The sequence below is a fragment of the Adiantum capillus-veneris genome, chromosome 9 (assembly GCF_014529385.1).
Source record: "Adiantum capillus-veneris isolate H3 chromosome 9, ASM1452938v2, whole genome shotgun sequence".
In the NCBI taxonomy this organism is placed as follows: domain Eukaryota; kingdom Viridiplantae; phylum Streptophyta; class Polypodiopsida; order Polypodiales; family Pteridaceae; genus Adiantum; species Adiantum capillus-veneris.
This window is the reverse complement of record NC_140939.1, coordinates 157,276,847-157,405,729: the sequence shown is the minus strand read 5'-3', so window position 1 is coordinate 157,405,729 and position 128,883 is coordinate 157,276,847. Positions and strand designations below refer to the sequence as shown.

At 43.1% G+C, this 128,883-nt stretch overlaps 1 protein-coding gene across 2 annotated transcripts; it reads right to left on the bottom strand.

The window, feature by feature from the left end:
• Nucleotides 1-7,300: 7,300 nt before the first annotated feature.
• LOC147451444 (putative inactive histone-lysine N-methyltransferase SUVR1) lies at nucleotides 7,301-72,634 on the bottom strand. 2 transcript variants are annotated; one of them, XM_086520350.1, is made up of 9 exons: nucleotides 72,251-72,634; nucleotides 71,013-71,096; nucleotides 10,075-10,317; nucleotides 9,691-9,991; nucleotides 8,692-9,572; nucleotides 8,298-8,560; nucleotides 8,058-8,124; nucleotides 7,919-7,965; nucleotides 7,301-7,824 (listed from the first exon to the last, which is right to left on the bottom strand). In XM_086520350.1, exons 1-8 carry the CDS (start codon nucleotides 72,350-72,352, stop codon nucleotides 7,924-7,926), a joined length of 1,983 nt encoding a protein of 660 aa, XP_086376476.1. In that variant the 5' UTR covers nucleotides 72,353-72,634; the 3' UTR covers nucleotides 7,301-7,824; nucleotides 7,919-7,923. The 2 variants fall into 2 exon arrangements, with proteins under 2 accessions (XP_086376476.1, XP_086376475.1); XM_086520349.1 differs by having other exon boundaries at nucleotides 7,919-7,969; nucleotides 72,251-72,632.
• Nucleotides 72,635-128,883: the final 56,249 nt, after the last annotated feature.

Sequence of the window (128,883 nt, the reverse complement as noted above, 5' to 3'; positions counted from 1 at the left end):
AGAATAAAGATTAGAAAATATTGAACAATCCAACCAAATAGACACAGCGATATTATAGAAATTTGAGGAAAATCAGAAAGGTATTTTGGTAATTTTTCTTTTTTTTCAAATATCTCCCCCTCTCTTTCTCTCTGTGTCTTCGCCCTCCCACCTGTCCTCTCTCTCTCTCTCTCTCTCTCTCTCTCTCTCTCATATCCACACGTGAGATCCTTCCCTTAATCTTCATGTCAAAAAGGGTATCTTGGAAAGAGGGTACTCTAATTCAACCCAAAAGTAAAATTGGTTGGACCTACTTGAAAATGTAAAATGACCCAAATAGGCTAGATCAACGTTGTTTATGACTTTGGTCAAATGGCTAGAACACTCACTCTGAGAGAATCTTTCAATGAAGCATACATGTGTGAGGCGGCTCAGCCTAGTTATCAGACTCTGAGCGGACGTGGCAAAACTGGCAACCGGTTTGCGCCCGGTTAAAGCCCGCCCCCCCCCCCCCCCCCCCCCCCCCCCCCCCCCCCCCCCCACACACACACACACACACACACACACAAACAATTATTTGAATAAATATAATATCTAAAGGGCCATGTTTCAACGTTGTGTGTTATACCTTGTTGGAATGAACAGTGCCTGTGGGCGTGACCACCCGGATTCATACCTCATGATGTGCAGACTTGACTCTATGTTTATTCCTAAGGTGTGTTCAAACACTTTTGGTGAATGAACCTCACAACGAATGAACCAACTCTCGACCTGTTCACCTTCTAAGCAGGTTGTCCCCGTCTCGGTGACCCCCTTCATTGAACAAAACCTTTAGCAGACACAAGCGACAACCATCTTCCATAGACATTGAGGTTTGAGACAAGGGTAAGTGTCCCTTGATGTACAAGAAGCTAAGCCACAAGTAATCTTGAAAACTGAGTACAATTTAATTCATAGATGATTTTCTACACAAGCCAATGGAAACTCGTTGGTGATATGTCATCAAAGTTGCTTGCCAAATTAGTGCACAAACGTATGAGGAGTGGAGCATCCCAACAGGAAGGTTATCAAGAATGTAGAAGGAACAAGGGATGCAACAATTCTTGCCAGTTCAGATGATTCGAAATTCGATCGCAAGATGGTACAGGGAATCATGATTGCCATCATCGCAGAGGAGAGCAACATAGATGGTGTTTTGTATAATGTGAATGCCGCTAGAGAGGATTTATATGCAAAATTGTGCCAAGACAAAATGGAGGCTCCTTAAAGCACAATCATTGTATTCTCAAAGGACTAGCTTTTTGTTCAATATTGCAAAATATCAAACACCATTATAGTGGTTATGGTCTTATTGGGCTCTTACGGAAATGGCTTTGTTTTGTTCATAATGGAGCGTTATGTATAGTAGGATTTCAAAGAACTCAATGCTATGGTGTTGCCTGTGCACCATTGTCATACAATACTTGGCTTATTATCATGGAGGACCAACAAAGATATGCCCATATTGATTACATAGGGTTCCTCTTGTAATGGAAATCAATGTGTGGATATTTTATATTGTTCATCTGGATTTGGCTCTATCAGTGATTGATATGATTATTACAATCATATGGGGTATGGCGGTGGTGTGTAGCAGATCAAAGAGTGGCCAAGTGCAAGACGCATTAGCGATGGCTTCAAACGTAGATTATGAAGCCATATCTTCTATGCAAATGGCGTGCTAGAGCTATTATTATAGCAGTTATATTTATTTTATAAATGGAGTTTAGGGTGAGTTCCCATTTTTACCCAAAGTGGATTGTAGCTATTTTGAGCTTGACTCTTCATCTATAAATTAAATACGTGTAGAAGGAAGAAGCTCACTTATGATAATGGGGAAGATTATACCCAGTGCTTGTGTTGCTCTTCTCCTCTCTCCTCTGCCTCTCTTCCTTTTGATTGTGTGCATGCGCAACACTCTAGTTATAGAGGTGTGCATGTCTGCACTCTCTCTTGCTCGCTCATGCTCTCTCCCCGTTTTTCTCGTGTGTTTTGACGAGCAATGTATATAGTCGGTTCCCGAGGTATGCATGTCTGGATCCTTGTATTCTTACTGATTTATGTAGTTACAGAGTCGCCGTGGCTTCGGCTATTCCACCTCTTCCTTGTGCATTGCATCATCATATTGTTGTCGATATAGAGTTGACCTAGTGAGGCATCATGGCTATTGACTTAGGTCATGGGAGTTTACACTAGCTTATGCCAAACAAGAAAGTGAGTTACAAATTGGAAGCTCCATGTGGCCACTCTCATGAATTTAAATCAATGTGATACACAATAGGATTATAGACAGCTACATCAAATAAAGATCCCATACTAGAAAAAGATTGTATGATGAATTCAACGAGAAAGAGCGGCTGCTGTCCATTCAAGTGGATTTGTTGCTTTGGATTTTTGGCAAAACAATAGCTATAAACAAAGCAAATTAAAAAAATAGATTTTTTTTTTTCCCCCTATTATGCCACCTCTATCTCCTTAGAGCATGAGCCCTATGCTAATAAATTAGTGTTGTAATTGGCTGCTTTGTCCAAGTCTGTAAACTAAAAGGCGTTGTAAAGGATAGAATGGGCTCTCCCTAGCTCACTTCCTTACTACTCAAATGGTATAAGAGTACATGATCTTGTACGTCAAAGTCAATCAGAGTCGGGGGGCAGCGACGACTATGAGCCATCCGTCAAAGTCCAAGGGAGGGGACGGAGAACTGCAGCCGTCCATCTGTTGAACATTAAAAGCCATAAACTAGACCTATATCTCGCCGATATACTCGCCAACTCAGCACCCGGAACATTCAGAGACCAGTACAGTCTGCAAGCCTTGTCATGCTGACACCTCAGCTCAGAGAATCCTATGTCGTGCTAACACATCAGCACATAGAATGCTAAAAGCGACGAGGCAATGCTTGATTGCTTGCCACAGCAGCATCCGGAATATATTTTGCATGCAATTCTTTAGCAACCAATCATTGGTGTTCATTAGCAGACGAAATGTCTTGGGGGGTGTGATATGCATGTCTGCACGACTGTGTCGTGCCCCCCCCTCGCCCTGGACGTTTGACGGCCGAGAATGGTCTCCTGGAGACCATTCCTCTGTAATAGCAGTTCCCACAGTGGCTCCCGGCCTCCGTCGGTCGCCATGTGGTCACTGTTATTTTTCTGACCGTCTTTTCACTAATTTTAAATACACTCTTTCAGCCAAAAGGAATTTTTGTCTACAACATTTATGCTAACGCTTTGTTTTTTTTAGTGGAAACCTAAGAAATGCCAAAGCATAAAAAATTCCACATCATTTCTGAGTAAATTTGAACCAAACTTGACAGGGACTTACTTGCACATCTGACATTGTAGTGCTTCAATTTTCCATTTTTACTATGGTAATATGGAGTTACACATGTTGGTAGAATGCAATGCCAATGATTTATATCATACAAGTGCCACTAGTGTCTCAACAAGCTCTTCAAGACCAGGAGCACATGCTCTCCTTTGCACATACCAACCATTGTGGCAAGCTATCTTCTAGTGCATTCTTTATGTTTAAGAATACAGATGGTGCTTTAACATCATAGTGGAGGTCCATGCATATCTATGGGCCCGAGACGGTCGCACCTTGTCCATGACCATGGCTCCTTGATTCCTAGGCACAAGTATATGGATTCGTGTGCAGATTAGAGAGAGACTGGTTCAGATTGTGTCAATGTATATGCCTTCAACTACTCATGCACCTGCTTCGACTTGTTTTTGGTAGCAGTTTGTGGATGGATTCCCTCTTTGCGAGGGCATCTTCTTTTTTTTCCGACACACCACGTACTAGAAACGACGGAGACAACACGTAGCAACCACTAGGAACCTCCTCCTCAGCTCACCCACCCCAGGAGGAGTATGCACTCGAGTGTCCAAGGGCAAGAGACCTAGCAACGTGAACACCAAGTGAGCACAAGGTGTCCCTCTAGAGTGTGACCCAACGGGGTATTTGAACCCACAACTCTTAGGTTGAGAGGCCAAAGCCTTACTGTTAGACCAACTCTTTGCAGGGGCATCTCAGTGAGATGCATGATGCAATGCACAATATTGAAATACCTCATGTCTACAAGAGGATGGAATGACTCATGAGAGTGTCATGCTATGAATTTTCTATGCATTCCGATGTTACACGGATTGCAACAATTTTTTTGTAACGGTGAGATGTGTCATAATAACTAATATCTAATTCTCCTAAATGATTTTCTCATGTTAAACTGATTATTTAATATGGGGAAGTACCAGGGGAGAAAAAGCTAGAATATTGGTTAAGCTGGTAGACCGGTCACAGTAGGGATCCAAAGGAGGGAAAATAGGGATCCAAAGGGGGCGGCATCTGCAAAAGAGCAATGCGCAGCAATGGGCTTCAAAGACCCTAAGGTTCCAAATTCAAAGGTTATGTCCAATGGTCAAGCTCTAGGTAAATTGAATGCTTATGTGAAGACCATAAAGTCTTCACATATCCCTAGATAGGAGGAGACGAGCCCAAATTGTAGGGGAGGAGAGAGAAACACACACACACACACTCTAGAAGGATGCCTTTACACAAAGGGAATAGGGGACACATGTTAGCTCCCTAGCCCAATTGCCCCCAAGGTGCATTCAAATGCTATTGGATGGCCATAGAGGTGGACCAATGAGAATTAGGCTAGAATACATTTAATTCAATTCATTTTAAAACACATGATAAAAGAACCAATAGAATTAAGCTCTCTAGAAGACTATTGAACAGTCTCCCAAGGGGTCCAATGAGCATTCAGCAACCCAATGGCTTGCCTGATTCCTATTGGCCAGAAAACTAAGGGATCCAATGAGAGTTTAATTGCATTATTTAATACCTAAGCTCTCACAAAAGGGAAAAGGGGGACACATGTCACAAGGCTATCACTTATGCCTCTTAATTATCATTGGCTAAGCTTTGCAGGGTCCAATGGGATGCTAGCATGAGTAAAAATCAAGAGGGGTCGACCAAGAGAGAGAGGGGGGGACTGATTTTGGCAAGGCATTATCACACACACACTCAAACAATCTCATTTATGAAGCAAAGAAGACTCTCTCTCCTTCTCAAGATTTAATGGTCATCTACTCAAAGCTTGTGAGAAGGGAGGCCTACACCAACAACTCTTGGCTTTGTGATGAAAATCCAACCAAGATCCAAGCTCCAATGCATGCTCATCACCTCTACCATGCTAATTACTAAGCTATGCTAAGCTATTATGAGTGATTATGTGAGGAGATATACTTCTTTCTCGTAAGAATACTCCTTTCTCTTTATCTACTCTCATACCCCACTAGCTCTCACCATCTTCGAAGGTGTGTGAGGTCTTGGGTCTAAGACCGTGAGGGAATTGATATTGTGTTTTATTAAGTGTGAGCATGGTGCTTGAAGCTTCCATCTTCATTGCACCAGCAAGTTATTGAAGGAACAGAAACTATTGTATTGTAAAATGCCTCCCTTGATGGAGGAAACCTATAATACAAAGCCTTTTGGAAGGGGGACCGGCTCCATGTAAATCCGGTCCTCAACGGTTGTCAATAGCTTAATTTCTCTCTCTTTTTGAAGTATTGTTCATGCCTATCTAACTAGGGGTTATGCTTTTGTTGCTCTCTCCATCCAAGCACTCTTGCTATGCTCATTAGGAATATATTCTAATGAAATGCTCACTATGTCTATATTATTTCCGTTGCACACAAGTTACTATACCATTAAATGTTACAAGATGTCTGCTTCTATGTTGTGTAGGGCAACTTCTCTTATACCAAAGGGCAGTCATACGTTGCATCTTTGTGAGTGCAAACCTCTCACACTCATCCTTTGTGTATGAGATATTGGCTCGGATAATTTATGTGCGGTCTTTCTTGTCTAGTCTCATCCATGTGTGTCCAAACAAGCTTTATCGAGGACCGATGCTCATCTTGCTATCATGCATCCCAGACAAGCTCTATTCAAGAGCGAAATATATGCATGTGTATCAAAATCAGTTTGCATCATGGGTTGCATTGCTATGGCTTTCTTGTGTTTTTCTTGAGAGTGTAAATCTGTTTCACCCCGAAACATTTGAACCATGGTGAGGGGACTTGATGAAACATCTAATTGAAACATTTATGTATGTGTGTGCACATGTATATATATGTATGCATGCATGTCTAGCAAGTCAAAACATGTTTCCAAGCATTGCAATTTGGTTACTAATAGACTAGCTCAAGTTTCTTGAATAGTTTACTTCTTAGTTAGTGTTTTGTAGGACATTGCATTCTCATACCAAATACAAAGGCATGCTAAAGTTTCACATGAACTTCGGCTGTTTCGACGATCAAGCGAATATTTTGGCTGTTTCATATTTCAAGGCCAGTGAAATGTGTTTGATGATGACACCTTCTATGAAGAGCATTAACAGATCCGTTGTTCATCTGCAGTACCACCAAGGCACTTTGGATATGCTACCTTCCAACACCTATGTAGTGCTCCTACACATTGGATTTTCTTTAACCTGTACCCCCTGTTGCTGATTGGCTCATATGAGCATCCCTAGAGGTCCATATGTACACATAATACAGCAGTAATGTCCTTCAAAGAAGAGAGAGAGAGAGAGAGAGAGAGACTCTTAATGTTGACTCTTTGGTTCAGGTATTCTCTTAATCTCATATGAGCATCCCTAGAGATCCAAATGTATGCAGAATATAGCTCCTTATCCTTTAAAAAAGAAGATAAGTTTAACATTGTAGGAACAATCCCAAGAGTAGAAGAGAGGAGAGAAAGTTTAGCATCAATCCAGAGAGAGAGAGAGAGAGAGAGAGAAAAGAAAGAAAGATTTTTAACGTCTATGTCAGGCCGAAATCGGCCTATGAGACAAATCAAATGTACATGGTGTGTATGTCATCCGTCTATCGGAAAGACAAATGAAACAAAACTGATACAAAACTGAACTAAATGTAGGTAGTGGAGTATCTGAGGAGGGATGGAGCTCTATCTCTAGGGGTATATGCATGTCTATATGCTCAAGGTAGTACAATCATGAGAATGCATCAAGTAAGAGAGAGAGAGAGTTGGCTTTGACTCTTTGGTTTAGGGATTACGTCTCTGAAGCAGTCGGCATCTTGTGCATAGTTTATCTTGGGGTCTAAACTCTCAAGAAGTTTAATTAAACTCAGAAGAAGAAGAAGAAGAAGGAGAAGAGAATTTTAACGTCGTAGGAGAGAGAGAGAGAGAAGGGGGGGGAGGGGGGGGAAAGAGAGAAAATATATGCACAATCGAAGCTCAAGCTAGCTACCATGCAATGAGGATTGTACGTAAGTTAGCCTGCCGTGCGAGAGACTTACAAAACTTCATTCATAGCCAAAATGCCCAAGTGTTCTTGCACATAAGCAGCTCAAGCTACTAACACTTAGGTTGTAGTCAAGTTAGTCTGCCAGCAGGATATTTACAAAATTTGGAGCAAAAATGCTGGGGTCCTGCAAGACAAGTTTGAAGTTACTTTTGGTGCAGGCAGAGCCCATACAAACTGCTTGCATGAAGAACTGGGTTAGAGGTAATGAGCAACACTTGATTTGCCGAGCTTTAGTACATACTACTGAAGCGCAATTAGGGCACCGAAAGAGCAAACCAAACCGTGGATGATCAATCAAAACCTCCAGCCGACAATCAAAAGCATGTCCAGCATATAGTTAGAAAATAGAACTCTTCCATCCCTTCTCATGGTCGGTAGTGCCTGCCTCGGCAGTACTGGCTATCACACAGACAATTGAATGCTTTGACTGGATGCATCACATCCTCAAAATCTATGCAATAGTCCTGTGCAACATACACCAAAAACCACTTTATTACATGATATCAAAACCCTTTCCACAGATTTGACCAGGATAGAGACGATGCATTAAGGCCATACCCAAGTCAACTCCTCCAATGCCTTGACAGGCCGGGTGGTGAAGAAGGCTATCTAACAAAACCAGAAAGGCAAAGAGGACAAGGTTATCAAGATCAGCAGTTATCGATGGCAAAAATTCGTTGACCATGCATATACATACATGGTAGTAATGATGATCTGGGCTCTCTATCTCAACAGGAATGTCAACAAGATTAGCATCGTAGCACCTGAAAAAGCATGAAATATGATGATATAAAAATTTCCTTGAAAGGGGACTCTGTCCATTTCTTCCGTATACAGAAACGAAGAGCAAAATGACAACTCGTGATATTAATTATCATTTTTGAGCCTCCCCTGCTCCTAATTTTATGGTAGAAGCATAAGTAATTCAGAGACTTGCCGGTGGTTGATGAATCGTGCAATGTTGCCGTAATATGTTGCATCTAAACAAAGCAACTCTTCATCTCTAAGCATAGTTTCCGAGTTCAAGTCGGCATCAAGCAGAGTTGGATAATGATCACTATGCCCGTCTCCTGCTTTATTCCTCGTGTCCAATTCTACATTTGTCAATATCTCACCAACATATTCGCAGATGAAGGTACCGGGAGGTAAGTCTTCGAGTGTGTGCAACCCCCAACCTTTTCCTTTGGAAATATAAGACACCTGAAATCAATGGGAAGGTTACGTCATCCATCAAACAAACAGCAAGCGGATATGCGGCATGTGTGGACTCCCTAGTTTATGCATGTGTGTGTCTATCACAGAGTGAAGAATACAGATAATGTTTGGCCCACCTGTAGCTTTCGGCATATACCCCTTTGAACCACACGATTCCCACACTGCATATCACATCCACACTTGCTCCAGCACTCTTTCACAAATTTCCGAATCAGGTGCCCCTTGCACTGCTCAGAATTCAAAAAGCATAAACCCTTGTCACAGTATTTGTTCCTGGCAGATGACGACTCTGTATTGCGTTTATCAGCAATTGCTTCTCTTAGAAGGGATTGACGCAATCGACCCTCTAGGTCATATGCAAACTCTCCACCACTTTCTCTCGCGCAGTGGCAAGGAGGATACCTCTCTAGACAATTACCAACGCATTTAGCACAGCAGTCCTCCTCTCCAATTCGAGCTAGCGCAAAATTGACGTATGCATTTTGGAATGTGATACTGTTTTTTATGTAGTAGAATGGTGGCAAACTCTCACAAGTAAGAGTATTTGACACTGATATAGGGACTAATTCCTGCCCTCGTGAGATGTCCTCACAATTAGGACTGTGGGTGTCAGGATGCCCATTAGAATACAATGTACAAGCAGGCTCCTCCTTCACAGTCACAGCTAGTTTCGAACTAGTCTCACTTCCTCTCAAGGTGAGATTATTGTGTGACACTGCTCTTTTTCCTTCAGCAATGCTAGCACGTGTGTTCTTTGCATGTACGGTATTTTGCACAAGTTGCATGCTGGCAATTTTTTCAATAGCTCCAGAGTCATCATCAGACGTGCTTCCATATGCAGCAGCAATGCTTTGCAATGAATCATTTTCTTTCTTGCTCTGCGAACTTTTTTCAATGTGACCTAAGAGAGCCACTTTCCTCCTGGGCTTCTCTTTTATAAGTGTATCTTCTGACTCATTATGTCTGAACTTGTTGGCACTATCCTTGTTATATACGACTGAAAAACAATAAAAGAAGTCTTGGTGCTTACTAAGTTTACACAAAATCTTTGCATTAGTAGATTCAAATAATCATGCCTTACAGACTCCACCATCCATGATGGATATATGAATTACCAATTTGTTTCTCATGCTGCCGTGTAGACATGCTTGCAGGAAGTGGCGCAGGTGAACGTGCAGCATCTCTCTTCTGGATAACAAGTGGAAAATCCAATGGTTCTTCTTTCACCTTTGTTGGAGAAGGTGTTGCCAAAAGCATATCAGGCTCTAGTTTCCTTGAAACAGAAGGCGAGGCAGCGGCATCTATCCTGGGTTTTTTCAAAAGGCCCCTTTCATCATTAACATAGTCATTTTGTAGAGTCTCTTTAAAACTTAAGCACTCCAGCTGCAACTCATGTGAGTAGGAACATGCGATGTCCTGTGCAGTAAACCAAACATAGTCATGTGTCTAAGAAACTTCCTTAAACACCATCAAGTCTCAGGTTACAGACTTCATAGTACCTGTCTTACAACAGCAGCTTTTGTGTGATTACTTTCTATCTGTGCTTGTTTTTCTCCATCCTTCACACAATCAGCACCGCTGACTTCACCATTTGCAGAAACGGGTGAAAAGGTGACTCTCTTGTTTGCCTTTTTATGAACAGAATTGGGCTCTGCAACTGGCACTTCTGCAGCTCTGACCTCAGTAGATGCAGCACAGCGACGAGAAGAATTCCTTGTAACTCTTGCTGGAGTTTTGGCTTCCTTGACAATTGAAAACGGAGTCAACTTTGAAAAATCACAACAAGCATGACAAGTCTCTTACAAGTAGATTGACAAGCATCCAAATCTCTTAAAAGTTTACACAGATCTCTCTCTGTGAGAGAGATGAAATGAAATGAAATGCTATATTAATGTCTTCAAAAGGCCAAAATAACCTATGAGACCACAAAGTTACAACATGGTGGAATCTAGTACAATGCCTGGGTACAAAAGATAAAAAGTGGGGTGCTGAAAAAAATATATAAAATCCCTACCTACCAGATGGTTAGTGGGGGGGGGGGATTACAATATCTGATACAGGCTGATACAGGGCTGAGACAGAAGTGATAAAAGGGTAGATACAAGAGTAAGCATGATATACAATCCTCATCGGGATCACAATAAGTCCATTATCGCTCACTGGCGGATCTCATCAATCTCCTCCATGGTCAGTAGTCTGATCGGGAGTGGTGCATATCGGGCCAGGGTGACCCGAATCCGCTGATGTAGTCTCCGTTGATGCTGTGTAGTCCTCCTCAGCCGTAGGTGCCTCGATCTCCCGAGCTCAGTCGCTCGGTTGATCAACATGCCTCTGGTGTGATGAGAGTATGAGCTTTGTTGTGGTCGCTGCACCTCCGGTTGCACAATATCCGCTCTACAAAAGAAGTCTGTGATCCGTCTCTGAGACTGGCTAGCCTCTCCTCTCAACAAGCTCTCTCTATGTCTTCGTAGCTCCAACAAGAACAATCCCAGACATCTTTGATCCTCATACCCCATGACTCTAGAAAGTGGTCCAAAACCCTCTCTGAACAAGCAATGGAAACGACCTCGTATCTCATAATAAACTGGCCAATGGCATACATAGTGCATGTAACAGACTTGGACACTCCAAGTCAAGAATCAACCGCGACAGCACCAAATAACCACTTCAAAACAATTCACAGATCACAATAGATTTGCACTGGCCCGGCGGAGTTCCGTGCCTAGAGATATTGGCCCCAAAGACTGGCGCCCCTTTCGGTATTTCTTTTTGTATTAGTCAATCATCAAAGTACAAGAGAGTGGTTAGGATTTCACTCTCAGACTCTGCGTCCAGATGCTCTAAGAAGTGAGGCCCTCACCACTAATTTAAAGGTTACAAGGGATGCCCAAAAGCAGAGCCCCAAAAGTTTTTAAAATCAAAAGCAGTAGTCCTCTCTCTCTCTTTAGAGAGTCTTTTCTTTTTTTATATAAAAAAAAGCAAAATTCGCGTCGCTCATCATTTCAAAAACATTTATTAAAAAAAAAAAAAAACTTAATAGTCTTCCGCGATTTTCGGAAATTAGGGTTTTGACAGAAATTAGGGTTTGCAAGAATTTTAGGGTTTATGGCAGAAATTAGGGTTTCTGTTGTCCGCCACGTCATCACTTTGTGACATACCCCCCTCTTGAAAGCATTGTAATTGACCGCGATTACGCCTGCAAAACCGACAAAAGCCATAAACCGTCTTAGCAGACACTGACTGTTAGTACCTACGTACTAGGAACACACATCTAGCACATGTACAAAATCGACAGTCACATCACACGACATCACAGGACATCACCAGACATCACAGGACATCACATGACATTCAACATTCATTCGGATCTTAGACCATGATTTATCGGCAATGTAGCTAGCAATCACATCTAGGTCCAATCGGGACCTCAACGATGTCCGATTGTCTAACCCCTATTGCAACCATATCTATTCGAGATCAATCAGGCCAAAATGCTGCAGTCATTTCGTCTATCAGTTCTTGCACTCACAAGAAGTCAAGAACAAATCAGTATCATAATCAGGAATTCCATTTCATAAAGTCATCCAGCAGAATACTGTCAGCTCTCAGTATCCCTGAAGCTCAAAGAGACATCAGTGACTTTAGTATCAAAATCGAGGCATCTGTTGACAAAGGAGTGGAGTAACTCCCCTCTTGTGCATCCCACTGCACCAGATCTCCGGACAAGCTTAATTCTGGGTTCCGTTTGGAGTAGACTATGCTAAACCAAAGCATCGAGGTAAAGTTTCACAATCCGAGGAGTATCTGCTAGGTCCTCCTCCTCCATCCACTTCGCATCAAATGCAGGAAAGTTCTTAAACTAAACCAAGAACCGCCTTCGGACTTTACCTTTCTTCGTATCATTATGTGCCAAAATCTGTTCAGGAACAAGGATCTCCTCGTTTTCTTCCACTGCGGGTTGCTCATCACGCTCCCCATCATCAGGCACATCACCCTTAACAGGGTTCAAGAGACTCACATGCAATGCATTATGAATCCTCCAAGTATCTGGCAGTTCCAATCGGAAGGAGACATCATTTATCTTGTCAGTGATCTGGAAAGGTCCGTAGTATCACATACTAAGCTTTGGAAAAAGCCTCTCCTTTCCCTTTTTCTTTCGCAGGCGTGCCTTCTCAAAAGTAAGAGCACCCAATCATCCTCCTTCAATTTCAAGTCGCGACGATGGCGATCCGCTGCCTTTTTCTGTCGTTCTTGAGACTCCTGTAAAGTCTCGCGAACCTTGGCAAAAGCCGTATCCAAATCTCGCGAATATTCATCCGCTTCCAATATCTAATCTTTCGTGCTCAGGAAGGATGGAACCTTCGCAGCACTTTCAACAATCTCACATGGCATCTTCCCCGTCGAAGAGTGTATCGTGTTATTGTAGGCAAATTCCACCAAAGGTAAGTTCTTTTCCAATTGAGTCTTCTGATCCGAGATACAAGACTTCAATAAATCTAAAATCACTGAATTGGCAATCTCAAATTGCCCGTCAGTCTGCAAGTGGAACGATGACGAGAACTGCAACTGCATGCCAATGTTCTCCCAAATTGCCTTCCAAAACACTCATAAATCTGGGGTGTCTGTCGGAGACAATCATCTCAGACGTGCCATGTAATCGGAAAATCATCGTGATCATTCTGTGTTCTTGGGAGATCAAAAATGAAATCCATTGCAATACTTTCCCAGGGGTGGGTGGGTATGGGTAAAGGCTGTAACAATCCCTGTGCCTTATGCCTGTCAAACTTGACCTTCTGACATACCAAGCAACTGTGCACAAACTCTTCCACATCCTTTTTGAGTCTCGGCCCAAAGAAGTATTTCTCTACCCCCTTCATGGTGGTAGCAATGCCGCGGTGACCCGTAAAGGTGGACAGTGGCATTCAGTCATAACCTTTTCCCTCAACGGCTGTGTAACGCACAACATAGTCTTTTTCATCAAGTAGCCTTCCCGAAGGGAGTATCCAACTACTGTCTCCCCATCCCGTATCCGTGTGAAAATATCTGCAAAATCTGTATCTGTGGCATACTGATCGACCATATCCTCGAAGCTCCTATGATGTATCGCGGAAATAGCCAGAACCAACAGTTTCGGAGACAAAGCATCTGCCACCACATTCTTCTGTCCCTGCACATGGACAATCTGGAAGTGGAACTATGACAAGATGTTCGTCCACCGCATCTGCTTTTCCCAAAGCTGCTACTGTGACGTAGCCCAAACTCTGATGGTCTGTAAAGACAGTAAAATCCGCTCCGAGTAGGTAATGCCGCCACTGAGTAAGAGCATGGATAACCGCCAAAAGCTCTTTCTCATAAATCTGTGTTGTCATCTCCGGCCTAGAGAACAAACGGCTCTCGTAAGCTATGACATGGCCTTCTTGCATCAAGACCGCACCCAGACTACAACCACAAGCATCACAATTTACTTCAAATGACTTCTGCAAGTCCAGCAAAGTCAAAATAGGTCCCGTAGTCAATTTCTCTTTCAGTGTCTGAAGGCAGTCACCTCTGTGGGTCCCCACGAAAAAGGTACTCCTTTCTGTGTCAAGGTATGCAAAGGGGAAGCAACCTCTGCAAACTTTCGTATGAACCGCCTGTAGTACGAACACAGTCCCAAGAAGCTTCAAACTTCATGGACATTCCTCAAATCGGGCCAATCACGGATAGTCTCTATCTTGGCCGGGTCCATTTGCACTCCTGCTGCTGACACAATGTGTCCCAAAAAGTGCATCTCTGGTAGGAAAAATTCACTTTTCTTTGCATTAATCACGAACGTGTGATCTCGTAATGCCTGAAAGACTTGAAGCAGATGATCTATGTGTTCTGCCTCATTCTTGGAGAAAACAATGATGTCGTCAAAGAAAGTGCCAACAAATAGCCTGTACTCTCGAAAAATCCTGTCCATCATCCGGTTAAATGTCGCAGGAGCATTGGTTAAGCTAAAAGGCATCACCAAAAACTCAAATAACCCAAAAGTCGTCCGAAAAGCTGTCTTGTAGACATCTCCTGGCGCTATCCTGATCTGATGATATCCACTCTTCAAGTCAATCCTGCTAAAGCACGAGGATCCCTGTAACCTGTGGAGTATATCATCGATCCTAGGAATCGGAAATCTATTTTTGATGGTGATTTGTTGAGAGCTCTATAATCGATACACATTCAACCTTTATCCATCGTTCAGTTCTCTTCCAAAAGAATGAGTAAGAAACTGAAGTTCATCAAGTACAATCTCTAAGCCCTTCATTTATCAAAGTCGCTTTCTCGGCCCGGTAGTCAACCACGGCGTAGTTCTTGTGGTACCAAAGGATCCCGAGTAGAACGTCACTCGCGTGCCCTAAACACCCCTGTCATTGCAAACAAAGTTTGCCAATGCTCGGTGTAATGGCAACATCCCATCCGGGTGCCAGTCGAACTACCTCCGCCTATGGCGTCAGTCTGTTGGGCGTAATTCCAAATCGAGCCGCCAATTCCAAGTGAAAAGAAGTTGGCCTTGGCTCCTTCAAAAGAGATTCTTGATCCTTGACTTTGCCCCAAAAGCGGCAAAGTTTGTACTTTCATTCATTAGATTCGGTGCAGGTCCCACGCCATGTGGTACCAGTTTTGTTTTTCTATCTGCCTTTTCTGCCACGTTCCTCAGCTGCTCTCGAACTCTCAGACCTGTCGTCGTCTTTATCATGCTGTTCTTTTTGTGCCTTTTTAGGGCACTTCGCGAAGATATGTCCCTGTTCCCCGCATCCAAAGCCCTTCCCCTCTCTGATGAAGCGAGCTCTCTCCTCAGGAGTAAGCTTGGGTCGTGCATCCTTTTTTCTCTGGGTTGCTCTTTTTCTTTCTACTTTCATTCCCAAAAGTCAGTTCGGCTCGTTGTGTCATGGCCTCATCTATGGGGTAGGTCAGACTGCCAGAGTGAATGGCAAAGCCCCGCTTCGCATGACTCATCAACTCCTGAATAGAAGCTGACTTCTGTTCCAAGCAGTGATCTCGGATCTCTGTAGGTAGACCCAAGGTAAACCGCTCAACCTGTTCTCTGAACGAGATCTTCTTGAATGAAGAGGCGGGTAGAAAAGAGCTCCAGAATCTTTCACAATAAGCATTGATTGTATCTTTCTTGGTCATCCGAAGATGGTTCCAAGCAGCTCGTATATCTCGCTCAAACTCTTGAGTCAACCAAGAAGAAATAAAAAAACCTCTTGAATTTCAGCCATGTAACTGGCACAGTCTTGCTTAATAGAAGCGTGGACCACCAAGTACGAGCATTCCCCTTAGAGTAAGAGGCAGCTCTCCGAATCTTGGAGTGCTCTGAATAGCGTCCTCCCGCGAAAGCGATGTCAAACTGCTGTATAAAAGACAAAGCCTTCGAAGCATCTGAGTATCCTGAAAAGTATCAAACTTGATCGAGTGGCCACCTTCCTTAAACTCGCGGACTTTCTTGCTTTTATCTTCAAGAAAGTCATATTGGTTGGCTTTGTAAAAATTCTTCTTGTTCGCATAAAACTTTCCGTCGTCGGAATCTGAGCTGTCTGTAGACGAGTCCTCAGTAGAACTATCAGTCTCTGGGCGAGATGTAGCCTTCTTTGCCTTTTTCTTGCCTTTCCGAAGCTTTGTTTCTTGCTTCGCTTTTTTTACCTTTTCTGTCTTCTTCGCTCGAATCTAAAGAGCTAGAAGAACTGTCAGAAGAAGAAGAAGAAGAACTGGGTACTCCTTCAAATCGAACACGCTTCTTCTGTTTCTTTGCCTTGTCAAAAGTCGACCGACGACCCAAATATCCCGGGAAGTCAGTGCCTTTCTTCTGCTTTTTGCCGTGCTTTTTATCCTTCTTTTGCACGTCGAAAAGCTGAGCAATCCGTGCATCAACCACGTTCTCCAGTTCCTTCTCCGTATATTTTCTTGGAGGTAGAAGGTTTCTTGAGAGCGGGCTTCGGGAGTGGTGTTGTGGTTCTCTGCCACTCCATCTGTACCTCTTCCAAAGAGGTCTGGTTCATATATTTTGCCATCTTCGGGTCCTTGGCAAAATTGAGCATCATCTTTGTTGCATCGCCGATCAATTGGCGACGCTCTATCTCTCGCCGCTCCGCCTAAGTAGGCCAAGGCAGGCCATACTCTCTGCCTGAATCTTCGTTGTGATCCCAGCCCGCATCTCCAGATGCAGAGGGAGTCGACTGATCATTGCCTGAAGCCATAGGTGCAGCGGAAAAAAAAAATCGGGGATCGGATTTCCCGTAGAAGAGAAATCGGCCGTGCTCTGATACCACTGTAACAGACTTGGACACTGCAAGTCAAGAATCAACCGCGACAGCACCAAATAACCACTTCAAAAAAATTCACAGATCACAATAGATTTGCACTGGCCCGGCGGAGTTCCGTGCCTAGAGATATTGGCCCCAAAGACTGGCGCCCCTTTCGGTATTTCTTTTTGTATTAGTAAATCATCAAAGTACAAGAGAGTGGTTAGGATTTCACTCTCAGACTCTGCGTCCAGATGCTCTGAGAAGTGAGGCCCTCACCACTAATTTAAAGGTTACAAGGGATGCCCAAAAGCAGAGCCCCAAAAGCTTTTAAAATCAAAAGCAGTAGTCCTCTCTCTCTCTTTAGAGAGTCTTTTCTTTTTTTATAAAGAAAAAAACAAAATTCGCGTCGCTCATCATTTCAAAAATATATATATATATACATTATTAAATTTTTTTTAGTAGCCTTCCGCTACTTCCGGAAATTAGGGTTTTTGGCAAAAATTAGGGTTTGCAGGAATTTTAGGGTTTCTAGCAAAAATTAGGGTTTCTGTTGTCCGCCACATCATCACTTTGTGACAGTGCAACTCTGTCTCAGCCTCCGTATGACATAGGGGACATGTCAAGGCCTCTGTTGACACTCCAATGTATCTGCAAGTCTCCACCCGAAGCTGGTGTGCAGATGTGCGTATCTGGCCAATAGCACACGAATCCCGTGAGATAAGTGGTGTCCATGTATCTAGGCCTCAACACAAAACCATCCTGAGTGAGCTGGAGAAGATGCTCCCTATAGAAAGCCATCTCCGTGCCCAACTCCTGTGTCGGATGAATCAAGTCCTCCTGGTATCCAACTGAGTCATGTTCTGGCGAATTGAGTCTGGTGATCTCGGACTGTGTAAGAGTCAGAGAGGGGGCATCCAATGAGTACTGGAAGGGAAGGGTAGTCTGTCCATGCTCAATCCATGTAGCTCAAACCATGATGTCATCTCTCCATACCAGCATGTCGTGTCTCCTTGCAAAGCTAACTGTCGAGAGGACTCAAGTGCTAAGCGGGCATGTCTGTCTCTGGGAAGGTCCCACAAACGGTGTATAAAGGAGAATGATTTGGTCTTTCAAAAGAATCTTCCACCCGTATCCCAAAACATCTGGCAGTAGTCATCCAATGTATCTTTCTCAGTCATTTTCAAGTGATGCCAAGGCGTGATGACATCTCTTGCATTTTCATCTAATATCCAAGTTGACATAAAAGAAAAAGAATTTCAACCACGTCGTAAATGTTTCTTTGTGTAACAACAAAGTAAGATGCCTCTTTTCGCTCCCTGGAATGTTCTAAGAACCGCTCTCCAGAGAAGGCGACGTCAAACTGTTGTACAAACTCAAAGGCTCGATGGGTGTCGTGCCCTGACTACCTTCCTTGAACTCCTTGGTTTTCTTGTTGATCTGGTCATTGTCAAAAGAGGACGAGCTCTCCTCCTTTAAACGGCTAGATGGCCTTCCATGCCTTCTAGACTTTGTTTCAAAAATCTTCTTCAAAAGAATCTTGTCTTAGGTGCTTAGAAATTGAAGAAGCTTCTTCGCACCCCTCGAACACTTCAAATGGCGCCTTCCCCGTGTGTCGTTGTAGGCAAACTCCACCAAGGGAAAATACTTTTCTCATTCAGTCTTGTGATCCGAAGAAGAAGACTTCAACAAATTCAAAACCATTGAATTGACTATTTCAAATTGTCCATTTGTCTGCAGGTGGAACGAGGACGAGAACTGCAACCACGTCATAGTTACCCGGAACGCGGAACGGGAACGGCGACGGGATCCCCGCGGAACGAGGGAACGGCTAGGGGTCCGGAACAGGTACGGCGCGGAACGGGAGGTATAAAAAACACCCAAATAGTGCATTTTTTAGCTCCTTGTGTTTAAATACAAGGAGTATTAGAGTGCTTTGACTTTAATACTCACAAAAAACTCGTTTTGAAGACCATTCAACCTTGCTATGACTAGATGATGAGAGAGAGAGAGAGACTCGAGAGAGTGAGAGGGAGAGGGAGAGATTTGAGAGAGTGGGAGGGAGAGGAAGACAGCTTGAAGCCTTGAGCCTTGAGAAAGAGAGTCTTGAGAGGGAGAGATCTTGAGAGTGTGAGAGGGAGAGAGCTTGAGCCTTGAGGATTAGCTTGTGGAGAGAAAGGGGGAGGGGGTGCATTTTATGAGTCCTTGAGGCCTTGCACACTTCAAAAAGAAGCCCAAACATTTACTTCAATTTTTTCAATTTTTGCCAAATTTGTTTGTAGCCATTGGCCGTTCCAGGGGAATTCCGGAACGTTCCGGGGCTTTCCGGAACGTTCCGGAACGGCCGTTCCGGTTTGCACTGGCCACCCGAAACGTCAGACGTTCCGGGACGTTTCGGAACGTTCGAGAAGAGAACTGCCCCCCGGAACGCCGGAACGGGGGCTAGGGGGCGTTCCCCGGTAACTATGAACCACGTACCAATGTTCTCTCAGATTGCCGTCCAAAACATCTAGTAGACCGAGGATCTTTGTCAGAAACAATGGACTCAGATATGCCATATATTCGAACAATTTCGCCAAAGGATCGGGCTTAACTATCTTCTTTATTGCAAAGCAGTGGGCCTACTTACTGAATCTGTTGATGACCATCCAAAGGCCATCATGCCCATTCTATGTCTGCCAAGATGAAATTCATTGCAATACTTTCCCAGGGGCGGGTGTAATGGGTAAAGGCTGTAGTAATCCTTGTGCCTTATGCCTCTCAAACTTGACATTCTGGCATACGAAACAACTGCGAACAAAGTCATACACATCCTTCTTGAGTCTCGGTCTAAGAAAATAATGCTCCACACCTTTCAAGGTGGTATCAATGCCACGATAACCTGTAAAAGGTGGACGATGGCACTCAGTCAAAACCTTTTCCCTAAACGGCTGTGTAACACACAACATTGTTTTCTTCATCAAGTACCAATCCCGTATGGAATATCCTGGCACTATCTTCCCGTTCTGTATCCGAGTAAACACATTGGAAAAATCCGGATCGGTGGCGTACTGGTCAACCATATCCTCGAAGCTTCTATGGTGGATCACGGAAATAGCCAAGACGAGGGGCTTCCGAGACAAAGCATCTGCCACCTAGTTTTTCTGTCCCTGACCATGGACAATCTGAAAGTGAAACTATGACAAGATGTTAACCCACCGCATCTGCTTTTTTGAAAGCTACTTCTACAACAAGAAGTAGCATAGACTCTGATGATCAGTAAAGACCGTGAAATCAGCTCCGAGTAGATAACGTCGCCACTGAGTAAGAGCATGGATTACTTCCAATAGCTCTTTCTCATAAATCTGTGCTACCAATTCTGGCCTTGAAAACATTAAGCAATCACATGGCCTTCTTGCATCAAGACCGCTCCCAGACTACAACCACAAACATCACAATATACTTCGAATGGCTTTTGCAAGTCTGGTAAAGCCAACACTCGTCCAGTAGTCAATTTCTCCTATAAGTGCACCTTTGTCGGTCCCCACGAGAAATAGCTCCTTTCTGAGTCAATAAGTGCAAAGGCGAAGCTACCTTTGCAAATTTCCAAATGAACCACAAGCCCAGAAAGATTCCAACTTCATGAACATTATTAAAGTTAGGCCAATCGCGGATAGTATCACTTTTGGCAGGATCCATTTGTACCCTTTCTGTTGAGACAATGTGTCCCAAGAAATGTCTCTCAGGCAAGAAAACTCGCTCTTTTTCACATTTATAAGCAATTTATGCTTCCACAATGTTTGGAAAACCCACAAATGATCGGTACTCTCTGAAAATCCAAAAAGTCAGCTGTCTTTTAGACGTCTGACGGGTGATGTTTTGCAAGATGTTTCAATGGGAGAAGTAAAACCCAGAAGATTTTTGAGCAACCATGACGGCAAACATGTCGACGCTATGTGGAACTGCTGGAAGGATCTCTGTGTCATAACAACCAATGTCAAAAGTAGACCAAATGTAACCAACAAACACATGGAAGTGTAGAAGAACCTCAACAATTTTATGAAAGTCTTGAGACAACAAGTTAGCTCAACTACTTATGCAGATGACTTTAAGAAGGCAATAAAGCTTTTAATTATTTCTATCACAGATGCTTGGGGAGAAAAAGACACCACATATTATTTGGTGAGTATTCAATTACTTCTTAAAGTCTAGATAGTTTTTCACATTGCATCCTATGAGTTCAATTAACAAATTTTTTCATTTTTTAGCATATTCTCTACCTACATGGACCATATTTTGCAAAACAAAGATCCCTTGCAACATGAAATACTCAAGGAATGGAAAAATCTCACTATCAAGCAAGGACTTCATTTTTTAGATGTACGAGAAAGGGAGGGGGGCAAAAAAAGAACCGACCTTCGTGGTCGAAAGGCAAGGTGGGCTGAACTCACGCAAGAGTTCGACTTTGAGATACGCTACCGTAAGGGTGCTACCAATATGATAGCCGATGCCCTTAGTAGAATTCGGGAGGTCAATACGCTTTTGTTTGCTGAAATTTTGATTGACTTCTATCTTTCTCTTAAAGGGCGTTGGCAAAACGATGGTCACTTTGGTGCAATCTGGCAACGAGTCCAAGAGGGAATACGTAGGCCAGAAAGCTATGGCGGTCCGGGCGCCGCTAAGCTAGCTACGGAGAGAAAGGTAGTGGAGAAGTATTTCGTTCGTAATGGATTACTTTTCAAGCATGGCAAAGTGCGTGCGCCCGTTGATGAGGATACCCACAAGCAAGTTTTGTTCGAGTGTCATGATGCATCAAGTGCAGGACACCCTGATATACACCGTACTTTGGCCTTGGTTGGCCGGTATTTTTATTGGCCGCACATAAAAGCTTTTTTTGAAAAGTACGTGTGGGAATGCGCGCAATGTAAGTTCAACAAAGCTGAACAACAAAAATGCGTCGGGTTATTACAACCTTTGCAAATTCCCAATAGCAAATGGACCAACATTTCTATAGATTTTGTAGTTGGATTACCTCAAACCAACCATGGGCACGATGCCATTTGAGTCGTCGTCGATCGACTTACAAAGATGGCACGATTTATCCCTACACTTTCCACTGTAAAAGCCATGAGTTAGCTCAAGTTTTTGTGGAACACTTATACAAAATATATGGTTTGCCCGATGAAATTGTCAGCGATCGTGATCCAAAATTCACAGGCAATTTGTGGAAAACGGTCTTCCAGAAATTGGAGACCTGTCTGTGCATGTCGTCCTCAAATCATCCTGAAACTGATGGACAGACCGAACGCACAAATCAAACTATGGAGAACATGCTACGAGAAAATGTCTCTCGACGTCAATATGGTTGAGAACGTTATCTCCCACAGATTGAGTTTGCTTATAACAATACAAAGCACTCGGCTACTGGGTATAGCCCGTTTATGCTTATGTACGGTTATGAGCCCAAATTACAAATTGCCACCAGATTCAAGGGGATCAAAATGTGGTCAGCAAAGCCGATTCCTTTGATATGCAAGAAATGCTTCAGATCGCAAAAGACAGTATAAAGACGGCACAAGATCGTGACACTTTTTACACTGATCGGAATTGGCAACCCCGCAAACTCTAGGAAGGCATGTGGGTGTGCTTAGAGTACCGAAGGATTCCGAAACGATCAAACGATTTGATGGTCAGGTTTTTGATATTTGGAAAGATGGTAAGCAAAGTATTCTCTTCTTGAAAGATTGTGAGGATGCCTTGGAAGAGAATAAGCCTCAAATGTCAGATGAGGAATGGGCTAAGCTGAACAAAAAGGCTATGGCCTACATCAAGATAGCTATAAATGATGATATTCTTGTGGATATCAAAGGATTGGACACGGCTTATGCGATTTGGAAAAAGCTTAAGTCCACTTATGAGAATACCACACCTGTTAATCAGGTGCATTTGATGCGTAAGTTGGTAAATACGCAACTTGATGAGGCTAGGTCAACATCTGAGCACTTGCGTGCCTTCACAGGTATTCTAAATCGGTTGCAAGACACTGGGCTTCAGGGATTTGATGACAAGCTGAAAGCCATTTTCTTGCTTATGACATTGACTCATGGGAAACACTTGTGGTCTCTTTTGAGTAATAACCCAAATCTTTCATATGATGGTGTGCGTGGCTCTATCCTTAACGAAAAGATTCGACGCAAATCTTGTACAGTGCAACGGAAGTGAATGTTGAACTTTGCTCAAGATGAGTGTTCCGAACTGTGCTCAAGAATCCTTTTACTTACGGAAGGGAAAGCCTTCCGTTCCTTTAGTGAGAGAGTGCAATGGATACAAACAAAGTTGTGAACACTATGAATGAAGGTGCCGAGATTGAGAGATAGAGAAAGAAGAATACGACACCAGAATGTTGTCAAACCCTCCTCCGAAAGCCCCACTCTCTATGGCGAAAGCGGTCTACTATTGATTGCACAAATCTCTACAATGCTTGGACTTGCCGACGATGTTGACAACGATGAGGACAACGACGAGACAGGCTGAAATCTGAAAATGCTAATGGCTGAAAGCTGCAAATCTTTATCTGCTGAATTCTGACTCTATGTCGTGACGATGTCGATGACGACAATGTGACGACGACGCGCTGAAAACGCAGATTTCAGCTGAAAACGCAGATGCTGAAATGTGCGTTTTCCAGGTTGAATCTGCAAACTTTGCGGGATCTGACCGTGCGGAGAGGATCTACTACGGGAAGGTGAGATCTATGAGGTTTGGGAGTTCTACTACGCAGTCTATCTGCTGAAATTGCAAAACGCTAATGCGAAGGCTGACCTTGTCGCGATAATCTGCAAATCACTGGGATGATATGGGGTTCTGCGGGGAGAATCTGCTAACGCTAGGGCTGATCTGCTGTACTGCTGTCGTCGGGGCTGATCTGCAATGCAAAACGCTGAAGTATCTGCAATGCTAAAAAATGCTAGGCTTGGTTTTTCATGCAAAACCGCTAGGTTCTGTTTGTTGCAAAACGCTAGGGTTCACCTGTTGGGGGTCTTGCTGAGAAGGTGCCTGTTGAGAAAGTTCTGCTGCCTCTTCTAATACTTCTTGGGGGGAGGGGGCGGGTGGGTTTATGGACCGAGGCTCGAGAGCCAAGATCGGTTCTTCCTAAGGGGGTTCTTTGGACCTCAACTCGAGAGCCAAGATCGGTGCTTCTTGATTGATCGTCTCTGCAATGAGGTTAGCTTCACTAGAGAAAGTATCAACTAACACATCATCCTTGTGAACAACCACATCATCTTCATGCAACTCATCATGCTTGTCATTATCATGCAATTTATCATGCTTGTCATTATCATTCAAATCATCATGGTTATCATAACCATGCAAATCATGCGTGGCATGCTTGGGAGAAGAAGAGACGGGGAGAGTCTCCTTCTCCCAAATCTCTTGCATCTGTGCTTGCACTTGAGAAAAGAGTCACAACATCTCTTTCATGTGTCGGTCGTTCATTGCTTTTCTTGCTTTGTTCTCGCGATCATATTCTGCTTCTCTTTCTTCGCGCTCACGATCAAATTCGGCTTGTCTTAGTTTGGCTTCCAAGCGTGCTTGCTCGCGCTCACGCGCGATAGCTGCCATTCTTTCTTTGTACTTATGATCAATTTCTACTTTTCTTTCTGCTGTTCTTGCTTCGCGTTCTAGCTTCCTTGCTTCGCGTTCTAGCTTCATGTCCATAAACATCTGCTCCAACTCCTCCATAGGAGTTAGTGCAATCCTTGGCGTGGATGGGGAAGGAGGGGGGTCAGAAAAACCTCCTGGTGGAGAAAATTCTTCTTCACCAACTCCATGCTCATCACCTTCATGCAAAGTATCCATTCCTCTTCGGGCGATGACCATCCACTGAAGTCTTGAGTGCTTAAGTTCACGAGGAACTTAGGTTCTTGTGGGTCTTGGGTTCTTGGATTCTTTAGGTTCTTGAGTTCTTGAGGGTCTTGAGGTTCTTCTTTCGCTTGCAATCTCTGCTAGAGAAGGATCTTCTCTTCACCCGAGTTCTTCTCTTTTCCGCGAGCGCATCCCTTGGCGGCCTTGCGCTCACACCAAGGTTGCTTTTTCCCACCTCACGTCGATTGGCCGGCCGCTAAGTGCACGGTCCGCTCTCACTGAGTGAAAAGAGAACAAGGGGAAGCTGGGCAAGCCCTTCTTTCTTGGGTTTCCTGTCACTCTTCAAAAACACGATTAGGAATCGACACGACCAAGTGGACTTGGGTTACGTGCGACAGCAACAAGGAAAAAAATTATGTGGTTCTTTCCTTGAGTGATATAGAACACAGTCAAAGCTCTGATACCAATGTAAGGTGCAACGGAAGTGAATGTTGAACTTTGCTCAAGATGAGTGCTCCGAACTATGCTCCAGGTTCCTTTTACTTATGGAAGGGAGAGCCTTCCGTTCCTTTAGTGAGAGAGTGCAATGGATGCAAACAAAGTGGTGAACACTATGAATAAAGGTGCTGAGACTGAGAGATAGAGATAGAAGAATACGACACCAAAATGTTGTCAAACCCTGCTCCAAAGGCCCCACTCTCTATGGCGAGAGCGGTCTACTATTGATTGCACAAATCTCTACAATGCTTGGACTTGCCGATGATGTCGACGACGATGAGGACGACGACGAGACGGGCTGAAATCTGAAAATGCTAATGGCTGAAATCTGCAAATCTTTATCTGCTGAATTCTGACTCTATGTCGGTGACGATGTCGATGACAACAATGCGGCGACGACGTGCTGAAAACGCAGATGCTGAAATCTGCGTTTTCCGGGTTGAATCTACAAACTTCGCAGGATCTGACCGTGCGGCGAGGATCTACTGCGGGAAGGTGAGATCTACGAGGTTTGGGGGTTCTATTGCAGAGTCTATCTGCTGAAATTTTAAAACGCTGATGCCAAGGCTGACTTTGTCGCCATGAATCTGCAAATCGCTGGGAGTCCTGCTGATCCAAAACTGCTAGGCTGATTGGGGGTTCTGCGGGGAGAATCTGCTAACGCTAGGGCTGATCTACTGTACTACTATCGCCGGGGCTGATCTGCAATGCAAAATGCTGAAGTATCTGCAATGCTGAAAAACGCTAGGCTTGGTTTGTCATGCAAAAACGCTAGGTCCTGTTTTTTGCAAAACGCTAGGGATCACCTGTTGGGTGTCTTGCTGAGAAGGTGCCTGTTGAGCAAGTGCTCCTGCGGCCTATTCTGCCAGAGAGTGTTAGCGCTAGGTTTGCTTATATATTATCTTAGCAAAATTGCCCTACCTAGTTCCCAACAAAAGTCACTTAAAAATAATACGTGAAAAATGTCAAAAATAGGGAAAATAGGTCTATGCACTGTTAAAATGCTCCTAATGGGTTCTGACTGAAATCTGATGATCATGCTGTGTACAACTAGAGGATATGCATCTACTCTAAATGTCTGGACATGCACGGCCTGCAAACAGACTCACAAAAGTGCCAGATCACTTCCTAAGAGGAGCTAACTAACTGAACTGAACCCATGTCGTGAAGTAGCTTGTCCACGTGCACATAGGGTTAGATGTGTCACGTGACATCCCCTCCTTTTTAAAGTGAGGTACTCGTGCCGAATTGTATGGCGTCGAGGGAGATCGCCAACAACATCCGGAATCCTCGAAAGGACTCTTCGCCGGCCCACTATGATGTGTGGGTCGTGCAATACTTGAACTTCATAAAGGTCTGCAACGCTGGCTTCTTTGGGCCGCGCCGAAAGCGACAAATTCTTATGTGGCTTCTTCAATGCTTCAACTTCGTCTATAGTCATGCGGCTACCTTCTTCAAGAATCTCCGAGGATGAAAATTCATGAAACCACTCCCAACACAAAAACATGAACATACCCATTCCATGTAAAGCGACTCGAAAAATTCTATTCCTTCGAAAAAATTATGCACGCAATGCAGATGAACAAAGTGAAGGAGTGCCAAATCGTTCATCAAACACACGCAAACAATGGGGTCGAGTCTTGACTTTCTGATCTAAATCAATCAACTCTGGCAAAACACAATGCAAATGCCTATATGCTTGATGCTCAATCCTTCTTGTGCTCTTTCGGATACTGTGTCATGCCAAGGAAGAGACATGGAATGTGAATTCCTTGAATACAAACATTTCAACTTTCCATGAGTAATCCGCATACATCCGTGCTCATTCATGAGTATATCGTGCTCATCGTGCAGTATGGCATGCCTGTGAAAAGGAATCATATAAGGACGGAGACTAAAATACAGAAAAGCATCAGGAATAAAACACTCGATCAATGTGTGCTCACTAATCATGCAAACACATAATACTTCTTGGGGGGGGGGGGGGGGGGGGGGGGGGGGGGGGGGGGGGGTCTATGGACCGAGGCTCGAGAGCCAAGTTCGGTTCTTCTTGAGGGGGTTCTTTGAACCTCAACTCGAGAGCCAAGATCGGTGCTTCCTGATTGATCGTCTCTACAAAGAGGTTAGCTTCACTAGAGAAAGTATCAACTAACACATCATCCTTGTGAACAATGACATCATCTTCATGCAGCTCATCATGCTTGTCATTATCATTCATTCAAATCATCATGCTTATCATAATTATGCAAATCATGCGTGGCATACTTGGGAGAAGAAGAGACAGAGAGAGTCTCCTTCTCCCGAATCTCTTGCGTCTGTGCCTGTACTTGAGAAAAGAGTCACAACATCTCTTTCATGTGTCGGTCGTTCATTGCTTTTCTTGCTTTGTTCTCGCGATCAAATTATGCTTCTCTTTCTTCGCGCTCACGATCAAATTCGGAGTGTCTTACTCTGGCTTCCAAGCGTGCTTGCTCGCGCTCACCTGCGATAGCTGCCATTCTTTCTTTGTACTTACGATCAATTTCTGCTTTTCTTTCTGTTGTTCTTGCTTCGCGTTCTAGCTTCATGTCCATAAACATTTGCTCCAACTCCTCCATAGGAGTTAGTGCAATCCTTGGCGTAGATGGGAAAGGGGGAGGGTCAGGAAAACCTCCTGGTGGAGAAAATTCTTCTTCGCCAACTCCATGCTCATCACCTTCATGCAAAGTATCCATTCCGCTTCGGGCGATGACCATCCACTGAAGTCTTGGGTGCTTAAGTTCACGAGGAACTTGGGTTCTTGTGGGTCTTGGGTTCTTTAGGTTCTTGAGTTCTTGAGGGTCTTGAGGTTCTTGAGGTTCTTCTTTCGCTTGCAATCTGTGTTAGAGAAGGATCTTCTCTTCACCCGAGTTCTTCTCTTTTCCGTGGGCGCATCCCTTGGCGGCCTTGCGCTCACACCAAGGTTGCTTTTTCCCACCTCACGTCGATTGGCCGGCCGCTAAATGCACGGTCCGCTCTTAATGAGTAAAAAGAGAACAAGGGGAGGCTGGACAAGCCCTTCTTTCTTGGGTTTCCTCTCCCTCTTCAAAAACACGATTAGGAATCGACACGCCCAAGTGGACTTGGGTGACGTGCGACCGCAACAAGGAAAAAAATTATGTGGTTCTTTCCTTGAGTGATACAGAACACTGTCAAAGCTCTGATACCAATGTAAGCTGCAACGGAAGTGAATGTTGAACTTTGCTCAAGATGAGTGCTCTGAACTGTGTTCAAGGTTCCTTTTACTTATGGAAGGGAGAGCCTTCCGTTCCTATAGTGAGAGAGTGCAATGGATACAAACAAAGTGGTGAACACTATGAATAAATGTCACGTGACACATCCCAACCCTATGTGTCCGTGGACAAGCTACACCACAACAGGGTTCAATCAAGTCAAGTCAAGTTTAGATTAGCAGTGATCTGGCACTTTTGTGAGTCTATTCGTAGACCGTGCATGCCCAATCACTTAGCATAGATGCATATCCTCCGGTTGCATACAGCATGATCATCGGAATTCCCATTAGAATCCATTAGGATCGGTTAGGGGAATTTTCCAGTGCATTTAACCTATTTTCCTATTTATTGAGATTTTCACTTATTATTTTTAAGTGACTTTCCTACAAAAGTAGGTAGGGCAATTTTGCTAAGTTTGTATATAAGCAAACCCAAGTTAGCACTTTCTGGCAGAAGAGGTAGCAGGAGCTTCCCGCTCAACAGGCAACTTCTCAGCAGTACCCCCCAGCAGTAGATCCTCGCCATCCTCCCGCTTCCCTTGGCGTTTTTCCTCACCACAGCCATCGCCATAAGACCCGCTCCTTTGGCGTTCTCCAAGGCCAGACATCGCCCTCTATGCTCCCTCATGCCTGGCGTTTTTGCTCTTCACTAGCAACAGCCCCCATATTTACTAATGCCAGCATTCAAGTTGCATATCTACAGCGTTTTCAGCACCTAAACATGGCAAGGATTTCAGGCCCCTTAGAACTGCAATAAACCAGCAATTTCAGCCCCTTCATCAGCGTTTTCCATCCAAAAACGCCAGCAAGTCTTCAGCAGTTCTCTAGCGTTTTCAGCCCATTTACTAATGCTAGGAAAGCTGCAGTTTCAGCAGTGGCAAAACGCAGATTTTCAGCCTTATGAACAGTAGCAGATTCCCCCAAAGAAAGTTGCAGATGGTTCCCCATTTTCAGCCATAAAAACACAGCCAAAACAGTCATTTTCAGCCACCGAAACAGTCCCGAAATTCAGCAGTTAGAAGATCTCAGATTTCAGCCATCGTCGTCGTCATCGTCGTCACCATCGTCGTCATCGGCATAGACCAAGTTGCATAGTCCATTGCATACGCATTGTACACCTTTGTGCAATCAAGACATAGACCACTCTCGCCGACAAGAGTGGGGCCTTCGAAGGAGGGTTTTACAACCTCTCAGTGTCGTATCTCCTCTCTCTCCTTCTCTCAGTCTCATTCACTTGCACGCACAATATCCACTCACTTTGTTCGTGATCATAGCATTCTCCCTAAAGACGGAAAACTCTCTAAGAACTAAAAGGAACCTTGAGCAATAAAGTTCACTAATCTTGAGAAAATACAACATTCATTCCGCTGCACTTAACAATAAAGGTGCTGAAACTGAGAGATAGAGAGAGAAGAATACGACACGAGAATGTTGTCAAACCCTCCTCCGAAGGCCCCACTCTCTATGGCGAGAGCGGTCTACTATTGATTGCACAAATCTCTACAATGCTTGGACTTGCCGATGATGTCGATGACGATGAGGACGACGACGAGACGGGCTGAAATCTGAAAATGCTAATGGCTGAAATCTGCAAACCTTTATCTACTGAATTCTGACTCTATGCCGGTGACGACGATGCGACGACGACGCGCTGAAAACGCAGATGCTGAAATCTGTGTTTTCCGGGCTGAATCTGCAAACTTCGCGGGATCTGGCCGTGCGACGAGGATCTCCTGCGGGATGGTGAGATCTGCGAGGTTTGGGGGTTCTACTGCGGAGTCTATCTACTGAAATTGCAAAATGCTGATGCCAAGGCTGACTTTGTCGCCATGAATCTGCAAATCGCTGTGAGTCCTGCTGATCCAAGAATGCTAGGCTGATTTGGGGTTCTGCGGGGAGAATCTGCTATCGCCGGGGCTGATCTGCAATGCAAAATGCTGAAGTATCTGCAATGCTGAAAAAAGCTAGACTTGGTTTGTCATGCAAAAACGCTAGGTTCTGTTTGTTGCAAAACGCTAGGGTTCACTTGTTGGGGGTCTTGCTGAGAAGGTGCCTGTTGAGCAAGTGCTCCTGCTGCCTCTTCTGCTGATAGTGCTAGCACTAGGTTTGCTTATACACTATCTTAGCAAAATTGCCCTACCTAGTTCCCAACAAAAGTCACTTAAAAATAATAAGTGAAAAATGTCAAAAATAGGAAAAATAGGTCTATGCACTGTAAAAATGCTCTTGATGGATTCTGACTAAAATCTGATGATCATGCTGTGAGCAACCAGAGGATATGCATCTACTCTAAGTGTCTGGATATGCACGGTCTGCGAACAGACTCACAAAAGTGCAAGATCACTTCCTAAGCTAGGCTAACTGACTGAACTGAACCCATGTCATGGAGTAGCTTGTCCACGTGCACATAGGGATAGATGTGTCACGTGACATCCCCTCCTTTTCAAAGTGAGGTACTGGTGCCGAATTGTATGGCGTCGAGGAAGATTGCCAACAGCATCCGGAATCCTCGAAAGGACTCTTCGCCGGCCCACTCTGATGTGTGGGTCGTGCGATACTTGAACTTCATAAAGGTCTGCAACGCTTGCTTCTATGGGCCCCGCCGAAAGCGACACAAAGTCTTATGTGGCTCCTTCAATGCTTCAACTTCATCTATAGTCATGCGGCTACCTTCTTCAAGAATCTCCGAGGATGAAAATTCCTGAAACCACTCCCAACACAAAAACATGAACATACCCATTCCATGTAAAGTGACTGGAAAAATTCTATTCCTTCAAAAAAATTGTGCATGCAATGCAGATGAACAAAGTGATGGAGTGCCAAACCATTCATCAAACACACGTCTTGACTTTCTGATCTAAATCAATCAACACAATGGAAATGCCTATGCTTGATGCTGAATCCTTCTTGTGCTCTTGCGGATATTGTGTCATGTGTCACAAAGTGATGACGTGGCTGCCCGTGTGTACACACACACCTTGCACAAGCCGGAAGAAAACGCTGATGTGGCTGCCAGTCCCGAAAATCGCACAATGCAGGACACGTGGCAGGCTGTACGGACGTCCCCAGATTGCGGTGCTTTTTGCGGGCTGTTTCAGCGGCAGATTTTGGCATGCTTTTTGGCTACGCATGTTGGGAGGAAGAGCGAGCTTTTCTGCTTTATTTTTAAAAGCTAATTATGGACAGCTTTTTGGGACTTGGTTTATTTTTACAAGCAAGAGAGAGAAAGAGCCTTTGCTTTATTTGGGCTTTTGATTTTCAGCTTTTGGGGCTCTGCTTTTGGCATCCCTTATACTCTTTAAATATGTGGGTAGGCCACTCACAACTCAGAGCATCTGGACGCAGAGTTTGAGTGTGAGCGCCTGCCCGCACTCTTGTACTTTGAACACAGATTAATACAAAAAGAAATACCGAAAGGGGCGCCAGTCTAAGGGGCCAATATCTCTATGCATGGAACTCCGTCGGGCCAATGTCCAATAAATTGTGAACTGTGAACTGTTTTGAAGAGGTTATTTGGTGTTGTTGCGGTAGAATGCTTGACTTGGAGTGCCCAAGTCTATTGCAGTGGTATCAGAGCACGGCCGATTTCTCTTTTACGGGAAATCCGATCCCTAATTTTTTTTTCCGCGGCACCTATGGCTTCAGGCAAGGATCAGTCGACTCCCTGTGCATCCGAAGATGCGGAAAGGGATCACAACGAAGATTCAAGTAAGGAGTATGGCCCGCCTCGGCCTACTTAGGCGGAGCTCGAAGAGATGGAGCGTCAACGATTGATCGGCGACGCAACAAAGATGATGCTCAATTTTGCGAAGGATCCAAAATTTGCAAAATATATGAGCAAGACCTCTTTCGAGGAGATGCACGCGCAGTGGCGACAGACCATAGAACCACCCAAGAAACCTCCTACTCCCAAGATGTACATAGAGCAAGAATTAGAAGAGGTGGTTGATGCACGAATTGCTCAGCTTTTTGACGCACAGAACAAAGCTGAAAAGCACGGCAAAAAGCAGAAGAAAGGCACTGACTTCCCAGGTTATTTGGGTCGTCAGTCTACATTTGAAAAGGCAAGAAAGCAGAAGAAGCGTGTTCGAAGTACCCAGTTCTTCTTCTCTTCTTCTTCTGACAGTTGTTCTAGCTCATCTGGCTCGAGCGAAGAAGATCGAAAAGGCAAAAAGCGAAGCAAAAAGCAACGCTTCGAGAAGGGCAAGAAAAAGGCAAAGAAGTCTAAATCTCGCCACGTGAGTGACAGTTCTACAGAGGACTCGTCTACAGACAGTTCAGACTCTAATGACAGCAACTTTTATGCAAAGAAGAAGAATTTTTACAAAGCCAACCAGTAAGACTTTCCGGCAGACAAAAGCAAGAAAGTCCGAGAGTTCAAGGAAGGTGGATAGTCGATTAAATTTGACATGTTTTCTGGTTATAGAGATGCTTCGAAGGCTTTGTCTTTTATACAGCAGTTTGACATCGCTTCCGCGGGAGGGCGTTACTCAGAGCACTCTAAGATTCGGAGAGCTGCCTCTTACTTTAAGGGGAATGCTCGAACTTGGTGGTCCATGCTTCTATTGAACAAGACAACGCCAGTTAAATGGCTGAAATTTAAAAAGCTTTTTATTTCTTCTTGGCTGACTTGAGAGTATGAACGTGATATACGAACTGCTTGGAACCATCTTCGGATGACCAAGAAGGATACACTGGACGCTTATTGCGAGAGATTCTGGAGCTCTTTTCTACCCGCCTCTTCATTTAAGATCTCGTTCAAGGAGCAGATTGAGCGGTTTACCTCGGGTCTACCTACAGAGATCCCAAATCACTGCTAAGAACAAAAGTCAGCTTTCATTCAGGAGTCGATGAGTCATGCAAAACGGGTTTTGCCATTCACTCTGGCAGTCTGACCTACCTCACATATGAGATCATGACACACAGAGTCGAACAGACTTTGAAAAATGAAAGTAGAAAGAGAAAGAGCAACCCAAAACACAAAGATAAGGATGCACGACCCAAGCTTAGTCCTCAAGAGAGGGCTCTCTACATAAAGGAGGGGAAGTGCTTTGAATGCGGGGAAACTGGGCATATCTCCGCGAAGTGCTATAACAAGGCACCGAATGAACAGGATGAAGAAAGGCCAGAAAGTTCCCAAACAATTGAGAGATGTGGCAGAAAAGGCAGATAAAAAGCAGAACTGGTACCACATTGCGTGGGGCCTGAACCGAATCAAATGAATGAAAGTACAAACTTTGCCGCTTTTGGGGGCAAAGTGAAAGATCGGGAAGCTCTTTTGAAGGAGCCAAGACCAACTTCTTTTCACTTGGAATTGGCGGCTCGATTTGGAATTACGTCCGATAGGCTGGGGCCACAGGCGGAGGTAGTTCGAGTGGCACCCGGCCGGGATGTTGCCATTACACCGAGCATTGGCAAACTTCGTTTGCAATGACAGGGGTGTTTAGGGCACGAGGAGTTTTACGTATTTGCCTTAGAAGGTTGTGATGTTCTACTCGAAATCCCTTGGTACCACAACAACAACGCCGTGGTTGACTATCGGGCCGAGAAAGTGACTTTGACAAATGAAGGGGTCAGAGGTTGTACTTGATGAACTTCAGTTTCTTTACTCACTTTTCTTTTTGGGAGAGAACTGAACGATGGATGAAGGTCGAATATGTTTTGACCTGAACAAAAGAACGCCAAGATTTTTCTCCACACGCATGCCGATTGCTTTTTCAGAGGGCCTGTCAGGCGAGTTACCACACGCTCGTCCTGCGGATCATATTATTGATATGATACCGGGAAGCACACCACCAAACCGGCCACCTTATCGTGTGAGCCGAGCCCAGAACGAAGAGATTATGAACCAAGTGAAAGACCTCTTGGAAAAGGGTCTTGTCCAACCTAGTACTTCACCGTACTGCTCTCCAGTGTTGTTGGTTTTGAAGAAAGACGGATCTTAGAGAATATGCATCGATTATAGAGCTCTCAACAAAATCACCATCAAGAACAGATTTCCGATTCCTAGGATCGATGATATACTCGACAAATTACACGGATCCTCCTGTTTTAGCAGGATTGATTTGAAGAGTGGATATCATCAGATCCGAATTGCGCCGAAAGACGCCTGCAAGACAACCTTTCGGATGACTTTTGGGTTATTTGAGTTTTTGGTGATGCCTTTTAGCTTAACCGATGCTCCTGCGACATTTAACCGAATGATGGACAGGATTTTTCGAGAGTATAGACTATTTGTTGGCACCTTCTTTGACGACATCATTGTTTTCTCCAAGGATGAGGCAGAACATAGAGTATATCTGCTTCAAGTCTTTCAAGCATTACGAGATCGCAAGTTAGTGATTAATGCGAAGAGAAGTGAATTTTTCCTACCAAAGATACACCTTTTGGGACATATTGGGTCAACACCAGGAGTGCAGATGGATCCGGCCAAGATAGAGACTATTCATGATTGGCCCGATTTGAAGAATGTCCATGAAGTGGTGGTTCACTGGACGCTCGCTGCTGCTATATCCCCTGCACTACGCCCCCCCCTTCCCCCCCCCATTGCTCGTGTACGCTCCCGTTTTGTGACAGTGGTATCAGAGCTCGGACTCCTCTCTTTCTCTGTAAAGAAGGACGATTCCGGGAAGAACGGGAAGAACCATGTCAGGCCAAGAGAGAAGCGTTGAAGAGGAGCTTCAACAAGTGCAAAGCTCAGCTTGCGGATTTGCAACAAATCTTACTATTGCCAGATGTCCAAAAGCTCTTGGGCGGAATGAAGAAAACGAATGGAACCGATGCAGCCAGGCATCCAGACAACACTGTTGGCGTGAGACCATAGGAGGAAAGAGAAGAAGAACGTACCGAGGTGCACAAAGGATCTTCGGATCGGAATGAACGGCCTACTCCAAGGAAAGGCCAGGAAAAAGCGCTCTCTTTGCTAGACGAGAGCAAGGACATCTCTATCTCATCTCCATCTTACTCTCCTGATTATACTTCTACTTCTCGATCATCTCGTCAGAAGAAGGAAGCCGCTACTACTACTACCCTACATCAACCTAAAGATAAGCCTCGATTCAAGAAGCATGGTCGCAAGTCTCAACATCGCATGAGAGTCTTCAAATCGGGCGACAAGGACATCAAGTTCGAAACCTACAACGGACGGAGAGAGATCTCCAAAGCACTGTCCTTCATTAGACAGTTTGAAGTCGCCTTTACCAATGGGCACTTCACAGAAAGATCCAAATTACGCCATGTGGGGATGCACCTCAAGGAAACGGCAAGTAATTGGTGGTTAGCCAAGATTCTGGAAGGTTCTGAGGCCAGAACTTGGGAGAGCTTCAAATCTGAATTTTATGAACAATTTCTTCCACCTGACTTCGAGCAGGACATACAGAAGGAATGGGACTGCCTTGCCCAGAAGGAACATGAAAGAGTAACGACTTATGTGGACAAGTATTGATCGGTTCTTCTGAAGGTCACTCCCTTCATGAAGATTGCCGACGAGGAAAAGAAACGAAAGTTCGAAGCGGGTCTTCAACCGCAGCTTCGAAAGAGTATGAAAGTGTATCCGCATGATACTCTTCAGAGGATGATGGAGTCAGCAATCATTGCTGAGGATTTGCACTCAAATGGGACGCCCAGAAAAATGGAGCATAGCACTTACCGTGCAAGACAAAGAGGGGTCTACGATGACCAAGGGGGCCAAGGAAGAAAACGTCCTTCATCTAGGGACGATGATCACTCTAAGAAGCCAGAGGGCAATGGCAAGCGAACTAAGTATCTTTCTCCTACTCAACTTCAAACTTTCAGAGAGGAAGGAAGATGCTTCTACTGTGGCGAGAAAGGACATATGAAACCGGATTGCCCGCTAAAGCAACAATGACAAGAACAAGCCTCTACGAGGCAAGAGAAAGCAAGGAAGGACCCCGCACCGCCAAGCTCGAACTCAATTCCAGATGTTCAAGGAAACACAGAAACGGAGAAAGGCAAGCGTCAACTTCTGAAGGGCTGGGGGTCTTTGAACAACCAACGAGTACTGATTCTTTATGATCCAGGATCCACGGATAACTTCATCTCCCTAGATACTGTGGAACGTTTGTGCCTCACACCAGCTCAGCTTGGCACACCGGTTACATCCGGATCGGCATTCGAGGGGTTGACAACCAATGCAACTCCCGTGCAAGGACAGCTCAATCTTCGGATTGGCGAGTACAAGGACCGCGAATCATTTTTGATGGCACCCATCGAGGGATGTGATATCATCTTGGGTATGCCATGGCACTTCCACATGACACCTATTCCCGATTATGTGGGAAAGACCCTCACTTTTGATCATGGGGGTAAGAAAATAAAGATTCATACTGATGTAGGAGATTGGCAATTCCCAATTGTAAGCCATATCTCCATTAAGAAAGAAATGAAGAAGTGTGTTTCTGCTTACTTGATTTTTGCACGTGAGAAGGATAAACCTAGTAGGGACTCTCTCTCTAGTCTGGAAATTAAGCGTCTTCAATTTAGTGAAAAGTACAAAGATTGTTTCACGGAAACACTTCCTGATGAACTCCCTCCGGTACGCCCGGAAAATCACCGCATAGATCTCATACCGGGAAGCTCGCCTCCCAATCAACCCCCTTATCGGGTGAGTCTTGCTCAGCAAGAGGAAATTCTGAAGCAAGTCAACGAGCTTCTAGAGAAAGGGTTAGTACGGCCAAGTGCTTCACCCTCCTGCTCTCCAGTTCTACTGGTGCAGAAGAAAGATGGCACGTTTCGAATGTGCATAGACTATAGGTCTTTAGACAAGATCACGATCAAGAATCGCTTTCCGATCCCTCAGATTGATGATATACTTGATAAGTTGCAGCGTGCAAGTGTCTTTAGTCGCATAGACTTAAAGAGTGGGTATCATCAGACACGGATCGCCCCTGAGGATGTCCATAAGACTGCTTTCCGCACAACCTTTGGACTATATGAATTTTTGGTAATGCCTTTCGGCTTAACCAATGCTCCTGCGACGTTCAATCGCATGATGGACCGCATTTTCAGCCCGTATCGAGCTTTTACGGGAGTATTCTTTGACGACATACTCATCTTCTCTAAGTCAGAAGAGGAACATCGGAAGCACTTGGACTTAGTGTTTCAAGAATTGCGAAAGCATGAGTTGCATGTGAATGCAAAGAAGAGCGAGTTCTTTCTCAGAGATACACTATCTCGGCCATATAGTCTCTCACAATCAAGTGAGTATGGATCCTGCCAAGATCCGAGTGGTAGAAGATTGGCCTATTCCCACTACGGTACATGATGTACGTAGCTTCCTGGGATTATGTTCGTATTATCGAAGGTTTGTCCGAGGATTTGCTCATGTAGCAGGACCACTTCATGATTTGACAAAGAAGAAGATTCCTTTCAGATGGGGATCGAGACAACAAGGAGCTTTTGATCGGCTCAAGTACTTGCTAAGCCATGGACCTATTTTGATAGTGCCTCTGAAACCGGCCTGTTCAATCCAAAAAGGGCGGTAGACTTTACTTTAAACCTTGATTTAGCTTTCACCCATTATTAGTCGTCTATTTTACCTGTACTTTCAAGACACAACAAAGGGGAGAGGGATACAGGCTGCTAGATTGCACCTGTATGAGTAGACGGACACCAGATTGGCCCCTAACTTAGGCGCCCCTTTCGGTATTTCTTTATTGTTCAAAAGAGGGAATAAACGTTGTGGTTCCCTACAAGCTGCCCCGCACAAACTCGGCTGAATTTCCACTGTTCCAGCCTGATTTCGGCAGCATAACTGTACTAGAACCCTTCACGGTCAGTATTCCCACGCATTGACTGACTTTCCCGACGCCTACGGGCACTTTGCAAAACCTGGCGAGAATCTGCAGCACGCTGAATTCTCTGTTTTCAGCCCTGAAAATACGCCAGATCGCCTGTACAGCGGTCCCCTTGCGTCCCCGAACCTCTTGGGGGTATTAGGGTCCGTTTAGGGCCAAAACCCTAAACCTGCAAAAATACACAGCAGGCTGTAATTCACTGTTTCGGGCTCCGTTTCGCGTGCCGGTCGCATCCCTAGCAAGTCCTCGAGCTCCCGCACCTGTAGGGCTACTTGCCCTTTGAATCGGACGAGATTTCTGGCGTGAAACCTCTCCGAATTCACCTGTACCTGCGGGGGGATTAGCCGCTAGCTAATCCAGTACCTGTGCAAGAGGCTCTTGCCTCGGCAATCGCGCATGAACCCACACAACTGTACATTGGTCAAATGAAGAGCCCACTAGAGGGGCATAACATACTGCCAAAGGGGAGAGAGAGGGCAGTGCGTAGCGTGCAGGGCATCACTCCTGGCACCGCACTGTGCATAAGAGGGAAAGCAAGCACTCCATAGCTCTTAACCTGTGACAGAGACTTGCAAAATGAGCCTCCCAGCTATAAATCACGTTTTTGCCTTCTCTATAAGTAGTAAACTGGCCTCAGAGTGCCAAGTGTCACTCATTTGTGCATTTTCCCGCTTTAGACCCTCGGGTCTAAAAATATCTCACCTGCAGCCTCTGTTGACTTGGCCACAGAGTAACAAAATGATCCCCATGTCAAACTGCACGTAATGACGCGAAGACATTTTCAGGTCCCAAAATAGCAGTTCCCTAAATTTTAGGAGATGCTGCCATTATATCTTTCTAGGTCATCCGACCCTCTTTGTACACTGTGGCCACATCCAAAACTGAAATGTAGCCTCTGTAGCAAAGGATTCCACTTTGGCTAGTCAATGACCCCACTTGGCTAACCATAGTCCTTGTCCAACCTTAGTGCTCTCTTGCCCTCAGGCCTGGACTCCCTCTGGACAGTTCCACACTAGCTATGCAATGCAGGGCAGTTAGATTTCCCGAGGGGTGTTTCCAAAAAGTGAAAGTAAATAGATAATAAGAAAGAAATCAACAAAAAGGATAGATAGTAGTCACACGCTGGTGACATACCCCCCTCTTGAAATCTCAAACGTCCTCGTTTGCATCTATGTCGTACATGCTTACTGTCAACACTGATGTATTCAACACCTGTCGACACATATACGACACATACATGCTCATTGTCAACCCTGGTGTATTCAACACCTCGTCGACTCATGTATTGCCTGCGTGTGAACCCTGTCCCAATGACATAGTGGTAGCTGCACACTCTGCCATTGCTTTGAGTCACTAACTTTCCAATGACAAAATGGTAGCTGCACATTTTGCCACTGTCTTATAGTACACGTTGGATCCCGTAACACTTTCGAGCATACCCAAACCGACAGTTTAAGAATGCAGTTACACATGTACTCCTGAATAGAAGCAATCATTGTATCCTTGACAAACTGACAAGAAATACTCACTTCTATAGCACTAACCAAACTTTTGGACATTCCATAAGAGCAATTGCCAAACTGACAATCTGTACAGCTCTAACATTCATGTAACAGGTATTTCATTTGAGCTCACTTTAAATACCATGTACATCATTTGTTTCAGAAGCCATTGTCACACTGACAATCCATTTAGCTTTGAAACTCAAGGGGTCAAGGTAGGTTGCAAATCGAAGGCTTCCAGGTAAAGTGATAACACAGTTGGTGACTCTGCAAGTTCACCTTCTTCTATCCACTTAGCATCCATTGGTGGATAGTTTCTGAACTTTACCAAGTAACGCCTAGCAACCTTGCCTTTCACTTTCCTTTCTTTGTGTGCCAAAATCTGTTCAGGGACCAAGATCTCGTCAAGTTCCTCGACTTCCGGCTGATCTTCAGCTGGCATATCTTCTGGCACATCACCCACATAGGGTCTGAGAAGACTCACATGAAACGCATTGTGAATCTTCCAACTGTCAGGCAATTTCAGCCTATATACAACATCACTGATTATGTCGCACACTTGAAAAGGCCCATAGTAACGCATGCTGAGCTTTGGAAACAGTCTTTCCTTGCCCTTCATCTTCTTTAACCTTGCCTTTTCAAACCGTAGAAGCACCCAATCACCAAGTGAATATACCACTTCACGACGGTGACGATCAGCTGCTTTCTTTTGCTTTGCCTGAGTTCTTTCTAAGGCCACTTTGACCTTCTTGTACATTTCATCCATGTCTTGAACATACTTATCTGCTTCAAATATCTTATCCTTTGTATGCAGTATGGGAGGAATTTTCTTGCCACCTTCAACTATCTCAAAAGGTGCCTTGCCAGTTGATGAATGCACTGTATTATTGTATGCATACTCCACCAATGGCAAATACTGCTCCCACTTTCCTTTATGCTCTGACACATAGCACTTCAGCAGATCTAGGACAGTAGAATTTGCCTCTTCTGACTGCCCATCTGTTTGAGGATGAAATGACGAAGAGAATTTGAGCGTGGTACCCATATTCTCAAACAAGCCTTTCCAGAACAAACTAGTCATGCGTGGATCACGGTCGCTAATAATCGACTGTGGCATGCCATGATACTTGAAAATATTGCTCATAAACAAGCGTGCCATCTGATCTGGCTTTATCTTCTTCCTGACAGGAATAAAATGAGCCTGTTTGCTGAATCTGCAAATAATGGTCCAAATACCATCATTTCCTGTCTGCGTTCTCGGAAGATCAAAGATAAAATCCATAGCAATACTTTCCCATGGTTTATCTGGAATAGGTAGTGGTTGCAATAACCCTGGTGCCTTTTGCCTGTCAAACTTGACCTTTTGGCATATTAGGCATTCTCGCACAAAGGCATCCACATCCCTTCTCAATGTAGGCCAATAGAAGAATGTCTCAACCGCTTTCACTGTAGCATCGATACCACGATGCCCTGCATACGGTGGGACATGACTCTCTTCCATAACTTTGCGTCGCAATGGCTTTGTGACACACAATCTGCCATGCATCATCATGAACCCGTCTTTAAGAAGATAGTGTTCATGACGTTGTCCATCCATTAGTTGCTCGAAGACCCTTGCAAAATCTTCATCATTTGCATACTGTTCTCTCATATCATCAAGTTCATGATGATAAGGAATCGACACAGCTGAAATTTGTGGCTTTCTTGACAAGGCATCAGCCACAACGTTCTTCTTGCCTTCCACATGCACAATCTGAAAATGGAACATGGACAAGATATTTGCCCATCGCATATGCTTCTCAGATAACTTTGTCTGTGTCAAGAAGTATCGCAAGGTCTGATGGTCCGTTTGGACAACAAAGTCTGCACCTAGCAGGTAGTGTTTCCAACTTAAGAGCGCATGAATCACAGCCAGTAACTCTTTCTCATAGACCTGCATGGTCATCTCTGGCCCTTGCAAAATTCTGCTCTCATAGGCTACTACCCTGCCATCTTGCATTAGCACAGCACCAATGCTACTACCGCAGGCATCACACTGGACCACAAATGACTTCCTAAGATCTGGCAACACAATGACTGGATCCGAAGTCATCTTTTCCTTTAAGAGATTAAAAGCTAAAATCTCTTTTTGTGTCCATCTAAAGGTGACTGCCTTCTTTTGAAGAGCATGTAAAGGTGAAGCAATCTCAGCGAAATTTCGGATAAACCTTCTGTAATAGGAGCATAGTCCCAAGAAGCTTCGGACATCATGCACCGTCTTCAAATTTGGCCATGACTTGATCGCTTCGACTTTTGCAGGATCCATTCTGACACCATCCTTTGAGACAATGTGTCCCAGAAAGTGAATCTCTTCCAGAAAAAACTCACTTTTCTTTGCATTGATGAGCAACCTATGACTGCGTAGCTCTTTGAACACAATGGCCAAGTGATGCCTATGCTCCTCTTCATTCTTTGAATAGACTATCATGTCATCAAAGAACGTACCAACAAACTGCTGGTGTGGACGGAAAATTCTGTCCATCATCCTATTAAACGTAGCAGGAGCATTTGTGAGACCAAAGGGCATCACTAAAAATTCGTAAAGGCCAAACGTTGTTCTAAAAGCAGTCTTGTGCACATCCTCTGATCTAATGCGGATCTGATGATACCCACTCTTTAGATCTATCCTGCTAAACATAGCTGCTCCTTCTAATTTGTCCATAATATCATCAATTCTAGGTATAGGGAACCTATTCTTGATGGTATTCTTGTTCAGTGCACGGTAGTCGATGCACATACGCCATGAGCCATCTTTTTTCTGCACCAACAATACTGGAGAACAGAATGGAGATGAACTGGGCTGAATCAGCCCTTTTTCTAACAGCTCCTGTACTTGGCCCATTATCTCTTTCTGCTGAGCCGCACTAACCCTGTACGGAGGCTTATTTGGTGGGCTACAGCCTGGCACCAAATCTATCGCATGGTCCTCGGGTCTCTCTGGCGGTAATTGAGACGGTAATGAATCGGAAAAACAGTCACTATAATGTTGTAAAAACATTGACCTTTCTTTATCTAGCACAGATAAATTTGATTCATCACAATCTGACACTTCACGTGCAAAAACCAAGTACGCAGAAAGATGCTTTTTCATTACAGAAGTAATAGCAGAAGCTGATACAGTAGGAATAGACTCCCCTTTAAGCTTTACATCCAGAATGTGAGTCTTTCCCCTGCTCTGTACAGTGATCTTTTTGTTGTAGGCATCCATGATTCCCTGTACACGAAATAACCAAGGAATACCTAACAACACATCACATCCGTCCAGTGGCATGATGTAAAATTCTTCAGCATCTACATAGGACTGGATATGTAGACGCAACTTTCCAATGATGGGTGTCACAGCCTCTGTATGGCCAGGACATGCCAAACCTGCCTCTGCTGTATACCCCATCTCTTCAGGTCTGATTCCCAACTTTGAAGCCAATTCTGGGGAAATAAAGTTGGCTTTGGCACCTGGATCAAAGAAGATAAGCACTGTTTGATCCCTAACCTTTCCCCATGCTCTGCAAAGCTCACTTGCATCTGAATTTGGCTTGTCGCCCACCATATCTGGCACTAGACCAGCCATGGGCTTCTTTCCCTTCCTGTCCTCCTTGTCTTCAGAATCAGCTGGCCTTTTCTTTGTAGGACAGTTGTAAGCAATGTGGCCAGGCTGCTCACATATAAAGCATTTGTTCTCTGTCCTCAGGACCTTCTTTTGCTCTTCTGACTTGCGAGGAAAACGTCTTTTCCATTTCTTTGCGGGTCCTTTTTCTGATTCAGCCGTAGCTTTGTCTTTCCCTGCGTTGGCCGACTCCTGAGTCCCTTTAGGAGCCTCATTGGGAACGTGCTTCTTGGCTGAATTTTTCTTGCCTGATCCTGCCTTGACGCCAGTGTTAAATTCACAATCTTCTCCCTTGAGCAAACCATTGCCAGTGTTTGCTACCTCGATGAGCTGCGTCAAAGTAGTGACTTTTGTCTTCGTACAGTACTTTCTCAATCCTTTAGGTAGGCCACAACAGTATTTTTCAATCTGTTCTGTCAATGGCACAAACCTATAGGAAGTTACTGGAAGTAGAGCTTTCCAAAACTTCCGATTGTAATCATCCAGATTTCTGCAAGTGGCAGCATTTAGCTGGTGCCATTCTGTCATGACATCTGCTTCGAAATCATCAGATAACCATGCTGCTGCAAAAATCTGCTTGAAGTAAATCCATGTGGACGGAGCTTGCCCTTGAAGCAATAAAGTTGTCCACCATTGTCCCGCATTCCCTGTCAAGAAAGTGGCTGCCTTGCGGACCTTTGAAGCCTCTGTAAAGTTTCCCCCTGCATAGGCCTTGTCAAACTGCTGGAGGAATGAAAGAGCCTTCTTCCTGTCATCAAACCCTGTAAAGGTTGTGAATGACACACCTTTGCCACCTTCTTTGTATGGAGTTGGCCTCTCCAGCGGCGTTAAATTGTCATATGGAAGTGACTGAAACATGGGAACACTATTAGGGTTCATCTGTGTTCCTTGGCCGCTATTAACTTGACCTGGAAATGCCATATTTGGCTGCTGATTTGTAATTCCAGCCATACCAAAATTTGCTTGTGGCATCCCAAATTGTCCCTGAGTGCTTTGAAACCCTGGTTGCATACCCATGACACTGTACATGGGGTTAGGCATCATCGTTTGAGCACCCCCAAACACTGTTCCTGGCGTATAAAACTGATTTCCAGGTGCATGACCAGCCATGCTCTGAAATACCGATCCACCTCCAAAATAGCCAGGGTGTACTGAAGGTGGTGGGAAGACCTGTTGCATAGCCTGTAAGTTGCTTCCCTGCCCATTAGAACCAGCTATAGGCTGCTGAAAGGTGGCGGGCTGAACTGGTACAGCTTGAAAAACTGGCATCTCAGCCACCTGTTCTTGCACCTTAGGCACAGGTTGTGGAGACTGCATGTTCTCCGTCAAGTGTACAGGTGTTTCCATTGACTGTGCGGTATGAATCACCTGTGCTCGAGCCTTAACAGGCTTTTGAATATGATCCAGTGACCCAACTTGCTGAGACGGAACAGGAGGTTGCAGAAAGGCTAAAAACCTTGGGTTCTGCATTACTTGTGTGAACATAGCCACAGCAGTAGCCAACTGGGTCCTGAATATATCATCATCAGTCTGTGGTGGTCTTGAGGACTCACCCACTTCATGTGTCTGTTGACCCTGTGAAGAGCAAACCTCTTCAGTCACATCATCTGGTTTGTCAGCCATAATTACAATTCCCTGTGTCTCGTCTATGATCCCCTGTGTCTTCAAGCCGAAAACTGCCCAAGGCTCACTTCTATGGGAAAAAGTGATTTAGTCCCGTCGATGGAACCATGAAACCGGCCTGTTCAATCCAAAAAGGGCGGTAGACTTTACTTTAAACCTTGATTTAGCTTTCACCCATTATTAGTCGTCTATTTTACCTGTACTTTCAAGACACAACAAAGGGGAGAGGGATACAGGCTGCTAGATTGCACCTGTATGAGTAGACGGACACCAGATTGGCCCCTAACTTAGGCGCCCCTTTCGGTATTTCTTTATTGTTCAAAAGAGGGAATAAACGTTGTGGTTCCCTACAAGCTGCCCCGCACAAACTCGGCTGAATTTCCACTGTTCCAGCCTGATTTCGGCAGCATAACTGTACTAGAACCCTTCACGGTCAGTATTCCCACGCATTGACTGACTTTCCCGACGCCTACGGGCACTTTGCAAAACCTGGCGAGAATCTGCAGCACGCTGAATTCTCTGTTTTCAGCCCTGAAAATACGCCAGATCGCCTGTACAGCGGTCCCCTTGCGTCCCCGAACCTCCTGGGGGTATTAGGGTCCGTTTAGGGCCAAAACCCTAAACCTGCAAAAATACACAGCAGGCTGTAATTCACTGTTTCGGGCTCCGTTTCGCGTGCCGGTCGCATCCCTAGCAAGTCCTCGAGCTCCCGCACCTGTAGGGCTACTTGCCCTTTGAATCGGACGAGATTTCTGGCGTGAAACCTCTCCGAATTCACCTGTACCTGCGGGGGGATTAGCCGCTAGCTAATCCAGTACCTGTGCAAGAGGCTCTTGCCTCGGCAATCGCGCATGAACCCACACAACTGTACATTGGTCAAATGAAGAGCCCACTAGAGGGGCATAACATACTGCCAAAGGGGAGAGAGAGGGCAGTGCGTAGCGTGCAGGGCATCACTCCTGGCACCGCACTGTGCATAAGAGGGAAAGCAAGCACTCCATAGCTCTTAACCTGTGACAGAGACTTGCAAAATGAGCCTCCCAGCTATAAATCACGTTTTTGCCTTCTCTATAAGTAGTAAACTGGCCTCAGAGTGCCAAGTGTCACTCATTTGTGCATTTTCCCGCTTTAGACCCTCGGGTCTAAAAATATCTCACCTGCAGCCTCTGTTGACTTGGCCACAGAGTAACAAAATGATCCCCATGTCAAACTGCACGTAATGACGCGAAGACATTTTCAGGTCCCAAAATAGCAGTTCCCTAAATTTTAGGAGATGCTGCCATTATATCTTTCTAGGTCATCCGACCCTCTTTGTACACTGTGGCCACATCCAAAACTGAAATGTAGCCTCTGTAGCAAAGGATTCCACTTTGGCTAGTCAATGACCCCACTTGGCTAACCATAGTCCTTGTCCAACCTTAGTGCTCTCTTGCCCTCAGGCCTGGACTCCCTCTGGACAGTTCCACACTAGCTATGCAATGCAGGGCAGTTAGATTTCCCGAGGGGTGTTTCCAAAAAGTGAAAGTAAATAGATAATAAGAAAGAAATCAACAAAAAGGATAGATAGTAGTCACACGCTGGTGACAGCCTCACTTAACGAAACCATTTGAGGTTCATTGCGATGCTTCTGGCGATTGCATCGGAGCAGTGTTAAACCAAGAAGGCCATGCAGTGGCCTACGAAAGCAGACAGCTTAAGGATGCAGAGTTGCATGCATCAATCTACGAAAAGGAACTTACGGCTGTGATTCACGCCTTATCCAACTGGAAACACTATCTTCTAGGAGCGGATTTTGTGATGAAGACTGATCACCAGAGTTTGCGGTATTTTCTTACGCAAAGGAAACTATCTGAGAAGTAGATGAGATGGGCAAACTTTTTGTCTATGTTTCACTTCCAGATCCTTCACACGGCTGGGAGTAAGAATGTGGTCGCGGACGCATTGTCTAGGCGGCCAAGGGTGAACGCTATCACTTCGGTGTATCACCAAGAATTAGAAGCACTACCGGATTTGTATCCGAATGATCCAGACTTCTCCACCGTTTGGGGAAAGCTACATCGTGGAGAGAATGAGTTTCCCTATTCCATTAAGAAATAGGCCATATGTGTGGCGGAACCATTAAGAAAGAAGATCATCAGGCCATATGTGTGGCGGAACCATTAAGAAAGAAGATCATGGATGAAGCACACGCTTCGCCTTATGCGGGTCATCGGGGTATTCTCCCTACGACCTTAGCAATGGAAAGATATTTCTTTTGGCCTAGCCTTAAAGCAGACATTGATAAGTATGTCAAGGAATGCTTGGTTTGCCAAAAAGTGAAGTATGATCGGCATAAGACGACTGGGTTGCTACAACCATTGTCTGTGCCTATTGAACCTTGAGAAAATATTGCCATGGACTTTATCACGGACCTCGCTAGAACTCAGACTGGAAATGACGCGATCTGGACCATTGAAGACAGGTTTAGCAAGCAAGCACACTTTATACCAGTCAAGAAAACGATCAAAGCAGATCATATGGCTAGGGTCTTCCTGGCACAGATCTTTAAGCATCATGGAATGCCTAAGTCTATTGTGAGTGATCGAGATCCTCGCATGACAGGAAATTTTTGGCGTGCCTTGATGGATAATCTTGGTACGAAGCTGAATTTTTCATCTGCCTACCATCCTCAAACGGACGGGCAAAGTGAGATAGCCAATTCCACAGTATTGGATATGTTAAAAGCTTATGTGTCAGACCGGCAATCTGACTGGGATAAATATTTGCCTCTTGTCGAGTATGCGTATAACAATACTATACACTCATCGACGGGGAAAGCACCTTTTGAGATTCTCTATGGTAAGCCTTTGCTTCCACCGATCCTTTTAACTAAGGATAATATCTTCGCAACAGATGAATTTGTCAGGGATGTGGACACAGCCTACGGGCAAGTTAGGAGAGCTATTCTACGCTCTCAGGAAAAACATAAGAAAGCTGCAGACAAGCACAGGAGGAATCTAGACTTAACAGTCGGACAGTTAGTCTTACTCAAGTTTGAGAAGGCAAGACTTAAGAAACAAGCATCTCATTAGGGGAAGGTGGTAAAACTTTCTACCCGTTATTATGGGCCGTTTAAGATCACTGAGCAAGTGAATGATGTCACCTTCCGATTAGAGCTACCACCTAATTGGAGGATCCATAATGCTTTCCATGTCAGTTTACTCCAGCCGTACGTGGGACCGCCTCCGAGCCAGCTTAGTGCTGAGGAACCTCCTGAGGTTGAGGAAACAGAAGAAATACTCCAACCAGAACAGATAGTAAGTCATCAGGAGCGGCCCCTCAAGTCCGGAAAAATAACACAGAAGTATTTGGTTAAGTTTAAGAACTATTCGAATCTAGATGCTCAGTGGATGACGCAGGAGGAATTAGCAACTCATCCCAAGATACTGGAGGTATATGTCCAAGCACTACAGTTGAGGTCAACTGTTTAGAAGCCAGAGGGATGTTGCTAATTGAACTATTTTCTTATTTTTAGTGATTAATCTCTTTTTTAGGATATTTTATTCTGTGCACTAAGAACTGTTAAAAGATTGTAGCTACAGGAACTGCCATCAAGAACGGACAACTCTGATGTGTCATTTGATGGTGACGGTAAACATCGCGAAGGAGTTTCCGTAAGTTCGGTGGAAAGGGCCGGGTTACGAGTGCCCCTGATGCGTCACATGATGGGTGACGGGTGCATCAGTAAGGGGACATTCCGTAGGCTAAGGAGGAAATCCGAACTGAGTAAGAAAATACGCGTAAGAACGCAAGCACAAGAATAAAGATGGGTTCAATGAAGCTTTTTACGAAAAGCAGGAACATTCGCAGGAGGGCAGATGTTTTCCTGCAAGGAGTCTGTGTCTGCATTGCATCTGTGCCGTGTCTTGCACCCGAGGACGCCTGGAATGTGTACGTGTAGCATTGTTTTCACTAACTGAGTGAGTTTTTAAAGTTTTAACAGGTTCACACTTTATTTTATAAAGTGGCCGGTCAATTTTAAGTGACCAGCCCTTTTATTAATAAAATAAAGCAAGGCTCTTCTTTAAAAAAAAAAGCCAGCGCTAAAAAGCTACGCAGGGGGCTGAATCAACGATCTCTCTCTCTCCTCTCTCTAGGGGGGCGCCAAGGTCTTGCTTTTCGACTCTATTCCCGCCGGGTGCCAGGCCCTATAAAGTAGTAGCCAGCGTTCCAATTTTAACACGCCGGAAGCAGCAGAGGAAGCTAGCGCTGGGATTCTGGAGCAGAGGTTGGCGACGGAAATTACAAGTGTTCGTGTGACGACTGAGTACGGAGGTCGCTTTTCCGAGCAAGGAGCGACAAGTATAAGGTGTTGATACGCATTGAGAATTGTTGCTTTGTGTGGTTTGTTTTGCAGGAATCTCCCGTCTTACGGGAAAGCCCCTCACGGGCAGTACGGCTTCACGCCTAAGTCCCTTACGAGAAAGTACGGCTTCGCGCCTAAGTCCCTTACGGGAAGGAACGGCCTTGTGCCCAAGCCCTTTACGAGAAAGCACGACCTTCGGGTCTAAGATTACAGAACGGAGGGGTTTCCTCGGGTTCTCGTGCTTGTATAAGAATTCTCCCTGAATAAAGAATACTCTTAACGGGGGGGACCATCCCATCTTCTGGTCCCCAATACTGTGTCGATCTTCTCTCTTCTCTCATGTTTGCAAAGTATTATATTTTTCAGATTTCTAAGTGCTCGTGTACGCTCCCGTTTTGTGACAAGAACCCGAGGAAACCCCTCCGTTATGTAATCTTAGACCCGAAGGTCGTTCTTTCCCGTAAAGGGCTTAGGCACAAGGCCGAACTTTCCCAAGGGACTTAGGCGCAAAGCCGTACTTCCTGTGAGGGAGGTTTCCTGCAAAAACAACCACACAAAGCAATACTCGCGATGTGTAAACGACAAATTATACTTGTTGCTCCTACCTCGAAAAAGCGACTTCCGCACTCCGTCGGCACACGAACACTTGCTGAATTTCCTTCGCAATGACTCCTCCAAATTCTCAGTGCTAACTCCTCCTGCTGCTCCTGGCGTGTGTAAAACTGGAACGCTAACTGCCCTTTTATAGGCCCTTGCACCCGGCGAGAATAGGAGCCGAAAAGCAAAAGCCTGGCGCCCCTAGCGAGAGGAGAGAGAGAGAGATCGCTGAATTTATAAGAGGGCTGGTCACTTAAAAGTGACCGGCCACTTTATAAAATAAAGTGTGAACTTGTTTAAACTTTAAAAACTCACTCAGTTAGTGAAAACAATGCTACACGAACACATTCCAGGCGTCCCCGGGTGCAGAACACGGGCACAGATGCAATGCAGACACAGACTCCTCGTGGAAAAGCATCTGCCCTCTCGCGAATGTTCCTGCTTTTCGTAAAAAGCTTCTTTGAACCCATCTTTATTCTTGTGCTTGCGTTCTTACGCGTATTTTCTTACTCAGTTCGAATTTCCTCCTCAGCCTACGGAATGCCCCCTTTCTGATGCACCCGTCACCCATCATGTGACGCATCAAGGGCACTCGTAACCCGGCCCTTTCCACCGAACTTACAAAAACTCCTTCGCGATGTTTACCGTCACCCATCAAATGACACATCAAAGTTGTCCGTTCTTGATGGCACTTCCTGTAGCTACAATCTTTTAACAGTTCCTAGTGTACACAATAAAATATCCTAGAGAAAGAAATTAATCATTAAAAATTAGAAAATAGTCCAATTAGCAACATCCCTCTGGCTTCTAAACAATTGACCTCAACTGTAGTGCTTGAACATATACCTCCAGTATCTCGGGATAAGCTGCTAATTCCTCCTGCGTCATCCACTGAGCATCTAGATTCGAATAGTTCTTAAACTTAACCAAATACTTCCGTGTTATTTTTTCGGACTTGAGGGGCCGCTCCTGATGACTTACTATCTGCTCCGGTTGGAGTATTTCTTCTGTTTCCTCAACCTCACGAGTTTCCTCAGCACTAGGCTGACTCGGAGGCGGTCCCACATACGGCCGGAGTAAACTGACATGGAAAGCATTATGGATCCTCCAATTAGGCGTAGCTCTAATCGGAAGGTGACATCATTCACTTGCTCAGTGATCTTAAACGGCCCATAATAACGGGTAGAAAGTTTTACCACCTTTCCCTTATGAGACGCTTGTTTCTTAAGTCTTGCCTTCTGCAGCTTTCTTATGCTTTTCTTGAGAGCGTAGAATAGTTCTCCTAACTTGCCCGTAAGCTGCGTCCAAGTCCCGGACAAATTCATCTGCTGCAAAGATCTTATCCTTAGTTAAAAGGATCGGTGGAAGCAAAGGCTTACCATAGAGAATCCCAAAAGGTGCTTCCCCGTCGATGAGTGTATGGTATTGTTATACGCATACTCGATAAGAGGCAAATATTTCTCCCAGTCAGATTGCGGGTCTGACACATAAGCTTTTAACATATCCAATACTGTGGAATTGGCTATCTCACTTTGCCCGTCCGTTTGAGGATGGTAGGCAGACGAAAAATTCAACTTCGTGCCAAGATTATCCATCAAGGCACGCCAAAAATTTCCTGTCATGCGAGGATCTCGATCACTCACAATAGACTTAGGCATTCCATGATGCTTAAAGATCTGTGCCAGGAAGACCCTAGCCATATGATCTGCTTTGATCGTTTTCTTGACTGGTATAAAGTGTGCTTGCTTGCTAAACCTGTCTTCAATGGTCCAGATCGCGTCATTTCCAGTCTGAGTTCTAGCGAGGTCCGTGATAAAGTCCATGGCAATATTTTCTCAAGGTTCAATAGGCACAGACAATGGTTGTAGCAACCTAGTCGTCTTATGCCGATCATACTTCACTTTTTGGCAAACCAAGCATTCCTTGACATACTTATCAATGTCTGCTTTAAGGCTAGGCCAAAAGAAATATCTTTCCATTGCTAAGGTCGTAGGGAGAATACCCCGATGACCCGCATAAGGCGAAGCGTGTGCTTCATCCATGATCTTCTTTCTTAATGGTTCCGCCACACATATGGCCTGATGATCTTCTTTCTTAATGGTTCCGCCACACATATGGCCTATTTCTTAATGGAATAGGGAAACTCATTCTCTCCACGATGTAGCTTTCCCCAAACGGTGGAGAAGTCTGGATCATTCGGATACAAATCCGGTAGTGCTTCTAATTCTTGGTGATACACCGAAGTGATAGCGTTCACCCTTGGCCGCCTAGACAATGCGTCCGCGACCACATTCTTACTCCCAGCCGTGTGAAGGATCTGGAAGTGAAACATAGACAAAAAGTTTGCCCATCTCATCTACTTCTCAGATAGTTTCCTTTGCGTAAGAAACTCTGGTGATCAGTCTTGATCACAAAATCCGCTCCTAGAAGATAGTGCTTCCAGTTGGATAAGGCGTGAATCACAGCCGTAAGTTCCTTTTCGTAGATTGATGCATGCAACTCTGCATCCTTAAGCCGTCTGCTTTCGTAGGCCACTGCATGGCCTTCTTGGTTTAACACTGCTCCGATGCAATCGTCAGAAGCATCGCAGTGAACCTCAAATGGTTTCCTTAAGTCAGGCACTATCAAAATAGGTCCATGGCTTAGCAAGTACTTGAGCCGATCAAAAGCTCCTTGTTGTCTCGATCCCCATCTGAAAGGAATCTTCTTCTTTGTCAAATCATGAAGTTGTCCTGCTACATGGGCAAATCCTCGGACAAACCTTCGATAATATCAACATAATCCTAGGAAGCTACGTACATCATGTACCGTAGTGGGAATGGGCTGAAAATGCGGTCCATCATGCGATTGAACGTCGCAGGAGCATTGGTCAAGCCGAAAGGCATTACCAAAAATTCATATAGTCCAAAGGTTGTGCGGAAAGCAGTCTTATGGACATCCTCGGGGGCGATCCGTATCTGATGATACCCACTCTTTAAGTCTATACGACTAAAGACACTTGCACCCTGCAACTTATCAAGTATATCATCAATCCGAGGGATCGGAAAGCAATTCTTGACCGTGATCTTGTTTAAAGATCTATAGTCTATGCACATTCGAAACGTGCCATCTTTCTTCTGCACCAGTAGAACTGGAGAGCAGTAGGGTGAAGCACTTGGCCGTACTAACCCTTTCTCTACAAGCTCGTTGACTTGCTTCAAAATTTCCTCTTGCTGAGCAAGACTCACCCAATAAGGGGGTTGATTGGGAGGCGAGCTACCCGGTATAAGATCTATGCGGTGATCTTCCGGGCGTACCGGAGGTAGTTCATCAGGAAGTGTTTCTGTGAAACAATCTTTGTACTTTTCAATAAATTGAAAACGCTTAATTTCCAGACTAGAGAGTGAATCCCCACTAGTTTTATTTTTCTCACATGCAAAAATCAAGTAAGCAGAAACACACTTCTTCATTTCTTTCTTAATGGAGATATGGCTTACAATTGGGAACTGCCAATCTCCTACATCAGCATGAATCTTTATTTTCTTACCCCCATGATCAAAAGTGAGGGTCTTTTCTACATAACCGAGGACAGGTGTCATGTGGAAGTGCCATGGCATACCCAAGATGATATCACATCCCTCGATGGGTGCAATCAAAAATGATTCGCGGTCCTTGTACTCGCCAATCCGAAGATTGAGTTGTCCTTGCACGGAAGTTGCATTGGTTGTCAACCCCTCGAATGCCGATCCGGATGTAACCGGTGTGCCAAGCTAAACCAGTGTGAGGCACAAACGTTCCGCAATATCCAGGGAGATGAAGTTATCCGTGGATCCTGGATCATAAAGAATCAGTACTCGCTGGTTGTTCAAAGACCCCCAGCCCTTCAGAAGCTAACGCTTCCCTTTCTCCGTTTCTGTGTTTCCTTGAACATCTGGAATAGAGTTCGAGCCTGGTGGAGCGGGTTCCTTCCTTGCTTTATCTTGCCTCGTAGGGGCGTGTTCTTGCCGTTACTGCTTTAACGGGCAATCCGGTTTCATATGTCCTTTCTCGCCACAGTAGAAGCATCTTCCTTCCTCTCTGAAAGTTTGAAGTTGAGTAGGAGAGAGATACTTAGTTCGCTTGCCATTGCCCTCTGGCTTCTCAGAATGATCATGGTCCCTAGATGGAGGACGGTTTCTTCCTTGGCCCCCTTGGTTATCGTAGACCCCTCTGTCTCGCACGGTAGGTGCTATGCTCCATTTTTCTGGGCGTACTAGTTGAGTGCAAATCCTCAGCAATGATTGCTGACTCCATCATCCTCTGAAGAGTGTCATGCGGATGAAGCTGGGGTTGGAGACCCGCTTCGAACTTTCGTTTCTTTTCCTCGTCGGCAATCTTTATGAAGGGGGTGACCTTTAGAAGAACCGACCAATACTTGTCCACATAGGTCGTGACTCTCTCATGTTCCTTCTGGGCAAGCCAGTCCCATTCCTTCCGTATGTCCTGCTCGAAGTCACGCGGAAGAAATTGTTCATAAAATTCAGATTTGAATCTCTCCCAAGTTCTGGCCTGAGAACCTTCTAGAATCTTGGCTAACCACCAATTACTTGCCGTTTCCTTGAGGTGCATCCCCACATGGCGCAATTTGGATCTTTCTGTGAAGTGCCCATTGGTAAAGGCGACTTCAAACTGTCTGATGATAGACAGTGCTTTGGAGATATCTCTCCGTCCGTTGTAGGTTTCAAACTTGATGTCCTTGTCGCCCGATTTGAAGACTCTCATGCGATGTTGAGACTTGCGACCATGCTTCTTGAATCGAGGCTTATCTTTAGGTTGATGTAGGGTAGTAGTAGTAGCGGCTTCCTTCTTCTGGCGAGACGATTGAGAAGTAAAAGTATAATCAGGAGAGTAAGATGGGATGAGATAGAGATGTCCTTGCTCTTGTCTAGCAAAGAGAGCGCTTTTTCTTGGCCTTTCCTTGGAGTAGGCCGTTCATTCCGATCCGAAGATCCTTTGTGCACCTCGGCACGTTCTTCCTCTCTTTCTTCCTGTGGTCTCATGCCAACAGTGTGGTCTGGATGCCCGGCTGCATCGGTTCCATTCGTTCTCTTCATTCCGCCCAAGAGCTTTTGGACATCTGGCAATAGTAAGATTTGTTGCAAATCCGCAAGCTGAGCTTGCACTTGTTGAAGCTCCCCTTCAACTCTTCTCCCTTGGCTCGACATGGTTCTTCCCGGAATCGTCCTTCTTTGCAGAGAAAGAGAGGAGTCCGAGCTGTGATACCACTGTCACAAAACGGGAGCGTACACAAGCACTTAGAAATCTGAAAAATAAAATACTTTGCAAATGTGAGAGAAGGGAGAAGATCGACACAGTATTGGGGACCAGAAGATGGGCTGGTCCCCCCCCCCGTCAAGAGTATTCTTTATTCAGGGAGAATTTGTATACAAGCACGAGAACCCGAGGAAACCCCTCCGTTCTGTAATCTTAGACCCGAAGGTCGTTCTTTCCCGTAAAGGGCTTAGGCACAAGGCCGTACTTTCCTGTAAGGGACTTAGGCGCAAAGCCGTACTTCCCGTGAGGGAGGTTTCCTGCAAAAACAACCACACAAAGCAATACTCGCGATGTGTAAACGACAAATTATACTTGTTGCTCCTCGCTCGAGAAAGCGACTTCCGCACTCCGTCGGCACACGAACACTTGCTGAATTTCCTTCGCAATGACTGCTCCAAATTCTCAGCGTCAACTCCTCCTGCTGCTCCTGGCGTGTGTAAAACTGGAACGCTAACTGCCCTTTTATAGGCCCTTGCACCCGGCCGGAATAGGAGCCGAAAAGCAAAAGCCTGGCACCCCTAGCGAGAGGAGAGAGAGAGATCGCTGAATTCAGCCAGCCTTGCGTAGGCTTTTTTTGTAGAGTTTTTAACGTAGGATTTTTAGAGCATTTCTTTTTTTAATTATAAGAGGGCTGGTCACTTAAAAGTGACCAGCCACTTTATAAAATAAAGTGTGAACTTGTTTAAACTTTAAAAACTCACTCAGTTAGTGAAAACAATGCTACACGAACACATTCTAGGCGTCCCCGGGTGCAGAACACGGGCACAGATGCAATGCAGACACAGACTCCTCGCGGGAAAGCATCTGCCCTCCCGCGAAAGTTCCTGCTTTTTCGTAAAAAGCTTCTTTGAACCCATCTTTATTCTTGTGCTTGCGTTCTTACGCGTATTTTCTTACTCGGTTCGGATTTCCTCCTGAGCCTACGGAATGCCCCCTTTCTGATGCACCCGTCACCCATCATGTGACGCATCAGAGGCACTCGTAACCCGGCCCTTTCCACCGAACTTACGGAAACTCCTTCGCGATGTTTACCGTCACCCATCAAATGACACATCAGAGTTGTCCGTTCTTGATGGCACTTCCTGTAGCTACAATCTTTTAACAGTTCTTAGTGTACACAATAAAATATCCTAGAGAAAGAAATTAATCATTAAAAATTAGAAAATAGTCCAATCAGCAACAGGATTCACAATGTTTTTCATGTGAGTCTCTTAAAGCCTTTTGAAGGCGATGTGCCCGATGATGGGAAGCCAGAGGTGCAACCCGAATTGGACGAAAACAAGAAGATACTCGTTCCAAAACAGAAATTGGCACAGAAAGAAAGAAAGAAGGTAAAGAGAAATAACAGTTCTTGGTTAAATTTAACACCTACTTCGCAATCGATGCGAAGCGAATGGAGGTGGAAGACCTAGCAGATATTCCTCGGAATGTGAATCTTTACCTTGAAGCTTTTGGTTTAGCATAGTCTATTCCAAATGGGACGCAGAATTCAGCTTGGCCGTAGATCTGGTGCAGTGGGTTTGCACAAGAGGGGAGTTACTCAACTCCTTTGTCAACAGATGCCTCGATTTTTGAATACTAGAGTCATTGATGTCTCTTTGAGCTTCAGGGATCCTGAGAGCTGACAGTATTCTACTGGATGACTTTATGAAATGGAAATCCGGAATATGAAACTAATTTGTTCTTGACTTGTTTTTAAGTGCAGGAACTGATAGACAAAATGACTGCAGCATTTTGGTCTAAATGATCTTGAATAGCCATGGTTGCAATAGGGGTTAGTCAATCGGGCATCTATGAGGTCCCGGCTGGATCTAGATGCGATTGCTAACTGCATTGCCGATAAATCATGCTCTAAGATCCGAATGAATGTTAATGTGATTTGTCATGTGATGTCCTGTGATGTCAAGTGATGTCGTGTGATGTGACTACCGATTGGTACATGTGCTAGATGTGTGTTCCTAGTGCGTCGGTACTACCTGTCAGTGTCTGCTAAGGCAGTTTATGGCTTCTATCTGTTTTGCAAGCGTAATTGAGGGCGATTACAATGCTTTCAAGAGGGGGGTATGTCACAAAGTGATGACGTGGCTGCCCATGTGTACACACACACCTTGCACAAGCCGGAAGAAAATGCAGAGTCGCTGAAAATGCTGAGGTGGCTGCAAGTCCCGAAAATCGCGGAATGCAGGACACGTGGCAGGCTGTACGGACGTCCGCAGATTGCGGCGCTTTTTGCGGACTGTTTCAACGACAGATTTTGGCATGCTTTTTGGCTACGCATGTTGGGAGAAAGAGAGAGCTTTTCTGCTTTATTTTTAAAAGCTAATTATGGACAGCTTTTTGGGACTTGGTTTATTTTTACAAGCAAGAGAGAGAAAGAGCCTTTGCTTTATTTGGGCTTTTTGAATTTCAACTTTTGGGGCTCTGCTTTTGGCATCCATTGTACTCTTTAAATATGTGGGTAGGCCACTCACAACTCAGAGCATCTGAACGCAGAGTCCAAGTGTGAGCGCTTGCCCGCACTCTTGTACTTTGAACACAGATTAATACAAAAAGAAATACCGAAAGGGGCGCCAGTCTTTGAGACCAATATCTCTAGGGAGAAACTCCGCCAGGCCAATGTCGAATAAATTGTGAATTGTCAACTGTTTTGAAGTGGTTATTTTGTGCTATTGCGGTAGAATTCTTGACTTGGAGTGTCCCAAGTCTATTACATCATGCCAAGGAAGAGACATGGAATGTGAATTCCTTGCATGCAAACATTTCAACTTTCCATGAGTAATCCGCAGACATCCGTGCTCATCCATGAGTGAATCGTGCTCATCGTCCAATATGGCATGCATGTGAAAAGGAATCACATAAGGACGATGACTAAAACACAGGAAAGCATCACAAATAAAACACTCAATCAATGCGTGCTGACTAATCACGCAAACACACAATACTTCCTGGGGAGGGTCTGTGGACCGAGCCCCGAGAGCCAACATCGGTTCTTCTCGAGAGGGTTCTTTGGACCTCGACTCGAGAGCCAAGATTGGTGCTTCGTGATTGATCGTCTTTGCAATGAGGTTAGCTTCACTAGAGAAAGTATCAACTAACACATCATCCTTGTGAACAATCACATCATCTTCATGCAACTCATCATGCTTGTCATTATCATTCAAATCATTATGCTTATCATAATCATGCAAATCATGCGTGGCACGCTTGACAGAAGAAGAGACGGAGAGAGTCTTCTTTTCCCGAACCTCTTGCATCTGTGCTTGCACTTGAGAAAAGAGTCACAACATCTCTTTCATATATCGGTCGTTCATTGCTTTTCTTTCTTTGTTCTCGCGATCAAATTCTGCTTTTCTTTCTTCGCGCTCACGATCAAATTCGGCTCGTCTTACTTTGGCTTCCAAGCGTGCTTACTCGCGCTCACACGCGATGGCTGCCATTCTTTCTTTGTACTCACGATCAATATCTACTTTTCTTTCTGTTGTTCTTGCTTCGCGTTCTAACTTGCTATCCATAAACATCTGCTTCAACTCCTCCATAGGAGTTAGTGCAATCCTTGGCGTAGATGGGGAAGGGGGAGGGTCAGAAAAACCTCCTAGTGGAGAAAATTCTTCTTCACCAACTCCATGCTCATCACCTTCATGCAAAGTATCCATTCCGCTTCGGGCGATGACCATCCACTGATGTCTTGGGTTCTTGGGTTCTTTAGGTTCTTGAGTTCTTGAGGGTCTTGAGGAACTTGGGTTCTTGTGGGTCTTGGGTTCTTGGGTTCTTTAGGTTCTTGAGTTCTTGAGGGTCTTGAGGTTCTTCTTTCGCTTGCAATCTGTGTTAGAGAAGGATCTTCTCTTCACCCGAGTTCTTCTCTTTTTAGCGGGCGTACCCCTTGGCAGCCTTGCGCTCACACCAAGGTTGCTTTTTCCCACCTCACGTCGATTGGCCGGCCGCTAAGTGCACGGTCCGCTCTCAATGAGTGAAAAGAGAACAAGGGGAGGCTCAACAAGCCCTTCTTCTTTCTTTTTTTTTTTTTGAAAAAAATCAGGGCTGTATATTACTGAGTACAATATAATCCCCAGCGGATGCCAAAATAGCCTATCACGAGCCCTTCTTTCTTGAGTTTCCTGTCACTCTTCAAAAACACGATTAGGAATCGACACGCCGAAGTGAACTTGGGTTCGTGCGACCTCAACAAGCAAAAAAAACTTATGTGGTTCTTGTGGTTCTTTCCTTGAGTGATACAGAACACTGTCAAAGCTCTGATACCAATGTAAGGTGCAGCAAAAGTGAATGTTGAACTTTGCTCAAGATGAGTGCTCCGAACTTTGCTCAAGGTTCCTTTACTTACGGAAGGGAGAGCCTTCCGTTCCTTTAGTGAGAGAGGGCAATGGATACAAACAAAGTGTTGAACACTATGAATGAAGGTGCTGAGATTGAGAGATAGAGAGAGAAGAATACGACACCAGAATGTTGTCAAACCCTCCTCCAAAGGCCCCACTCTCTATGGCAAGAGCGGGATACTATTGATTGCACAAATCTCTACAATGCTTGGACTTGCCGACGATGAGGACGACGACGAGACGGGCTGAAATCTGAAAATGCTAATGGCTGAAATCTGCAAATCTTTATATGCTGACTTCTGACTCTATGTTGGTGACAATGTCGATGATGACGATGCGACGATGACACGCTGAAAACGCAGATGCTGAAATCTGCGTTTTCAGGGCTGAATCTGCAAACTTCGCCGGGATCTGACCGTGCGGCGAGGATCTACTACGGGAAGGTGAGATCTACGAGGTTTGGGGGTTCTGCTGCGGAGTCTATCTGCTGAAATTGCAAAATGCTGATGCAAAGGCTTACTTTGTCGCGATGAATCTGCAAATCGTTGGGAGTCTTGCTGATCCAAAAAAGCTAGGCTGCTTTGGGATTCTGCAGGGAGAATCTGCTAACGCTAGGGCTGATCTGCTGTACTGTTGTCGTCGGCACTAATCTGATGTCACGTGCACATCTAACCCTATGTGTACGTAGACAAGCTACTTCATAATATGGGTTTAGTTCAATCAAGTCAGTCTAGAATAGGAAGTGATCTGGCACTTTTGCGAGTCTGTTCGCAGACCGTGCATGACCAGTCACTTAGATTAGATGCATATCCTCCGATTGCACATAGCATTACCATAAGCATTCCCATAAGAATCCATCGCAATCCATCAGGGGAATTTTCTAGTGCATTTAACCTATTTTCCCTATTTTTGACATTTTTCACTTATTGATTAAGTGACTTTTGTTGGAAACTAGGTAGGGCAATTTGGCTAAGATAATATATAAGCCAGAGTTAGCACTTTCTGGCAGAAGAGGCAATAGGAGCACACGCTCAATAGGCACCTTCTTAGCAGGACCCCCAACAGCAAGCCTAGTGTTTTTGCAACTCAACATCAACCTAGCGTTTTGGACCAGATCAGCCAACGTTTTTGATCTTGCACATTCTTGGCGACAACAAGAAGCAAAAGACTCCTAGCGTTAGCAGATTTGCACATCCACAGCAAATCAGCCCTAGCGTTAGCAGATTTCCACCGCAAGTCAAATTTTAGGCCCTAGCGTTTTTGCAGATCTTCGCGACGGAATCAGCCCTAGACTCAGCGTTTTTAGTTTTCAGCAATCAGTTTCCATAGCAGAACCCCCGAACCTCGCAGATCTCACCTTCCTCCAGTAGATCCTCGCCGCACGGTCAGATCCTGCGTAGTTTGCAGATTCAACCCGGAAAACGCAGATTTCGGCATCTGCGTTTTCAGCGCGTCGTCGTCGCATCCTCGTCATCGACATCGTCACCGACATAGAGTCAGAATTCAACAGATAAAGATTTGCAGATTTCAGCCCTTAGCATTTTCAGATTTCAACCCGTCTCATCGTCGTCGACCTCGTTGGCAAGTCCAAAGTATTGTAGAGATTTGTGCAATCATAAGTAGACCGCTCTCGCCATAGAGAGTGGGGCCTTCGGAGGAGGATTTTTACGTCTCTGGTGTCGTATTCTCTTCTCTATCTCTCAGTCTCAGCACCTTCATGCACAGTGTTCACCACTTTGTTTGTGTCCATTGCACTCTCTCACTAAAGGAGCGGAAGGCTCTCCTTTCCGTAAGTATAAGGAACCTTGAGCACAGTCCGAAGCACTCATCTTGAGCAAAGTTCAACATTCACTTCTGCTGCACCTTACATTGGTATCAGAGCTTTGGCAGTGTTTTGTATCACTCAAGGAAAGAACCACAAGAACCACACAATTTTTTTTTGCTTGTTGAGGTCGCATGAACCCAAGTTCACTTGGGCGTGTCGATTCCTAATCGTGTTTTTGAAAAGTGATAGGAAACCCAGGAAAGAAGGGCTTGTTCAGCCTCCCCTTGTGCCTCTTTTCACTCATTGAGAGCGGACCGTGCACTTAGCGGCCGGCCAATCGACATGAGGTGGGAAAAAGCAACCTTGGTGTGAGCGCGGAAAAGAGTAGAACTCTGGTGAAGAAGAGAAGATCCTTCTCTAGCACAGATTGCAAGCTAAAGACGACCCTCAAGAACCTCAAGAACTCAAGACCCACAAGAACCCAAGTTCCTCGTGAACACAAGAACTCATGACTTCAGTAGATGGTCATCACTCAAAGCGGAATGGCTACTTCACTTGGAGGTGATGAGCATGAGAGAGGCGAAGAAGAATTTTCCCCACCAGGAGGTTTTTTCGACCCTCCCCCTTCCCCATCTACGCCAAGGATTGCACTAACTCCTATGAAGGAGTTGCCGCAGTTGTTTCTGGACAGGAAGTTAGAACACGAAGAAAGAAGGGCAACCATAGATCGTGACTACGAAGAAAGAATGGCAGCCATAGAGCGTAAGTACGACTTGGAAGCCAAAGTAAGAAAAGCAGAAAGAGAAGCAGAAAGAAAGGCCAACTTGGAGCGTGAGCGTGAGCAAGCGCGCTTCGCGGCCGAATAGAGCGCCCGACACATGAAAGAGATGTTGCGACTCTTTTCTCAAGTGCGGGCACAGATGCAAGAGACTCGGGAAAAGGAGACTCTCTCAGTCTCTTCTTCTCCAAAGCATGACACATAGGATTTGCATGATGATAAGCATGATGAATTGCCTGATAATGATAAGCATGATGATTTGAATGACAATGACAAGCATGATGATTTGCATGAAGATGATGTGATTGTTCACAAGGATGATGTGTTAGTTGATACTTTCTCTAGTGAAGCTAACCCCATTGCAGATTCGATCGATCACAAGGAACCAATCTTGACTCTCGAGTCAAGGTCCAAAGAACCCCCACAGGAAGTATTATGTGTTCAAGTGATTAGTCAACACGCATTGTTCGAGTGTTTCATTCGTGATCGTTTCTTGTATTTTAGTCAGCATCTTTATGTGATCCCTTTTCCTAGGCATGACATATTGAACGTTGAGCATGTTTCACTCATGAATGAGCACGAATGTATACGGATTATTCATGAAAAGCTGAAAAGTATGCATTCAAGAAAGTCACATTCCATGTCTCTTCCTTGGCACGACACATTTGTAGAAAGAGCACAAGAAAGTATGAGCACCAGCATGGGCATTTCCGTTGTGAATTGCCACAGTTGATTGCTTTAGATTAGCAAGACAAGATTCGATCTCATTGTTTGCGTGTGTGGTGAACGGTTTGGCACTCCGTCACTTTGTTCGTCTCCATTGCATGCACAACAGTCTTTAATGAAGCCTCAATTTTTCCAATCACTTTACATGGAATAGGTATGTTCATGTTTTTGTGTTGGAAGTGGTTTCAGGAATTTTCAGCCATGGAGACTCTTGAAGAAGGTGGGCCTACGTCCATAGACAAAGTTGAAGCATTGAAGGAGCTACATATGACTTTGTGTCGCTTTCGACACGGCCCAAAGAAGCAAGCTTGCAAATCTTTATGAAGTTCAAGTATCGCACGACCCACGCATCAAAGTGGGCCGGCGAAGAGTCCTTTTCAAGATTCCGGATGCTATTGGCGATCTCCCTCGACACCATACAGTTCGGTACCAGTACCTCACTTTGAAAATGCACATCTAACCCTATGTGTACGTGGACAAGCTACTTCATGATATGGGTTCAGTTCAATCAAGTCAGTCTAGAATAGGAAGTGATCCGACACTTTTGTGAGTCTGTTCACAAACCGTCCATGACCAGTCACTTAGATTAGATGCATATCCTCCGATTGCACACAGCATGATCATAAGCATTCCCATCAGAATCCATCACAATCCATCAGGGGAATTTTCCAATGCATTTAACCTATTTTCCCTATTTTGACATTTTTCACTTATTTATTAAGTGACTTTTGTTGGGAACTAGGTAGAGCAATTTTGCTAAGATAATATATAAGCAAACCAGAGTTAGCACTTTCTGGCAGAAGAGGCAACAGGAGCACACGCTCAACAGGCACCTTCTCAGCAGGACCCCCGACACAACAGAGCAGAGCCCTTCTGGGGAAGTTCATTGTCCGAGGTCTTCTTCCAGGTGAGGAGCCCGAGAAGGAGTTCTTGTTACAGCGGCTTCGTGCTAGGGTGCCCCAGGCAGGAGGCCCCTCGCAACCTTCGACAAAACGGATCTTCACAGAGATGAGCAGAGTTGGTTTGAGCAGGAGACTGGAGGATCGCTTCGCTGTGTCAATTGGCAGGCCACTAAGTACACGGTCCGCTCTCAATGAGTGAAAAGAAGAACAAGGGGAGGCCGGACAAGCCCTTCTTTCTTGGGTTTCCTATCACTCTTCAAAAACACAATTAGGAATCAACACGCCCAAGTGGACTTGGGTTACTTGCGACCGCAACAAGCAAAAAAATTTATGTGGTTCTTTTCTTGAGTGATACAAAACACTGCCAAAGCTCTGATACCAATGTAAGGTGCAGCGGAAGTGAATGTTGAACTTTGCTCTAGATGAGTGCTCCGAACTGTGCTCCAGGGTTCCTTTTACTTACAAAAGGGAGGGCCTTCCGTTCCTTTGGTGAGAGTGCAATGATCACAAACAAAGGGGATGACACTGTGAATGAAGGTGTTGAGACTGAGAGAGAGAGAGAGAGAGAGAGAGAGAGAGAGAAAAGAATACGACACCAGACGTTGTCAAACCCTCCTCCAAGGGCCCCACTCTCTATGACGAGAGAGGTCTATGCTATTGATTGCACAAATCTGCTACAATGGTCTAGATGCAATGGACTTGCCGACGATGTCGACGACAATGATGACAGCGACGAGATGGACTGAAAACTGAAAATGCTAGGGGCTGAAATCTCAAATCTTGTATCTGCTGAATTCTGACTTTGTGTCGACGAGGACAACGAGGCGACAACGATGCGTTGAAAATGCAATTGCTGAAATCTGCGAACAGCGGGCTGAAACTGAAAATGCTGGCTGATCTGAGCACGCGGCGAGGATCTGTTGCGGAAAGGTGAGATCTACAAGGTTTGGGACTTGATCTGCGGTGTCTAGATGCTGAAAATAGGAAACGCTGATGCTATGGGCTAATCTGTCCTAGAGAATCTGCAAAACGCTAGAATGATCTGCAACTTGCAAAAACGCCAGGCTGGTTCTGTGATCTGCTAGCGCCGGGGCTGATCTGCAATCTGCAAAACGCCAGGGCTGATCTGCTGGTGAAAAACACCAGGTTGTCTTGTTGGCTGGAAAACGCTAGGTTGTCCTGCCGGGAAGGTGCACTGCCAAACACTTGGTCTCTGCTGCCTCTTCTACCAGCTTTTCTTATATATCCACTTAGCCAATTTGCCCTACCCAGTTTCCCAACAAAGTCACTTATTAATAATAAGTGAAAATGGCTAAAATAGGGAAAATGGGTTCTGTGCACTGTGAAATGCTCATGATGGCTACTGACTGTAATTCTGATAATCAGCTGTGTGCAACCAAAGGATATGCAACTACTCAGTGCCTAGACATGCACGGCCTGCGCACAAGCTCACAACGATGCTACGACACTTTCTAAGCTGACCTGAACCCTAGACCTGAAGTAGCTTGTCCACATGCACATAGGGTTAGATGTGCACGTGACAAATCTAGTGGGGAAGCCAATGGTTCAGTACATAATATTGGAGGCAGACCTGATAAGAAAAATGCAAATGCAAGGCAGAGAAATAGAAGCAAGAGTAGAGGGAAAGAAAAGCAACAAGACATAACTTGCTATCAGTGTGGCCGTAAGGGTCACAAGAAACCTGACTGCAAGTTTTACAAAAGGGAGCAGGAAAGGAAGAAGAATGATGCAGAGAAAAAGAAGAGAAAAATTCTCATGCATTTGAGGCCTCAAAAGGAAAAGAGGGGGCTAATGTAACCTCAAGTATAGTCATTGAGGAATTGTCAGATGTAGAAAATATTTTGTGTGCTACTCTTTCTTGTAATGATGCCCTTCCACTTAATATTCTGGACATACAGATCACCAAAGCAGAATCGAGATGTCATTGATGCTTTACTTACAATCAACGATGGACTGTCACAGACATGGATAGTAGACTCTGGTGCCTCGTTTCATGTTACTCCATGCATGGAGTGCTTTGCTACATTTGATGCGGGTAGTTATAGCAAGGTTTACCTTGGTAATAATCATGCCTACAGTATTGATGGGATTGGCACCATACACTTGTCATTGGACAATGGACAAGAGCTTGTGCTCAAGGATGTCAGATATGTACCTGGCATCAAAAAGAGTTTGCTATCTGTGGGGCAGATGGATTTGCATGGCTACACCACGTTCTTTGGTGGTTGATTGTGGAAACTCAAGAAGGGTTCTATGCTTGCGGTAAAGGGCAGCAAAAGAGGGACATTGTATTGTTTGCGATGCAAAGCTTTGCTTGGCAAATTTCTTGCTATTGCTGAAATTGGCTCTCATTTAGAGCTTTGGCATAGGAGATTAGGCCATATGAGCCAAAAAGGACTTGATGTCCTTTCGTCTTTGAAAAGACTTGATGTTAAGGGCTCAAAGCTTGATTTTTGTAATGATTGTTGATTTGGTAAACAAGTAAGAAATTCTTATTACTCTAGTGTCTCTCGTAAACCAAATGTTTTAGATTTGTTGCATTCTGATGTGTGTCGCATGTCTGTGAAATCTATGGGGGGTGCTGTATACTTTGTTTCTTTCATAGACAAATGTTCCAAGAAAATATGGGTGTATTTGTTGAAAAATAAAAGTGATGTATTTGCTGCATTTAAGGTTTTTCATGCACTTGTGACCACCCAAACGGGAAAGAAATTGAAATGTCTTAGAACGGACAATGGGGGTAAATGCACATCTGCTGAATTAAAGTCTTTTTGTGAGTTACATGGTATTAGAAGGGAGCTTACAGCTCCATACAGCCCTTCTTCGAATGGTGTGGTAGAAACGTACAATAGGACATTGTGTGAGAGGGTGCGGTGCATGTTGTTCACTACTAATCTCCCTCATGGTTTTTGGAGAGAAGCACTAAAAACCGCAGTACATATATGCAACCGCTCTCCTAATCAATCTTTGGAAAATGGTATTCCTGAGAAGGTTTGGTCTGGCAAACCGGCTTCATATGACCATTTGCGTGTCTATGGCTGTGATGCATTCGTACATGTGAGGAACGAACTGAGAAGCAAGCTTGATGCTAAGTCCACTAAAGGCATATTCATGGGTTATGGAGATGAAGGTGAAATGGGCTACAGAATTTGGTTACCTCAGTTTAAAAAGATCGTACGCAGCCGGGATGTAGTCTTTAATGAGGCAAAGTTAATGAAATATGACTCGTCCTCTGATGTTGATTCAAAGAGAGTCAAGTTTCAACATGTATGGCCACCCATTATGACTGAAAATGACCTTCGTGATGCTTTACCACAAGCTGAAATTGAAAATCAACCGGTTATTTTTGAGCCAGAATGTAACAGACTTGGACACTCCAAGTCAAGAATCTACCGCGACAGCACCAAATAACCACTTCAAAACAGTTCACAGTTCACAATTTATTCAACACTGGCCCGTCGAACTTCCGTGCCTAGAGAAATTGGCTCCAGGGACTGGGGCCCCTTTGGGTATTTCTTTTCGAAGATTTTATCTCTCTCTCTCTCTCTCTCTCTCTCTCTCTCTCTCTCTCTCTCTCTCTCTCTCTCTCTCTCTCTCTCTCTCTCTCTCTCTCGCTTAATAAAATAAAGCAAAGAGGCTTTCTCTCTCTCCCATTGCGTGGGAAAAAGCAATGCCAAAAGCTAGGCCCAAAAACTTCAGCAAAACCTACCGTACAGAATTCCACAAACTGCGCCGCAAAACGCGGGGATCCGTACAACTGCCACGTGTCAGCCTGCCACGTCAGCAAATCTGCAAATTAGGGTTTTTGATTTTCTGCAGTTAGGGTTAGGGTTTCTTGCAGAGCGGGCAGCCACGTCATCACTTTGTGGCATAGAAGATGTTGGACAGAAAAGGGATGCTCGTGAAGGTGTGAGACAACAAAATTCAAGTGCTGATCCACAAAATGAAGGTGCTTAACGGCATGGACAGCACGCTGAAAACGGTGTACAGCAGCCCGAAAATGCTGAAAGTGACTTGCCTCCTGATGTAGAACCTGTGCCGGAGAATGTAGATCATTGGGTACGCAGGTCTACTCGCTTTAGAAGGCAACCACAGCGATATGACCCCTCTTTATACTATGTAATGTTACCGGATGAGGGAGAGCCTCTGACTTACAAAGAGGCAAAGTCATGTGAGTTAAGCAATAAGTGGGAGCTTGCAATACAAGAGGAGATAAAGTCCTTGTATGCAAATGATACTCGGGATCTTATGCGCATTGCAAGGGATAGAAAGAAGCGTCTTTTCTTCTTTTCTCAAGACAAGTACATCAAGCAAGTGCTGGAGAGATTTAATATGGCTCAAGCTAAGCCACTTGGAGTTCCTTTACCTCCATACACTAAGCTTAGCAAAGCTGACAGTCCAAAAGATGAGGTGGTAATCAATGCAATGAAGGGAGTACCTTATGCTTCAGCTTGTGGCTCTCTTATGTATGTTATGGTTGCTACTCACCAAGATATTGCTCATGCACTGGGATTTGTTAGTCGATATATGTCTAACCCTGGCAAGGCACATTGGAAAGCTGTCAAATGCATTTTTCGATATTTGAAAGGTACAAAGTCCAAGTGTATCTGCTATGGCATGGGTGACCTAAAGTTGCAGGGATTCTGTGATGCAGACATGGCAGGTGACTTGGACACTAGGAAGTCTACCAATGGATATGTCTTTGCAATTGCTGGTGGAGTGGTTTCTTTGCGTTCTAGACTGCAGAAGATTGTGGCACTGAGTACTATTGAGGCTAAATATATTTCAGCCATTGAAGCTTCCAAGGAAGCTATTTGGTTGGGCACTTGCAGAGGAGCTTGGTATGCCAGCTGGTACTCCAGTGTTGGGATACGATAGTCAAAGTGTTGTCTATCTTGCCAAAAATGCCATGTTTCATACTCGTACATAGTACTCTGCACGTTGCTCTACTGTCAATTTCGGGCTAGCGTATTTCTTGTTCTATTGCTTCTCCTTTTTGTTATCAAAAGAATCCTTCCCTAAGGAAGCGAACGCTTGTCCAAGGGATAGCATACCAAAGCCTTCCTCGACGTGCACCATAACCTTTTGAATGGTATGAGACTTTTGCTTCAAGTAATACCGCAGATCTCTTTTGGAAGACCACAACAAAAACTCTATCTGCTCCAAAAAAGAAAGAAGCTATTGGCAAAAATGTATCCCTAACCAAAGTTTCTTCCTTCGTCATCATCAAACGATTCTAAGCTATGTTGACGTCTTCTTCATACTCCTTCGTTAACCATGCCGAAGTGAAGATTCTTTTGAACTTTATCCACGACTTAGCAATTGTCTAGTGTAAGAACATGAAGATTCTTTTGAACTTTATCCACAACTTAGCAATTGTCTTATGTAAGAGCAGGGTCGCCTACCGTGTCTGTGCATCGCCTATAAGACAAGACACCACCTTCTGTACCTTGAAGGCTTTCGAGAAACGACCTTTAGAAAAAACAATGTCAAACTGCAGTACAGATGCAAGGGCTCGATGGGTATCCTTGAAGCCTAAAACGTGTCAAATTGCATATCTTGAGCCCATCCTTGAACTCCTTGGTCTTCTTTCTCTTTTTCTCTAGGTAATTGTAATGGGTTGGTAGCATCAGGTGGTTCCTCTTCTTTCCATAGTCCCAAAGAACCGCCAAAAGAGGATGAAGTGTCCTCACAATTGTTAAAATGCTTGCACTGCTTTCTAGAATTCTTGGATCTGCTTTTCTCTGTCTTTCTCCACTTCTTTCGCTTTTTTCCCTCCTCACTGGAATCCCAAGAAGAATAACTCTCTCAATTGTCTAAGACAAGGACAAAGAAGGTGAACTAGGGTCATCCTCAAAGCAAACACGCTTCTTGGATTTACTAGCCTCCTCAAAAGTTGATTTCCAACCCAGATAGCCGGGATATCCCTTTGAGTTGCTTGCCAAGAGTGCTTTGTGCTCTTTAGCAACTGATTGACTTTCTCTTCAAGAGCACTGTCAAATTCTTCTTGCGAGTACACTTTCTGCTTTTCTGTACTTGGCTTTGCTTTCTTTTCCATTGCTGACTTAAGAGGTGAATGGATGACATCTCGCCATCGTAAGTGAACCTTGTCAAGCGGATGATTCTTCAGATAAATTACATAATTTGGGTCCTTGGAATACTTAATCATCCATTTTGGCACATGTATCAACTTGCAGTTGACGTCGATACACCATCTTGTCAAAATCTCCCGTCACGAATGGGCCATGGTCCTCTCCCGATTCCTCGGAAGGAGGTTGACACCCATTGGAATCTTTGTTGTTCTCTGCCATTCCTCCGATGGGATTGGAGTACTCTTCATCTCCCTAAGGTCAGTAGTCGGTGAAACACTTTCCTCTCGATCGAAATCATTGCTTAAACCTATGTGTGCTGCAAGGAAAAGGATTGGATCCTCCGTAGGAGAAGAATCATGAGGGCTCTCATACCACTGTAACAGGCTTGGACACTCCAAGCAAGAAATCAATAGCAACGCACGTGAGAAAACAACAGCAGCAGAACTTGAGATAGCGAGAGAGGGAAGAGTAGAGTCGACATGGAACGACGGAGTTCCGCTCCCAAATGCACCGGCCCGAAAGTCTGGTGCCCCTTTGGATACATCTTTCTTTATTGCTTCACAAAGATACAATAATTAGGAGACTTTTCCTCTGCTTCCACGTATTGGAATGCCAGAGTGAGACCCAAAGGCACGTATTTGAAGGCCCTTAGTCTTAAAGCACAATACATGAAAAGCTATTGCTCCAAAAAGTCCCTGAGCCAAAAACTAGGCACCCAAATAGTTATCCACGTTTGCATTGGTTGTCCATACACCGTTGCCACGTCAACACTATGCAAGCCAAGCTGTACGAAAATGCCGCGTCAGCAAGGAATTCCCGTTTTCTTCTTTTTGTAGGGTTTTAGGCCCCTAGGTCGGTGAGTCCAAAGTTGTAGGGTTAGGATGTTTAATGTCCTAACCCCCTAAGGGTCCACCACATCACTAACTTGTGATAGGTCAAGTGTCTCGAGAACCATAGAAACAACACCCCGCCCCCCCCCCAAAAAAGGAGAAAATTGTAAACCAGGCAACGAAACCACAATTCTCTCTCTCTCTCTCTCTCTCTCTCTCTCTCTCTCTCTCTCTCTCTCTCTCTCTCTCTCTCTCTCTCTCTCTCTCTCTCTCTCTCTCTCTCTCTCTCTCAAACCAAACAAAGAGGCCATGGGCACATACCTTGCTCTCAACTTCATCAAAGAAGCTATCTGCAAGGGCGCGATAATTTTCCTCTTCAATGAGGCTCCACTCATTGTCATATAGCTACAAGGTTGAAAAACCATAAATCAAACACAACGACAACACATTAAAGACATCACTTTGAGGCATATTAAGTGTGTCTAAGGTAGTGAAGTTACATAAACTCAATTGTTTCTATGTCGTGGCCTTAGACTATGAAAATAAAAAACAACGATAACACAGACATCACTTTGAGAGGCACAATAAGTGTGTTTAAGCTTGTGAGGCTACATAAAATCATTTGTTACTATGTTGTGACCTTAGACACTCATAGCCTGTAGATAAACTACTTGTTACAGTGTTGTAACCTTAGGCAAACATGGTTTGCCCCTCAAAATGATGTTTTCATGTGTTTGCAGTATTCTTTGGCTAGTGCTGTACAACAACAATTGGAGCCTCATTAAGAAGGATAATTATGCACTAGAGCACAATAACTTCTCTCTTTAATGAGGCTCCACATGCTGTTATTCAGCTACAAGGTTAAAAAACTATCAATCAAAAGCACCTACAAACACATACAAGACATATTTTAATGGATATACTATCCATGCCTGAAGGTCACAAATTGAGAGCTTCTTTTGATGCACACATGACATATCAAACTTTACATGCATGCATGCATACATACAAATATATACATACATGCATGCACACGCGTACATGTGTGTGTATGCCCGGGTGTGCATGTGTGTAGATATATATGTACACACACACACACACACACAAACACAATGTGCATGTATACGCATATAGATAAGTAAATAGATAAATGATACCCAACTAAGTGTATGTATATCTACATGTTTGTCTTTTATTATTTTATTTTTTGTTTTTTATATGCGTATATACACATGTGTGTGTATGCAAATGGACACACAACACACGCACACATATACACACAAAGACACACACCCCTAACTTGAGAAAGCTCAGATCCAATTTTCGTAGAAACGTTCAAGTTGTCGACGCATTGAAGTCATGGAGAGGAGAATACAACCATCAAGTTCACCATACATCCCAATGCTGGGTGTAGACTCCCGTGTGTGTGTGTGTGTGTGTGTGTGTGTGTGTGTGTGTGGAGGCGTCATGTGGACACATGATAGTGACGGATGCAAAACCACAGGACACTTGATAAACTCCCAGCCAAAATTCTCAGGAAGAAGCAAGGAAGCAATTACCTTTACAAGGCGCTTCAAAAGGGGGGTGACAACCGAATTTGACACACCCAACATCTTCATGAAGTCAAGCGCACGGCGGAACCGCTCCTTGTCTTCTGCCATGGCTACAGAAAAGCTTCAGGAAGGCCAAAATGATCACATCATGGTCAACCCTTAACACTACGAGCGTCAGTCTTTGGGGTGGGGGGAAAGCCACTGTTAGGAAAACACAACGGAAGTTTGAAAAGCAGCTATGGAGAAGCAGCTCTGTTTGCAGAGTAGTCCTCCGTCCTTCAGATGGCGCGCGGTGAGAGTTGGTACTGGCTGGTCTGGTTCGCATGCAAGTAGTGTTTACTGAGTGCATTGTTTAATGTTTATTCCTCTGCCATTGAACCATTATATGATATATGATATATGATGCTAGTCTAGAGGAGGGAGGCCGCAGCTCTCTCTCTTTCTATTACCCAAGTCTTGAGTTCAACTCTCCTCCTTGGATAGATCTTTAAGGTCTATTGGGATCCTACGACGTTAAAACAATTTTTTTCTCGAGTGTGTGTGTGCGGGCGCGCTAATAAAAAGAGGAAAGCGATATAACCTTTCTATCACCCAAGTGTGGTAGATTGGTTATGTCATTTCCCTCTTGAATAACAGGTCTTGAGTTCAACTCTCCTCATCGGATAGATCGTTAAGGTCTCTTGGGATAGTTTCCTACGATGTTAAAACAATCTTCTTCTTCTTCTTCTTCTCTCTCTGTCTCTTGGTTGCCAATGGACACTGGTTGAAGCCGACTGGACATAGGAAATGAGGACACATGGGGGAAAGGCTCTAGGAATCCCTTCCCCCTTTACATATAATATAGATAGTATAGATACATTTCCAATACACACACTAGTCCCAACCACTCCGAGAACACTGCAAGTGAGCCATTGTTCAAAATATGATGAGTTTTCACAAAGGTTAAAGCAAACTAGTCAGTCTTTTGAAATGGAAGACTATTGTTTGTTTCAATATGAGGTCATGGATGGGATGCTTATACCATTTGGTAGACCATAAGAAAAGTTTTCTTTCATCCAACTTTAATGTCCTTGATACCATCACTCGACTAGATTATTGAACCCATTGTCCTTCATAGAGAGCACGTGGACGGGGGGATAAATTTGGTCATAAAATTGATACCACAATCGTTTCCCATATTAGCAATATGTATGTTTTGTGTATAGGATTTAGTGTGCACGCGTTTGTATGCACGTGTGAGACGCAAGAAGTGGTGAATGCTAGCAATGACTAGTTGGCAAATCAATTTTTAGCCCAATGGCCAAACCGCGTTGTCTACAGACACTCACACCCAAGGAGGAAATGAAGGCATGGCTCTCCACCTAGTCATAGCGGGAATGACAAAGCATACCATTGTCATGCTATATGTAGTGGTCTACATGCTCACGAGCAGGGGAACCAAGGGAGCTTTTGGAGGGGAGCTTAGGAGGGAGCTTTTTATGGAGAATGAACCGGTTGGCAAAATTATTGAAAAAGCTCTCTCTATCAAGCTTGTGTTGGATTCCCTAATCTTCTACAAAAAGCTCGCTTCGCCAAATGAGTGATAGCCACTCATCACCTACTCCATGTAACTTCTCTTTCCCAATTTCTCTCTCTCTCTCTCTCTCTCTCTCTCTCTCTCTCTCTCTCTCTCTCTCTCTCTCTCTCTCTCTCTCTCTCTCTCTCTCTCTCTATCTATCTATCTATATATATATATATATATAAAAAAAATTGCGCAAGCAATCGCCAAACAAACCAATGCCCGCGTTCCATAGCTCCTGCACAACAAATGAAAGTCAAAGCAAGCAGAAAAACAATATTTTTAGATAGAAGGTACCAAAGTGTACCTCGCATAGGTGTCCCATCCTCCTCTTCATCCAATCATCCTCCTCTAGTGAATCGAATCGGGCGTCACCTGACGGTATGTCGATGGCATGTGATGTCCCAATGTGCTCTTTTCTCATCATTCCATTGAGCAGCAGCAATGATATCACGAAACAGTTATCTGACTGGCAGACAACTACAAACACTCCTTTGTCATCAAATATTGCTAGTGCGAGCGAGCAAGTTGTCCAAACTGGCATACTTCCATTTTGTTCCAATCTGGCACATTAGAATCAGATTGCCCATACACAAGAGTATTGGATGGCAAAAATAGAACAGAAGCATTCACTGCAGATTCAACGGCCAACCCATCACAGAATGAACGAAGACATTTATCCACAATGTGTGGCTTCACAGTGCTCAATAAAGCATTCTTAAAGTAATCCTTTGTCTTATCCGAGCTAAATGCACAATTTGAACACGGTCGCCATCACTATCTGCAAAAATCCTCAAACAGATTAAGCAAGATCCTGATCCACACGACAACTTCCATTCAAGAAGGCCACTTACCAGTCGATGAGTATGTAACTAAACGCAGGTTTAGACATGCAATATTTATATTTCTAGACTCGTTGCGAAGTCAATTACTTCCTTTTCAGATATTCCACTCATTTTTTCTTGAACACCACAAAGATAGCAATGAAGAAGTGAATCATGCTTTTTAATCCTATGAACGGCAACAAAGCTCATATTTTTCTTTGATATGGGCCGCTCCTTACGAGCCTGAAGCTTCCTCAGAATGCTCCATCAGGTAGCAAAGTTGTTAGTTTCAGCAAGAACGTTTTCTTGTACCTTCATGTGAGTTATAAAAAATTAACTCACATGAAGGTACAAGAAAACGTTCTTGCTGAAACTAACAACTTTGCTACCTGAGATGCTGTAGCAAACCCCTTTCCCTAAGGTATTTGCACACTAGACTCTACCGCCATGGATATTTGTGTACCTCCACATGCTCTTTTTTCCATATCCTTTATAGTGTCATTGTGTGTCATAAAATCTAATATCTAACCAACCGAAATGATTTTCTCATATTAAAATGATCATTTAATGTGGGAGAATAAACGGGAACAAGGGTTAGGATATAGAAATGTTCTTATAGATCTATCTCAACACGGGGCCAATGGTAATGGGGCCCAAATGAGAGATAGTCTATCAAAGAGCAAGGCTAACCAATGGAGCATAAAGACCTTTTGGTTAGCTTCATTGAATACCTCCAATAGTTAGTGTTAAAAGTCCTTTGACCTTAGGTAAGCTAGGGTTGTGCTTGAGGTGGGAACCCAGCCCAAGCTTAAGGTGGTTGACATGCTTGATGACTAAGATGCTTGAGATGCTCAGGCTGTACTTGAGGTGAGAACCCAGCCCAAGCTTGAGGGGCTTAAGGGACAAGCTTGTGGTGAGAACTAGGCCCAAGGTTGAGGGGCTTGAGGTGGCGCAAAAGTCAAAATGAATTCCTACAAGGAGGGGGTGAGCCATACAAGAAGGAGGGGTGGTTGCTTGACCACTCTCTCTCCCAAAGGGCACCCCTTGCCCAAGGGGCAAGTAGGACACATGTCAAGCCCCTAGCTAGGTTACCCTCATGGTGTGCCTAAAGCTTATTGGTTGGCCTTCCAAGGGGTCCAATGACAATTTAGTGGATTTAATTAATTTGTTTAGCGTTTATGAAGCCCTCTCTCTCAAAGGGGAAAGGGGTACACTTGTCCCAAGGCTACCCTTGTCGCTTGGTATGAGTCTTGATTGTGGTTGGCTAGGCCTGGAGGGGTCCAATGAGCTTCAAGCATGAGCTACAAGGGGGGGTCGACCAAAGCAACTAGGGGGCCTGCTTAGGGGGTATACTCTCCCACACACACTCACACACACTCTCATTGTGTGAAGTGCAAAGTGCAAGAGCTCCCTCTCCTTCTCCAAGCAAGTAGAGAGGTCGAGAGCCTACACCAACACTCTTGGCTATGGAATGAAAATCCAACCAAGAGCCATGCTTCAATGCTTAAGCTTTCCATCTTCATTACTGTGTTATTATGTATGCTAGCAAGAAGAGTGATGATAAGGGAGGAACTAGTTCTTTCTCCAATTAAATGTTTCTTCTTTCTCTTCCCTACCCTCATTCCTTGCTAGCTCTCTCCACCTTCGCAGGTGTTTGAGGTCTTGGGACCAAGGCTTGGGATAGTTAATGCTTTCCTCAAATTTTATGTTATGCTCGTGATGCATGAAGCGTTCCATCTTCATTGCATCACCTAGGTCACAAGGAACAGAAAGATTGTACTGTAACAAGTCTCTCTTGATGGGAGAAATCATAATACAAATGCCTATTGAAGGGGGGACCGGCTCCACATAAATCCGATCCACAACTGTTGTCATGTTCACTAAATTCTCTCTCTTGCAAAAGTATTGTTCATGCCAAGTTAACTAAATGCTATGTTTTTGTTGCTACCATCAATTATGTTCACTCGCTATGCTCACAAAGTAATTTCACAAAAGTACTCTCTCTAATTTTTGATAATCTCAAGTGAATAGGCCGATTCCATTACATTGGTATCATAGCATTTGGTTTCTCTTTTCTTTCTTAAGAAGAGAGGTCCTTAAGTATCCTATACATGGTTGATGTTGTTAATTATATTAGGGTAAGTGGAACTGGGATCTATTATCGATTTTGTTGAGCCCACTATGTGGAATATGGTGCACACCTCGGGAGCTTTAGACTTAATAATGGAATCTTTTTAGACTTGGCTACGGCTTTACCATTATTGAGTCATAAGAAGTCCAAAAGGAGCTAGCCCTCGGCAACTTTGCTATGTTAGACCTACTCCACTACTCTCTATAACTAACCACTTCGAGCCGTGGGTGTAGATATTTAAGAGCCGATTTTCAAAGGCTAAGAGGAGTGGCGACTAAGGTTTTGAATTGCCAAAGCATACACTAAGTACGTACACAAGTTTTGTTAACATGGCTGATAATAACCAAGAGAGTAGAATGAACATTGATAGCTTTGATTTTGCACATGAAGGTGCTAATGATGATGCCCCCATGTTTGTAAATTATCTCGTAACTAGGTTGCAGCAAGCTATGGGAAACCCTGCTTTGTAAGCCGAAGTTACTCAAAAACTTCGCACTTATGGGATCTCCCTTCCTCTCAAAGAGGAGAGAGAGCTTAGGAGGCCTCTTGAAGAGACCCCCAAAAGAAGACTCTCTCCCATACGAGAGGAGGAATCCAAAGAGCAATAAAGCAATGAAACTTTAAGTTTCTCTGAAGATGTGTCTCCTCGAAGACGGCGGTCTAGATGATCACCAACTCCTCCAAAGAGGAAAAGATCAACACACAGTCCTTCTCCTCATCACTCCGAAAGGGAAGAGAGGAACAAAGGAAGAAAAGGGCAAGAAAGAGGTCACCCTCTTCTCCTTGTTCTTCACCTTCCTCCTCTTCCGACGAAATCTATGGTTATTCTCCTAGAGAATACAGGAGGGGAGGACATAGAAAATCATACCCTGCATGGCGAAGGTCACAAAAGCTAAAGAAGTTCAAGGAGGGAGGAAAGAGTATCTCTTTTCTCACGTATGATGGCACCTTTGGTGCTACCAACAAAGTGTTGTCCTTCATTCAACAATTTGATGCGGCCTTTGGAGACGAGGGCTTCACAGAGTCCTCCAAGCTACGCCATGTAGCTATGCACTTCCAAAAATCAGCTCGTCAATGGTGGCTAGCCTTTGTGGCAATGGCAAAGCCCCAAAGACATGGAAAACTCTACGAGTTTCCATAACGAAGCAATTCCTTGCAAGCGATGCAAAGGACAAGGTGCTTACCGAATGGCGTAGCTTGAAGCTAAGCTTCTCTCTCATGAGTCTATCCACAAGTATGTAGACAAGTTTTGGGGTTTACATCTCAAGGCTACTGTCTTTCAAAAGATAGAATTTGCCGAGTAAAAGCAACAATTCTACGCAAGATTACCTTAAGAGATGGCCAAATACATCAACTCTCAATGGCTTGGTTCTATCACCAAAGTAATCCATCACACCATGGTTGCTTCATGCATCAATTTGTATCAAGGGGCCAGACGGAATGTCAAGCCCATGGAAAACAAAAGACAAAAATGATGCAAAGGGGAAAACCAATGCTCAAAAGTCTTCCCAAGGCACTTCCAACAACAACAACAACAATTAGTCCAAGGAGAAGGGAGTTTACAAAGGCAAAAACAAACTCTCTCCTGAAGAGATTCAAGCTTTTCGCAAGGACCATAAGTGTTTCAAGTGTGGGGAGCAAGGACATGGCTATTGTTCTTGCCCCAAGAAGAATGCTCGCAATGAGACTCCTAGGGATTCCATCATCGAAGCTCCAAAAGAGGATGTTCATTGCAAAGGATCATCACTTTCCTATGCTTGGGAAAAGGTAAGAGAGCATGATCCCTTCATCTTGTTTAACCCTGGCTCTACTCACAACTTCATATCTAATGGAGTTGGCCACCAAGTTGGGCATTCAAGCTTTCGAGATGGGAGATATGGTAACAGCTGACACAGCTTTTAAGGGACAACAAGCCTTTGTTACTCCCTCGATTGGGAAGTTGAGGCTTCATGTCCAAAGCTATGTCGACAAAGAAGACTTTTTCATCTCTCCTCTCCAACATGAGGATGCTATCCTAGGGGCGCCATGGTTTGATAGCGTGGCTGCTAATATGAAGTTCCCTGATAAGAGAATCTACTTCACCTATAGGTGAAATAACATGTATATAGATGCTAGTGAGCGTGGTCGCACTATTCCACTTGTAAATCCTCTTGCTTTTGATAAATCAATGAAGAGCTCAGTTTTTGCGTACATGACTTTTGTCAAAGATTCTCTAAAAGATCCTACTGTTTCATCAAATGTAAATGGTAGGAATCAAGAAGAGTTAGACTTGTTTAATTTTCTAAAAGGATTCCAAGATGTGTTCATTGATGATATCCCTATGGACTTACCTCCAAAACGAGGGGATGATGACCATTGCATTTAGCTCCTCCCAGGTAGCTCACCGCCTAACAAGCCTCCTTATCGAGTCTCACAAGCTCAACAAGAGGAGATCATGAGGCAAGTACAGGAATTGGTAGACAAAGGGATGGTGAGGCCTAGTTCCTCTCCCTTTTGTTCTCCAATCCTTTTAGTGCAAAAGAAAGATGGTATATACCATATGTGTGTGGTCTACCGAGCATTAAACCATATCACTATTAGAAACAGATTTCCCATACCTCGGGTAGAAGATCTGTTTGATAACCTACAAGGCTCTACCTACTTCAGTAGGATTGACCTTAAAAGTGCAAAAGAAAGATGGTACATACCATATGTGTGTGGTCTATCGTGCACTAAACCATATCACTATCAAAAATAGATTTCCCGTGCCTCGGGTAGAAGATCTGTTTGATAAGCTACAAGGCTCTACCTACTTCAATAGGATTGACACTAAACCATATCACTATCAAAAATAGATTTCCCGTGCCTCGGGTAGAAGATCTGTTTGATAAGCTACAAGGTTCTACCTACTTCAGTAGGATTGACCTTAAAAGTGGCTATCATCAAATAGCGATAGAGGATGAAGGCCGCGTTTTGCACAACGTTTGGTCTTTATGAATACCTAGGCATGCCTTTTGGCTTGACTAACGCACCAGTTACGTTCAATCATCTAATGGAGAAAATTTTTAGACCTTACCACAAATTCATTGAAGTGTCTTTGATGCTATCCTCATCTACTCCAAATCTTTGGAGGAACATAAGCAACATCTCCAAGTGATTTTTCAAGCATTGAGGGAGAACAAGCTTTTTCTCAACAAAAAAAAAAAGAATTTTTCCTTCAAGAGATTCAATACCTAGGTCATATTATCTCTCAAGATGGTATCTGTATGGATCCATCAAAGTTAGAGGTAATAAAAGCATGGATTAATCCAAGGAATCTACATGAGCTAAGAAGCTTTATTGGTATGTGCACATACTATAGATGCTTCATAGCAAAATTGTCTCAAATAGCAGGACCACTACATGACTTAACTAAGAAGAACGTTATGTATGGACTGCTAATGAGAAAAATGCTCTTGATAAGCTCAAAGAAAAGCTTACCTCTCAACCAGTCCTCATGCTTCCGGATCTCTCAAAGACATTTGAGGTCCAATGTGATGCTTGTGGTGATTGCCTTGGAGCAGTTTTGCTTCAAGAAGGGCATGCCATAGCATAAGAGAACTGAAGGCTCAATACTGATGAACGAGTCTTGGGCATTTATGAGAAAGAGCTTTTAGCTGTTCTACATGCCCTAGACACATGGAAGCACTATTTATTGGGGACTCCATTTATTCTGTGAACCGACCACCAAAGTCTCAAGTATTTCATGACGCAAACCAAGCTTTCCGACAAACAAATGAGGTGGGCAAATTTTCTTTTGCAATTCAATTTCCATATTGCTCACATTGCTGGTAAGCACAATCAAGTGGCTGATGCACTTTCATGACGACCAAAAGTTAATGTGGTGTCTATAGCTACTCATAATGATCTATCCTCTATGATAGATGAGTATGCTACTGACCATGACTTTAGAGCCATAATATCAGCCCTTGCTTTGGGGAAGAAAGAGGAACCATTCACCTTGTAGGATGGTTATCTTCTCCACGGAAATAGGCTATGTGTTACCCATTCCCTTCGTGAGAAAGTTATGTATGAGTCCCATGTTCCTCCCTATGTGGGGCATAGAGGTATTCAACCTACTCTTTGAGGAGTAGAGACGTATTTGTATTGGCCTACCATGAAAGTGGACATACAAGAGCATGTTTCAAAATGTGTGGTATACAAAAAGACCAAGTATGATAGAGGGAAGCAACTTGGATTACTCCAGTCATTGCCTATCCCAAATTCACCATGGGAGAGTATATCCATGGATTTCATCTTTGGATTGCCCAAGTCTATCCATGGAAATATGGGAATGTGGACAATAGTCGACATGTTTAGCAAGCAAGCACACTTTATTCCTATCAAAAATACTATTAAGACACACCAAATGGCAACTCTCTTCATATCACAAATTTTCAAACACCATGGATTACCAACATCCATGGTGTCAGATAGGGATCTTAGAATGACCAGTAATTTCTTCTCTTTGAAAATTTAGGAACAAGATTGAATTTCTCTTCGATCTATCATCCACAAACAGATGGCCAAAGTGAGATAGCCAATCTTACGATACTCGATCTACTCAAGACTTATGTTGCCAAAGTAGATCAACGCTCACAATGGAAAAAGTACTTACCTCTTGTAGAGTATGCCTACAATAATACTGTACATACTTCTACAGAAAAACACCTTATGAGATCATTGAGGGAAGACCTAAAAGTCCCTTGCTACTCAAAGTACATGGGAAGATCTTCGCTGCCGATGAGTATAGTCGTGACCTACAAGAATCTTTTCAAAAGATTAAGGAGGCTATATCCATCTCTCAACAAAGGCAAAAAGTTGTTAATGTTGACAAGCACAGAAGGGCCTTAACGTTCAAAGAAAATGATTGGGTCTTACTTAAGTTTCCTAAGGCTTGATTGAGTCAAACCACGGGCAAAAATCCTACGGGCCATCAAAACTATTATGCTAAGCTAGCAAAAAGATACTATGGTCCTTTCCAAATCTTGAAACCTATTAATGAGACGGCTTACCAACTCAAGTTGCCCAACCATTGGCTCATACACAATGTTTTTCATGTGAGCACACTCAAGCCCTACCAAGGAGAGCCACCAAGTGAACCAGTTATTGAAGACCCTCGCGAAGTTGAAGACCAAGAAGAGGTGCTACAACCTGAAGTTATTCTTCGGCATGAAGACAAGGTACTACGACATGGTAAGATTATCCAAGGTATCTTATTAAGTTCAAAAATTATCCTTTTGAAGATGCCAGATGGATGCAAGGAATACAACTTAAGGATAGTATGAACCTTGTCAATGCTTACAATGCTACATTAGAGTAAGCAAATGTACAAATTTCTTTTAAATGACCCATGTTTTTGTCTTATCAGACTAGTTCTCTTTTTAATTGTGCACAAATTTATATAATATGCATGCTTCGAATCATGTTTGTGATGATGACATCTCTCAAACACCAAGTAGAATTTGTCACTCTACTTTGGGAGAATGAAATGGACTAAAGATCAGACATGCTTGCGGCAGCTATGTCTCCCAAGCACCAAATGGATTGGTCATCCATCTTGGAAAGACGTTGTAGGTTAAAAAGGGATCCTCTACTTGCTAAGTAAGATTGACTAATGACTAAGGCTTTATCTCTTCTACCTCATAGTCGAGGACGACTATGACTTCAAGAGAGATGTAATGTCATAAAATCTAATATCTAACCAACCCAAATGATTTTCTTATATTAAAATGATCATTTAATGTGGGAGAATAAATGGGACAAGGCTTAGGATATAGACATGTGCTTATAGATCTATCTCAACACGGGGGCAATGGTAATGGGGGCCAAATGAGAGATGGTCTATCAAAGGGCAAGGCTAACCAATGGAGCATAAAGACCTTAGGGTTAGCTTCATTGAAGACCTCCAATAGTTAGTATTAAAAGTCATTTGACCTTAGGTAGGCTACGGTAGTGCTTGAGGTGGGAACCCGGCCCAAGCTTAAGGTGCTTGACATGCCTGATGACTGAGATGCTTGAGGTGCTTGATGATTGAGATGCTTGAGGTGCTTGTCATGCTTGAGATACTAGGGATATACTTGAGGTGAGAACCCAGCCCAAGCTTGAGGGGCTTAAGGGCCAAGCTTGTGGTGAGAACTAGGCCCAAGGTTGAGGGGCTTGAGGTGGCACAAAAGTCAAAATGAATCCCTACAAGGAGGGGGTGAGCCATGCAAGAAGGGGGGGTGGTTGCTTGACAACTCTCTCTCCCAAAGGGCACTCCTTGCCCAAGGGGTAAGTAGGACACATATCAAGCCCCTAGCTAGGTTACCCTCATGGTGTGCCTAAAGATTATTGGTTGGCCTTCCAAGGGGTCCAATGATGATTTAGTGGATTTAATTAATTGTTTTAGCATTTATCAAGCCCTCTCTCTCAAAGGGGAAAGGGGGACACTTGTACCAAGGCTACCATTGTTGCTTGGTATGACTCTTGCTTGTGATTGGCTATAGGCCTGGAGGGGTCCAATGAGCTTCAAGCATGAGCTACAAGGGGGGTCAACCACAGCAAGTAGGGGGCATGCTTAGGGGGTATACTCTCCCACACACACTCACACACACACTCTCATTGTGTGAAGTGCAAAGTGCAAGAGCTTCCTCGCCTTCTCCAAGCAAGTAGAGAGGTCGAGAGCCTACACCAACACTCTTGGCTATGGAATGCAAATCCAACTCCATCTTCATTACTATGTTATTATGTATGCTAGCAAGAAGAGTGATGATAAGGAAGGAACTAGTTCTTTCTCCTATGAAATGTTTCTTCTTCCTCTTCCCTACCCTCACTCCCTACTAACTCTCTCCACCTTCGAAGGTGTTTGAGGTCTTGGGATTGAGGCTTGGGATAGTTAATACTTTCTTCAAATTTTACGTTATGATCGTGATGAATGAAGCTTTCCATCTTCATTGCATCACCTAGGTCACAAGGAACACAAAGATTGTATTGTAACAAGTCTCTCTTGATGGGAGAAATCATAATACAAATGCCTATTGGAGGGGGGACCGGTTCCACATAAATGCGGTCCTCAACTGTTGTCATGTTCTAAATTCTCTCTCTTGCAAAAGTATTGTTCATGCCAAGTTAACTAAATGCTATGTTTATGTTGCTACCATTAATTATGTTCACGTGCTATGCTCACAAAGTAATTTCACAAAAGTACTCTCTCTAATTTCTGCTACTCTCGTGTTAATAGGCCGATTCCATTACATTGTGTACCCTTTCCTTGTTGGGAGGGAAGTGCCCATCATCATACTCCAAGAACCACAGAAAATCATGGTAAAGTTTGCTCTTGAAGTTATGTGGTATCTGCATTGGGTTGAAAATATGCTTTGCCTTTTCAATTTCAAGCATTTTCTGCAAGCTTTTGACACCTCTAATTTTGAAGTTGTGCTTCTGTAACCATCTAACATAAGCAATAGCATTGTAAGCAACAAAATTAACTTATTTACTCCTAATGTAAGTATATAGTGTATAGACCTGTAAAGACATTTTTCCCTTGCATTTGTCAATGCCTTGCACACCTCAGATTGTGATCCTTTTTTCATAAGATCTAGATCATAAGCAAAGGTCTTGCCCATATGTAGATGTTTAACATCCTTGAGGAACGAGTCAAGGTCAAGAACGGGAATCGATTTCAAATGTATACTTTGGATAGTGTTGTAGACATTCTCGGCCTCTTTTACAATTGATGATAAAAAAACCTCGATCCACAACCACTCTTGAAAGAAAACAAATTCTCATGTATCAACTAAACATTATATATTTCAAATATTTTATGTGCCTAACTAGAGAACAACAATGTTGAGAGTTAATGTACATACCAGTGTGATGAAGAAGATGTAACATCAGAACGACGGGCACATTGTACCATAATTTCTTTCCTACACTCCTGTCAATGTCTGCATGCATCCAACTATAGACTACACAAGGTAGTTTCTCCATGATAGCCTCCTTTGAAGCAAAGCCCATTGCCCGCACCATCCAAAGCATGTCCATGTAAGAGATAGCCATGTATCCTGTCTCATTCAATCTACATGGGATTGACGAAAAAAACGTCAAGACAATTTGATACTAAAGCTATAGGCTCATGCAAATAGAATCAAAGGATCTTACTTGTTTATATGCATAATAATGCTCAATATATCAACCTCGTTTGAAGAACCTATTGTCACTAGTTCTGGTGCCTATTGACATCTTTCTCGTAGGCAACACCTAAAACCAAAGAGAAGGACACATAATAACTGCATTTAAGAACACATGAAAATTAAAAATAATTAACAACAGAACTTACTTTCTTTAAGAACTCCCATCTAAGCTGCTAGCCTGTGGTTTCCATCCCAAGTATTCAACCTTTTTTTGCAGAGGTCGCCCCGATAATTGTCTTTGATTTCGGCCTCGAACTCCTCATTAGCCACTCGCCACAAGGGATCCCATTTTGCAAGATATCGTCGCCTACATCAATGGAAGGATGGCCTAGTGCATCAGATGAGCATATAAAGCGTCCTTTGGTCTCATAATATCCCTCCAACAAGAATGTATCGGCCAATGGTTATAGACGCTTGGGGTCCCATCTAACTTGTCTTGCTTTCTCCAGATTTATCAAACAGAAAAGAAGAACCCAAGGTAATGGAGTTTTGTGCTCTACCTGCATTGTCCAAAGCATGTTAAAGCCCAAACTTTGCAACGGTTATTGCTTCTTTGTTCTCAAATGCTCTTATGTACCTTCAAATTTCCAAGATGTTTTGATTAAACATTCTAGCGAACTCTTGTTAATTGGAAATTCACCTCCAACATTTGCCCCTCCTATTAGGTATGCCTCCATTTCTCTGTCATCGATCACTTCTTTAGAGTTCTCAACATTGGGTACAACTCTAGATGATGATCCTTCCTACACGTTTGCTTTTCCTTTTGCCCCCTTTCTAGATTTTTTCGATATCACAATAGGTTGAGATGGAATAGTGCTAATTGGCCTACTCTTGGACAGGAATACACTAGCAGATGGAGACATTTCTTGTAGTTCTTTCCTTGCTGTCTTCGTAACTTGTTGATAAACAAACAATACAGTAATGGTCATTCAACAAATAATTTTGCAAGGGACGTCTAACAATTTACACTCAAAGATTAGTCAATATAAAACCAATCGAGATGGAGCCAAAATATATGAGATCACTTTTAGGTTCCCGCTTTTAGGACACATAACTAGAATTTTTTTTGCCTTCTTCTAGGTAGTCATTTCTTTGTTTTTTGAAGGAACATGAGGGAGAGGGGCATCCTTGCCATCATATACTTCTAAAACTGCAACAGAGAAGCAACTAGATGGCAATCTGCTCCCATGAAGCTTAACCTACACCAATCGCCTCTCCAGTGTAAATAAACTTAACGTAAGCTCCAACATCAAATTTCTTGGCCATCTTTAGTCCGAACAAAAAAGTGAAGCACAAATGCTCTGACCTGCAAAAAAAGAGCTGGAATTGTTATCTTTTTTTTTACTGTCTCTCTTGCTCTCCATTGTTTTCTCTCCCTCCCTCCACAACCCTCCCTCCTCTCTGTATCTACCACAATCTTCTCTCCCTTGTTATGTGGATCCTCCACCCTTTCTCACCCTTGCTTTCTCTCCCTCCCCCTTCACCCCCTCCCTCCCTCTCTATCATTCTTTCTCCCATTTTCTTCCCCTTGCACCCCCCCTCCCTCTATCTATCGATTCTTTCTTTAATTCTCACACTCTCTATCTCTCTCTTCTCTTTTTTCTCTATTTGTCTCTCTTCTTCTCTCCCTCAACTCTTTCTTTATCTCTCCCTCTCTCCTTCTCTCCATCTCATCTATCTTTCTTGTTCCCATTCTCACCGTCTATATCTCTTTGTTCCCTGTTACGTTTCCCTATCTCTATCTCCCTCTCGGTCTCTCTTCCTCTCCCTCTATCTCTCCCTACCAACCTTTCTCTCTTAGCAATAATCCCTCACTCACCCTATCTCTCTCTCTCTCTCTCTCTCTCTCTCTCTCTATATATATATATATATATATATATATATATATATATATAAAACTCTCTCTTTGTCTCTTTTCGTCCCTCCCTCACTCTCTTTCTCTCACTCTCTCCCCCTTGCTCCCTCCCTCCCTATCCCTCTCTTTGTCTCTCGTGCATGAGAGAGAGAGAGAGAGAGAGAGAGAGAGAGAGAGAGAGAGAGAGAGAGAGAAGTACCTCAAACAACTTAAGCTCCTCAGCAAATTGAAATTTGACTACATAATTTTTTTATCCCTATGTCCGCCTTTATATAGGCATCTACACCTTAGCCTCCCTCACTCCATCTAGTCTCTCTATCCTCCTCTCTCTACTCTCTCTATCCTCCTCCGCCTCTCTCTCTCTCTCTCTCTCTCTCTCTCTCTCTCTCTCTCTCTCTCTCCGGCGAAGCCATCATGTATCGCATAAAGAGTTTTATGTTTGGCCAATGGCCCTCAAAATCAGACCATCAGAACTTATGTATTGACCTTGTATGTGGAGAAGAAACTAAGCATGATAATCTTAGCCAAAGTGGAAGAGAATTTATCACTATGTATGGATTTCAAACGGGCACCAATGTACATTGAAATGAAGTTATGGATGACAAAGCTTCAATATGACGCACCATTGGAAACTAAATGTGAAGCTTTCAAGAAAGTTATTTTTTCTTGTGCCGAAGAATGCTTTGCCATAAAGAATTTCCATGGTATCAACAAAGATAGATCACACAAAAGGTAGTTTGATAAAGAATGTCAAGATGCTCAAAAGTCCTTGATAAAGCTTGATGCAATTATGGACAAAGATAACTATTAAAGTCATTTGCATATATACAAGGCATTGATTCAAAAGAAGAGAACAAGATGGGAAGTAAACTAACAATTTTTTCAAGTCCAAGAAAAGGCATGTGCATGTGCAAAATTTTGGAGAAACTTGAGGGGCAAGGGGGTTGAGAATTTTGGTAACTTGAGTCTTAAGGATATGTACACACATTGTAGGAAACTATATGAGCAACCAAATGCTGAAAAAATGCCATTTTATGGTTCATTCACATGTATACCCTCTTCTTTTACTATTGAGGATGTATGCGGTGAGCTCGAAAATTTGGCCACTCGCAAAGTGGGAGATCTTCAAGGTATCAAGCCAGAGATGATTAAATGGATGGGAGATTTCACACATGAGTGGATGTGTGATATGTTCAACCTTGCACTTCAACATGGTATCAAGCCTTTTCATAAAGGAGGGGATGTAAAGAATGTAAACAACTACCATACTATAATGATTGGCTCTCTTATGACAAAGTTGTTTGGGTGCATAATGGAGATGAAATTGAGCGATTGAGAAGAGAATGACAAACGTTCAAAAGAACAAGCGGGTTTTTGTCGACGCCATAGCACCATTGATCATCTTGTCACTCTTCGTGTTTGCATAAAGGAAAGTCAATTGAAGGCGTTTAAGAAAGCCTTTGATACGATTCCACATAAAAATTGGTGGAGAAGGAAGTGCCAAGTGAGTTTATGCTTGCGGTGTTTCGAATCTATGAGAATGTGATGTGTGAATTGCACATGGTGTGTGCTTTACTGCACGTGTTGGAGGCTATGAACTTGCCAAACACTGTGTGCGAGCCATGAATGGCTGCAAGCACACAACTAGACTGCCCTAGCAAGCTCAAAGGGGCAATGGTGTGTCACTCACCGCTCAATGCTTTCCGTCGTGAGGATCCTGTGCCACGAAGAATAAGGAGCCACCACCGACAACGAGGTGGTTGGAAGGAGCCGCCATCACCGCCGCGCTCAACCGCCTCGCCACCGTCGATGCCACCATGTTCAACCGCCGATGCCGCCGCAATGCTCAAACTTACTCTCTCTCTCTCTCTCTCTCTCTCTCTCTCTCTCATACACACACACGCGCGCGCGCGAAGGAGAAGAAGAGCAAGAGCACTTCTTAGCATGCACCTCAAAGAATGAGGATTTTAGGTCAAAATGGACCTTTTATAAGAATCTGATCCATTCACACATGGGCGCCCACAATTGCCGATCGTTGCAAAAATACTATAAAAATAAGATAAGTGGTGCACCTCTCATCGGCGATCACCTATACACCTATAGGACTAACAAGCCCGGTCCATGACTCAAGTAAGGAGATAAGGCGTCCTTCAAAGGTGATAGGGTGTCCGTAAGGGTTAACATGCCCTCCTTCCTGATGTAGATTCTGTCCTCGGAAGCTAGTGAGATAAAGCCCGTTCGTCGAGGTGGAAGAGCATCTGAGTTTGTAGTCGTGAGCTTTCTTCAAACACAGCAAAATCAACCAAAAATGGTATAATAAAGCATATGCAGTGAGTAGGTACACAAATTGATTGGTAACAGAATATTAAACAATTTCCAGCAGTAAACATTAAACTGTAATATAATCAAGCGCATAAGCACTTGTAAAGGTCAAATAATAAACAAGTATGGGATTGCTCATTTAATGATCGAGAGGTATTAGAGGTCAACTATTAATACTATGGGAAAGCTTCTCAATTCTCTTTGGTCAATTAAGCTGTAATCGTGAGAGCAAAGTATTTCATGTCCGAGGGCTGATTAGAGGCTATACCTAAAAGACCTTGGGCAAGCTTCTCAATTCTCTCTGGTCAATTAAGCTGTTTAATTGCGAGAGCAAAGTATTTCATGTACGAGGGTTGACTAGAGGCTATACCTAGAAGACATTTAGTTATGCTACGATAAAGGGAATTGCTTATGAAATCATCGCGTGAAATATTTTCCCTTGTTTGAGCCCCCAAAGTGTTTTTCACATTGATTTAATTTTTGATGTGTGTGCTTATTTTGTATGCCTTGGGATTTTTTCTTTTCAAGGAAAATCACCCACATTGGGAACCTCTAGGGCTCAGTACCATAGGCAATACATGTATATGAAGTACCAATTCAAGCTTGGATTTCTCTTCCAACTTAAGATTTTACATGTTTGGCACTTTTTTTTTTCATTGCATTTCAATTTTGTAACCTTGGGGGGTCATATTGACACTGTTACCCTCCCAAGGCTCATCATAATAGTAAAGTCTCTTTATAATACTTAAGCTAAAGGTCAATAGAGATAAAGCCCACTAGAAAGTGCTAGTACATTGCACACAATGCTGCGTAAATCAGATTAAGAACCTAAAGTAACCATTGACAATTAGGAAGCTGTTGGGGTAAAGCCCCATGTGGCCGGTTAGGCCAGGTGTCCGCCCACTATGCTTATTCATTATGTACATAATAGAATAAGGGGGCTCACATGTAGAGAGTGAGTTTTAGCCCCTGCAAACACAAGGTCTCCTCTTCTCCTCTCTTCTCCATCATTGCACACACTCACACACGCTTTCGCACGCACACTTCAACTGGTATCAGAGCTCAGGGATTGGGAGCACCATTGGAGCTCAGCGGGGAAGCACGTGGAGAAGCCACAAAAATTGCATCACGTTTTTTGCAGATCTGTTTTGGCCTACCAAAACGTCCTCGTCATCCAGTTTTTTGTCCTCTTCAACTTTGCAGAAGAAAGTTTTCTCAAAATCTTCACCAATTTTGAGATACGTCACTCAGACTGCCTGCACACAGGTGCATATTTTTATAGATCTATTTTGACCTGTGAAAAAAAACACATTTCAGGTCCTTTTCGGGTACTCCCAGCTATTTTTGCATGGTCTACAACTTTGCAGAAGGAAGTTTCTGCAAATTCTAAATGGTTTTGAAGGTATGGGCTGACAGGCTGCAGGGTATTCGAAAAGTTAAAGATTATGTATGCATATTGTGGTGATTTGCGGGAGCTCGGATTGAGCTTTGTCATTCTCTTGTTTTGCGCATTGATGTTTTGCTCTCAGTGAAGAGAGTGTGGGTTGAGATTTTCAACAAATTTATGCACAAATGTTGAGAACACTTTGTGGATATATGCATTCTTGTGGACTCTCAGGTTCGAGAGTGGCTTCATCACAGGTTATGTGCATTGATTTATGCGAATGAGTAGATTTCAAAAACTGTGGTGCACAAATTTGCAGAGAGTTTTGCAAGCATTTCTGGCATAATTGTGAGCTGAATTTTTAGCTGATTTGGATGCTCATTTGCTACACATTTGGTACATGCTTCATGCTCGTTTACATTGCCATGTGGATGCACATGATGTGCACTTTTCAGTGGATGGTATTCTTGGCCTTGCAATGGAATATGTGGGCTGATTTTCAACTATTTTGAGCATTGATTTGGGCCATATTTTGGTTGGTTTGTATCCAAGTTTATGCTAGTATATGCCTCGCTTATAGAGTACGGTTGATGCACTTTGTGTTTCGGATTACAGGATCTCTTCAGGAGGGAGATTGTTGATGCTAGTTTCATCGATTATCACATCGTGCTCTTGGATTAGAGCGGGTGTTTTGGCATCATTTGAGGATTTTTCTCACTTGTTTGTTACATTGACCGCCATATTTGTTGATACTTCTCTTAGATAGCTTATGCCAGCCTATGTTGTATTTTGACAGTACTTGGTGTATGAGTTAGCCAGGCTTTGGCTATTGTCAGTTGATCGACTTGTGCTTGGTCTTGTCACAGGTTATCACCATGGATTTGGCATATACATCATTGTCAGGTTTTGTGCTTTTCCATACAAAGTTTGATGGTTCAAACTTTGAGCATTGGAAAGCAGGTATGCATGATGCATTGACTTAGTTGGGCCAAGCGTTGCCACTACAGGACATGGATGCTAGGCCAGAGTCTATGATTGATGATGAGTGGGACGACTTGGATGAGCTTGCACGTTTGACGATCATGTTACACCTTGGTGAGTCTGTCTATTGCATTGGTTTGGATGCATGTACAGCTAGAGAGTTATGGCAAAGATTGTGCAATAATTTTGGCACAAATGAGTCTAGAGAGACGTCTACAGTCAAAGGACAATCTTGCAGACATAGAGATGTTGTGTGTTGGCATTGTGGTCATACAAGGCAAGTACGTAGGCGTTGTTTTTGGCAGATGAGACAGCACAAGAGGGATGCTATCACTTTGGATGATGTGGGAGCAGATGTAGCATATGTAGATACGCATGACAGAGTGTCAACTTTGCTTCCATGTTCTCTTTACTTTCTTATGTCGGTTTTTGACGACACATTACCTTCGCATTGGATAATAGATGTGAGTGCTAGATTTCACGTCACGTCGAGTCATGAGTGGTTTAGCATATATGCTAGTGGTATGCTTGGACGTGTGTGTCTAGCTGATCATTCAGTGCATGACATAGTTGGTGCAGAAGATGTCAGACTATTGTTGCCGAGTGGTACATCGTACGTGTTGTGAGATGTACGCCATGTGCCAGGTTTGACACAAAGCTTGATCTCTGTGAGTCACTTACGAGACAGCGGATGCCAGGTTGTGCTGGATGAGCACAGTTTTAGATTGCATTGTGGATAGCTAGTCATAGTGAGAGGTGCTAGTGTTGGCATGATTCATGAGATGCAAGTACGTCATGTACGAGACGACACAGTCTTTGTGAGTACACGGCCATGCAGAGAGATGAGGCATGTCTCATTTGCGGATAGGTTGCATGATGCTCTAGTTTGTGAGTATGTTGAGACAGTTGTGCAAACAGCTGTGCAGCAAGGCATGTCATTCGTGGATACAATGACAAATATGGATGGCTTGAGTGCTGAGGATTCAGTCGTGATTTAGTCATTCATAGATATGCTTAGGCCAGAGGCTGATGCATGTGAGTTAGAGATAGGTATTGCTCTTGCCACACAGGGTTCAGGACTAACAAATGCCTTGGTGCGCATGTGACATGCGATGGACATGAGGATGGATTCCAGGGATCGGAGTTTGGGTGTCAGAGTGATTTCCGTGACTGGAGTTTTGAGCCAGATTTGATTGAGATGGTTAGATTGGCAGATGTGACTGAGATGGTTAGATTGGCAGATATTGCTAGGACTGCATCTGCATTCGGGAGTCTCATGTACGGGATACTCATCTTGAGACCCGAGATTGCATTTGCGGTAGGTGCATTTGCAGTGGGAGCAGTCAATCGTGCAGTGAGATTGACGTTGGCCTTGATCATAGGGGCACTTTGCAGCGTATGGTGAGATACGTGCAGGATGTGTGCGGATTTGGTGAGGAGTATGGTGTCGATCGCTCTATACTTTCTCTAGGATTAGAGCTGGATGCACACAGATTCAGTGAGCCAGTGGGCGTTGGCTGAGGTCATACTTGTGATGGCCTTGTACAGGTTTTGTATGGTTTTCTTTTCTCTCTCACGACCACATTGGCCTTTACGTGGGAGGTTGTTGGGGTAAAGCCCCATGTGGCCGGTTAGGCCAGGTGCACGTCCACTATACTTATTCATTATGTACATAATAGAATAAGGGGGCTCACATGTAGAGAGTGAGTTTTAGCCCCTGCAAACACAAGGTCTCCTCTTCTTCTCTCTTCTCCATTGCTGCACACACTCACACACACTCTCGCACGCACACTTCAGAAGACATTTCCCATGGTATTAAGAGAAGATCTCTAACGCCTATCTTGGTCAAACTAGCTTAGTCAGACTGCTTGACTCATAAACTTAGACAAGGGACTATGACATAAAATTATATTGAATTTAATGTTTATTTTTAAGCAAATGTGTTAAATATTATGCTACCAATCACAGTTAAAGTAGAAAAACATGGATGCTAAAAATACAAGAGGCAATGATAATGGGAAAGAAACACGTGTTCGGGTTGATGATCGCGCTTGATTTGAAGAGTGAGCAAGACAAAGATTCCATGAAGTTAAAAATTGCAATTACTACAACGCATTCTTGTACACACTAGAAAACACAAGGAATACCCCTAGGAGGCACATCAGTGGGAAGAGGCACCAACCTTTATTGAACACAATCAAAATAACATAAAGAGCCCTAACCTAATTATTTCCACCCCCCTCGAGGGTTAAGGAAACATGATATTGTAGAGATGGACGGGTAGCCCTAAGTCTAAACCCCCCAGAGGGTCAAGGAAACAGGACATTGTAGAGATGAACGGGTAGCCCTAAGTCTAAACCCCTATCCTCGTCATCGTAAAAAAAAATAAAGTCATCATCCCTGAGACCATAAGTGCCATCCGTGTTATCATGTAAATCTTCCTCATCACATTAGATGCACATCGTTCACTAGGAATGTCACTAAGCGTGTATAGTCATCTTGGTCAAAAGGGTAAGCTTGTGCAATCAGAGAGACATTCTCTACTAAGTAGGGATCATTCGTGGTCAAGAGAAATATTAGCCATTCTAATTTCTCAAATTTCTCTCACATGCTAGTATCTACCAAATCCCATTCACAGGCAAGCAGACTATGTGAAACACTTGTGAAAAGTAAAGAGGATACCTCTCACCCAAGGTAGGAGTGGATGACTCTAGTGTACTAGCCATATATGTACACACAAATAGATGTTGGTTAGTGTGAAAATATTATAAGGGTCATGTCAAAAGGTCGTGTCCTTGTGCATAATGTGTTATTATGATTTTTGGGTCATGTACTACAATTTTTAGGTTTTCAGATTTTGTTTGGTGGCTCTTGCTCTTTTAATTTTTAATATTTGTTTTCTTGAGTATAGGGCTATATATATACATTCCCTAATATTGGGAGATTGAGAGGTCAGGGAGGAAGGTTAAGAGGGAAGCAAGTGAATGATGGATGTCAGCAAACACTCCCTCCTTCTAGATCACACCTTTTGGAACAATGTCGTCACCTTTTGAAACCAATTGTTCCAAGTTGTTATGGGTAAAGACTTTGACCAATAGTTTTTGACCACCCTAGGCGTTTCATCTAGTTACAAGGGTGGTAAGGTATTGTTCCATGCTTTTACTTGCAACATTGTTGTACGTGGTGAACTTACAACGGGAGGTGCAAATTCTTTCTTGTTTGTATGGATATTTACAATGGTAGGTGGAGGTTGTGAAGAAGCTTGTGTTTCTGTAGAAGAACTACATGTGTAGTTTCTCTCAGCATCATTTAATTGACGACTTGCAAAGCTAATGGGGTAGTCCAATTTATGCTCTCCTGATTGAGCTAGAACACACCCAATAGCAAAGTTCGATGCATCAATATACACATGGAAAATTACATTCCAATCGAGCACTCATAGAATGGGAGCACTTGTTAAGGTCTTTTTTAATAACTCATAAGCATGGTCACAGTCTGCAGTCCATGGAACTCAATAAGAAGCTTGTACAATGGGCGAGCTATCTCGACAAAGTTTAAAATAAATTGTGGGTAATAACCAACGTGGCCCATGAACCTTTTAACTCCTTTATAGTTTGTAGGTGGTGGCAAATTGGAAATGGCTTTAATTTTGCTCTCATATGTGGAAATTCCATTTTTGGACAATATATGCCCTAAAATGACTCCATGTTTAACCCAAAATTGGCAGTTGAAAGGGTTTAATGAGATGTGATACAATCTGCACTTTTCAAACACTTTTTGTAAACACGATAGATGTTCTTTTCAAGCGGAATAAACACAAAGGTCATCTAAGAAATCTTTGCAAAACTCCCTCAAATATTCTTTAAAAGCAGTCTTTATCAATCTTTGGAAGGTAGCAGGGGCATTGGTTAAGCCAAAAGCCATAACACAAAATGCGAACACTCCAAATTTGGTTATGAAAGCAGTTTTAACTTGGTTCTCTAGTGCAATTGTCATTTGATTGTAGCCAGAGTACCCATCTAAAAAGCTATAAACTTCCTTTCCTGCTACTCTTTCAAGCACATGTTCCGAATATGGTAAGGGGTAATGGTCTCTCCTAGTGGTGGCATTGACCTTCTTGAGATCTACGCACACTCTGAGTTTCCCGTTCTTTTTTGGCACAATAACTATTGGAGACACCCATTGTTGGGGGGTTCCATCGTTGCATAGCTCCAATGACCAACAAAATTATGAATCCGGAGGGATGAGCTACCCAGGTAGAGCATGGAAACACTCACACAATTAGTGAGCTAATCATGGCAACACGAATGGTTGACTCTATGAGATGAGCTTCTCGGCCTATGGAGGAGCTAAGACACAATGATGGGCAATCTCCACATCCACTTTCCTTCACCTCCCATCAAACCAATCACACACACTAACGATTGCAAGACGCACACAACACTAATTCTATCATGCAACACACTAGTTGCAAGCACACGCACATAGATCTATCGAGCACCACACTCCAATCAAACCTACATGCACACACAAGCAAAAGAGAGAAATCACACAAGATTAGAGCAGGATTAATTACTAATTAGTTAAGATGTAGCTAATCAAAGCATCATAGGAAATCACAAGAAGCATGAGAGAGGCATAGTGAAAGAGAATTAAGCATTGCTTAGTGTTAATCAAGTCACATGAGCAAAGAGAAGCTCAAGGACTCCATAGCCACATACCTCAAGAGCTCTCACCAAAGAGTGCTCTCAACAAATGAGCTTGAGAACCCTAATTTCTTTTACACATTGCCTTATATACCTAGGGTAAAAATATGCAATGTTCGGGCGCCCAAGGTCTTTAGGGCTCCACCACTTACTGAATGTGCAACCTAGGCACACTAACTGACCTGTTCTTTACAGCTTCAAACTCCCAATGAGCCCGTAACACATTAACATATTACAATGGCTTGAAATATATCGGGAATTTACAATACGTGACCATTTTGGGGAAACGTGAAAAATGTGTATGAGCTACCCAGCTAGGTATGGAAACACTCACACGATTAGTGAGCGAATCATGGCAACATGAATGGTTGACTCTATGAGGTGAACTTCTCGGTCTGTGGAGGAGCAAAGCCACAATGATGGGCAATCTCCACATCCACTTTCCTTCACCTCCCATCAATCCAATCACACACACTAACGATTGCAAGACGCACACAACACTAATCTAATCATGCAACATACTAATCGCAAGCACACACACATAGATCTATCGAGCACCACACTCCAATGAAAACTACATGCACACACAAGCAAAAGAGGACAATCACACAAGATTAGAGCGGGATTAACCACTAATTAGTTAAGATCTAGCTAATTAAAGCATCATAGGCAATCACAAGAAGCATGAGAGAGACATGGTGAAAGAGAATTAAGCATTGATGAGCGTTAATCAAGTCACATGAGCAAGGAGAAGCTCAAGGACTCCATAGCCACACATCTCAAGAGCTCTCACTAAAGAGTACTCTCAATAAATGACATGAGAACCCTAATTTCTTTTACACCCTGCCTGATATACCTATGGTAGAAATATGCAATGTTCGGGTGCCCAAGGCCTTTAGGGCTCCACCACTTACTAAATTTGCAGCTTAGGCACACTAACTGACTTGTTCTTTACATCTCCCATTGAGCCCGTAACACATAAACATATTACAATGGCTTGAAATAAATCGGAAATTTACAATACGTGACCATTTTGGAAAAATCTGAAAAATGTGTATAAGCTACCCGGTTAGGCATGGAAACACACACGATTAGTGAGCTAATCATGGAAACACAAAAAGAGGGCAATCACACAAGATTAGAGCGGGATTAACCACTAATTAGTTAAGATCTAGCTAATCAAAGCATCATAGACAATCACAAGAAGCATGAGAGAGGCATAGTGAAAGAGAACCCTAATTTCTTTCACACTATTATATATACCTAGGCTAAAAATATGCAATGTCCGAGCGTCCAAAGCTTTTAAGGCTCCACCACTTACAGAATCTGCAGCCTAGGCACACTAACAGACCTGTTCTTTATAGCTTGGAACTCCCATTGAGCTCGTAACACATTAACATATTACAATGGATTGAAATAAATCGAGAATTTACAATACATGATCACTTTGGAAAAATGTGAAAAATGTGTAACTCCAATCTTTACTGCTTCTTTGTATTCATCCTAAATGTGCATCCGTAAGGCTTAGGCCTTTAGCAGCTTCTGTTAAAACTGACATTGACTTAGTTAACATTTTCCCCTTTCGATTTTAGTGCCTGTCCTTGGGCACTCTTGAAAAGTGTTCGTGGAGGCTGTGGAAGGTTTTGATTGGTTGTTGATGGGCTGATCGTCTTCATTTGTCATTGAATTTGTTGATGAGGTTCAATGTGTTGCAGCATCTTCATTGGTTCGAATATGTCTTTTGTGAGAGATGATGTTGCATTTGTCTGTTGTAATGGCATAATGAGGAGGCTTTTGTTTATTTATTAAAAGTATGTACAAAGGAAGTAGAATGATGAGGTTCTAAATTAGGGTCTAATACCTGGATGACCAAAGGAAAAAAACCCAGTGGAAAAAGGTACCTTTGGGATACGTGTATTGTTGGAGTACTTACTAGCATGGAAAATATTAATAAAGTACTCAAGGGTTTGTTTGCTGATAGTTATAGAATTAAACAATGTGATATCCATGGAATTTTACTGGGCCAATGCCAATTTGCCAAGGTTAGCACCAAGCGATGGGGAGCGTTGGGCAGTCACCAAGCCTCCTATTCGCCCAGTATTGACTCCAATGTATGACTTGTCTTTCTGTTGTCGGTTATCATGTCCCAAGGTCTTTGTTGTCGCTTGTAATGGCTTTAACACCAAGGTCAACACTAAGCGATAGGGATCGTTGGGAAGTCACCAAGCCTCCTATTCGCCCAGTATTGATTCCATTGCATGACTTGTCGGTTAGCATGACATTGGTTTGCCTGTCGTAGTCCACTCAAGGTGCATAGGTGGAAGCAAAAAGAGTTTCTAATGCATATGTCCAATGATGGGACATCCTATTTATGCATACACAAAAATGCATGGAAATCAGTATGCTTTGCAAGAAAGATTTTGAGGGGTTCTTCAGAAAGATGGTGTAGCTATAAAAGCACATGACATGGCTTTGCAAGCTGGAACCCCTTTAAAAATGGTTTTTGTTGACGAGGAAATGTGCTACTGTGCACTGTGCGTGAGTGTTGGACTCTACGACACTCCACCAATTGGAAGTTACTAGACTTCGACTCTTATGTTCATCATGAGCGACGTGACTTAGATATGCTCAACTCTTCCAACTTGAGCGTAAGCCTAATAACTATGACTCTTAGCACAGAGTTTAATATGACTTGAAGCTTTGGGACTAATGCTTTGCTCATTTTATGGCTCAGTAGCCTGACTATGCCAAAGAGTGTTTTTTGCACCCTGGTGACTTGAATTTTTACGTTCTTGTGCTTACTACAAACATTTCTTCATGTAAAAGTAAGCTTGAATCCTCAAAAAGAGGATTAGTGAAGGACCAAGTTGGCATTGAAGGTTTCTTTTGCCATACTTGTTTTATCTTCTTCGAATCTACATTTGCATTGGTTGGGTGGTCCTTCTTTGACTGTGAAGACTCCAATTGGGCCTGTTGTAAGAAGTCTTTGATGTTGTTGTAGGCCTCTGTTCACTGTCGGCATTTGGCTTTTGACTAGGAGCATTGGAAGACTTAGGAATCCAAATCTCTTAATGACCTTTGTATCTCCTTTGTTGACTTTGTTGAGATCTAGGTCGTGTTGAGTTCTTGAGATCTTCATGCAGGTCTAATGTAGTTGCAGTTGGCTTATGGTTGACTGGTAGCCAAATCTTTGTATAACCTGTGTAGAATCCTTGTCTAAGAGGAAAATTCTTTGAGATCCATCTTTTTTTTTGTATCCTCTTGAGATTTGTGGTAGACTTTAGCATCTTTTGATGTTGTTCTCTTGTATACCTGCTTCTTAGGTATCTTAGGATATTGTCGAGGTTGATACCTTGTGGGCCTTCTTTCTTGGGAGGGACTTGAAGTTACTTCATATGCTCTAACCTACGATTTTGGTACCCATATCTATGTGTTACCTCCATAGTACTCCTGTTCCTTTAAGCTCCATTGTGATGCTATCCATCCCATGTGTTTGTCTTTTCGTGTCGATTTCCCATCCTTAATCCAAACCGGATCATTGACTTTGACTAAATTGCTCGAAACAAACACTTGCTTGACTTTCCTTTGCTTTCTTGAGTATTTTGGCTGAAATATCTTTGCTTTTCTGGTTTCAGTTGGGTCAGCAATTTGACTTGAAGTTTTGAAAGCCTGACTTTCTTGAAAAAGTTGATCTATGTGGGTTCTTTGATGTAGAGGCATATGTTGTCACACATTTTGTGTTAATCGATGGAAGGTCCACTTTAGCTTTACCTTTGTCTGCAAGATTGGTCTTTCATTTTTGTGACTTCTGCAACTCTCAATCTAGCATTAACGGTATCTGTAATTGTTACTTGCTACCTCTTGGAAAAGAGAGTATTAGCATTTTATCTTCTTTGTAGGCCTTGTGTTGTTCTCACCACTGATGTCCAATGATGACATCTACAAGAATTTCCTTTGAAGACTTTACCTGCTCTTCATGATTTTGGATGCTAAGAGTAGCAACCATTTCTTCTTGACTTGTAGCCTTACCCATGATTTATCTATTATCTGGTTTGCCCTGAGTAATCTCTAGAACACTTTGAATGTTGTCTGCAACCATATTGTAATTTTCTTCTTCATCTAGTAGAGCATTGCATCTGACACTTGCTCCTTTTGTACTGCTAAGAACTATAGCTATTCTCATTGCTGGTTCTATTGAAGATTTCTGTCCTACTTTTGCCATGGTCTCATCTTGATCTAACTGTGTCTCTATGGAGGGTGACTTGAGACTCTGTCTTCCAATCTGACTTGCATTGGCTGATTCGACTGGCAATGAGTGATTGATCTTTGGACTTCCTATTGCCTCCTAATTTTTTGCAACCTTGTTCTTCTTAACTTCTGGCTTTGGTGGCATTCTCTGCTCAATAGCTTTCGTGGTTGTTCTTTGTTCTATTTGATCTGCACTTGTTATTGCCTGATTTGCTTTAAGCTCTTTTGAAGTTTTGATTGATGGAGATGAATTATCTTCAATAAGATCTGCTTTGATATCAATGTTAATTTTAACTGTGCTTGAGGATCTTGTGCTGTTATCCGTGGGTGACCATTGTTGGTTTTCATTCTTGGTTGTCTATGATGACTGCATCATGTTTGAATTCTGTATCTCTGACATCTTCTTAGCTATTGGCATTTCCATTATGATGTCGTCTGGCATATCTTTTGCTGTGATCACATGAAATTGAGATATGATGATCTATGGACTTACTTCAATGGTGGTGGAGATGATTCCCCAGCATTTTGCTCGTTTGTCTCCAGATATGCTCACAAATTCAGGATCATCTTCCAATTGTCGTTGGCCACATCTTTTCCAAGTGCAAAAGGACATGAGGTTCTTGTCTAGCTAAAAATCTAGCTTTACTTCTATTGACAGATTTTCCTCATTTTCACCCATAATGTTGCACTTGATTGTCTCAGGATTTCTTCCCGTATTGATTGATTCTGTTGTGGTAGTGAACTTTGGTTGAGCTTTATCCGCATTTTCTTTGGTTTGACCACCTGCTTCAATTGATGTTGACTCCATTGGCTATAATATTGCACCTTTTTGCAATTGTTGAGCATTGTCCACCTGCATCTGAGTAACCCTTGATCTTAATAGATCCATTTTACTTTTTGGTAGAATCTGTCTCTTTGGAGGAGATTTCGGTGGTGAACTTTATGTAGCTTTTAGGACTTTAGCTTCTATTGACTGTGACTTTTTTGTCACCTGTTCTAGCAGCTTGAGGCTTTGCATCATCTTCAAATAGTCTTTGACTTCATCGGGCCATCCATAGGGGTTTGTACAAGATCATGATCCTACTGATATTCTTTACCCTGTGCATCTTGATATGCATATGTGAACTTGGTCACATGTAACTGTTTGAACACTATTGGATTTGTTGGCTTTTGACTTTGACTTGTAGAGATCAGCTAAAAATTCTATCCTTGATGATCTTCATAGAGGAATTTATCTATAGACTCTGATGGACTAGGTCAATTGGAAACTTCCAACAACCATATAATCTTTCAATGGTTTCTCCTTTGAAGGGATCTATTGGCTAGAGGCTCTAGGGCTTCTAACTGCTATTGGGGTTCCTGGTACGTAAGCTGATTTTGATGGATTTATAGCTCCCCCCTTCCTAGGGTGATCACTATAGCCTGTGTCATTGTAAGAGTTCAAAATTGTTTGGCTTTGGTTTAGTCTCACCTTTTGGGAATGTGAAGGTACACTTTGGGTAGCACTGTTGATGGTTGGTATCTGTAAACCTTCTGCATAGTTCCTATGTATCTCCGTGAAACATGAAAAATTATTCCCCAAGTCAAGCTGTAGATAGCATTATCTTTGCCCTGATATTGTCTATCCCATGGGTCTCCTATGATATGAGCTTCTGTGGTTTCAGGACCCAAGGCGAAGCTTGATTTTCGATGGAGGAGAGTTTGGCTATGAATAGATTTCTGGGTTCACTCGGGTAATATCCTTCAGCTCTAGAGAGGATGGGCTATAATAGATTCTTTCCTTTGAAATGAACCATCCTTTTTTATCTATAACTGGACTCACTTCTATGAGTTGGTATGTGGACCGTTCAAACATTGGTTGATCTTTTTTGTACAATTGCCCTTTTTGGTCCACATAGTGTGCATATGAATTATGTGTACCATACAAAGCAAACATCATTCTGTTTGATGTGTCTCTTACACTCATAAATGATTGCACACTTGTGGCATTGGATGCAGAATCATTTGCAAACCTAACAGTTTTTTCTACAATCTATGATATCTGTGCACCTTGACCAAATTCATGCAAGAATTTGTTGTTCAAAGAATCAACTTTAAGCTTTTCAGGTGCCTGTGCATCTTTATGCTCATTTTAAACTTGCAGTGTTTTTATTGGTGCTTCTAACGGTAATGCAGAATCATTCAATTGCATTAAAAGTGATGAGTTAGATGCACTTACATCGAGATTTGTATTTCCAATTTTCTTTGTACCTTGCTTGGCAGTTGATGTGTCCCCGTTGTCTGGATTTCTTGGACAATCTTTAGAAAAATGTCCACCTTTTCGTCCACAATCTGAGCAATACACCATGACTGGTGGTATTTCATTTGGTTCTGTCATGTCAAGCTCTAGCTGAGAAGCTTATGTTTCTATGCTTGCCAAATTGTCGGCATATTCTTTTAAAACACTAAGCATCAAGCTGTAGATTGCTCCGTCTTGACCTTTGTACTGTCTTTGGCTCGGTTCTCCCATTAGAGTGGCTTCTACTGGTTGCTCTGTTGGATTTTTCATTTTTGGTTATCGACTATAGATCTGATCACTATAATCCATGTATAATGACCCTGTTTGCATATGCACCAACTGTATGTTTTACTGGCTTGTGCAGATTTTTGGATAAATACTTGGGTTGAATTTTTGAACTTCTATCTGCACTTCATCTTTGAGCTTACAATACCTGGCTCCATTGAAGTCTATGAACATCTGGGAGTTCTCTAAATCTGGCTTTACTCTGATCAATAGGATCTTGGCTCCTATGTTTCTTGTGCTGCTTATTAGGTATCTTTGGCCTTCGAAATCTGCATATAAAACTTTATCTCCATTGTAGCTATATAGCTGTAAAATCTGCTATGTTGCAGTTGTGTATGTGTTGCCACTGCTATTAGCTTGCTCTCTATACTTGAACTCATAGCTCGATTTGAGTCCATGTCGGTTGGTTCTGTAAAAACTGTCTCCTAGCAGATTTTGGTATCGATTAGCATAATTTCTCCTTCTTGTACTAGTCTAATCTGCAATCACATGTGAGTGGCCCCTGTTCATCCGATTAGAAGCTCAATTTGCAATGCAATTGCTTGCATTGGCCAATTTCTAGCGTGTAAAATTTTGAAATTTGCCTTTCCCTCAAACGGCTTTGAGTTGGTCGTTTTTAGCTATTCTTCTGCTGATCTAGTTCGCTTTGCGGTGTGTAATTTTCTCGGCTTTGTTTTGTTTTGACTTGCTTGCTTTTGCGCGGTGTAATTTCTCCGGCCTTGCTTTTTGTTTGTTTTTCGTCCCCTTTTTTTCTTCTTCGACTCATTTCTCCTTTTTAAAAAAATTATTTTTGTGAAATTTTAAATTTTCTAATTTTTTTTTGGGTATTTTTGTGATTTTTTATAAATTATTTGGGAAAGTTTTGATTTTTAAAGATTTTTTTTGGTAATTTTCTAATTTTTTTGTGGATTTTGTAAAATTTTTATGGATTAAAATTTTTTAATGAAATTTTTGAAGGTTTTATGAGTTTTTAATTATATATCGTGCTTTTTGTGGTCAATTTATGATTTTTTGTGATTTTTTTGAGCTTTTATGATCTTTCTACGAGGTTTTGTTTTTTTTAAAATTTTGGTGAGTTTTTCTACTTTTTTGTGATTTTCTAAATCCTTTTTTGGATTTTTTATTAGAATTTTGATTTTTTTAATTTTTATATTTTTACTTTTTTAATGGTTGTGTGGTTTTTTAAATTTTAAATTTCTTTTCCTATTCTATTTTCTTAATACCAAAAGTTAAAATTTTAAAAAAAGTCAAAAATGTTTTAAAGGTGACGTGCACTCTTGCAATGGTGCTGGCGGTGATGGAGGTCTTGCGCGCAGAGGAGAGAGAGAAGAGAGAGAGTTTGGTGATTTTCCCGATCAATTTATGATTTTTTTTGAATTTTTTGTTCCTTTATGAATTTTCTACGAGGTACATTTAAAAAAAAAAAATTTAGTGAGTTTTTCTCTTTTTTTTGTGATTTTCTAAACCCTTTTTTAAATTTTTATTGGAAATTTGTAAATTTTTATTGTTTTTATGTTTTTTAATTTTTCAATGGTTGTGTGTTTTTTTTAAATTTTTTGATTGTTTTTTTTGAATTTTAAATTTCTTTTCCTATTGTATTTTCTTAATTCAAAAAATTAAAATTAAAAAAAGTCAAAAATGTTTTAAAGGTTACCTGCACTCTTGCAATGGCGCAGCGGTGATGGAGGTCTGGAGCGCAGAGGAGAGAGAGAGAGAGAGAAGAGAGAGAGTTTGTGGGAGTGTGTGGGATCACGCAGGGGACAATGTGCGGAGGTGTGTGGTGGCCACTGGCCTTGACGGCGCGCAGTCATGGGGCAATCCGCAACAGAGGAGAGAGGGCCTGACCGAGATAGAAAGAGAAAGAGTGGACGACGTTGACGTGGCTGCCTGGCGTTCTGTAAGGGGCAGTACACAACACCGATGCGAGGAGTGAGAGCGAGGGTGTGTGTGTGAGAACTGAGCTACGGGCCAAGCCTGCTAGCGAGTAAGTGAAGAGAGAGAGAGAGTGAGAGTGGGAGTGTGTGTGTGTGTGATGGGGTGTTAGAGAAGAGAGAGAGACAGTGGGTACTCGCCTGATAGCCGCCTGGCACACGTACGGAGCAAGAGAGAGAGAGAGTGTGTGTAGGCTGGAGGGTATACGACAAAGAGGGAGAGAGAGGGTGGGTCACGGTGTCACGCAGAAGAGAGAGAGAGAGAGAGAGAGAGAGAGAGAGAGAGAGAGAGAGAGAGAGAGAGAGAGAGAGAGAGAGAAAGAGAGAAGAGAGAGAGGGGGTTAAAAAGCGTTTGGGGAGGAGAGAGAGAGGGGGAGTTAGAGAGAGAGAGAGAGAGAGAGAGAGAGAGAGAGAGAGAGAGAGAGAGAGAGAGAGAGAGTAAATAATCGTTTGGTGAGGGAGTGGGGAGGAGAGAGGGGGAAAATAATCGTTGGCAGTGGGGGGAGAGAGAGTGTGAGAGGGAGTGTGTGTTGGGGTGGGTTCACACGCTACAAAGCGAGAAAGAGCGGCGGCAATAGAAGAAGAAGAAAGAAGAAGATTATTTTAACATCATAGTAAACTATCCCAAGAGACCATAAAGATCTATCCGGCGAGGAAAGTTTATGCGCCGAAAGGCACGGTCGAGAAAAGACAGGTGTCGAAGCTCAAATTTTGACCGTCGAGTCCGCACAGCTGTCAAAATCTGTTGGGACGTGCGTCCAAGTTCGAGATCAACCGCCGACGCTCCTTGAAGCAATTTTAATTTTTAATTTTTCAATTTCTTAACTTTCAAAAAAGCCAAATATAGTCTTAAAATCTAGGAGGCACATCTGTGGGAAGAGGCACCAACCTTTATTGAACACAATATAAATAACATAAAGAACCCTAACCTAATTATTTGCACCTCCCTAGAAGGTCAAGGAAATAGGATATTGTAGAGATGGACGGGTAGCCCTAAAGTCTAAACCCCCTAGAGGGTCAAGGAAACAAGATATTGTAGAAATCAACGGGTAGCCCTAAGTCTAAACCCCTATCCTTGTCATCGTCAAGAAAAATAAAGTCATCATCCGTGAGACCATACGTGCCATCCGTGTAATCATGTAAATCTTCCTCATCACATTAAATGCACATATGTTCACTAAGAATGTCACTAGGCGTGTATAGTCATCTTTGTCAAAAGGGTAAGCTAGTGCAATCAGAGAGACGTTCTCTACTAAGTAGGGATCATTAGTGGTCAAGAGACGTATTAGCCATTCTAATTTCTCAAATTTCTCTCACCCGCTAGTGTATCTACCAAATCCCATTCACAGGCAAGCACCGGGTAGACTATGTAAAACACTTGTGAAAAGTAAAGAGGATACCTCTCACCCAAGATAGGAGTGGATGACTCTATTGTACTAGCCATATCTGTACACATAGATAGATATTGGTTAGTGTGCAAATATTATAAGGGTCATGTCAAAAGGTCGTGTCCTTGTGCATAATGTGTTATTATGGTTTTTGGGTCATGTACTAGAATTTGTAGGTTTCCAGATTTTTGTTGGTGGCTCTTGCTCTTTTAATTTTTAATATTTTTTTTCTTGAGTATAGGGCTATATATATACATTTCCTAATATTGGGAGATTGAGAGGTCCGGGAGGAAGGTTAAGAGGGAAGCAAGTGAATGATGGATGTCAGCAAACACTCCCTCCTTCTAGATCATACCTTTTGGAACGATGTCGTCACCTTTTGAAACCAATTGTTCTAAGTTGTTATGGGTAAAGACTTTGATCAATAGTTTTTGACCGCCCTAGGCATTTCATCTAGTTGCAAGGGTGGTAAGGTACTGTCCATGATTTTATTTGCAACATTGTTATATGTGGTGAACTTACAATGGGAGGTGCAAATTCTTTGTTGTTTGTAAGGATATTTACAATGGTAGGTGGAGGTTGTGAAGAAGCTTGTGTTTCTGTAGAAGAACTACATGTGTAGTTTCTCTCAGCATCATTTAATTGACGACTTGCAAAGTAATGGGGTAGTCCAATTTATGCTCTCTTGATTGAGATAGAACACACCCAATAGCAAAGTTCGATGCATCAATATGCACATGGAAAATTACATTCCAATCTGGCACTTGTAGAATGGGAGCACTTGTTAAGGTCTCTTTTTAAAAACTCATAAGCATGGTCACACTCCGCAGTCCAGTGGAACTCAATAAGAAGCTTGTACAATGGGCGAGCTATCTCGACAAAGTTTAAAATAAATTACGGGTAATAACCAACGTGGCCCATGAACCTTTTAACTCCTTTATAGTTTGTAGGTGGCGGCAAATTGGAAATGGCTTTAATTTTGCTCTCATATGCGAAAATCCCATTTTTGGACACTATATTCCCTAAAACGACTCCATGTTTAACCCAAAATTGACGTTTGAAAGGGTTTAATGAGATGCGATACAATCTGCACTTTTCAAACACTTTTCGTAAACACGATAGATGTTCTTTCCAAGAGGAATAAACACAAAGTTCATCTAAGAAATCTTCGGAAAAATCCCTCAAATATTCTCTAAAAGCAGTGTTTATCAATCTTTGGAAGGTAGCAGGGGCATTGGTTAAGCCAAAAGCCATAACACAAAATGCGAACACTCCAAATTCGATTATAAAAACAGTTTTAGCTTGGTCCTCTAGTGCAATTGTGATTTGATTATAGCCAGAGTACCCATCTAAAAAGCTATAAGCTTTCTTTCCTGGTACTCTTTCAAGCACACGTTCCGAATATGGCAAGGGGTAATGGTCTCTCCTAGTGGCGGCATTGACCTTCTTGAGATCTACGCACACTTTGAGTTTCCCTTTCTTTTTCGGCACAATAACTATTGGAGACACCCATTGTTGGGGGGTTCCATCGTTGCATAGCTCCAATGACCAACAAAATTATTAATCCGGAGGGATGAGCTACCGGGGTAGGGCATGGAAACACACACGATTAGTGAGGTAATCATGGTAGCACGAATGGTTGACTCTACAAGTTGAGCTTCTTGGCATATGGAGGAGCTAAGCCACAATGATGGGCAATCTCCACATCCACTTTCCTTCACCTCCCATCAACCCAATCACACACACTAACCATTGCAAGAAGCACACAACACTAATCCTATCATGCAACACACTAATTGCAAGCACACACACATAGATCTATCGAGCACCACATTCCAATCAAACCTACATGCACACACAAGCGAAAGAGGGCAATCACACAAGATTAGAACGGGATTAACCACTAGTTAGTTAAAATATAGCTAATCAAAGAATCATAGGCAATCACAAGAAGCATGAGAGAGGCATAGTGAAAGAGAATTAAACATTGATTAGTGTTAATCAAGTCACATGAGCAAGGAGAAGTTCAAGAAATTTATAGCCACATACCTCAAGAGCTCTCACCAAAGAGTGCTCTCAACAAATGAGCTTGAGAACCCTAATTTCTTTTACACATTGCCTTATATACCTAGGGTAAAAATATGCAATGTTTGTGTGCCTAAGGCCTTGTAGGCTCCACCACTTTTACTGAGTCTGCAACATAGGCACACTAATGGACCTATTCTTTATAGCTTGGAACTCTCATTGAGCCCCTAACACATTAATATATTACAATGGTTTGAAATAAATTGGGAATTTACAATACATGACGATTTTGGAAAAACGTGAAAAATGTGTAACTCCAATCTTTACTGTTTTTTGTATTCATCCTCGATGTGCATCCGTAAGACTTGGGCCTTTAGCAACTTCTATTAAGTGACGTTGACTCAATTAACACCCATTCTGAGTGCTCAATAGGATATATGAATCCGCATTTGACCAGCTTTTCAATCTCTTCTTGAACAATTTTTGCATACATATGATTCATTGGGTAGGGTCGTTGCTGGACTAGTTTAGCCATGCTATTCATGGGGATTGTGTGTTGTACCACAGAAGGTGGAACACCTTTCATATTATGATATTTCCAAGAGAATATATCCTTGAATTCCTTGAGGAGCTCCTTAAGGACATATTGCTCATTCTTTGTCAGATCTTGGGCAATGAAAATAGGTTTGGTCTCTCACTTGGGTCTGCTAACTCTATTTCCTTAACTATCACTGGACCATCATAGACTCCATTATTTCCATCGAGGGATGTTCTCCGGGCCTTTGTATACACAAACTTACGCTCCTCCATGGTATAAGATTTGAAATGATCAGGTGCAAGGTGTAAATCTGTGGGTCTTGTTGTTCTGTGGACCGTGACTTCTTTTCCGCTTCGGCCTTTTGTTGTTGAGCTAGCTCTTGATTTTGTCATCTCCTTATAATACGGCTCAACTTTGGTTTCTCTGTAGCTTCTAGCTATGCGATGTCAATGGGTTGTGGACTGCACCACACGGTGCATTGAAGGTATTCACCCCAATTATCTACCAACTTTTGATGAGCATCACATGCCCCCATGTAACTGAGCCATTCTGTGATAGATTTATTTTCATTTTATCCTAGCATGCACATTTCCTCGATATCATCGCTTCTTATATCTCTTACTCCTCTTGTCTAGTTTTTGATTAGGACCTTCCTCCAGTGAAGGGTCACTAGATGAATCGCTACTTGTGTCTTCTCCTCTCCAGGACAACTAGTCGTCTAGGGTACCATTGATCCCTGGATGGTTCGTCCCCATATTTGCAACAAGATTTAACTCAGATTCTTCATCCTCAGAGTCAATTTCAATTGATGATTTTGACTCCAAATCGGGTGGGCTATAGTTTTTTTAGACGCTACTGGTTTCAATGTCAGTCAAGACTTCATCTGGTAGGTCATCAAAAGCTATATGCATTGCTCCTATCATATTTAAAGGTACGATTTGTGGCATTTCATTCCCCCAAGGTGTTATCCAGGTCGTCCCCTTATTTCCCCAGGTGTCTATGGTTGCTGTTGGGTGGACCCAATCCACATTGTCCGACTCAGTGATCCCAGTTAGAACATCCATATAAGGGGAATCTTCCCCAACATCAGTGTCCCTTTTACACGTGTAGCAATACTGCAATGGGGCCGAGTGTCAGATCTATGATCAATTATAAATCTGTTTCCTAGAGGATGTGCTCGAGCAATTACAAGATCAACTCGAATGACAGACTGCAAGTAGACATGGTTTTTAGACATGTCATGTACCATTTTTGCTTCCCTCATGAAAGGACGTTCTAAGATCATTTCAGATGACATTGTGTGCTTAGAAAAATCCATTACAATGAAGGTATGCCTTATTTTGTGTCCAAAGACCTTAATCTTGAAATCTTCTAGCATCCCAATAGGTTTAACAATAGTCCCATTGGCTATCTTTACTACTATGTTTGCAAAGGGGAGGTCTTCCCATAGTTTCCCATCAATTTTTACTATACAATGCTAATACTAGCACCACCATCAAGGATTCCCTTCACAGTTAATCCTTTGGTAGTGATTGGTATTGTCGCATTGGATTCATTGCCTTCAAAGTATTGTCCCAACTTGTTAACATGTATTTCAACCATAGAGTTCTCATCTAGGTTGGGTTGTGTATCTAAGTGTTCCTCCTCTATTGGCACCTCCTTAGCTCCATCCATTTGTGCAAATTGTGGTAGCCCAACTTTTAGTTCTCCATTGAGGAAAGCTTGAAGAGCTAAGAATAGCTCGGGTTCTCCATATAGTTTAGACACGATGGTGGTTCTAACTTTTGAAGCCATGAAAACCATGAATTTGGCAATATTTAACGATACTTTTTGGGCTTTAGTCCCTTGACATGGGGAAGGTGGGATCTCCATTTCTTCAATAGAGTAAGGTAATCCCTTTGTAAATATTCTCTCCAACAAGAAGGAAATACGCTCACTTCCTAATGACTTAAAGTCACTTTCTTCTTGGATGACACTAGGTATGGCTAGTGGTCTATGGCCTTTGTGAGGTTGATTTTGTGTAGGGAACACTCTGTCGGTAATATGGATCTGCCTAGGTGTTGGCTCTGTATCCCTTTGGGTATCTTCTACCAAACTCATTAATTGCTTGGCTCGCTCGATCTCCTCTGTAGGGTTTGGGTACGTTCCTATCTTCTTCTTGGGTTCCTTGGGTCCTAGCCATTGTGGCTCATGATGATCTTCCTTGTTTTTTCTTTTCTAGTGGTCGTTTTAGTATCCATGGTCTCACCTGAGTCAGAACCCGCTTCAGCGTCGCTCATATACACGGGGTTGTCACCAGTCCCTATGTTGGTCCTTGATTTGGGGTCTGACTTCGCTACTTTTTGTGATCTCTTCCTTCGTGTTTTCTTCTTCTTCTGAGATTGGGCAATTGATGCCGTGTCTCTTTCTTCAAGAATATGATTTTGGTTTTGGAGCATCGATTGTGTGAGTACATTTACTGGTCCCACCTGTGTACTTTGTGATGGCTCCTCGATAACCTCAATTAAGTTCAATGGAGTGATCTTTAGAGCATTTGGATTATTCGGACATTGGGAAATCAAATGATCTATGCCACATCAATTACACATGAATATCGGCATTGTAGATGTGCTCGCTTGATTGGTTTGCATTAGTGTGGCATTCTTTTGTAATCTAATAGTGGACCCCCACACTCGTAGCATTGAAGAGGTGGTCTCTTGGCAGTGAAATTGATATTTTGGCCTCTTACTGCAAGAGAAGCTACTTGACATACAGGTTTCAATTGTCCCCAATAGTCCTCCATATAGTATTGTGGACTTTTTTCAAGTACATCAATCCCATAGGCAATATTAGGGTCTAACTCATCCTTGTAATCCACACAAGCAATAGATGGCTCACAACCAGTTTGATTCACAAAAGTGATTCTCGGATGTGGAGGTTGCTGTCCTAGCACTGGAGGTGGTAATGGTGTTGTTTGCACAACATTTTGGGCCCTAGGGACCATGTGTTGTGATGGTTATTCAAGAGGTGGGACCAACATCAATGCAGGAACTTGAGATGTGTCCGTCCATGCTAAGGTTGACCTACTGGCCATCGCGTGTTTAAATACTATGCAATCCTTGGCTTGATGACCATATCTCCCACATGCATTGCAATTTCCATTTACTCTAAACGTAGGACATTAACTGGTACTATGTGGACCATAGCAAACTGAGCACCATTGTTGCTCCCTTCTTGGATACATATATGGTTGTTTTGTGGAGCACGATTGTCTCTAAGACTTTCTTGAATGGCCTTGGTGAGATATGCCAAAGTCATCTCAAATATCTTTGGCTCCTTAGCAATAGGCTTTATGGTCATTGGCTCATGCCCTAATGCTTGCCAACTAGTAGATTTATGCTCAATAGACACTCTTTCTCCTTGAATCATTAAATTGTCCTCCAATTGGATTGCATTGGTGGTGACTGCTTCCCAAGTGGTGATAGCTCTAATGACTAGGCCACTGTAGATATCTCCATGTGGTAGTCCCCTAATGAATCTATCGAGAAATTGTTTATTATTGAAGCACTCATTTGGATTACAATGAGAATTCAAATGCTTCAAGTGACAGATAAAGTCCCTTATCGACTCTCCTTCCTCTCATTAGGCTTTCTGGAGCTGAGATGCTACACCCCAAAGCACTCTGTCTCTATGTACTCCTTCAAGAACAGTCTCCTAAGAGTAGGGTAAATATTTTTCTCTTCCGCCCTTAGGGTTCTATACCAATCCCTAGCCTTTTTACTAAAGGTCAGGCTTAAAGCATTACTCTTATGCAGGTCATTGTGTTCTCCTAGGGAATCACATTTATTCAAATACTTTGATATGCTTCCTCACATCTTCATCTCCATTAAATTTTTGTGTGAGCTTGGCTATTTGTATGACTTACTTCTAGGCTCTCTATCAGGCGTGTTACACATATTTTCAACAATAGATCGACCAATAGCTTGAGCAAATGTTGCCAAGTCACCCAAGTGTGCAGGTATAGTGGGGACATGCGCTCTTGAAACTGTATGTGGAATGGGGGTTGGCATTGGGTTTGGCGTATAGGAAGCCCTTGGGTTCCAAGTTGGGTACAATGTTGTGTCATGTGGTGGCCCAAAGTTCATATGTGTGGCCCTAGGCATAACAGAGGATGTGACATGCTAATGCTAGCTGGTATAGTCTCATTGAAATAAGGACTTGGATGTTGTGGTCATGGAGCATAAGTTGTTGAAACAATGGGAGGGGTAGGAACTACATGAGCACGAGGGCCTATAGTTTTATATGATTGATACACACTTGTAGGTACTGTTGCAGGCATTGAGCCACCATGTAGTGATGCTTTACTAAAAAATGAGGTCCATGGCGTGTTTTTTGTCATGCCCATCACGGGGTAGGCATGGTAGTTGTGGTGTCATCAAGAGAAAGATGAGCTAAACTTGGAAAGGTAAAGCTATCACTTGTGGGCTCAGACTGTACTAAGACCCCTGGGAAAACAACATATGGAGGATCCATCGGGCTTACCGAGGGAGTCTCCATTTGTGATAAAGATAGTTCCTTAGCCTTCCTTATATCCAAGAATCTCATGAGACCCGTTGAAGGCATGTGGATCCATTTGTTTGCCTCTCCAGCTCAATAACCCTATGGACGACATCACAAACTCTTTGTTGTTGCTCCTCTATGCTAGTAGCACCCGATGTGGATTGTAAGACATCTAACCAACCCACATGATAGGTGTGACGTGTGTATAGGTCGATTAAAGTCTCCATTTGTACTTCATACTCTCAATTTTCATTTAGAAACACTCCATCTAGGATTGAGGTGCTAGGGGTATCCTTTGTACTAGATGCAATGTGGCTCTCTATGGGTTGACCCTTAGTGGTTGCTAATTTAGGAGTACTCGGTTGCTAACTCAAGATAACTCAATTGCTCGCCTAGCATGGATGTTGACATAGGGGCCTTCGCCTTTAGATTTCTCCATTGCTTTGCCTTACGTAGGCTCTTGATATCATTTTCCCTAGCTGCAATGATATATCGCTCAACCTCTTGCACTTTGGCAAGGCTTCTACCATCAGGTAATATAACCTTGCAGGGGAATAGCTCTAAAGAGTCAGGGGGTGCAATGAATGGAGTATTTACATGCACACTCTCTAGGAGCATGGAGTATACGTTGGTCATGAATGGTGAATTTACTTCCCCATCCTCTTCATTGACATCGCTACCTCCATGTTCGGAGCGAGCGGCTCTACTAAAAGTCTCCTTCGAGCGGCTAAGCAAGCTCGACCAGGATTGTGGGCCCATGGCATGCATGTCTTGGCTTGAATCATTAAGATTGGGCATCGTGTAACCTTCCATGACGTTGTAGTTAGAGGAAGAGTCACAGATGCAATATGTGGGTCCTGAGTGGTACTACCTTGGGTTCCCGCTGAGGGCGTAGAGCCTAAGGTGGAGGAATAATGGGTGCCCGCGTAAATGGAGACGCTCTCTATGTGATCATCGTCTAGCACACGACCAGAGCATAGGTGCATGTGACCTCAACACTCTAGAAGTGTTGGTGAGTGCCTGTGAACGACGTTCACCTAGTTTTTAGGGTGTTTGCAACCTAAATTTACTCAATTTTTTTTTATTTTTATGGTCCTTTTTTCTAACCAAGCCACGTAATATGGCGTGTGATACCTTAAAACAAGCATCTTGCTTAGAGGGACGTGTTGTGCTTTACATCCCCTGATCGATTACTTAAAGCCCTCCAAATAAAAAAAAAAATCTTTTTCGAGTCGAGAAGAAGGCTAAAATTAGTAAGTTCAAGGGGTAAGTGTGAAGAAAAGGGTGGAGGACTTGAAGGACTTATCCACATGCCTTTCCCTCACTTGCGGTGGTAGTATTTATATATATAGTAGTGTCTATACAATATCATAAGACTGAGGACTGAGGCCTGGGCTCGCGCTTAGGAAACGATCCTGATCCTTCCTTTTAAAATAAGATTTTTTTGATTTTCTTTTTGGTCTCAATTTTTCGGGTTTTTTTAAAATTTATTTTTTAAAGATTTTTTTTGAAAAAAAACTTTTATGTGGATAATGTTGTGCGTGGGCGCCGAGCTCACATGCACACAAAGCTGCCCCTGGCAGCTCTGTCTAACCTGCCTACAGCTAACAATACCAATTAACAGTGCACACATACTATCTAACACAGCCAACTACACACTCATAGAATCTTCAATCTACTCACTGTCTACTGCTGCACATTACTGAACTACACTAACTAACATACCTGCTAACACCTACACATTACAGAACTTAGCACATCTAACAAAACATGTACATTGCAACACTTAACAAAGTTAACAATATTTGTTAAAACCTACACATTGCAGCCACTGTCAGATCTAACAAAACTTAGAAAAAACCAAAAATGACAAAAGTAAATAGCTTCATGAGGTAGCACTGAGTGCTCCTCGAGCTTATGCAAGGCAATCCCCGGCAGTGGCACAAAAAATGTGCGCTTTATCGCACGTGTCAGAGGCTAGAAACTTTCCAAACACTCTGTGTGAGCCATAAATGGCTGTAAGCACACAACTAGTTTGTCCTAGCAAGCTCAAAGAGGCAATGGTGTGTCACTCACCGCTGAATGCTTTCCGTCGTGAAGGATCCCGTGTCGCGAAGAAGAAGGAGCCATCGTTGCTGCCGTGCTCAACCTCCTCGCCGTTGTCGATGCTGTCGCAATGCTCAATCACACACATACACACACTCTCTCTCTCTCTCTCTCTCTCAAGCATACACACGCACGTGCACACACACACACACACACACACACACACACACACACACACACACACACACACACACACCCGTGATGAGCACATGAAGGAGAAGAAGATAGAGGTACGGCAAGAGCACTTCTTAGCATGCACCTCAAAGAATGAGGATTCTAGGTCAAAATGGACCTTTTACAAGAACTTGACCCATTCACACATGGGTGCCTATAGTGATCGATCGTTGCAAAAATACAGTGAAAATAAGATAAGTGGTGCGCCTCTCATCGGCGATCATCTACACACCTATAGGACTGACAAGCCCGGTTCATGACTCAAATAAGAAGATAAGGCGTTCATCGGAGGTGATAGGGTGTCCGTAACGATTAACACATGAAAAGAGGAATTTCAAAATTTTTTGCAAGCACTATTGGGGTTAAACAAGGATTTCTTTTGTCACCAACTCTGTTTGGTCTATGCATTGATCAATTGGAACAAATGGTATCTGACTTTATGCAAGAAGAAGGCATTGAAGAGGTCACTATTTGCAATGCGGTGATAGTCGTTTTTCGGCTTCCGTAATTGCCATAATGAGCTACCTCACTCTATCAAAATCACTCGAACATTGTGGTTATCCTCATCCTTTCACTATACATAGGCATGTGCGAGTTAGGGGACTATCCCCGTATATCCTAAAAAACCCTCAATTAGCTAGTCACTGTGCTAGTTGAACAAAAAAAATGAAATATATAAATATATAATATATATATATATTATGATCCATTTGGATGTAAATATTTCATTGTATATAAGGCCTCAATATAGGGAATTCTATAATCATTTTGATATTTATTTAAATATTTTTACCTAGGTATGTGTTTTATTAGACCTATCTATGCCTTCTTTCACCCTCTTGCACCATAAGTGTAATTTTTTATTACCAATATGTACATCCTTTAATCTCTTAAATATTTTCTTCTTTTATACAAATCACCCTCACATTTCCACCCTCACCCTTGTGAAAACAAAAAATTGCTTTCTACTCCCTTAGTCAGTTTTATTATGTAATTTTCATTTACTTGCATACTTTTTCTCTTTCACCCAAAATAATACAAAAAAGGGACCATATCATATGATTCCAATATCTTTTTCCATATCCATAATTCTTCCATATTTTTTTATTTTTGTACTCATAATTCAAACACCATGTGCTCATTGAGCTAAAGTCCTTGAATAGTCCATACACCAGTCCAACCATGTATATATTTCTTTATTCACCAATGATCCTCCTCCATGCATGTATGAAGATAACTTGGATGCTTTGTATCATGATATGACTTATGGAGGGGCTCACTCTTGGATGAATTATTCAATTAAACAAAGGAGGGGGCCACTACAAGACTTTTACAGACATAAAAACAAGTTTTTTGGTTTGAAACTAAAAAGCGTTGTTGCTTTTTAAGAACTATATAAAGAAATTCACTCACTCAATGCATAATCAATTTGGAGAAATTTGAGAAAGCTAGAAGGTAAATCTCTCTCCCTCTCTCTCTCTCTCTCTCTCTCTCTCTCTCTCTCTCCCCCCCCGGGTCCCTCGCTCTCTTGCATTTTTTCACCTTGGTGCTACTCTCTCTCTCTCTCTCTCTCTCTCTCTCTTGCATTTTTATGTTTGTGTGAGAGAGAGTTCATATATTATAATCACTTTGTTTAAAATGTCCATGAGAACATGTAGCTAAGCTAGTTTTCCTCCGCTCTCTAACTCTGTCTTTCCCTCTCTCCTCTCTCTAAACTTTTCTCTTTGTTGGGAGGCGTTGTAGCACGACCTAATTGCATCCCACACAAAATTATCAAATTCGTGGATCGGCAACCCGGCTAGGGCAGGGAAGCACGAGTATTGAAAGAATAGAAATAGAGGATTCAAGAGATCACCTCTCCAATGCAAGTAAAGATTAGCCATGGAAAGACTAACTCTAAACATACTCTAATCACTAATCAATCAACTCCTACACACATCAAGTCCAAAGTTTGGCTTACCATCGACTAAAAACCCCAAGCACACTAATGGTAAGCACACACTAATTACATTGGTATTGGCCTCTCCAATCACCACATGCCAATCACGACACTTCATCAATAGCTACACACACGAGGTGAATGGTGCTAGAGTTTCATAAAACCTATCTACACACAAGCAAACAATAGAGCACACACACTAATTACAAGGTTAAGACCCAACTTAATCAACCTAATTAGTGATGCTAAATCTCACAAATTGAATGCTTATAGAAGAATATGAGTGGTTAATAGCAAGAAGTACACACCTCTCTCAAATCTAGAATAATGAGAGTGTAATACTACTTCATGACATAATGAAATGTAGAGAAGAAGTAGACTATGAGAAAATAGGAATTAGATTAATAAAGAAGAGCTTACTCTAATTACAATGGATTAGCACTAGCCTCTTAAGCATGGGCATTAAGATCAAGGCTACGCTATAGAGTGAACACTCAAGAGAGAGGGAGCTCTCAAAAATGGATCCTCAAGAGTGGATACTCGAGAATGAAGCCTCCTTGCATAAAGGATTCCTTTTAAAGATGTTCACCACAATCCCTTCTACTATGGGTTTAAGCTTGAGCCCTCTAACTAGCATATACAGCTTTGAAACTCCCAATGAGCCTAAGACTTATACAAAGTGAGTGGGAAATATTGTGCACAATCATAGTGTATCTTTGGCTTGATGCATAACTGGTGTAGCCTGTGTTAGCCGTTGATAACATTCCCCCCTTCCTAATTTGACGCACGTCCTTGTGTGCCAGTAAAGCAAAACACGGTGACATGGTAGGAAGCAAGTCCATGGAAGAAATGTTGAGCTGCAAAACATAAGAACACGTAATGAGCATCAAAGGCTAACAAGGATAAATCAATCATGAAGTACAATGAATAATCATGCAAAGTGATTTTTTTGCTTCTAAAAGATGGGTGAATCATAGTAAAAAACTAGACAACATAAAGCAAAAAAGACACCTATACTATTGTGAAGATTAAACCACTTGAAATTTCAGTTTTATGCATGAAACACAAGCAATCAATAAGACCCTAAGCTAATGCAAGTTCATAAACCTACTAGCTTAAAAACTATGTCACCAATATTAATAAATCATTCAAAGCTATCATGTTTATGGGCTATAAAAAAACTCCTAATTTATTAGTACATTGTCACAGCTTTTTGAAGCTCATGAAAGTTTGTTTTTGTTATTCATTGAAAAAAGTAAAGCACAATACAAGGCTACCACCCCAAGGCAATTCTAAGTACGAATCTCGGCTCCTTGAACCCTCAAGAAGGTGTTCCAAGAACCTACTAGCCTACCAAGGCGACGGCTAACCCTTATTAGCCCAGGGCATCAGTTTAGGGCCTTGACCAAGCGAGCCAAGGTGATTCCCCTTTCCTGCCAAGTGCCAATAAGGCGCTATGCCTCACATAGACACAACACAACATAGAAATTTTCTTTTCATGTGTCTAGTACATTTTTGCTACTTTTTCTTGCACTTCTTTGCTTCATTGTTTCATTTTTTAGCAATTTTTTATTGCTTCCAACATGAGATGTTTATGGCAATTGGACTAAAGAACTAAAGCTTAATCATAGCCCTAGGTCATGTTAAAAATAAAAAGAGTATTAAGACTATCACTAAGAGTCTAGGACTAGCAAGAAATGATCCTACATTAACCTAAGGTCAATGCCAATTACCTATGATTAACACAAATAAAACCTAATTTTTTGATGAGTTAATTTTCACAAAGCAAAGTGTTAAAACTTTAGGAGCCAAACTTCACTTAAGCCAAGCAAGAGAATAAAGAGATGAACCAAAGAGCAAAAACATGGAAGGATTACACCTATTCATGCTCTTTGAGCATCCTTGAGCAAGCATCCCCTTTGTGTAGAGAAGTCTCTTGATCTTTTTATTTGCAAAATAAGCTTTTTGAAGCTAAGTGTAAACACAAGTTCCAAAGGCCTTTTATTGAAATCCACACAAAAAACATACAAAAAACATTAATGAAAACCTAAAGCTAGGGTCTTGCATACCTGAATTGGCTAAAGGGAAAAAACCCAAGGGAAAAAAATGCCTTTGGTTATGCACATGATGCTCTTTGATAGCAACTTTATACAAACATAACAACATGAGAGAGAATGATACTCCTACATAAGGAAATTTTATAATTTTACAATCTCTCATGGCATGATTCAAAAGTTGATTAATTGTTAGCTCACTTGAAATATGAAATTTAAAACAAGACAAGAGCTAAAAATAATGAAACTTTTATGAAATGAAATGGCTCTTCAAAGCCAAGTTTTTCAATTTAAAAGCTCCAAACAAGTTGGCTAAACACTAGCTCACATGAAATTTTACAATTTTTAGAGCAATCTATGAGCTAGAGATGAATGCAACTTGATGAAATGAAAATGAATGGCTCTCAATAGCCAAATTTTGTACTTGAAAGCTCTCAAAAAAGTTGGATAGACAACTAGCTCACATGAAAAAATTTAACATTTGACCAAGCTATGAGCTAGCATATATACAACTTTTAATCCAAAGAAATGGAATGGCTCTAAATAGCCACATTTTGCAATATATTGCAATGATGACCCCTTCTTGGATCAATGAAAGCACACTCCTGCCACACCCTTCAATATAAAGCTCAATTGTTAGTGCCCAAGATTTTTGCATACATATTGAGCACTAAAATGCAAAAGCAATGCTAAGCCCAAACTTTAGTGATCTGTTTTTGCTATCAAAGAAGCTCATTTTTAGTGCTTTCCAATGATTTTTGATTCAATTTAAGCACTAAAATGTACAAGCAAACCAAGCACAACATGTCTCGATCAAGCATGTACGTATCATCAATGTAACTCTCAAAAGATGCCCAAACATATCACCAAGAGTTTTTTCAGTTTAGTGCAAAGAGTATCTTTCAATTAAGCAAAGTACTAGATCATGCATAAGTCAAAAGCATTTGTGCATGAAGTTCAACTATGCATAGGACATACACATGACATTCATATCAGTGAAATGAGTATGAACGCCATTTGCAGCAGGGTCAAGTCCAGGCGAATAAGGGGTTGAGTAGCGGCCCAAGGTCTCCCATTGATTGGTTCTGACTTTTTTGGATATGACTTTGGTAAACGCCATTCCCCGGTAGCAGTGCCAAATGTGGGACGTGTGTCTAATGTCACTATCCTATCTTATTGTAGTTTTAGCGAGAACCATGATTAAATTGTCAATCCATGGGACGAACCTGACTTGGCTAGTGCATAGAGGCTACAAGAGGTTGTCAATATCTCCAAAAACAACTAACAACTCACATCTAACTCAAGTTACACTCAAGTGATTGAAATCACCAAAAGCCAATCGCTCATCTGCAAACAAATCACATCCGTTACAGCATCAAATGACATCCAAATGTAACGAAACTTCTAGGATATGTTTATAAGACCTAAGCACACATGCTTATGGTCTCAAACCCCACTTTAGGTCAATTGCCAAAATCGCGATGATAAACAGCAGTGGATTTTTGACCTAGTCGTTTTCAACCTAGAATGCACCTAACTGCTTAGCAATGATGCCCCAATACCCCGCCTATGCTTAGTTTTTTATTTTGAAGTGTAAATTTCTACTTGTGATGAAATTAGGCCGTGGGTCGGCAATGCCAAAAGCTACAAAATACTGTGATGTGTTTATGTCAATGCGTAGAGCTCTTACCTGTGGTTGCAATGCAACAAACGCGACTGCAAATTTACAACCGGGGAGGGAGTAGGAAGCACGAGAAGGAGAGAAGTGAGCGCCGTTAGCTCACGCTGTGTATTCATTATCCAAAACTTACAAAAAATTGGCTTTTATACCTTAGCCAAGGTTTTTGGTGGTCAAAACTAATAATTTGGGAGCTCTAACTAAAGATAGGCAATGACAGGTTGATACAATCTGGAAGCTTGCAGCCCCGGCTCATCATTTACATGGTTTATATGAAAAATAAGAGTTACAATATTCTCGTTTTATAAAAAATAATAAGTGTTTTTACAATGAGAGGTCTGAAAAATGGTATCCGTGGTATCTGTGTTAGCTTGCTGCTAACATTCCCCCCTCCTCGCCCGTGTCGTCCCTTGACACAACTTTATGGGCTGAAGTAGTCTTCAGGTTGACGACTGGCGAGGCGGTCTTTAAGCGCATTTAGTGCATTTTGGTATTTGATTTTCTTCTTTTTATCTCGCACTTGCAAGAACTGCATAGTGACTCTGCTTTTCAGCTCCACTGTTGAGTACCCTACAAACCGTGACGTCAAGTTGCTGATCACTGGCTCAAATATCTTCGTTCGCCAAGTGAAGAACCCTTTGTAGAATGCTTCCTCAAACGCGAGCATATTGTGAGAAGGTAAAAACATACACCTGGCATAGAAGCCATAGAGGACTTCTTCGGAAGGTTGGCCACTGAAATCATAGCACAAACCTTTGTTACCCTCGAGGAATGACATCCAAGGGGTGCCTGTTTGCACTGGCTCATGAAATACTTTGATGCAGGTGAGAAGCATTTGGTAGATTTTATATAGCATAGCACAAGATAAATCTGGTAGATTTTTGAAGAATGACACGGCGCCCGTTAGGGTTTGCACCATGTACTCTTCTATCGGCGGTCCCTTTATTGGAGTAGGTAATCTGGGGTAATTCAGCCAAGCTGGCCGCTTCTTTGTTAGTGCCTCATGTGCTATCCAGGTCCTTACTCTTGGTACAAGATAGAAAGTAGGATCCTTTTGTAGGGCTGCATGTGCTCTTGTAAACATAATCAAATACTTTGGATTCTTGTTCAACCAGCTCAGCCTCCACTTTGGGTAGTCTTGATCTGTGCCCTTGACTTACATGTTTGTGTAAAGCCTTTATTTCACTTGTAGCAACTCCACTTTAATCAGAGGATCGGACAGGGATTGTTGGTGCCATTGCGCATTGATTTGATTGGGAGTGAGTTGTGTAATGTTGATAGAGTGAAGAACTCTCAGCTCCCAATCCATTGCTGCCTTCCATAGCTATCTACCTCTTGTGTAATTTTCTCTTTCAGTGCATCTTCCTCAGCCTTTGAGAGCTGGACCATTGGTGCTGTATGTGTTTTGGTAATGTGTACTTGAAATTCCTCCTCACCAGCTCTTCTGCTGGCTGTGTCTCCATCTCAGCAAATGAAACTGAGGGTATCTCTATCTGTGGCTGCTCAAAAGTGCCTGCCTCTTCTTGTGTTTCTAACCGTCCCTCTCTCAATAGCTAGTTGACTCTTTTAAGTTCAGCTATTTCTTTCAGTAGCTCGTCTTCTCTGTGGACCCGCATTAAAGCCAGATCTTTGTGCTAAGACTTTTAGACTGCATCTCTATAGCTCACGATAATCACTGCACCCCAATCCACTAGAGTTCAACTTGAAAACTCACACAATCAACAACCGATCACACCTGCCTGTGCCCTCTACTAGGGTCGACACACTTTGGCTGCACCATCATTTAGATGATGGATGTGGGAAAAGGGAAACACACCCGGCACACAAACAACATGCCTCTCTATAGCCTAGGATAATCACTGCACCCCAATCCACTAGAGTTCACCTTCAAAACTCGCACAATTGATAGCATATCACACCAAATTTTGTCCATTACGACTATGTCACATCACACACTGGCCTCTCTTTCTCTCTCATACACACAGAGGCCCAAGGAGGCACACACATCTCAAACACCGGCACCATACAACTCGAATAGAGCAAAGAGAAGAGGGGAGGAAAAGGGAAGAAACGGCACCAAGAACCGACATGGTTTGCTTCAATACTTGCAAAAAACCCTCTCTACAAACACCATAAAAACTCAACTACAATCAGATCAACATGGCAACCTCAAGCATCAAGAAAATTTTTGACTTTGGCTTCACCACTTGTGCAACTCTCCTCGCTGAGAGTAGCAGGCACAAAAACCTTGATGGCACCCTCATTGGCTCCAAATCCGGCTACAAAATGCTCCCTCAAACACTCCTCCGGGTTTGCCTTTGCCAAGGAAACACCACCTGTGAGCTCCAACCTTCTTCTCCTCCTGCGGCTCCAAAAAAAGCTCCCTTTCCTCTCCTTGCAGTGCGGGAACTCCCCTCTGTTCGGCCCTCCTCTCTTGGTCAAAGACTCCTCCTTATGGCCGAAATCCTCCCCCTCCCACATGCAAAAATTCGGCCCCTTATGGGTGTGTGCGCATGCCTTACTTAGCCCAACACCTTTTCTATTTTCGCCCCCCCCTGCATGGGACGCCTTGCTTTGCTATTTTTGGCACGGCTTTCTTGAGCCCCAAGACTTCACATGAATGCCTCTTAGGAAGGGCATCGACGGCGCCGTCGGTGCTCTCTTCCTTTGCATTAAAAAATGGGAGGCCCCTTGTGGGTGCATCAACACACCTCATGGGCATGCCATGTCATCAACACCTGCACAAGCGGCACCACCCCCTTCTGTCTACGGCACTTTTAAAATCTGACCACAACCGCTCGTCAACGCATGGATGTGCCTGCGCAAGGCCGTGGGGAGGACTCTATAGCCTCAGAGCTCAAAAAGCTCTCCACTTTGATATCCAACAGGACAGCCGTCCGAGTACATATACCCCGCAATTTGCTTGCCCGCATGTGCATATGGGATTTCTCCCTCGCCACGTGGCACCTCCCCAAGTGTTGGCCCTCTGAGCTTCTCAAAATCCCACTCAAAGTCCCTCAAGGCATTGGTTTTTCCCCCCAAAGTTTCCCCTCGTGCCATTTGCTGGTCCAGGTGCTGATCACCACTCTGTAAAGCCACCATCAAAGCTTGCATTTCCAATTTTAATGTCCTTAAAATTCATCGCATTTCCACTATGGTGGGATCTCGAACCAACATCGCAAAAACTAGCAAAAATCATATGATGGCACGTCAGGAGCCATCGCCAACTTCGACCTTCAATACCTTTCTGCTCTGGACTTCGATTGATGAGCAATAAACTCTAGTGGCATTCCCATGTCGCATATAGCACATGCAAACCATGGCAAAGCTCTGAAAACATCAGTTGGCGCATCTATCGAGGCGACCAATCCGACACAAACCTGGTCCCTGACAAAACTCCAACTGCTAATAACTTGACATCTAGGACTCCAAATGATGATATGAAAAGATCAACAGGCTCCATAAATCAAGCACTACACACCCATAGCTCCAAACTCGCTTGGACTACCTGGCATCACTTGGCCTATCTGTCTCCAAATCTATAATCACTTCTAACTTCAAAGCCCCATATCTTGCACACCGTGGCTCCGTTTTACAAACTGTTTGGACCTGCTCCTTTAGCATTCCAAGCTCGACATATCCAAGACAAGAATCACCACCTTGGACATTTTTCATTGGTCACCCTATCTGGACCAATCTGGAGACTTTTTGGTCTAGAAAACCACATAAAGCATACATTTTTGCTGCCACTTGGCTGTCCAGGATCGTCTCATCTGCTCTAGCCCTCTTCCATGCATCTAGAGGCATACACATAACTGCATGTGCCCTCTGCTAGGGTTGACACACTTTGGCTGCACCATCGTCCTCAGAGGTCAAATATGACCTATGGAACCAAAGTTACATGTGATGCAGTATGTGTGTGGCTAATGAGTGACTCTCGATGCTCCACAATTGTGGTGATGAGAGTCACAATGGAGGGCCCACATTGTGGTTGGGAGAGGAAAGTGTGTAGGTCTAAGTCATGGCTAAAAATGTGAGGGAAGCAAGTTTGGAAATGACCAAAAGCTGAGCACTCTAGTTGTGTGTGGTACTCGGACTCTGGAATCTGCAGTGAGCATAATGTGCAAAGTCGTTTTGAGTCTTCTCCATTGCCCCAATTCCCCGTCTCACATCGAAGGGAGTGGGAGCTAAGCTGAATGGCTGCGATAGTGCGTATCGCGCAAGGGAATAGGCTCAAGCATGTAAGTATGAGTATGGTTCCCCCCAACATGGTTTTGTAGTTGGGGGAAATATGGGTGGAATAATGTATGAAGCATGACCCATTTGATTCCTCCCAAGCCAAATACATTGAAATTGTAGAAAAGCTTTATTCACTTGTGAGTCACTTGAGGCATCATGTAGCAAGAGTAATGCATCCCATCCCCCAAACCACTTCTTTATGTCTTGCACTCATCCCGTGCTCAAACTCTTGCTTTTATGTGTCTTTTGAAAATTTTTGCTTGCTTCCCATGCAATTGTAGGAACTCGATGTGAGGGGTTTTGACGCATCTTTATTGTTAACTATGGAGCTTGATTTATCCCTTGTAATTTTTTGTGTTAAAAATGCACATTTGTAAGGCCCCCATTATGAGAATAAGCCATCGTGTGTGAAGAAAAATCACTCGTCGAAAATAAAAATCACTCACCGGAAACCAAAATATTCACTCATCGGAATATTCCTTTTCGTTGGAATATTGCGGCCGGACGGCGGCCAAAAAGTGGTCGAAAAAGGATCGGTCGGTTGGCCGGTGGCCAAATTCAATGGCTGGTGGCCGAATTGAAAAGCGGACTTGTCTTCTCAAGGGTGGCCACACGTGGGTGGATTGGAGGGTCCGATTTAGACTTATCTACACAAGGGCGGCTACACATGGTTGCCTCTCATGAGGGAGGGAAGCCCTTTTGGCCTATAAAAGGAGGCCGTTTCTACACACATTTCATAGTGTGAAGTTGATGCAACAAGGTGGGTGTGAGGTGGTGAGAGTGAAGCAAGGCAGGAGCTCCAAAAGGGTATAATCCCTTTGTAACCTACTTCTTGTTTTGAAGTACTAAAGCCATTGAGTGGCTGCTTTCCCGTGGACGTAGCCCACATTGGGTGAACCACGTATATCGTGTGTACTCTCTCTCTCTCTCTCTCTCTCTCTACTCTATAATCTCTTGTGTGTGAAAATTATCTCTCTCCATTAAGTAATCTACTCAATTATCTACTTAGCTACGTCATATTTCCTAACAAATGGTATTAGAGCAAGGTTTGCTCGTAGCTAAATTATCTGAAGGAAAGGATTCCTTGAATTGAGTGGGAGTAATGGCAGAGGAAGGGAAGCTCAAGATCCAGAAGTTCAACGGCAAAAACTACCAACACTGGAAGATGCAGATTGAAGACTATCTCTACTAGAAGAACCTCTATTTGTCAGTCTTGCAAAGAAGCCCGCAACAATGGCAGATGAAGCATGGATTGTCCTTGATCAAAAGGCACTGGGAACAATCTAGTTAAGCTTGGTGTCAATGGTGGCCTTCAACATTTTGGAGATGAAGACCACGGAGGAATTGATAACGTCACTTGATGACTTCTACGAGACCATCGGCATCCAATAAGGTATTTCTCATGAACCGCTTGTTCAATCTAAAGATGGAAGAGAATGGTTCAGTTGTAGAAGATCTAAATGACTTTAACACCAACATAAGTCAACTTCAATTGGTGAAAATAAATTTTGATGACAAAGTGCGAGCTCTCCTTATACTATCGTCGCTATCGGATAGTTGGGACAGCCTTGTGATGGCTGTAAGGAATTCTATTTTTGGCACAAATACTCTTAAGTTTGATGATGTTGTGGGTGTTCTCCTAAGCGAGGAAATGCGAAGGAGAAGCATAGGAGAATCATCAAGTACTGCACTGTCAGTGAAAACAAGAGGAAGGCCTAAGGAGAGGTTCAAAAACCAAAAGGATTGTGATCGCTCAAGACGGAGCAAGTCACGCACAAAGTCAGTTCTTGAATGTTGGAGCTGTGGCAAGAAGGGCCACGTCAAGAAGGATTGTTGGTCAAAGAAGAAGAAGGAGTTGGAGTCTTAAGACAACAAGCCAACATCGGAGGCCAATGTGGCAGGTAAAGTAAAGCAAAATGCTCTAATTCTCTCATTAGAAAATGTGTCTAATTCATGGATAGTAGATTTTGGGGCTTCATTCCATGCAACACCACACAAGAAACATTTCCAAGATTACACCAAAGGTAATTTTGGGTATGTATACTTGGGAGATGATGAAGCTTGTGAAATTATCGGCAAAGGTACAGTTTGTGTCAAAACTGCTAACGGAAATGAATGGAAGCTTAAGATGTTAGGCATGTTCCATCTCTTCACAAAAATTTAATCTTTACAGGAAAATTGGATGATGAAGGTCACAACATTGCATTTGGAAGCAAACGGTGGAAGATATCAAAGGGAGCTTTGGTGGTTGCCAAAGGAGAAAAGGCTAGTACACTTTACTTGTGTAATGCTAGCACGCAACCTTCACCTTGTGCAGCAACTATAGAAGTCGACAGCACGGTGTGGCACTATCGGCTTGGGCATATGAGTGCCAAAGGAATGCAAATCCTTAAAACAAAGAAGCTTCTACCAGGTTTTAAAGAAGTGGACTTAGAGTTCTGTGAAGATTGTGTTTATGTAAACAATAGAGGGTAAAATTTCAAAAATCTGGAAATGAAAGAAAAAATTAAAAACTTGAGTTGGTTCATTCTGATGTTTGGGGTCCTGCAAGTACACCATCACTTAGTGGCTCATTGTACTATGTAACATTCATAGACGATGCGACTAGGAAAACATGGGTTTATGTAATGAAGAATAAATCCGATGTGTTTTCCATATTTCAAAGGTGGAAAGCCTTTGTGGAGAATTAAACAGGTACTAAAGTTAAATGCCTCAGATCCGACAATGGAGGCGAATATTGCAGCCAAGCTTTTGTGCTAGCAATGGCATTTAGAGGCAAAGAACAACCCCAAGGACACCTCAACAAAATGACATTTCCGAAAGGATGAATAGAACAATCATGGAGCAAGCATGAAGCATGCGGCTACATGCAGACCTATTGCTTGAGCTTTGGGCGGAAGCTGTAAGTACGTCTGTGTACTTAATCAATCGGTCATCCTCAACGGCATTGGATATGGGAGTTCTAGAAGAGGCATGGACAGGTAAACCGGTGAATTATGCATTGCTCAAAGTGTTTGGCTATGAGGCTTTCATGCACATAGATAGAAGCCTAAGATCAAAGCTAGATGCAAAGTCCCAAAAGTGTTTCTTCATTGGCTATGGAGAAGGTATGGAATCATGAAGATGGTAAAATCTTAAGGAGTAGGGATGTAATTTTTAATGAACAAAATATGTACAAAGATTACTTGGAAAGGAAACAAACAAAAGAAACAGGTGATGAGTACACGGAGCTTGAGGACGGTGAAGACTCAAGGACTGCAAACG

Coding starts and splice junctions, on each gene's coding strand:
- LOC147451444 (XM_086520349.1), bottom strand. CDS start 72,352: ATGGCAGAAGACAAGGAGCGGTTCCGCCGTGCGCTTGACTTCATGAAG. Junction 10,318..71,012: donor TTGATGAAGTTGAGAGCAAG/GTATGTGCCCAT, acceptor TCAATTGTCAAG/GAAGCCAAAACTCCAGCAAG. Junction 9,573..9,690: donor GCAGCATGAGAAACAAATTG/GTAATTCATATA, acceptor ATTGTTTTTCAG/TCGTATATAACAAGGATAGT.